Source organism: Podarcis melisellensis (genome assembly GCF_964234715.1).
Source record: "Podarcis melisellensis genome assembly, chromosome: 15".
Classification (NCBI taxonomy): Eukaryota; Metazoa; Chordata; class Lepidosauria; order Squamata; family Lacertidae; genus Podarcis; species Podarcis melisellensis.
The window spans coordinates 29,928,726-30,058,269 of NC_138532.1; the positions used below are offsets into that span (position 1 = coordinate 29,928,726).

The following is a 129,544-nucleotide window of genomic DNA, read 5'->3' on the forward strand; positions in this document are numbered from 1 at the left end:
GTATGTATGTTTATTTTAACTTTTCCATCTGGCTTTCTTTATCAGTTAAATTTGCATCCTGATTGTTGAGCAGGGTCTCCAAAGGGACTCACAACAGCATTCCTAATTTTATTGATTTACTTAAAATGTTTCTGCCCTGCAGTTCATTGTGAAGGCATATAAAATTAATTGCTAACTTTTTCATGCGGCAGCAGAGTTAACTATGGAAGTCACCCCAACAGGAGGTTGTGACGGCCACCAGCTTGGATGGCTTTAAAAGAGGACTGGACAAATTCATGGAGGAAAGGGCTACCAATGGCTACTAGCCACAATGGCAGATCCTCCCAAGTGTCTCTATTTTCCAGGAATGTCCCTGATTTAGAGAAACTGTCCCAGTTTCTGATTTGATCCCAGAATGTCCCACTTTTCCTTAGGATGCCCCTATTTTCATTGGAGAAATGTTGGAAGGTATGGAGTTATCTGACCCCTGAGCTGTCTGAAGGCAATCCTGTATAGGGAAGGTTTTTTAAAGGTTTAATGTTTTATTATGTTTTTATATATGTTGGAAGTGGTTGGGGCAACCTGGTAAGATGTATGGGGTATAAATAGTAAAATTATCATTATGGAATGGGACATCCCTATTTTCATTGGAGAAATGTTGGAAGGTTTGCAATGGTTCTCTGCCTCCACTGTTGGAGGGATCAATGCTTCTGAATACCAGTTTCTGGAAACCACAGGATGGGAGATGGCTCTTGTGCTGAGGTCCTGCTTGCAGGTTTCCCACAGGCATCTGGTTGGCCACTGTGAGAACAGGATGTTGGACTAGATGGGCCCCCTGTGGCCTGATCCAGCTGCACACTTTACGCCAAAGAATCCTGGGAACTATAGTTTGTTAAGGGTGCTGGGAATAGTAGCTCTCCAATTGATACATTTCAGGATTCTTTGGGAGGAAGTTGATGGCTTTAAATGTAGGGTGTAGATGTGGCCTTAATACAGTGGTACCTCAGGTTACATACGCTTCAGGTTACAGACTCCGCTAACCCAGAAATAGTGCTTCAGGTTAAGAACTTTGCTTCAGGATGAGAACAGAAATCGTGCTCCGGCGGCGTGACAGCAGTGGGAGGCCCCATTAGCTAAAGTGGTGCTTCAGGTTAAGAACAGTTTCAGGTTAAGAACGGACCTCCGGAACAAATTAAGTACTTAACCCGAGGTACCATTGTAGTCCTATTTTGTCACCAGTCCTGTCAGCTTTCACCATCTGAGGTCACTAGCAGAGGGTGTGATGTTTTAGATATGCGTTTTCACAGCAGATATTAATATTTAATATCTCATAAAGTAATATTCAACTTTTCTATAGCAGGTGTCAGTGTACACATTTTTAGCAATTTCCCGTGTACTTTCAGCTTAGAATTCCATCCTGGTCCCTTCATGGTGTGATGTGCTTCAAGAAAAGAGGAAACAGGTACCAAAATTTCTCTTTCTAACTTTTCAGTAAGTTATATTGGTTACATTTTTATAGATAGTTATTTCTTCTGTTTTTTGCCTTTGTTTGTGTAAAGGCTCCAATAAATAAGCAACTCTGTAAAGTTGGCTACTGTTGTTATGCCCATGGATCAGGAATAAGAATCCTATGGCTCTTCAGGAACTGTTGAACCATTTTTCTTAATCATTGGTCATGTTGGCTAGAGGTGAGGGGAGTTGGTGTCCGCAGGATAGTCACACCTGTGATAAAAGCTTTGTAAAATTAACTTACATTCATTGCCATTCAGTTGGGCCTCATTCTGAGTCAACATGATTGCAGTTGGGATGTTTGACTAACTTAGAAGGAAGATTTTTTTTCAGCATGTGGTTGATGTTTTCCTAAACCACTTGAAGGGAAGCTCATACATCATTTTCCTTGCCCTCCCAATCTGCAAACTGCCCCACATATTTGTCTATGATGGGCACTGGGTTTATCTGCACTTTGTGTATAGCCAACCAGTAGAGGGCAATGCAGCCATACCCAGTCAGGAAGTTTGTGTTCATACTTGGTTTACTGTGCAGTTGCTGCGCTTCCTGTGCTGGGTTTTTAATGTATGTTCACATGAGGTTGTCCAAATTGCAGGTTGTTATAAGTTACTACTGCTTGATGCTCTTTTTCTCAAACCAGCTTCATGATTGCTGGAATGGCCCAATTGGTAGATAGAGCATGAGATTATAATCTCAGGGTTGTGGGTTCGAGCCCTACGTTGGGCAAAAGATTCCTGCATTGCAGGAGTTGGACTAGATGACCCTCACAATATTTTCAAACTCTACAATTTTATGATTCTGTGATTCATACCAGTTGTAGTCCTTAAGCCATTCATCTCTCTTTGCATAGGGAAAAACATCAGTGCCCTCTAGTGCCTTGCTAATGTGAACACTCCCTTGGTCAGAACATCATATCCCTCTCTTATAATGCTAGAACTCAGTGGGACCATTCAATGAAGCTGAATGTTGGAAGATTTAGAACAGACCAAATGAAGTCTTTATACATGCAGCACATAACTGAACTATGGAACGAACCCACTCTTGCAAGAGGCAGTGATGACCACCAACTTGATGGCTTTAAAGCAGGATTGGACAAATTCATGGAGGAAAGGGTTATCTTCTTTAGTGATCACTCATAGCCGAGTAACATTGTCTTCCATGAACATGGCCTTAACTCTGTGTCCATAGGTGACTGTAGAGGCCAATTCTGGATCCACACCCCCTTCCACAGTGGGGACATAGGTTTCCTGGTGGGAGTTGATCATGGAGAGGGGTTGCCAAACATGCCTTCCTCTTAGTTTGTTTCTCACTTTTGTCCTGAGTTCGAGAGTATTCAAAATCCATGGGTAAAGGCTGTTCTCCAACTAGGGCACTCACAAGCCAGTGTTTTCCAATTGTCAGTGTTTATACTACATTTGTTTAGATTTGCCTTGAGAGAGTCTTTAAACCTCTTTTATTGACCACCAACATTATGCTTTCCATTTTTAAGTTTGGAATAGAGTAGTTGCTTTGGAAGATGATAATCAGGCATCTGAACAACATGAACAGTCCAACGAAGTTGATGTTGAAGAATCATTGCTTCCACATTGGTAATCTTTGTTTCTTCACATTGGTTTGCCTGTCTTCTCAAGTGATATGTAAAAATTGTTGGAGACACCGTTGATGGAATCTTTTGAGGAGTTGGAGATGGCATTTATAAGTGGTCCGCGTTTCACAAGCTTACAATAAAGTTGGTAGTACAGTAGTTTTGTAAACAAGCGTTTTGGTTTCCCTGCAAATGTCCCAGTCCTCAAATACTCTGCACTTCAGTCGGGAGAAAGCTGCACTCACGGAGTTCAGGCAGTGCTGGATTTCTGCATCGATGTTGGCCCTTGTGGAAAGATAACTGCCCAGGTAGGAAAAGTGATTGACATTTTCCAAGGTTATACTGTTAAGTTGGATTTGTGGTGCTGCAGAGGGGTTGTTTTGTGCTTGTCAGTGCAGCACTTTGGTTTTTTGGATGTTGAGCGATAGGCCAAGCTTTTTGTAAGCTTCTGCAAAGATATTTAGGATGGTTTGGAGGTCATCCTCTGAGTGTGCACACACTACGTTGTCATCAGCATATTGAAGCTCTATGACGGAAGTTATGGTAACCTTACTCTTCGCTTTCAGCCTACTTAAGTTAAAGAGCTTTCCATCTGTTCGATATATGATATCTAGCCCGGTGGGGAGTTTCCCTTTGACAATGTGTAGGATCATAGCAATGAAAATAATAAATAGAGTTGGGGCAATAACACATCCCTGTTTAACACCTCATCCCACTGTGAATGGTTCACTTTGAGAGCCATTGTTATCTGTGATGGTTGCTGTCATAATATTGTGGAGCATGTTCACAAATTTATCTGGGCAGCCGATTTTCAGAAGGACATGCCACAGGGCATTATGATTTACAGTGGCTATAATTGGCTACTAGCCACATGCTGGAGACAGTATGCCTCTGAATAAAGTGGTACCTCGGGTTACATTCGCTTCAGGTTACATACGCTTCAGGTTACGGACTCCGCTAACCCAGAAATAGTGCTTCAGGTTAAGAACTTTGCTTCAGGATGAGAACAGAAATTGTGTGGCGGCGGCACGGCAGCAGCAGGAGGCCCCATTAGCGAAAGTGGTGCTTCAGGTTAAGAACAGTTTCAGGTTAAGAATGGACCTCCGGAACGAATTAAGTACTTAACCTGAGGTATTACTTGCTGAGGAACACGAGTGTCCTGTTGCCCTCTGGTTTTCCTTGTGGACTTCTGAGAGGCATTTTTATATAAACTGCTTAGTGATTTTGATGATTAAGTGGTATATACAGTAAATCCTGTCTATATAAATTATCTGCTGGGCCAGTGTAGGAACAGGATGCTGGATTAGATTGACCTTTGGTCTGATCAAGAATCAGGGCTCTTCTTGCACAAGCATTTGATTCAAAAACTCAGTTTTCTGCCTTTCTCCCCTTCTCTGACTAATAACAGCTTTTGGGGGGCAGAGAACAATTGATACTTGTTTGGGATACGGTGTAGGGAAATTAGTTGAAAAAGCCTCAGTCCTTGGAACTGCAGCATTTATTAAAATTCTCCCTCTCTTATGGATGCTTTTAATCATTAATAAAAGAGTGGTATGGGGGATTGGGAGATCCAATCACAGAATTCCTACATTACATCTAGTTTTGTCCGAAGTCCAAAACAAAGCTGAACTCTGGAATCAGTTTCAGGGCCAAACCTAAGCTCTGGAAGACTTAGCAAGCAATAAAAGAGCTTTTCATACATGTGCAGAGTGCTCTTAGGTTCCAAGAGCTGCTTATGTAGATCAGTTATATTGCAGTCTAAAAGACACAATTGGGAAAAAGCAATTGGGAGGCAGAAAGGGGAGAAAGCAACCTCAGACACTAGCTCTTAGTTATAAAGTTGTCATAAGGAGCAGCTGCTGGAATGGAAATAATTCAAGGAGCCCAATGCTAATGGAGAGGCCTTGCTTCCTTGTCCTCCCTCTGCTGTGACCTGTTGAAGTGACTGCTTCTGGGGGACAGGTGATGGAGTGAAGGTCCAATGGAGCTGGTCTTTTAGCAGAACTGATGGAGCAGGCCTGTTTTCTTCCTCTGCCACTGCTGCAGCCAGGCAACAGCTGAGAGAAGGTGAAGCCTGATGGAGTTGGCTTCTCAGCAGAGCCAATGGCCCCCTAAAACTTACAAACAGGAACTCTTACTTACAAGTACTGTACTGATAATTGCCTTAATAACGATCTCTGTCTTATTTACGACAGAGATCTTTATTAAGGCAATTATCAGTACAAGCTCAGCAACAAACACAGTGCTCAGGAGTCATGATCCAGGAACAGGGTGAGAAGTTCCAAACCAGAAAGAAGTAACAAAGATGTCCCAACAAGTTTCCCTGCCCCCCCTCAAACTTGTAAACACAAGGTGTGGCATGCTCACTCCCTGTTCCCTGCAGCCTGCACCACTGCGCGGGGGGGGGGGGACGAGACCTTGGCCCTCCAGTGGTCACTGAACTACAGCTCCCATCAGCCCCACCAAGCATGGCCATTGACCAAGGATGATGGGAGTTGGAGCTCAGCAACATCTGAAGAGCCCAAAAATCCTCACACCCATATTTATCATACAGTCATCTTAGCAATGCTGAGAAAGTTATCTGCAATCTTAACTGTAATAGTTGTGCCGGTTTAACACACATTTAAACTCTAATTATCACTGACAGCAATCTTTGCATCTCATTTCAACTCCCAACTTAATATTTTCTCCATTATATACCTGCCAACTAAGATTTTGCTTCCTGCATATGGTGAAATGGGTGTGAGTCCACAACAGCTTCATACTGTAATAAATTGGTTAGTCTTTAAGGTGCTACAAGGCTCTTTGTTGCTTTCACTTGCAAAAGTGGGCCCTTTAAGAGTGACAGTGACAACAAGAGGTCCGTTGCCATGGCATTATTAAGGTGCAATACAGCTAAATTTCCAGTCCTGTTGATTTCAGTGGGGTATGTTTAACTCTATCATGGTGAAATCAACAACATTTAGAATTCCATTAACCATGCGCGGGATCATGTCCTACATCTGATTGGTGTGAGTTTTGCTCTGATACAGTGGTTCCCAAAGGGGGTGGTACTGCCCCCTGGGGAGCGTTGAGATCACTTGGGGGGGCACTAAGAGTCAAGGGGGGACAGCTGGGGGCATAAATGACTATCTGACTTTAAAAAGCTGGCATCACTGGATCCAGTTCATCAGTTTTGTTGAGTTAATTAAACTAAATGCTGTAGGTGTAACTGGATTTTGAATAAATGTGCAATTAATTGTTACAGTTTTGCATTTTACTGTGTTATTATTTTCCTTAGTGGGTCATGTAAACCACTATTCTGAATAATAATAATAATAATAATAATAATAATAATAATAATAATAATTTATTTATACCACACCCATCTGGCTGGGTTTCCCCAGCCACTCCGGGCGGCTCCCAATCGAATATTAAAAATGCAATACAGCATTAAACATTAAAAACGTCTCTAATCAGGGCTGCCTTCAGACGTCTTTTAAAAGTAGGATAGTTGCTTATTTCCTTGAAATCTGATGGGAGGGCGTTCCACAATAATAATAATAATGCCTTTTATAGGGGAGGAGGCACTGGGAATGAGTTTATGGGATCAAAAATGTTGAGAACCACTGCTTTGATATATGTCTTGAAGAATAGACTGCAATAATAATTCATAATCCATCCAATGACTGGTGGATTTTCTCCTCAGATTGGCCAGTATACCTGGATCCTCTTTCATTTATTTTTTAATGGAAGGAATGTAGATTTGCTGGCTTGAAGGAGTCACATAGAGCTAATTGTCACACAGGAACTTTGTCCTATAGAGGGGGGGAAACTTTGATAATGAAAAAAAAAATAGATAAATTCCTGCCCCTATAATTCCTGTTTATTAGCCCTGATAACAGGAAATGAGCTTCCATGTCCAAACAGGCAGTATACCTCTGGATACCCAATGCTGGGACCCAGTACATAGGGTAGCCATTACCTTGGTGCCTTCTTGGTGATGCCATCTGCTTCCAGAGTGCCTGGGTGGCCTTTATGGGAATTCTGGCTTTTGTGAACCTTTCTTGCAGTGCTGTTTGGTCTGAAAGAAGCAAGTTGATAGTGAATGTGCTATGCTGATATCCTACCTGAAAACAGGGAGCTGAATTAAAAGCCCCTTGAAATACAATCTAAGAGGTCACTGCCTCAAACTGAAATTAAGTTTCAATAAGTTTTCAGGCTGTGTTCTGAGCACCTTGGAAGCTTTTTGGGGATTCGTCAGTAGGAAGAGAGAGAGAGAGAGAGAAAAGCAGGAGCAGATAAGCTTTCCTTCCTTGGTCCTGAGTTGCAAGGAAGGGGGTCGAGGGTGTTTGTGGGTAGCCCAAGACACTTGGTCAGTTAATGTGACTGTGTTGCACAGAGCACATCCCAGGATTTTCTCCAGTTCATCTGTGCTCCTGCATCTCAGTTCACTGGAGTTAGAAAGAAAGTTTGGAAACTTCCAAGTGGAGAGGCAGATTCCCCAGCTGCTGATAAGCTAGCTTTGCTGCTACTTTAGACCAGAGCTTCCTAAACTATGTGTCACGCAACACATTAGTGTGCCGGCTGCGGTGAGTAGGGGCTGGAAAGGGGTTAGTTTAACCTCTGGTTTGCTAGTAAAACTGAATTACAGTGTCACGAAATGATGTGTCACCAACATGAGAAGTTTGGAAAGCTCTGCTTTAGACCTTCTAGCCTCCTCAGATAAAACATCCCTGAGTCCTTCCCTTGAAGGATCACCTTCCCACACATGTATATGCCCACTCTCCTGCCTCGATCTATGGAACAGGCACTTTGACAAGGGCCATATCATATTCATTCCGCACTTGCAAAGAATCAGTCCTGCAGTGTGGCAGCACTTCGAACTCCCTGTCTATTGACATCAGGCAAGCCTTCACTGTATTGTTTCAGTACCTGCTGAAAAAAACAGTTTAAGCAAGCCTATCTAAGCATGTACTGTATGTATATTTGTTTAAAAGTTGCTGGCTTTATTTGTATTTTTTAAATATCACTTCAATATCAGCTTGTTTTGAATGCTTGACGAATGGTTTCTGTAAACTGCTTCAATGGCATTGTTGATTAAGTAATATAGAAAATTTGTTAGATAACTAAATATGACCACACTCATCTTGCAGGGCTCAGCATAACTACTCTTGAACTCTGCAGCCAGTTGCCTTTTCGGCCCATCAGCCTTCCCCCTCAGCTCTCCTATTTGTAATATTCCATCCTGTGTCATCTGCAAAGGCCTTTTAGTCTGATGGATTGGAATGTATCCAATATTCACCCTACTCAGAGTAGACACATTGAAACGAATGGCTGTGACTGAGCTTAGCTCAGTCCATTTCATATGGATATCACCTGACAATCTCTCTTGCAGAGTTTGCAAGTTCAAGGTGACTTATTCCAAGAAGAGATCTGGAGCCTATTATTTCTAATCTCCACCTCCTCGCCTTTCTCTCTCTGCCGGCTCCTCCTGAGCCAATCAGGGAGCTTCCAGGGCTGGGTTTGAGGAGCTCCTCCCTCCCAAAGTGCAAAATTACACCTCTCTTTCCTAAGCCTCGCTCTGTAAACAGCAGAGCCCTTTGCTTTCATGTGTGCAGCGATTAAAAAGGGGAAAAGGAAAAACAGAGGAGGATTGTCGCTTACTCAGCAAAAGCTGGTTTAGAAAATGTGGCCGGCTTCCAGATTGCTGGGTGCATTTGCATCGATGTGACTGAAGGGCTTCACTGAGCCTTCTCTCGCCTGCACAGCCAGGAGGTGCCCGGTATTGACATCTAAAATTGCAGCAGGCTCCACAGTCCTGTAAGTTGCCGGCTGTTTGAATTTGGGGGTGAGGGTGGTGGTTTCTTTTTTCCCCCTTTCCCAGATTTTCTTTCTGTTTTGCTTCCTCCAACTTCATGGTTCCGAGTTTGCTCCTTAGAACTGACAGTTGGCACAGGGACTCGCCTTCTGGACCCCTCTGCTGGTGGCTAATTTTTTTGCAGGAATAAAAAAAGTGCAGGGCCTCTCTGTGATGAAGGGATGAATGAATGATGCAATCCTGAACAGGCAAAGCATCAGCATCTGTCCTGATGCATGCAGGATGTTCAGGATGCCTGGCTCTGAGGTTCTGCTTTCCCTCTGAGGAAGGATGGGTCAGAGAGAAGCTAAATTCAAACTATCAACAGTACTGGTTAGAAACAAACAGAAATTTCAACTTCCATATAAATTATCTGAGGATGGCAGGTGGATCCTGCTTCTTAACACTTAAGAACAGCTGGATCAGACAAAAAGTCCATCTAGTCGAATAGTGTCTAGCCAGACAGTCTTTCCAGGGAGCCCTCAAGAAGCGATGGCGATTCCAGTGATTTGGCTGTCAGAGGTATGCACTCTCTGACCATGGAGCTTCTCTGAGTCAACTTTTGCCAACTTGGTGGGATCCAGGTGTTTTGAACTACAACTCCCATCAGCCCCAGCCAGCATTCTGGCTGGGGTTGATGGAAATGTAGTCCAAAACAGCTGGATGCCACCAAGTTGGCAAATACTACATTAAGCTATTGTCACTAAAGTTCTGTTATCTTTTATTTTCCATTGATTTTCCCTATCTTTAATTTTTAAAAGCTACACACAGTGCATTCCTAATCATCCAACTCAGAAGTAAGTCCCAACGAATCCTGTGGGGCTTACTCCCAACAGGTAAGTAGGGTTAGGACCGCAACCTTAAGCTACTTAGTTAATTGCACACTGGGTGAAGAAAGCAGTTCAGGTCTTTTACCCATAAGAGTGAGTGCATTAAAAGCTGATCTGAGTGAGGTCATCCGTGCCAGAGAGAAAACACAAGCTAATGTGGAGGGGAGGCTTTTTAAAAGGAAGACTATTCTTCTGGAAGAATAAATTATGTAAGAGCCCTCCCATTTCCCAAGGCTGCAATCCTGTACTCAGTTATGTATGCACACAGAAGGGCCCTCTTGTTCCAGCGGGAAGCATATGATGTAACTTGGTGTAGGATTGCAACATCTGTTTGTATATGCTCTCTTCTCACTGAACTGTTTGCCCTTCTCAGCCTTTCAGCACTAAGGACAATGCCCCAGACTGGTCAGCAGTTCGGTGAGGGCATAGAAAGTGTGGGGCAGGGGAGATATGGACACCCAGCAAACTGGGATTCATAAGTAGACCACGGAATCACCCTGATTACAGGAAGCCTCTCCCAGATCCTTCTAATTCCAAGCTTTCTGCATACCAGGACCTACTTGCATACAGGCTATTTTATGCCTCCACAGCGGGTGGCGCTGTGGGTTAAAGCCTCAGCGCCTAGGGCTTGCCGATCGAAAGGTCGGCGGTTCGAATCCCCGCGGCGGGGTGCGCTCCCGTTGTTCGGTCCCAGCGCTTGCCAACCTAGCAGTTCGAAAGCACCTCCGGGTGCAAGTAGATAAATAGGGACCGCTTTCTAGCGGGAAGGTAAACGGCGTTTCCGTGTGCAGCTCTGGCTCGCCAGAGCAGCGATGTCACGCTGGCCATGTGACCCGGAAGTGTCTTCGGACAGCGCTGGCCCCTGGCCTCTTAAGTGAGATGGGCGCACAAACCCCAGAGTCTGGCAAGACTGGCCCGTACGGGCAGGGGTACCTTTACCTTTACCTAGGTCTAGAAACTTGAAGGTTTTCTTTTTAAATCTAAAGTTCTCAGGAAGCTGGGTTTCTTCCAAGGGCAGATACCAAATGCCACACAGAAAGCTTGCAGCCTGGCTGGAATCAGATTTTATGACTAGCATGGTATGACTTGTTTTCTGAAGATAGAAAAGGGGGAAATGAACATTTCTCATGCAATCTGTCAAATGCAAATCATAAATTGAAGTGTGCTGTAATTTCTGGTTCACTTCAGAAGCTATTGTTGTTGTTGCTTTTTACCCAAGATCTGGTCCCAAAGTAGTTTATTTATTAAAATTATTGTGTTCATGTCCTGCTTGTGGGCTTCCCTTGAGGAATCTGGTTGGTCCTTGTGGAAACAGGATGCTGAGCTCACCCTTCCCAAACACCCTATGCCAGAACAATCAAACAAACAAAGCAATCCAATTCATTCTCACTTCCCCCATTCTGTTTTCTTTTTTCATCCACACCCCTAGCAGACCAGGAATGGGACCACCACCTTGCTGCAACTACGTAGGTTTGGGTCTGGCCAGTGTCTTTGTGGGAGACGGCTTAGGAACCGCATGTTGACCACCTTGGGTTTTATGACAGAAGAAAAGCGGGATATAAATGTACAGAAATAAACAAAAGTAAAGAAAATATAGTGAAACCACATAGCTAGAGGTGGTGACGCCCACTAGCTTGAATGGATTTAAAAGAAGGTTAGACAAAGGGGTTGTCCACACTAGGCTTATTCCATGCCTAGAAAGCAAGGGTCTACGAGGTTTTATGTTTGCCCCACTGCTTGCCCCAGGAAAACCCACCCTTTACTGCTGGATCAGAGCAAACGTCAATCCGCAGAGAACCTGACTGATGTTTGTTCCGATTCAGTGGCAAGGATCAGGTTTCCCCGGGGGGGGGGGTAGTGATGAGATGAGCAGGTGTGGACGAGCCCCAAAACAGCAGGATAAGGCTAGCAATGGCTACTAGCCACAATGGCTATGTCCTACCTCTGCTGTCTGCCTCTGAATGCCAGCGGGACTGATGGGAGTTGCAGTCCAAAACACTGGGGGGGGGCAGGTTTGTGAAGTTTGTCCTAAGGTCATTTCTACAAAGGCATAAATAATAATAGTGAAGCAAAACGCTGACCCTAAACCATATATTTTTATTACTGTGTTAATAATAATGCTTCTTATTTCTACAAATCACTGTGACTATTTGTAACATCTCTGTGTGCCCCATGAAATCCTGATCCTGACCAACTCAGGGAGACACCAAACTAAATGCAAGCCGCAATCCATGGATCATGGCCATTGAAGCGGTTGGCAGTTTCCCTCTTATCGTAATCCCAGGCAGCCAGCAAAAATCGGGAGGGGATTATCAAGGTCCTGGTTGGCCATTGGACATGGCTGTAGGAGCAGCATATGGTTCGGTGGGTTGCGTTGGCTCTTGCTATTGCCTGCAAGCTCCTACTTTTTCCATATACCGTTAGCTGAGTTGCTTCTCATGCCACAGAATACTCCTACACATCCAGGGTTCTCAAGGGAAAGACCTAAACAGAAGGGTGTTGACAGTGCAGTTGCTGTGAAGGAAGTTTAGGGAAAGGACCATTTGAATAGGAGAGGAAAAAATCCAACAGGGCTTAGGGGTAGGAGGGGCTGGCTGCTGTTGATAAAAAGGAAGGTTTGGGGATGGGTGAGCAGGAAGTGAAGGAAAAGAAAGTCCAAAAGAATTGCAGGGGAACTAGAATTGGATTCATTTGCATATTGGTCATATGCAGCCATGTCTAGAGGTCAGTATGAAATACAGTTCATGAAACTGCATTATCTGCGTACGCTTTGAAGCCAGATGTGCATTTCTAAAATGAGAAGAGCCTTGCTTGTAGATTTCCTGAAGCCATAGCCTCCACTTTGCAAAATCTCAAAAGTGTTTTGTATACACCAGCCAGGGCTGATGGGAGTTGTAGTCTAACAGTATCTGGAAGACACCAGGTTGATGTTAACCCTCGATGTCCATGTTTGGAAAAATGAAAAATCCAGACTCATGGTTCTGACTGAGCAGCAGGACCTGTTAAGTCTCCATAAGCTTCTCAACTTTTGCAAGAAGGATTGGCTTGTTGAAGAAGATCCTCTTGTGGTGTGTTTGGCGCCAACGTCACTTTCTGGCAACCTCATCCTTGCCTTGCATCATACAGTCCTGTTGCAACCTAGCCTTGGACGGTGGGCGTTACATCATGATTTGAGGACATTATGACGCAGATGCCTTGGCACTGCCCTCCAGGGTCGCTCTTTCAAAACTGGCAGCCCAGCACAGAGCTCTGGGTTCTGGTTGGATGTTCAGCCTTCCCTAGGGCCTGGAAAAAAACTCAGGTAGCTGGGCCTGTTCCAAAGATGTCAACACGTGCCTTGCTCGCTCCATTGTGCAATGATGCGTCACTGTGCAAGGTGTCCCAGCCCTGCCCCAGAGTCAAAGCTCCCTCCTCCCGCCCCACTGCAGTTCTGCCTGGCTCAGAATCAACAGGCAAGTCAAGGCTGCAAAGCAGGCTATGAGGCCTACCAGGACAGCAAGACTCTTTCAGAGTCTGTCTGTATCTGCACCACAACAAATGTAAACCTCCTTCGTTCATAGCTGCACCCTACCCAGGAAACCCTGAGAACTGCAGTGTACATCTGGAGGGCAGAGTAGTGCCCTCCAGATGCTGCAGAATCACAACTCCCATCATCACCCCTGTCCGTCAGCTGTGTTGTCTGCCGGGGCTGATGGGAATTGTGGTCCAACAACCACCATGTTGCTTGCCCCTGTATAGAATTCTCAAGACCAAATGATGCTTCAAAATATTCTTTGAACTTATCTATGGCAATAAAAGTGATGTGACAGCCAGTTCCTAGTCTGTTGTAGTGGTAACCGTTGTATCAGGGTATCATCAAGGGGCAATACAAGGAAATTGGAAGCCTCTAAGTCAGCCTTTCTCAGGCTTAGGGCCCCAGATATTGTTGGACTAAAACTCCATCCCTAGCTACGAGGATCAGGGGTCAGGGAGTTGTAGTCCAACAATATCTGGGGACCCCAGTTTGAGAAAGGCTGCTCTAGGTACATGGGTAGTTGGTGTGGGGCCCTCCATAAGTTGTTGGGCTACAACTGACATCACCCCTGACCATTGGGAAATGAAGTCCAACAATATTTGGAGGGAATCATATTGGCTACCCCTACTCCAATACTTTGGCCACCTCATGAGAAGAGACGACTCCCTGGAAAAGACCCTGATGTTAGGAAAGATCAAGGAGAAGGGGACGACAGAGGATGAGATGGTTGGACAGTGTTCTCGAAGCTACCAGCATGAGTTTGACCAAACTGCGGGAGGCAGTGGAAGACAGGAGTGCCTGGCGTGCTCTGGTCCAGGGGGTCTCGAAGAGTCGAACACGACTAAACGACAACAACAACACTCTTAAGAATATTCCCCAGGCAAATGCCATCCCTTGGGGGACTTAGTGTGGAGGGCTGTCCCGCCTTGATCCCTGGGGTGTTTATATAGAAGGGGGAGATACCTGACTTAGTACACATTTAAAAGTGAACATACCTAATTTGCACTTTCTGAAACAAAATGTGAACTGATGCACAGCCATGCTTTACAATTCACACTTTACGAAATATTGCAATGCAGTTTTCCAGTCTAATGTGTACAAAAATACATGTACTGGAGTAAAATAAACATATAAGTGCATATATTAGTGGAAATAACGTTTTTACAGTATTTTATAAGGGGAATTGTTCTGCAAAAATGTGCTTTCTTTGGGCATCTTTTGTGGCACCAAGGTGTGTCTGGCACCTTCACTATACAGCTTTCATCCTATGCTGAAGGCGCACCTCTTCACCCTGTCCTTAGACAACTGATATAAATTTAAGATCCACTCTATTTGTGACTGTAATTTGTTTTTAAGCTGTTTTTATTATTGTACTTTACACTGTTGTGATTATTTGATGAAAGCATTTGCACTGTGATTGCAGGGGGTTTGGATGGCGGCGAAGACAGGAGAGGAGGCGGCCAGCACTGGAGGGAATAGCATTCTCTTCCGTGGGGTTCACTAAATGCCAAAATCTCTTATTTGACTCTTTACGTCAGTGAAGGCAGCAGCTCCCGGAAGGGTTAACTCAGCCAGGGAGCCAACCTTGACTGATTGCCCACTGCTGCGCTGCCCCCATGGCCAGCAAATCAGCAGCCACTTCCGCCCCCCTCTGCTGCCACCCACTCCCTCTCAAAAAGGAGTCACACGGCTCGCTTCTCCCTCTCTACACCAAGCTACCAGCCCCACAGGACCCTCTTCCAAGATGGCTCAACACAGGGTTCAGTGTGCCGATATCCAGAACGACCTCATCTTCCTCTCCCACAACAGGAAACCCGTCAAAAGGATGTCCTCTCTTATGGAGCTGAAGGAAGTCTTCCAAAACGCTGATGCCGTCTGCTTTGATGTGGACAGCACGGTCATCAAAGAGGAAGGCATCGACGAGCTGGCGAAATTCTGCGGCGTCGGAGACGCAGTGGCCGAAATGTACGTAAGGCTGTCTCTCATTTGCTTCTGCAGAGATCTGTCCCCTCCCTTCCAAAGGGGCAAAGGCGTTGAGCTCCATCCCCGACCCGGATCCTGCCATACCTGATACCAGCTGGCTGTCAGGGAAGCCTTTTTTGTAAGCAGGCTAGTGAGAATTTGTAAAGGCTAGCCTTTGGGTGGGGGACCTAAATGCAAGAATGAACATTTGGGGGATGCTGCTGAGAAGTGGCTCAGAGACGCCTCTGGGCCTGGCCTCTACGGCATCCTTTCAGGACAGGAGCCTCTTGCGGTGGGCAAGCTCTGAAGCTGGGCATGGGCCACTACTGGCAAACCTTGTTACCATGCATTAGGCAGAGAAAGCAGCCAATCCTTGCATGTTTGTGTAAGGTGTAATGAAGTTGCTTTAAAAACTTTTCCCTTTTTTGCACTTAAGACTCTGACTTTTGTGTGCTGTGAGGCTCTACAGTGGTCTCCCATCTACATTCTGCACCAAGTCCATACCTCCTTAGCTCTGCCACAAGGTTATGTGAGCAGAGAGCACTTACTAACTTCCTTTCCCTGGCATACTGAACGAGCAAGCAACCATCCTTCTTTCCCAACCGATCAGGAATCTTCTCTCCAACCTGAAAAACTTGTCTGCCTGTGGTTCAGTCTGAAACTCCTGGCAGGCCTGAGGTTGGTTTAGCTCAGCTCTCCAGATGTTTTGGGCTACACTTCCCATCAGTCCCAGCTAACATAGGAGGTGTCGTCCAAAACATCAAGATGGCATAAAAGTTTGGGATGGCAGGCTTAGTGGAGTCATTCTGTACGGTGACCCCAAACCATAGGAAACACAACTAGATCATGTGCTTCCACACATTTTAGAGTTTCACACAACTCATCAGGCAGAATGGAGTGCAGCATTTCCTGATTCACTTGGGATCCAGCTGGCTAAATCTTCACCCCGCACAGCAGCCCCTAGGAACCCATCTTGATTTATCCATCTGGGAATGATAGGGATTGCCATCCAAATCATCTGAAGTGTTTAAGGCTGATTTGGGCATTATAGCTGCAGATTGATGCTGTCGCTCCCTCCTCCTCTATCAATTTAATCCCCTTTTAAGGCCATCTAATGGTCAAAATGACCGTGCCATTAATGGGCTACATGTGTAGTTTTAAACATGTAAATAGCAGCAGCAGAGGATCATGACTGAGACTGCAGTAAACACAGATGGGTTTTTTTAAAGGGGGGGCAAGGAGCAGCTTCCCCGCCCCCAATACATAGCTAACTGAGGTTCTGCCCCCCTCCCAAGAAAAAATCCTGGCTATGCCCACAAAGGTGAACAACCCTTGATCTGATCCAGCGGCCATCCTCTTAAATGAGGAACTGAAGCAGACTTCATTTTATCTTGACATAGTGTAACTGCTTGTGTATGTAAAGCAAACACACACACAGCTGGATGGCTTTATTTTTGCCCTTAAAAAGCCTGGTCTTTATTTCTCTGATTTCTCTGAATCTCAATATAGGACTCGAAGAGCGATGGGTGGCACTGTAACGTTCAAGGCTGCTTTGACTGCCCGGCTAGGCCTCATCCGCCCCTCCTATGAACAAGTGCAGAAATTGATATCGGAGCATCCGCCCCAGTTAACACCAGGAATAAGGTAAGAGGCATTCTGAACAGTTGGACTCCATGTCCATCCATGGAGACGTCTTCCACATTATTGCCTCCTCATGGGTTATGATTCCTGAAGAATTGGCTGTAGCGACACTTGAAGCAGGTAGGGAGGATCAAAAGACCTACTGTACAATTACAAATTCCACCTTCTTAACCAGGCAGAAAGAGGCTGGAAGCCGTCCTTTTCAGTGGAGGAAACCTGTATCTGTCTCTCCCTTTCCCAACACTGTTTGGGACACGCTTGTGAGAGAAAGGAGCCACTAAACTGCATCAAGGATTCCTCACCTTGTGGTGAGATCCCTCTGCAAAAAGCAATTGTGAAAACAAACAAAAGGGAGAGCGTGTGGATCCATTCTCCTGGCATCTAATGCCCCCTTTGTTTGCTCCACTTATGCTCCCCAGTCAATTGCACCCCAGTCCTTATGGGTCCCAGAGAAAAGCCTGACAATGTAGAATTGGAAGGAACAAAATGGGGGGGGGGTGTCATTCAGCTCCCTGCATGTAAGCAAGACTCTTCTTCACTCACAAACATCCTATCTAAAATAGCTCAGCATAGAGGAAGACCTGTGAGGAAGTCCATGGCCACTTACTTTCCTGGGCCATTCATTTATTTGAAGCCTGTTACTGAGCCTGGAAGCCTTTCTTGCCCTGTGCTGCAGCTGTGTGTGAAGGGGGGGGGGAGGCAGGGCAGAAGGCAAAAGAGAAGCAAATTAATGAATCCTGCCCTGACACATGGGCCTTAGCCACCCTCTCCTGTTCCTCACAGGGAACTAGTCAACCGGCTCCACCAGCGAGGTGTCCAGGTCTTCTTAATCTCCGGGGGGTTTCAGAGCATCGTGGAACACGTGGCTTTGCAGCTCAACATTCCAACAGCAAACGTCTTTGCCAACAGGTTGAAGTTCTACTTCAATGGTAAGCTTTCCCAGGCAGGCTGAGTGCAGGGCTTTCTACGGGGCCCTTGGAACTCTTCCCCCTTGCTGCTTTGCACTCTTAAGTGTTTTCTACCTCACTGGAATGTGTCCTTGAACTCCATATGCACAGCAACATCAAAACATCTGAAAGCAATTCAACTGATGCTTTTATGTTGATGCAGGTGCCCTGATGTTTTGCGAGAGGGCAGTATATAAATATTTTTATAAAAAAGATAAGATTAAATAATGCTTCCTGCTTGCCTGGACGGGGGATAGAAAGGGGTGCAGGAATGAGTATAGAAACTAGTTTACAGTACTGTATAAATTTAAATTCACTACCCTGCCCTTTTTTTGCCTCTGACCTGTGGTTCCCAGAATATTGCCTGGAAGGGACTGTGCGTCTCTTGGCCCAAAAAAGGTTCCCAGATTGAAAAGAAGCAAAGCGTCACCAGTGACCTGCTGCTTCTGATAAGCCCCCGTTTGCCCAGCTGCTTTGGAAAGAACTGTTCCTTCCCATGGTTAAGCTTTAACTCTCAGATGCACTGGCACAGAGGAGGGTCAAGGAGTGCAGCTCTGAGAGAGTCAGCACATTGAGAGACGGGTCTCTTATCCACCAAGTGGGTTGTGCAGCTTGATAAAACAGCTCTTCAAGGTGAAAGATTTTGTCAGCTAACTGTAGCACAGCTGTGCAGCCAAACTCAACTTTCAGGGTTGCCAGGATAAATAGGGTCGCTCAAGGGACACGTCTGAAGCTAAGCTTTGGCAGAATTCCTCGGGATTGCCCACTGGAGGAAAAAGATGGGTGGATCTCTTACTATATGAACGGGTTTTAGGTTGCTGGCTTTGGTGAAAGCCCTCTATCAACAAGATCCAAATAAGGCTATTTGGATATGACATTGCCCCTTCCTTCACAGCATGTAGAAGGTCCACTCTGGAAGATTTATTTGAATGTAGAATATCCTTTACCATGAATCTTGATGGCCCTGAGAGTGTGGGAGCCAAAGGGTGTGTGTGTGGAAATAGTAGTTCCCCAAATTGCTCTTATGGAGCTATAGAGCCAAAATACCCTACACTGGTGTCAGCAAGGAAGGTTTCCATATCAGAGGGTACATCTCCCAGATATTGGAAATTCTGTGAATTGGCTATGGCTGTTGGCTATGGCTGTTGGGAGTTGGATTTCAGCATCATCTGGAGGGTACCAAGTTCCCCACCCTTGCCCTCCAGGGATGCCCCCCTTTTTTGCCGTCAAACATTGACTTTCCTTGTGATTCTCCATGACTGACTTTCTCTCTGATGTGCCTGTAGGAGAATACGCCGGTTTTGATGAGACGCAGCCAACTGCTGAGTCGGGTGGCAAAGGACAAGTCATTAGTTACCTGAAGGAGCAGTTTCAGTTTAAGAAGGTGGTGATGATTGGAGACGGAGCAACAGATATGGAAGCCTGCCCACCTGCAGTGAGTAGTGACTGTGGGGTGATGGCATTTGCCTTCTACCCCTTCCTCCTCTCAGCCCAGGGCTGCTTACTTGGGTTCTCCCAGCTATTCTGTGGGGTAGGTTAAGCAGAGAAAAAGGGACAGAGAGGCTGTCAAAAGAAAGACCACAGCTTAGTCATCGAGCACCAGCTTTGCATGCAGAAGGTGCTCCCAGGTTCAATCCCAAGGAATGTCTCCAGTCTGAAACCTTGGAGAGCTGCCACCAGTCTGCTCTCTAGTCTGACTCAGTAAAAGGCAGCTAATGTTCCTATGTTCAAAGGATACCCTGTCCCTGTGAATGATGCTGTTGGGTATGGATTTGAAGCCAGGACTCCAAATTCAACAGCTTAGCCAATAGTGATTAGACCTCACTGGCTCATAGGAGTTAGCTCAGAGTTGACTTCTGTATGGTTGATTATTTCTGGCATCAGAATGCCCAGAATTTGTGCAGATCCACAAGGTTACCTTTCTGCGACCACAAGAAAGCCACCAAACCTAGCCCCTGCTGGGAGGCAGAATCACCCACCTCACCAGCCCTCTCTGCCCAAACCAATCTACTTTGTGATTCAAATTTCAAGCAACGTAGACGAGTCACATAGCGCAACATTGCAAGGCACCCACTCTACAGTTGCAGCCAGCCTACCCTAAGGAACAGGATCCTGAACTGACTTGGCCTTTGGTCTGATCTAAGCTACAGAGCTGTCTTGATGTCCTTGTGATAAGAGCTCATACGGCAACCAGTCAAACCCTAAGCCTAAGCAAAACCAATCTGTCACATGTTCCTAAAGAAAAAGGGCACCTCTCCACTCCCCCAGCATCTTGTTGCTGGATGTGGCAACCCCAAAAGAAGCAAAGGGAGAGCAGGTAAAAAATCAGGAGCGTTAAACCCCCCCCCCACAAAAGTCTGCATGTCTTCCATAAGAACCAGACAAACGCTTGCTCCAGGTTAATGATTTCAGCTGCCTGTTAATGATTGTTTTGGAATCTACCAGGGGAGGCAAATCAGATCCAAATTAATAGGTCAAGGCAGGCAGCCAATGCATCAAGAACTGGCATCAAGGAGCACGACCATGGCTGTTGCCCTGTGTTGCAAAGGCGTTTTCCAGCAAAAACCTATTCATCACATCACATGATTGATTAAAAAAAAAGCATCCATGACAGATGGCCATCTAATCTCTTCTTTTTTTGTTTCCCCAGGACTGTTTCATTGGCTTTGGAGGCAATGTTGTGCGGAAACAGGTCAAGGAGAAAGCCAAGTGGTACATCACCCATTTTGACGAACTGCTGAAAGAACTAGAGGAACGATAAATTATGAACTAGGCTTATTTTATTAACACGTATTGTAGCTAGATGTATAACTATGCAATTAAACATATTCTTATTGTTGTTTGCAAACAGAGCATTTGGGATTTTTAATTTCTGGCTACACAATGCACCTCTACTACATGTCAGGTTTTCCAGTGGCAAATGGCTCTGTTCCATGCACCTTGATAAACTCATAGCAAAGGGAAAGGTGGTCTGGATGTGACCAGAGGATATCTGTGGCCTTCCAGGTGTTGCTGGACTCCAGTTGCCATCATTCCTGATCTTTGACCATACTGGCTGCTGGAGCTGATGGGAGTTGGAGTCCAGTAATATCTGAGGGGGGCTTCCACAAATGACAGCAATGGTTTCTTTCTAAGAACAGAATGTTTGGGACCCAAATGTCCCAAGAATAACTCCATCTTACTACTTTACTTCGTAAAACATATATACAACTTGATTGTCAGAAAAGACCTCAAAGCCTAGTCTCTTAATCCAAGAAGTTTGGTTCTGTAGCTACACAATGGGAGGGAATGGAAATAAATTGGATTTTGTTTACAATTAAATTCAGAAGTACCAAATTCACACTTTCTGAAGCAATGCATGTACCAAAAAACAGCCATCCTTTGAAATTTTGCAATGCAGTTTGTCAGGAGAGTAATGTACAAAAATGCATATACTAGACCAACACATTGAAAGCAACATAAATAAAATTTCTTACATCCCCAGAGTTAAAACACAAGTTTTCAAAATGGAGCAATTATCTAAAGCGCCTGTGTTTAGAACCCTCACAAATTCACTCCATAAGTGATAACCTTGGATTGTTGTGCTGAGCTTCTCACCACAAAATTTAGGTATCCCCTAGCCTGCTCCATTAACTCCTGGGTGCTACTGCCCAAACATACCATCTCCCAGGATGGGGAGCCCTTCTTTCCCTCATCTAGCCCCCATGTTGCCCAACAACCCCTCGGTTGGGGGATGGGGGAAACACAGCGTACATTATAAGTTCCTTTCTAGGACCACTTCTGACTTGATAAAAGGCAGCTATATATGTTCATTCACACACATCATATTGGACGAGCCCAATGCCCATTGGTAGAGCAGGGTGGAAGAGTGCAGAAATCTAAGTTTAGAGTGATGTGTACAGATTCCCCTGCAGTCTATTCCTCAGGAAATCTGATAATTTGCTGCTGAACTTTGAAAAATAAGAAGACCCAACTTTTCTAGTGGAGAACAGCAATTTTCCAATTAGGGTTTGAGGGGGTGCACCCCTCAACACAAACAAAGTATTTGGCAACTATATCCTCAGAGATATCCAAATCAGTACACTTTGGAATGGTTCATTCCGCCATCTTGAATCAAAATGCCATCCAACAGTTTCCAAGCAGAGATGAAAACCAGCTCCTCCGTATCAGGAGGTGATGTGCAAATTGGGCAGTGATATCTCAAGAGGCGTCCAAGTGCATACAGAACTAGCAGAAAGACAAACAGCTTTCCGAAACAGAGAGCAGAAGAAAAAACTATTGTAATCCAATAGTGTACAATAGCAAGTTCATAGCCCAGCCCATGAAGGGCTTGAGAGGTCACTGACTGCAAGGCACAAACTCTTGAAAAAAACTTCAGTTTTTTACAATCCACTCCCAAACCTTTCTTGCATTTCTACCTCTTGCTCTTCACCAACAATATTTGAGCAACAGTCACACACACACAACCAATACATATGCAGCAGCATGAATCTGCAAAGGGGACCAACCACATCTTCAGGTCCCAGAAGAATTCCTAAAGAGAGTGGCAGCAGCAGTGACTTGGGTGGGGAGAGAGGAAACTCTCCCAGGGAACCCTCTCTTGCTGAACTCAAGGGTTCAAGGCAGAAACAATAGCTGTATTGTGCCAGAGCCAGGGAGCTCAGGACGTGCCAGGATTTCTGTTCGAGGGAATGTGAAAAGAGGCTCTCGTTCACTCACTCTTGCTCTTTTGTTTCCACACAATCAAGTACCGCAGATGAGTTTTAGCTAACAATTTCAATCAAAGCTCAGCCCCAGAACATGTTCTAAATGTTGGGGCTCAGTCCCAGAAGAAATCAAGTAGAATAGCTAATTAAGAAAGCTGTTACCAAGCTACCCTGCTTCACTGCCACCCTGAGCGTAGCCCCCTAGCAAATAATAATAATAATAATAATATTCCATCCAGCTGACTGGGTTACCCTAGCAATTCCAGGCAGCTTCCAGCAAACTATAACACTTACTGTGGTTTTATTACATTTAAAAAATCACCATACAGGACTACCTTCAGATGTATTATTTCATGAATTTTTACACCGCTTGTTAAAAAACAAACCTTCAGTTGATTTTTCTTCTGAAAAATCCCAATTTTGCTCCTGGGGCAACAGCCCCTCTGCCCCCTCCAGGCTATGCCACTGCCCTCAGGATCCCATACAATTATATGATTTGAATCATAAGAGATTCTAATCTGATTCAGGAAGGCAATTCATATCTTCCTCTTCTGCTTGACCCTCACATCCATCAACATTGTGACCCCTTTGGAACCTCAAAACCAGAGGTAGCTTCAGGTCAGAGTGTGTATTTGAGGTCTAGTTAATCAGTTCCATCCAGCTTAAAACAGGGCGGTTGTTTTTTTAAGAAAGTCCATGCATATATTTGGCGGCTGCTGTTTTTGTGCCTCCTGCTGTTCTGAGAATTGTTTTGCCAAAACTCACAATGTTGCATTTGTGAATATATCCCTATGTAGAGAGCCAGTGTGGTGTAGTGGTTAAGAGTGGTAGTCTCATAATCTGGGGAACCGGGTTTGAGTCTCCGCTCCTCCACATGCAGCTGCTGGGTGACCTTGGGCCAGTCACACTTCTGTGAAGTCTCTCAGCCCCACTCACCTCACAGAGTGTTTGTTGTGGGGGAGGAAGGGAAAGGAGAATGTTAGCCGCTTTGAGACTCCTTAAAAGGAGTGAAAGGCGGGATATCAAATCCAAACTCTTCTTCTTCTTCTAGGGAAAACAGCATCAGTGTTTACACAAACCTGGTGGCCACTTTTCTTTATAGCCTCTAGCAGCACCTCTAGGATTGCATCAGCTTTTTGTAAGCAGTATCTTACTGCTTCAGATGCATGAACAGTGCAAGGGTTGGAGATTATACATGCATAGGTATATATTAAGACATTTATAGCACGTTCAAAGTGCTCAGTGCTTCATGTGCACTTAGTAATTGTTACAACACCCACATGCTGGTCAGAGTGAAGTCCCAAACCATAGTTAATATACCATCCACTTTGTGACTGCCCCCTGTGCCCCATGCCAGCCATTTTATGATGGTACCCATGATACTTGCTAAAAATTTCAAATAGGCCCATGGGCCCCCTAAAATTGCTGACCTTGCTCTCCTATATGTACTCAGAAGGAACTCCTACTAAATTCAGTGGGGCTTTCTCCAAGGTAAATGGGGTGAGGATGCCAGCCATGGCTGCTCTTTTGCAGAGAGAAACTTAATTTTGTGTGCATACACAAACACACATCCTGGTGACATATTAAGGAAGCTTATTTGTTTTCTCAGTTCATCCTCCTCATGAAGTTGCTTACAGTCCAAGATGGACAACAGAGAAAGATGAGGGATGTGGATGAAACACTGGCAAGTACTGCTGAGATGCAGTGCCTGAAGTGACTATTGAGTTGCTGGCAAATGGAAGGTCACCCCACCAAACATTACACATACTTAAGGCTTGGTTAGGGTTGAGGATGAGAATCTAGGGTAAACCAAGACACTCAGGCCTTTGAGGAGGGTTTTGCAAGATAGAAGATGGCACCAGGTGAATTTTCACTGCGGGAGAATGGAGTCTTCATCTACACAGCCTGCAAGGCCTCCACTGAAATGCCTCTTAGGACACCTATGACTCCATTTTCCCAACAGCAAATGTGAAAACAAGGCTGCAAAAGGTCTGTGAGAAATCTGTGAAGTTAGCTTATCTGAACCATCGTTATATATCTGATCTGATAATGAAGTTACCGCTCAGGAAGAGGGAGACTTGAAAGTTCACAGGGGTCACATGGGAAAATTCCACAATTGACAAATAGAACAAGCAAACACAGGACCATCAGGGTCAGTGCAAAATGTGCTTGGGACACATTTCAGAGGTGTTGCACATGAATGGGGGTTGCTTCCTCAGATGAGGCAACTCAAAGCCTTATTTGAAGGTGGAAAATTCCCTGGAAAAAATGTATTTACAGACCTGGCATTCAGCAAATACAAACTTCAAAGCAGTCTTTATTTTGTTGAGACAAACTGATCGGTCAGTTAGAAAAAAAATTACAGTGTAGATCCCATTTTTGAGAAGGGCAGGGAAGAGAATAGAAAAGTTTAGGAAAATTCCTTTTGTTTGCTATCTGACACTATGGAGCTGGCTGATTAGTCAATTCTGCCCCAGGCCCATCAAGACAGTCAAATTTGGATCTGAACAAACTGGATCCATAAAGGCAAATATGGACAGTAGCATGGAACTTCAACTTCCTGTGTCTGAGCAGCGAATGAGTCTTAATTTGCACTGGAAGATTCCCACTTAACTGGAAACTTTACTGTGCAATCCTATAAATGCCAACTCTGAAGAAGTAAGTTAAGAATGTAAGAAGAGCCTTGCTGGATCAGGGCAAAATTCCATGTAGTCTAGCACCCTACTCTCAGTGGCCAATGAGAAGGCTTATTTATTTTTTTCATAAAATTCATACACCACATAATTGTAAAAACAACAACCCTAAAAGTGGTTTATAAAGATAAAACAAGGAAATCAAGGAAAATTCAGATTCATACCTGCTTGTTCTCAATAGGCAGGGGAAGGGAAGCCTGCAAACACAATCTGAGTGAAATGGCAGCACTCTTCCTATTACATTGGAGATAGAACACAGCATAATGACTAGTAACCATTGGTAGCCTTATCCCCCATGGATTTTTCAAGTTCTCTCTTAAAGTATTATTTTTGAGGTGAGGTAACCAGAACTGTACACAGTATTTAAACTGTGGTCTCATCACAGATTTGTATGACATCATGATACTGGCAGTCTTATTGGCTAATGAATTCCTAGCAACAGAATTCACCTTTTTCATAATTGCTGCACGCTCATCTGCTTAAATGGGACTTTCTTCCAGGTAAAGGTAAATAGGACTGCAGCCTTAAAATCCCAGTAGACTTTGTGGCCATGCAGGCCATCTCAGCAGAAACTCAGAATTCATCATTATTGAAACAAGTCCAAAAACTCCCCAAAACATGTGAAAATCAATAGGATTTTATTGACACATTCTGCCAGAAAACTCACTGAAATGTATAAAGTGGATGTTTCTTAGGTAATTGGACATACAGTGTATTGCACTGATTTGTTAACTAACAGAATAATTGCTTCAACATACAAGATGTTCACAATGTTACAGACACACACGCACACATACAAATCCCTCTATTTTAAAGTTTAATCAAAAACAGAGAATTGGGCATGGGAAATGAAGTGATTTGTGCCAGTCCTAAGTGATTTAATGTGCCTCATCTTAATGCATCTTTTCAGAATTACTTTCTGCAGTTATGTTAGTTAAACCACACAAATGGAGGAAATCATGAATGCTTATTAAATAACAATAATAAAATCCTCACATTCTGTTTCACTGCATAATCCTGGAGTGCTTAACAAATGTTCATGACACTAACTCTTCTTTAGAACTCATCCCAATGCCATTTATAACCCTTCACCAACCAGATGCCCTCCCAGCTGTTCTGGACTACAACTGCCATCAGCCTCAGCCAGCATGTGTTTACTGGGGCTGATGGGATCTGTAGTCCAAAACAGCTGCAAGTTTGCAAATACTGGCTTAGCTGATTGCTAAGATAAGTTTGGCTAGGCCAAAACAAAGGGCTGCTTTCTCTAGCAACTGTTTGTGGCACCAGAGGAAGGCCTTGCAAGCTTGACATGCCATAATGATTATGAAAGAATGGATAGGAGTGCATGTGACAAATCTCCCCATAATTAAATACTGCATCGTTTAAGGGTTTAAAGCTCGTGCAACTACCACTGAAGCTTGTGCGTTTCCAACAGGGCCTGCCAGCTCTCTGAATGCATGGCTGTGTTTGAAAAAGGCTGTTTCACAGAGAGCCAGACTAGATGGTTGAACAGTAAGACTTACGATGACTCTCAAGCCTCTCCCCAACACAATCCCAAGTGCTCCTGCAGGATCTGAAGAAATGAGGTCACATTCATAAAGCCCCAGCATACAGTACTTTTAGAAGTCAGAGTTTCCATTGTCATACACACATATCAAATTAACTAAAAGACAAATGCTTGTCAATGTAAATCTGCACCGATCAATCAGTGGCTTTACTGAAGGGGAGAAATCTGCAATGGTATCATAATTCTGGACTCCATTTCCTGAATAAGGGGCACTGGAAAGGAGAAAGAAATTGTGTTAGCACTTTTAAAAAAATGCTAATGCAAGATATTACAAATGAAACATGGGGGGATTTTGTAGCCATCAAAGCATTAGACTAGGAAGCAGGACCAGTTCTAGGATTTGGAGGACCCCAGAGAAAGGGAAGCTCAACGGGGCCATCTTAACCTAGGAGAGGAAAGACAAGTCTCTCACATTAGCAGGTTTTTGGGTAACTGCCACTGCCACACAGGTACTAAACTGTTACAGCAAGGTGTTGATACTTTTTCAAGTAAAGGGTGCCATTTCCAACTTGGCAATTTTCTGGGGGCTATATGCTTATGGTGGGTGGGCCCAAAGCCAAAGTGGGCACAGCAATGAATATAAGTTTAATCTTTGTATAGAAGGCAACTTTCTACATATACATATACAGTTGGAGAACAGCCTTTACCAAAGGTGTCATGGGCTTTGAAGACATTCAAACTCAGGACGCAAGGGAGAAGTGTGCTAAGAGGAAGGCACGCTTGGCAAATCCACACCATGATCAACTCCCGCCCGGAAACCTTTGTCCCCAATGTGGAAGGACGTGTGGATCCAGAATTGGCCTCCACAGTCACTTACGGATTCATCTTTAAAACCGTTTTTATGGAAGACAATCTTACTCGGCTACGAGTGGTCGCCAAAGAAGAAGAAGGCAATTTTCTACATATACATGCCCCTCTTCACCCTCTATTCAGGCAATCAAGTGTCAAGACCACATTCCAGCCAGGCAAAAACACTCCAAGGTAGTAGGACTGGTGAGGTGTGTGACTAGGAAGGAGTGTGGCCTGGGGAGAGTTCTGAGGACTGTGTTTGGTCCTTAGGCCTGAGGATCACGACCCCCGTGTTACCTGTATAATATACCAGCTCATCCCAGCCAGGCTTGTGCCATGCGGCGTTCCTGATATCTTCTCTTGTCTGGAGATCTTTGTACGCTGGAAGTGTTGGGGGGGAAAATAATTTGGAACTATCAGTGTCTTGATGTCCATCAGCATCCTTCTCTCAAATACAGCAACATACCATAAACAAAGCACGAGAGGGCAAACCTCATTAAAACCCTAAACTGTAATTTACTGCCATGGCTCTATCCACCCTGCTCTAAGGAGCCTTGGAAACTGTACTGCTATGAGGAGGCAAGGGTCATATCAGTTTCACAAAATTGCTTGTCCTGTTGGAATGGAGAGCAGATTAAAAGGGAGATAGGAAGCTCTCTTAATCCAAGTTAGATCAGTGGTCCACCTATGCTTAATATTTTCAACACTGGGATATAATATTGTCCAGGGTTTTAGGCAGGGGGATTTCATGTTCCCTACCTGGAGTTGCCAGGGACTGAACCTGAGACCTTTTGCATACAAAACAGGTGCTCTGCCACAGAGCTACAGTCCTTCCCCAGATTTCTCAGGTCCAGGATGACCTACCCCAAAGGTGATGAACCATGTAAAGCTGCCCAATCTGTGAGAAAAAGCCACCAACAGCTTCTTTGTCATCCTGCCGGAAACCAATGGCACGAGCCCTGGAAGGTAGAATATATATGTATTACAAACAAGACATGAGTGCTGGAGCTGAGACAATTACAAAGGTAACTATCAGATGGAACAGTACTAGAAAGAATGCAGCAAGGATCTACTAATTCCATCACTGCACAACATTATAATAACATAACCCCCTTGGTATTCAGAGCTAGAGAAATATTTCAGAGGGCTAGAAGCCTGCATGAATTCTTAATATTACAGCATCTGATATAACTTCACACCAAGAGTAAAGATAGCCAACGTTGGCCCACAGGGAAAATGTGAAAAGGACATTCAAAGTTTAGGTCAATAATAATATCACAAAAAATATTACAAGCTTTTGAGTTTCCCTAAACTCTTTATCAGGCTAGATGGTAAACAAAGTAACAGAAATAAATTGTGATGGTAGTGCCATGTGTCTGCATCTGGTGATAATCTTAAAGACAAAATTTGAGACGAAGTAGCAGGCATTTAAATGAGACCCTTTAGGTGCTGTGGAAGTATCAGGCACTACTTTCCACCTTTGCTAACATAAAAGACTGATTATTTTCTCTCTATTACTGTTTTCCACCTATCAGCGGTCCTGTGCATTTCACCTAAGGATAGAGACAGATGTGGCCAATTCTGTTTCCAGAGATGGGGAGTCAGACACTGTTATGCTTTATGTTTCCAGCAGGCTTGTTGCAACTTGCTCTCTCTCAGCAGATGCAGACTCAATTAATTATCATCAGTCAAAATTTCTGGTGAATTCTCCATTAGATGGCAATTAAAACTTGACTAATAGTCACCACTGTCTGAAAGGAACTTAGCAGAGATTATATTATCAGTCATGCTCATTGGGAGGCATATCCTCTGCCCACCCCACCATTTATTCCTGAAAATGTGGAGTCCTGTTTTGTTTCTCCAGAGTGCAACTCTGAAATTTTATTTTCCCATGCATAGGGTGTTCTCTGCCTCCTGGGTGTTCACTGTCCGTATGTGTCAGCAAACACAGTTAATCAAACAACAGGCAAGATCGCTGAACAGGAGGACATGACCCTAAACTGGAATTCCAGTGCCCATCTACTATGAAAAAGTCCTTTGACTGGGTATGGTATTTACAACAGTCCCTACTGCCTGTTCCTTTCCAGGGTCGAGCTCCAGGAAAAATGAGCTTTGCAGGTTTTCAGAAGAAGTCAGCTGCGCACCGTGCCAACTGGATGGCTGCTGTGACATCATGAACCCCTCATCCCCAGTGATTTGAAAAACTTAAAAAACCAACCAGATTCTGTGCCTAGCTAGTGTACCTTTTTATCTGGCCTGCAGCCTCACCTATTCCACCCCATTCCACCCTGTCCTCTGCTCTGCCACAATTTCCTCTTCTGCAGGTAACACCTTGAATTCAAGCTGAGCTGCAAAGGAAATATCTTCCTTTGCAGATGTGGCTTGAATCCAAACTGCTACTGCAAAGGAAGAAAGAAAAGAATCCAGAGCACACTTTCATCTGTAATCAACGCACATGGCAAGTCCAAGTGATTGACAAATGGGCAGCTCTGTCCATGTCTCAAAATGGTATTTGGAATTGAGGGGAGCCCAGCATAGCAAGGGACACTTACCAGTAGTTGCCCCATTCAATCATTGTTCCAGGCTGGGGGGATAAAAGAAATACAGAGCAGGTGACTCTAAGAGAATGATACCCTCCATTCCCTCCCCCGTTGCAATTGGGAAGTAGATGTGGGCTTTCTCTTCTGCCTCCAGAAAGGTTTTTGGATTCTAATCAGTAACAAAAAAGACTCAGCCCAAAAGACATGGGGCAATTACGGTACGTAATTACTTTAAGACCAGAATTCCCTCAAATACTTTTTTCAATGTCCCAGTTTTCATTTCCAGTGCCTGTTGACATTGATAGGGAGCATTTCTGTCAGAAATATGATCTATACACTGAATATATTTGATAAATACACAATAAGCTTGCTTCTCAGTAAAAACATATAGGATTGCACTGTTAGCAAATGCAACCTTTACTGTTCAAAAGGCAGAACTTCTAAGAGAAAAAATGAAAATCAATGAAAAAGAGTTGCAATGTGCTCTCTGTTATCCTTTTCTGGCAGGAATCAACCTGCTAACTTGTCTACCAGATGGATTCTCATAACAAATTTAAAGGCTAGCCTGACAAAGAGTGAATGCAGTCTCGCTCTTAAAGGTCTCATGAACGCAAGGACACACACAGAGAGAGGGAGGGAGGCAGGGAATGACTATTCTATGAATACATAGACACTCACACGGAGTTGATAAGACCTCAGTTCGTAGATATTAGGCCCTGTCCTCGGAACAGGCTCATTCCAAAAACTGAACTCCAACAGCAGCTGATTCTTGCGGGAGAGAAGCATGTTTCCCCTCTCTTTGCGAAACTCCCCAAACCCCTAAAAATAAAATGAAAAATCCTTACTATGACAAGGCAAGATCACATGCATTTATTTTTTAAATTATCTAGTTTATGCTTCATCTGTCCGGATATTAAGAGCTTAATACTAGGAGGACACCAAACTCAAAGAGTGTATCCTGGTTTGACACACAAACTCTGGGAGTCCTTGACAATGGAGTTGTTGTTTTTTTGCAATAAACTGTTAAGTTTGAGAGGCAAAGTGACTTTTAAGGGTCAGGCTGATGAAGTCCAATCTTTTATGCTAGGACTTACCTTATCATGTCGAAGCTTACTCATGACCTCTGTAAGAGCTGGATAGCCTCCCTCATACCGCCACAGATGAACTGAAATTAAAAGTGGCATATTTAAGAGTCTCCCTTCCCTACTGGAGATTCAAAACAGACTCCTTAAACGTCAGCTTCTTCCTGGCCAAATCTTGTATCCCATTGTCATTTCACCTAGCTCTTTCTTTCCAATCCTGGTGGCCACCAGCACCCTTTTCCCAGCACACTTTGAGAATGGTTAGCCCTCACACTTTCTCTCAGTGCCTAGGAACATGCCTTGGACTGAGTCAGATTATTTATCCATCTGGCTCAATACTGTTTACACTGACTGGTTGCGGCTCTCCAGGATTTATTCACTGGTCACTGTCCTTCCTTAAGCCTATACAGTGGTACCTCGGGTTACAGATGCTTCAGGTTACAGATGCTTCAGGTTACAGGCTCCGCCAACCCAGAAATAGTACCTCGGGTTAAGAACTTTGCTTCAGGATGAGAACAGATATCGCGTGGCGGCAGCGCAGCAGGCCCCATAGTGCTTCAGGTTAAGAACAGGTTAAGAACGGACCTCCAGAACGAATTAAGTTCTTAACCCAAGGTACCACTGTATAATTTTCTTTCTCCACAGCAGAAGTCAGAGGCCAAACAAAAAAGATAAATGACAATGCTCTGGGGAAGATATCCTACACAAGCCCCACTGAAATGAATGTGTGTGTTTGGGTGGGGGCGGGCAGCAAAGAGTGGCTGTAAACCACCTAGAGGCTTTCTGTTGAGTAAGCAGTATATAAAGTTTGTAAAATGAAAAAAGAAAAGAAAGAACCATAGCTCTACCACGAGCCCACTTCCAAAGATTTTACCAGTCAGAGGAAGGCTGCAAACTGTCATCCAGTCACTCAGGCCTTTCTGATACAGAATTTGAGCCAGCATCATCTGCCAAGAAGGTCGCGTGGACCATGAAATTGCCCAGTCCCCTGAAAGAACTGCAAGAAGACCCATCTGTGACAGGGAGTGTCTAGACTTGGGAGTGGCATGTCCAGACTTGGGAGTGGCAACTCTGAATGTGTCTGAACCAGCCTGCCAGCTATGCAACGGTGCTTATTCTCAGGAGCTGTTGTAGAAGGAAGAAGATGCAATCTGAAACCATTTGATGGTTCTGCAGTGCCTGGGTCTGTGCCAGAGCAGCACCTTTACATTCCCTGCAACCTTGCCTGAGGGACATTCAGGCAAGGTTACATTGGTTACATTGGGGACATAAGGATTCTGTTGAGGCTCTGAGTTTTGATGGATAAATGTCCATTTTCTCTGGGAATCTTCCTGGGCTTGTTAGAGGCTCTCTGCTCACTGCTGCTGGTGTTGGTTGTCCACTGTCCCCAGACCTTGCCCCACATCCTGCAGGTTCCCATCCTGGCTGGAAGAGGGCCCCTATCACAAGCACACATCATTAGTGCAGTTGTGCATTCTGTTGTACGTCTTATCTCCTACCAGCCTGATCTTGCTCTCCGTACCACGTGTTCCACGTCCCCACCAGTGTACATGGATATTCCTTCCCTTCGTGGATCTTTGGCAGCACCTCTTGACTTTAAAAAAAGCAGAAGCAAAATGGAACATAATTACAATAGCCATTCCATCAAGCTGAAGGAGAGAAAAGAGATGAGATTGCAGGGCCTCAAATGGAACACCAACAACTTTTCCATCTACTTGAAATCTACCCATTCCAGTCTGAATTTGCTTTTTCCTCCTCTCAATTCCTTTTCTTTTTGTGTCATGTCTTTCAGATTTAAGCCTGAGGGCAAGGACAGTCTTATCACTGACATTCACAAGCTGCTCTGGGAACATTTTTTAGCTGATAAAAATGCTTTTATCAAATAAATAACATCCCCATGTGTTTCCTATGTTATGAGTCACCCAAGTGTCATCTAGTCCAACCCCTTGAAACACAGCAATGGCAGCTAAAGAATCCCTGACAGATTGCCATCCAACCTGTTTAAAAACCTCCAATGAAGGAGAGTCCACCACCTTCCGAGGTAGTCTGTTCCATTGTCAAACAGCCAGTGTTCGAAATCTGCCAGGCATGAGGTGCATTTTGCATGTGGCTATCAGCCATTTGCAACCAAGGACCATCTGGAAATGCATGCCTGTGGATCTTTTAGTCTTGACTGTTTCCAAACACTAGCAATACATCTTGTAGAATTCTATCCATTATATTTTATCTGCACAATCAAAGCTGTCTGGCCCAAAAATGGCAACTAGGCATTCTGTTTTGGTGCTGTAATCCTGATTTAAGGAGCCATTTCATGCCTAGATTATATGAGTTTCTAACACTGTGAACAGCTCTTACTGCCAGGAAGTTCTTCCTAATGTTTAGTCGTTTTCTTGTCATTCAAATCCATCAGTACAGGCCCTACCCTCTGCAACCCTTGCTCCATCTTCCATGTGACAGCCCTTCAGATATTTGAGGATGCCTATCATTTCACCTCTCAGCCTTCTAACCTCCAGACTAAACATACACAACGCTTCTCATAATGTTGGTTTCCAGACACTTTATCATATCAGTCACCCGTTCCAGCTGGTCAATATCCTTCTTAAATTTATATTGCATAAATTTGTGGTACAGAAATTAACAACAAACCCAAGAGATGCACAAATGTTGGTTGGCTCACCAGCCAGCCCTTTTTTGTTGTGGATGCTAACTTAAGGTTATCAGATGTCTCCATTTCCCGGAGACAGTCCCTGGATTTACAAATCAGTCCTCTGACAAAATCCATCTATTTAATAGGAAGTTGAAAAGTGTCCCCAGATTCATTGAAAAAAATCTGGTAACCTTATGCTAACTCTTCAGTCGCCCTTGAATAGTCTAGCATATACCTTGTGAAGAGGCAGACTTTTCTCTCATTTGCATAAGGTATGGTATATAAAGGAAGTGAGGGACTGCCAGAGTCTCTACTGAGACTTGGAAGACCTCCTAACCACAGCATCAGAAAAACTGCCAGGTTGGCAATGACCTGTGTGCTGCTGGGTAGTTGCCATCAATGAGCTTAAAGAGAGCTTTTAAGTACTGCCATCAAGATGAAAGCTACCATAACAAGATGGGCTTAGCAGCAGGGCAAGGGTTATGGTGCCAGATTCACCACTTCCCCAGCCCAGTTAGGATTCCTCTGCCCCTTCCTAATCCTATGCAAGTTTACTCAGAAGTAATTCTCACTGAATCCAGTGAACTGTATACTGAGGTAAGTTTGTATGAGTTTAGTAACTAACAAGGTTCCAGATTTTAACCCCCCCCCCAAGTGTTCCAGCATAGCATTCAGACTTACCAAAGCTTGTTGTAGGATTCTAGGCATTCTGGTTTGACATTGTGAACTGAAACAAGAAAAGTCATCATTAAATGCTGAGAGAAAGAAAAAAAGAAAGACAGACAAAGGAGAAATATAAAAAACAGCAGCTCACACTGTATTTTATAAAGACTGCTGGTCTCCCGTTTGGCTAAGAGGTTGGAGTGAGCATCTTTCCTGGGATCAACTTTGCGGACAAAAAGTGATTTTAACCAGCTGTCTTCTGCGGGTCGGCTGTTTGACGACACAAGGCCCCTGCAAGTGAGCAAGACAAACATTGTTCTAGAACTTGTGTAAGCTTCATTCCTGTTTCATTTTAATCAGGACTGAGAAGTGGTGCAGCAAAGAGCAGATGATTCCTGATTAGCCTCCCAGCTACTGGAAGGTGTTTTTCACATTATCTCTGGATTCACCTAGCTTTAATTCAACCTGACTACATTAGTTTTAGTTTACTAATCATAGGAGTTTGAGCTGACTCATCAGTAGATCAACAGACCAATCTTATGAAAGTTTAATCAAAATGAAGTCCCATTATGTTCAGCAGGACTTACCCCAAAGTTAATATGCATTGGACTTCAGCCAAAATATTTAAAATGTATATATGATAAAGTAGTCATAAATAAAACCAAGACAGTATTTTTAAATAGTTGTTGCTTGTCTCCCCGCTTCTCTCATAGACAACCACGGAGGCCTCATCTTGCCAAGGCCATTTGCTTATACAAGAACTTGTATTATTAGCTACTTTTAAATTTGCCAACCAATTAATCTGGTGGCATCTTTTTAGTCAATCAAATTTTTTTTAATCAAATCATTCAACCAAATATTTGAGTACTAAAAGGTAAAGGACCCCTGGACGGTTAAGTCCAGTCAAAGGCGACTATGGGATTGCAGCGCTCATCTCACTTTCAGGTCAAGGGAGCCAGGGTTTGTCTACAGAAATGTGGCCAGCATGACTAAACCGCTTCTGGCACAATGGAACACCATGACAGAAACCAGAGCACATGGAAACGTCGTTTACCTTCCCGCCATAGTGGTACCTATTTGAGTACAAGGACTGCTTCTGACCCATATATTGAACACCATTGTCCAGTTGTTCTGCCACCACACCCCATACATGTCAGAATCATAAAATTGTAAAGTTTTTCTCTTTGAGAGAGAAAGACGCATCTTTGCTATGGCTGAAAGAAGCCCAGGATCTAATTGCTGAAATGTCGCAATAAAGAGCTGTTTAATGGACACAAGTGCTTTCTGAGTTTATCTGAAGCTAGGCGACAGTTTTTTACCGCTGTGTTTACTCCGCAAGAAGTGACTGACGGAGCAGACGTGCCGCAGCTTGTGAGGAAGCGTGCCGGACCGTTGTAAATGGCTAATTGGCGATCGTAAAGCAATTAGAAGGTCACGTCCCAATAAATAAAACATTTCACATTATCTAGTCCAACCCCCCTGCAATGTAGGAACATGCAGTTGTCCCATATGTGGATCAAACCTGCAACCTTGCCATTAGCAGCACCATGCTCTAACCAACTGAACTATCCAGTCTGATATATGTAAGTGAGCTCTAGTTCATGAAAGCTTATACCATAATAAAAGTTTGTCAGACTTTAAGGTACTACAGATCTATTTTGTGTAACAGGCTAGCATAGTTACTTCTCTGGAAAATGAAATTAGAGTTTTTCCATTGTGTGGAGCTATGATATACCAGTATAAACTGGAAGTAAAAGTAATCTCAAAAGCTTCATTTTAATTAAGTCTGGGGCAGAAAACAGAGAGCAGTAACAGCTGTTGTTCAGGAGTTTTTGCTTGTCTACTGATTTACTGGGGAGAGGAGGATTAGTTAAAGCTTTCAAGCATGATTATAATACCCAAATATTTGCAGTAAGAAAATTGTACTATGTGGCACAACTGAAAATCAAAGATGAAACTGAAATCAAACCCACAAACCTCCAAACTACACTACAGTACTTGTTATCTTGAGGAAGACTGTGTATCTAATTTCCCACCATTTGTGCCCTGGAGTGCATGTATCCTTATCTTCCATGAAAGTCAGGGAGGATTATGTGATGGTTTCAGAGTTTGCTGAAAGTAAAAGTGTTAAGCAAAACCACATCCTTATTCACACACTAGCAGAACTCTTCCCAAGGGGTGGGAAAATCCTAGGCAACTGAAAAAGTTGATATTGGAGAATAATTGATTTTTCAACCCAAAACAACATTTGCTTCTAGAAACCTAAAGCATTTTTCAATTTAGTTTAGTTTGCTGTCTTGACCATGTCATGATACAGCTTTACAGATTGGAACAGCATACATCAGTTATAGGCAACAAAATCAATGAGCAATCATTTTAACAATTTGCCACATGAGTATTTAAATCTATCTGACTCAATTGCAAGGGCTCATGAAGTGGCAGATATCTCTCCACCTCCAATTAAAAACTTTATTTCTTTTGAATTAAGATAGGAAGGCAGCTGACACAGGAATATACAGTTCTTCCCTCCTGTTAAATGGGACACTAGAATAAACAGCAGGGATCATTATCAGCATAATTATTCATTTAATAACACACACACACACATATATATATATATATATATATATATATATATATATATATATATATAACTTGATTGTTAAAAACAACAACAACCTCAACATGTTTTACAAACATAGGGAGTGCTCCTGTTAACATTTGTCCAGAACACAGAAGGCATTTTCTAGAATCTTTAATTGCATTTGTTTATTTTATCTATTAGAGTGATTTTTACCACTACCCCTTGAAGCAAGTTCCCAGGCCACATAAGTAAATTTGGTTGAGGTCCTTAAAAAAATAAAAATCAATCCATTCATATCTCGTCCTTCCTCCTCAAAGAACCCAGGGTGGCTCATTATCATTATTATTTAGGACCCAAAGGAAAGCGAAAAAAAACCCATTGAATAAATAAAGCTACCGTTATTATAATTTCGTTATTATAATTTCAATTGGCATTATTTCAGTCCCAAAAATAACCTCTTAAGACTAATAACCAACAATAACAATATATTTAGTCTCCAGGCAAAAACATTATTTTCTCATCAAACCTTTGGCTTTTAATTAATTACCTGAGGCCTTTTTGCATGGGTGGGATGTTTTAATCCATCTTAAAAAAACAGAATTGTCTTTATTTTTATTTTTCCCCATATGCATAAAATATTACAAGTCCGTATGTGCTGCCGTGGCAAAAAAGCAGCTAATAAATTTAATAAATAACAATGATCATACAAGATGGCTTACAACAGTAATAATACAATGTGAGAAATGAAAAGGGGTGTGGGGGGTCTCTCCGTCCCCCATAATTTAGATGGGAGTGTGTAGAGGATTAGCCAAGAGATTAATGGAGTGACCCCCTACAATAGGGTGGGGACAAGGGTTAATAATAGGTGGGGGCTCCGAGGTAGAAAGAACACACCGTAAAATATGTGGAGGCGGATATCCATGAGGCGACCTCCCCATTATTAATAGTTGGGGGGCTTCTGCGTGAGGTGGGCTGAGCCAATGTACACACACCTCCGTGTGGAGGTGTGGAGACGGAGGGTGTGTGTAAGTATATATATATATATATATATATACAGTATATATGTGTATGTGTAAAAGACGCTGTTTATTGAATAATATGAGCGGGGAAGACAAGAGACGATGAGAACCCCCCCCCCCATTCCCACAATTTATTAACTCTGAAGCGCTGTTGGGGGAGGAAGCAAGAAACCACCTGACCAGGCCGTGACCTTGAACCGCGAGGGGGGGGGAGGAAAGAGCGCGCGCCAAAAAGAAACGGCTCTCCTCTCCCCCCCACCCGTCGCTCGACCTTCCCGCCACTTTTCACCCTCCCTCCCCGGCAGCTTCCCCCTCACCTGAGGAAAAAAAGGCGGGAACGGCCCCCTTGGGCTGGGAAGGCGCTGAGGCGGAGGCGGCCGCCGCTCCCCCGCCGCAGCAGCAGCAGCGCCCCGGCCGCCATCTTGACCACCTCAACCTGAGGGGACGGCGCGGAGGAAAAGGAAGGGGAAATGGGGGCGCAGTGCCCCCCAGTAGCCACTAGAGGGAGCCTTCCCACCCCTCACCGTGAGGGACGGAGTTGAGGAGGGGGACACGGAAAGGTTTCTCCCCCCCCCCCCAACGCCGCACATTTCTCCGACGAAGGTCTCAAAGGCGCAGCGCCATTAAGCTGAGGCGACTCTGGCCAAGGTGCAACCCCAGAACCTTGCTGGGGGGTTGAACAGTGTGAGGGATTGAAAAATAAACGGCTTAGTTCCCCTCGATGGGAGCTGCCGTACGTGGATCCTAAGGTGCCATCTTGCTCCTCTTAGAACAATTTAAATGAATAGGCTCTAATAGACCTGAGGAAAAGCCCCTTCTGAACATGGGCAGAGTGCATTTTTTGTTCCCAAAGGGCACCACAGACTAGACCTACAGAGGGCTCCTGTGGTTGTGTAGAGGGCGCTCACCCTCACCAAAAGAAAGCATTTTTTAATGTAATTATTTTTCAAATCCAGTGCAAAACATGAAAACCATTGCAGATTAAGGAAGTGGCACTTGTATACCATTTGCACAAAAACCTCAGCCTGAGGAAGGGCTAAAGAAGACATTCTGGTCCAGAACAAAAGTTTGCATAATCCATAAATTTGGAAAGACATTGGATACCCTTCTGATGTCAGATTTGTTTGTAGATGTAATAATAGATACCCAGCCAGCTGTAAATGCATGTTTTGTGTTTTTCTCCAGCCATGCACAATGTTTGCATACTTTTTTCAATTAAGGCAATTATCATACTGATGCTAAATATAGTGCGTACACCCGATCAGCATAGCCACAGCAGTCCACACTATTAAACTAGTACAGTACGTACAGTAAGTCAAAATGGCCCCTTTTTGGCCCTTCCAAAATTTGCAGGTAGCTGCTGCAACAAAGAAGTATATTAAAGTCTTGCTTTGTAAATCTGCACTCTCCACTGTAATAAATTTAGTAAAAAGGAAGTATTTTTAAAACATATTTTGACAGATTTCCTCCCCACCTCCCAGAAGAACCCATTAGTTTTCTAATACATGGAACAGGAAAAAACCAATGAACATTCACCCACTGGTTTGCATCCAAGTTCTATACATGTGAATGAAACTGGCCAGAAAAATTATAGCCAGCTGGCAACTACCGGTAATTCTAAAATTGGGACAATATTGGTTTGGGAAATCAAGTTTTCTTTTTGGGTGACCCCCTGATAATCCACACTTTTAAAAAAATAAAAAGCAGTAAAAGCAATATTACTCCCATAAAATTAATTTTATTAGGAGTATATTGTATTATATTCTACAGGGTTACTTAGATGTAAATTCCAGAGATCAATAGGATTGCCTGTCTTTACCAGGGAGTAAATTCCTTTGAGCTCAGTAATACATTAAAGTAAGCATGTTTAGGATCAGGCAGTTGTTTTTGTAATACTTTCAGCCCAATTCTTGTATAATTATAATTATTAGGATTATCCTATATAGTTTTATGATTATGTAGTGTGCTGGGTTGGGAACATTTAATAGAAGAGCAGAGCATAATATATCATTTTTACCAGCAGAAAGTGCCCAACATTGCTTGGGAATTATAAGAAACCAAAAATATCAGTACAGTTTTGAAACCAGTACATAAGAAATAGCCTGCTGAATCAGGCCCTTGGCACATTTAGTCCAGCATTCTGTTCTCACAGTGGCCAACGAGATGCCTACGCGAAACAAGCAAGCAGAACATGAACATAAGAGCCCTCTCCCTTCCATGAAGGGGCAAAGTCCTCTGGGATGTTTGCCTGTACAAGCAGCACTAACAGGAACTTGAGCTGTGCAAGAACATGGAAGAGTGTTTGCTAAGGTTACCAGATTTTTTTCAATGAATCCAGGGATACTTTTCAACTTCAATGGATTTTGTATGGGGACTGATTTGTAAATCTGGGGACTGTCACCGGGAAACGGGGACATTTGGTAATCTTAGTGTTTGCACCATTTCTATTATTGCGCATATCCCAGGGGACTATTCCCATGGATCAGATCAGTCTTCCACTGTTTTTAATGGTGCCCAGAAACTTACACCCAGAGGCAATTCTCATAGTAGTGCCTGATCCTAAACGTTGTCTGATACCAGCTGAAGTGTTTGAAAAGGTGGTGGGCTCCATCTACCCCAGTGTTTTTCAACTACTGTTCCACGGCACACTAGTGTGCCGCGAGATGTTGCCTGGTGTGCCGTGGGAAAAATTGATAAATTCAAAAGATTTAAAAATATTTTATAATTTTTCATATTTCTGTTTACTTACTATTTCATAATAAAGTAATTATAAAATACTTTCTTTGTGTTTATTTGATTCCTATTCAAGAGAATTACTTTATATATAGTCAATATAAGCACAGAGTTAAATTTTTTAACATTTTCTAATAGTGGTGTGCCTCGTGATTTTTTTCATGAAACAAGTGTGCCTTTGCCCAAAAAAGGTTGAAAAACAGTGATCTACCCTGTGCCATAGGAGCCAACTCCTAGGGGCCAAGGTCCCTTCCCCCCCATAAAATATTTGAGGGGGCTGGGGCCCCCAAAGTTAATGGGCATTGCCATTCAAATGGTGTGTGTGTGTGACATCTTGTGATCAATGATGTGGGGTGGGGCTTACCTGTCTGTTCGTCCCCCAGTATTGGATTTCACTGCTTTGCTGCACTGTGAAGTATTAAACATTGTGTATTGTTTTTGGATACCATCAAGCAGAGAGGCCGCTTATAAATATTGTAGCAGACCAACTTACATTCACTACTTGAAAGATTTTAAAAGTAAACTGAATGTTTCTGTTGTCCTGTGAGCAGGTTAATTCAAGTTTATTATGAATCATGACAATTTCAGAAAGAACACATAAACACTGTGTTACATACAAGCTCATCCACAGAAGCACATGGAAAGTCTCAGATTATGCTGCCTACCCTGTCCTCACCCCCATCATTTATCTGAAGAAGAAACAGTTAGTTCTTGGAGCTTTTCACTAAGGTAACTGGTATCTCTATCGGTCAGGTTTTCTGAGTCCGTTACACTTTCCAGTAGCCTACTGCCTGCACAAGGCTTCCCCGTCACTGGATCAATGATTTTCCCAACCTTGTACACAATCTCAGCCAGTTCGTGTTTCACGTGCTTGCTCCTCCGTTCAGGCAAAGCTTTTAAGAGAACGATGTCTCCCTCAATGCACTGCTGCTGGGGGTCATGAGCAAAGTATGTTTTCCGCTTGTTATAGAACTGTGGGAGAAGAGAGGAAAGAGCACATGGATTATTCAGTGGTAGGCAAATGATTCAGAAAAACCTGAGTGCCAGCAAGACTGAACCAGGATAGAATTTAGCTGCTCAGCCCTAACATTGACTGAAGTTCTCCATCATACTGGTGTAACTCAACCCCAAAGCAAAGTTTACCTTTAACAAGTAAGGATCCAGCACCAGCCGCGTCACTCTCACTTTGGCTGTTTTACGCATTTTGGTCCCAATGACTTTCCCTATGATCCATTTTGCGTGGACAGCACCACGCAATGCAGACATGGCTCAGTTACAAACACCCTGAGAAGCAAGAACAAGGTATCATTTTAACAGCCAGTGGCAAGGTACAGCCAAGCCAACACACCTATTATTATTTATAATAACAAGCCTACCTAGATATTTAGAATGCTGATGTGTTTTTAGTTCATTACTGGTTTTAATTTTCTGAATGTTTTAATTGTTTTTAGTAATAATTTTGTTGTTTTATTCTTTTTATAAACTTATCTGATGGGGTTTTTTTAAACAATCAAACAGTAAATAAATTTCATGAAATAAACAAATGAAACAAATAATAAATGTATCTGTTTGGCTTATTTTCTACCCTTCACCACCAAGTCCCAGGACAGATCACAGCAATTAAAAAATATAATATCAAAAACACTTTAAATCTAAACAACCTTCTTCAGAAATAGCATTTCCTTTTACATTCTAGCCATGAGAAAGGCAGAGGAACACCCCAGGTTTGCTAGTCTTGAAAACCCAGGCTCCCCAAAGTATTAATTCTAGATGCTAGTAAAAATGCTTTAAGCCCAGTGCACATCAACACCACATACTAATTGAGAAAGCAGGACAAAATTGTCGCTGTGGAAAAGCTGGTACTGCCAGTGTGCGATGCCTAGATCTTAATCATGAGAAAGGTGTGTTGCAGTTCTTTATCTTGATGGCTGTGCTCTGCTTCCACAGTCAGAGGCAGCAATGCTTCTGAATACCAGCTGCTGGAAACTACAAGAGGGGAGAGTGCTCTTATGCTCGAATCCCGCTTGCACGTTTCCCAGAGCCACTGTAAGAACAAGATGCTGGACTAGATGCCCTCCCCCCTTTGGTCTGATCCAGCAGGTGGTTCTTATGTTCTTAACATATTTATTGTGGTGTAAAATTTCAGACCTGGAGGACCACGAACTCCCCGCCCCTTGATAAAGAAAGTATCTCACAAGCAGGGATGAGAAAATCCCTCTATGTCTGAGATCCTGGAAAACTGCTGGAGAATAGGTAATGCCACAAAATGATGAACAACCTGACCCTACATCCACTGTTTTTTGTTTTTTAAGTTACTAGTCAATAAATAAATAAGCATTGCAGTTGACAGTTTAGGGCTGCTGCATTGGAACACAGCTGTCTGTCAAATATATCCCCATTAAGTGACGTTGCCCCTGAAAACTTGGGGTGCAATTTACGCTTCCACCATAGGATGAAAAAAAGGTGAGAGGAAATTAGGGGGGTTGCAAGCGGACTGGATGAAGATAAGTAGCCCTCCTGCCTCCTAGAATTATAGGGGAGTTTTAGAGCAGCAGAAGCGGCCTTTCCCCTCCGCAGCCCTACGCGAATCTCCACTAGATCGTCCACCTCTGCCTTTGTACCCCAACCAGGTCTCTGCCCCGCAGAGACAGTAAAGCTCCCCACCCCCGCGCCCTCCGCCCCATAAATCCGTTGGAAACTCTTACTGGGTCTCTGTCTCCAGGCTGGAAACGGAAGCCGGGGCCAAGAGAAGGAAAAGGCGGAGTCAGTACCGGAAGTTCCGCGATAGCCCATCTAGGAAGTGAGAGTGGTGTGTGTTTGTAGCCTCCGAGGCCCTTCTGGGATTTGCCTGCGTGGTTTAGCGGGTAAAGCACCGGCGTGGGGAGCAAGAGGATTGTTGGTTCGAGGACCAAGCAGGGTTGACGCTAGTAGCTTCTTGTGTTCGGTCTCTATTAATCAGCCGCATATTTTATTCTTCTTAGAGTTGCATTAGTTCATTTGACAGTAGCATCAGAAATAAAATAAAATAAAATTAAAATGGTCATTCTTCACAATGGAAAGGGATAGGCTCTTTATGTTGGATTTCTGTCTGTTCTGTGCGGGTTGTTGTTTTTTTACAGCAAATAAGTTGTGCCAGGGTGGAAGTGTTGGAAGAAATGACAAACGTTTATACAAATATCACATCTGTTTTAAGGCTGCCATGGCAGGATTTCCCTGCATTTCAAAGTTCCACAACAGGCAGAAATACGAAAAACGCAGCATTGCCGGCGCTGAGTTTTCATATTTGGGGAAAAAGCACATGCCAGATTTCTGTCGGCTGGAGGTGCAGTGATAGGGAAAACAGTACATACCTGCAAAAAAAAGGAAAGGAAATAGCTGCCTTCCTGTTCACTTTCCCACCATCTTAAAAACACAACATTAAACTCACTGGCTGCTTAAAAGGTTAGAAATTAAATGACTGCAAAGGCCTGTCTGCATTTTTTTAATGCAGATTTAGCAAACTCTACACCCCTTTGGTGCTTTTGTGTTGCAAAGTGCTGTTAAAATCTGAAAATAAATAAATAAAATATCCTCCAGCGTATCAGAGGATATTTGGGGTGCCCTGATGTTCCATGGGGAGGGGTTTCATGGGGAGAACTCCTCGTGCCCCTGCACCCCCACTAGCCCATCAGGCATTGCTGGGTGTTCTACTAAATCATGAGGTGGCCTCAGTATTGAAGCCTCAACTTCACGATCTGTCCTTCCAGTGAGCACTCAGGGCTGATTTCCTTAAGAATGGAGAGGTTTGATCTTCTTGCAGTCCATGGGACTCTCAAGAGCCTCCTCCAGCACCATAATTCAAAAGCATCCATTCCTTGGCAATCAGCCTTCTTTATGGTTCAGCTCTCACTTCCATACATCGCTACTGGGAAAACCATAGCTTTAACTATACGGACCTTTGTTGGCAAGGTGATGTCTCTGCTTTTTAAGATGCTGTCTAGGTTTGTCATTGCTTTTCTCCCAAGAAGCAGGCGTCTTTTAATTTCGTGACTGCTGTCACCATCTGCAGTGATCATGGAGCCCTAGAAAGTAATATCTCTCACTGCTCCATTTCTTCCCCTTGCATTTGCCAGGACGAAAGCAATCCCAGGTTCCAATTCTTAAACAATTGTTCCTGTAATGACCACGGTGAATATTGGGTAGGAAATGCCTGCTGCAGCTGGTCTTTTAACAGAGCTGATGTAGAGAGCCCTGCTTCCCATCTCTCCCCCTGGTGGAATTTTAACAATCTGCATCAATGTGTCAGTACAGTAAATGGTCTTGATGGTTGTTTTATGATTGTGTGTTTTGTAATGAAATGTTTATGATCTATTGTAATTCTATTACATTTTTGTGCACCTTTATATAATTGGATGTTTTGTATACAATTTGTTTTTTGTAGTTCTTAGTCCTTTTCTTTATGTGCATATTTATTTACTTACATAACTTAAAATGTGGACTTCTGATTGTAATTATTAGTAGCCGTTGGTTTTGAATGTGGAAATTGTGCTGTGTTTCTTTTATTGAATTACCGTACTTTTTGTTGGGATTTGTAAATTGTTTTGAGATTTATTTTGAAATATGAAGTGGTACATAAATTAACTAGCTGAAAAATTAAATCTGTCAACAGGAGCCCAAAATGAGCCTCTCAGGGCACACTCCTCATGGTGCCCTAATTTATTGTTTTTTCATTAGCCATATTTTTATGGCAGCCCTGTATCACATGTTCAATGGGTGACTCACATTTTTTTTAACGCTATAAAATACAGGACTACTACTATTTTTTATTTGATTTGTCATTTGCTTACTGCAAAAAATCTCCAAGTGGCTTACAGAAAAAGGCACTGCCTTGGTGACTAGCAGTGCCTTATTTCAGCTCCAGCTGGTTTTGCCACCAGTGACGCCTTTTGGACAGAGATGACTTGGCCACTGTACTCCATGCTCTGCTAGCTTCCAGATTTGCTTATTGCAATGTGCTCTATGTGCAGCTGCCCTTGAAGACAACTTGGAAACTTCAGTTGGTCCATAATGCAGGCACAGCAGATAGATTACTGTCTGTTTTAAAACAGCTGCATTGGTTGCCAGTTTGTTTCCAGGCCCAATTCAAGGTCTCACATTGGTCTTTAAAGCCTTAAATGACTCAGGCCCCAAATATCTGAAATACCACCTTCTTCCCTAAAGACTCTCATAGGTGCTGAGATCTGCAGAGGGGCCTTCTTGGTATAATAATAATAATAATAATAATAATAATAATAATAATAATAATAATTTATTTATACCCTGCCCCTCTGGCTGAGTTTCCCCAGCCACTCTGGGTGGCTCCCAATCAAGTGTTAAAAACAGTACAGCATTAAATATTAAAAACTTCCCTGAAGAGGGCTGCCTTCAGATGTCTTTTAAAGATAGGATAGCTGCTTATTTCCTTCACATCTGAAGGGAGGGTGTTCCACAGGATGGGCGCCACTACTGAAAAGGCCCTCTGCCTGGTTCCCTGTAGCTTTGCTTCTCGCAATGAGGGAACCGCCAGAAGGCCCTCACCGCTGGATCTCAGTGTCCGGGCTGAACGATGGGGGTGGAGATGCTCCTTCAGGTATACAGGACCGAGGCCATTTAGGGCTTTAAAGGTCAGCACCAAGACTTTGAATTGTGCTCAGAAATGTACTGGGAGCCAATGCAGATCTTTCAGGACCGGTGTTATGTGGTCCCAGCAGCCACTCCCAGTCACCAGTCTAGCTGCTGCATTCTGGATTAATTGCAGTTTCCGTGTCACCTTCAAAGGTAGCCCCACGTAAAGTGCATCACAGTAGTCCAAGTGGGAGGTAACTAGAGCATGCACCACTCTGGCAGGACAGTCCGCAGGCAGGGAGGGTCTTAGCCTGCGTACCAGGTGGAGCTGGTAGGCAGCTGCCCTGGACACAGAATTAACCTGTGCCTCCATGGACAGCTGTGAGTCCAAAATGACTCCCAGGCTGCGCACCTGGTCCTTCAGGGGCACAGTTACCCCATTCAGGACCAGGGAATCCCCCACACCCGCCTGCCCCCTGTCCCCCCAAAATAATACTTCTGTCTTGTCAGGATTCAACCTCAATCTGTTAACCGCCATCCATCCTCCAACCGCCTCCAGGCACTCACACAGGACCTTCACTGCCTTCGCTGGTTCTGATTTAAAGGAGAGGTAGAGCTGGGTGTCATCACTCCACCCTCAGAAGCTCAAGGAGAGGGCCTTCTCTGTGGCAGCTCCTACGTTGTGGAACTCCCCTCCCCAAAGAGTTCATTATAGAGCTTCCAGTGAATGCTGAAGATGCCCCTCTCTATCCTGGTTTTTGACACTTGAGGTGTACGTTTTTAGGACCCACCTTATTTTTATGGTTGCAAGCTGTTGTAAATTGTTTTTAATACTGCAACCCATCCTGGGACTTGTGGGCACCATTGGTCCCTTCTCGGGCAAATAATGTGTGCGAGTCCGACCTTTGCATGTGCCCACCCACTCTCCTCTTCCCTCAGGGAATGTTTGATCAAGACAGAACATGCCACCTTTTAGATAAGTGTGTCTTCCTCCAGAAATTTAATCACTGAGGAATCTGTGATAAGCCTCCAAGGCGCCTCGGGATGCATCTTCATGTGAAAATCCACTGCTTTAAAGAACTGGGGCGGGTGGGCTGAGCTTTTAATTAAGCACAAACATTGGAAACTCAGTTCCGGCAGCTCTCAGGTGGGCGCCATTGCCATGATATGAGAACAAGGGAGGTGTTCATGGTGAGTTCTGGCACCTCTTCTTCTAGAAAAATGGCACACTGGATAAGAACATAAGAAGAGCCTGCTGGATCAGGCCTGTCCTGTTCGCCAACCAGATGTCCTTAATGGGAAACCCCCAATCAGGATTCGAGCACAAGAACACCCTCCTGTTGTTTCCAGCATTGCTGCCTCCAGCTGTGGAGGCAGAGCAAAGCCATCCTGGCTGGTAGTCATTGATAGCTTTGTTGCCCTCCATGAATTTGTCCAATCCCTATTTTAAAGCCATCTAGGTTGATAGCTGGGGACGCGGGTGGCGCTGTGGGTTAAACCACAGAGCCTAGGACTTGCCGATCAGAAGGTCGGCAGTTCGAATCCCCACCACGGGCTAAGCTCCCGTTGCTCGGTCCCTGCTCCTGCCAACCTAGCAGTTCAAAAGCACGTGAAAGTGCAAATAGATAAATAGGTACCGCTCTGGCGGGAAGGTAAACTGCGTTTCCGTGCGCTGCTCTGGTTCGCCAGAAGCGGCTTAGTCCTGCTGGCCACATGACCCGGAAGCTGTACGCCGGCTCCCTCGGCCAATAAAGCAAGATGAGCGCCGCAACCCCAGAGTCGGTCACGACTGGACCTAATGGTCAGGGGCCCCTTTACCTTTACCTAGGTTGATAGCCACCACTGCCTCCTGGGGGAGCAAGTTCCATAGTTTAACTGTGCTCCGAACTTCCTTTATATATTGATCACTGGCTTCCTCCAAGGGCTTTCTTCATCTCTCTTTCACACGAGAACTCTGTGAGGTGGTGAATACAGCAAAGAGTCTTGAGGCACCTGAAAGACTAACAAATGCATTACACAACATGAGCGTTCCTGAGCCAGGAAGATATCAGAAGAGGACAAACAGGACAAAAGACGTTGCCTTACACTGAGTCAGACCATTTAGCTCAGTGCTGTGCACGCTAACTGGAATCGACCCTCCAAAATTTGAGGACATTCCCAGCCCTACTGAGAGATGGAACCCGGGACTTTCCGCTGCCTTATACTGATCCATTCTGTACTGTTCCAGACCCTTCAGAATAATAGCATCCCCCCCCCGCAAAGTGCCAAACAGCCAAAGAACACCAGATACAGTACTACTGTGCAAAGTGCAACAAGATTGCTTTTGTTGTTGTTGTTATTTCTGCACTATCAATGCACACGACGCTTCACACAGTAGATGAGTAGAAGAGAACAGATCTCTGCCCCAAGGACCTTCCACATTTCCCATGAGAGGAGTGGGATGGACAAAATACACATTTATTTCAGTCATGCATATTTTCTGGTGTGTGGTCAGGCTAAGGAAGATAGCCAGTGTCCAAGCTGAATCTCTAGTGGCAGCGTGTTCCACAGGACTGGGCTAATGATATTAAGGCTCCACTCCTAGTTGTTGTCAAATGATCCTTGCCAACTCAGGGAATGACCCATGACACTCCTTCAGAATATCTTGGTGACCAGGCTGGGATGTAAGGGTTCAGGCGATCCTTGGAACTAATTTGTTAATGGCTTTGTAAATTAATACTGTACAGTACTAGGACCTTAAACCCAGCTCAGTAGCATTCTGCAGCAGCTTGGGCTGGCAAACCAGGCCCAAGGACCGCCCCACACACAACACATTGCAGTTATCCAGCCTTGAGGCTAGCAACACATGGACCACAGTGGTACCAAAGAGAGCGTCAAAAAATAGCAAGCTTTTGAGATCTGCAGAGATCTTCATCACGCAATACCCTACACAGGGTGCTAAGAGAGTAGAGGAAAAATAATATTAATGTTCTCCCTTTCTACCTCCTGCTTTATGTTACCTGACGAAGAACTCTGCAGAACTTGAAAGCTTACGCATCGTCTTCTGATGTTTTGGTTAATACAGTATAATGGTGAAATTGATTTCTCCACCGCACAAATGCACTGGGTCCCAGCGGGTTATGGTGAGAGGTTTATGTTTTTCTCTCCCTGCAGTGTCTGCTGTTTAGAAATCCCCAGCGCGGGAGGAGGAGGAGTCTCGCTGGCACCCAGGCAGGAAACGGCTCGACGTCTTTTGCCATCACCTGGGAAAGTAAATTCTTCGCTTTCTCCCCGGCAGCTGAGCTGACATGCTCCAGCGTGGAGGAGACAAAGGGAAGGGAAGCCCCTTGCTAGATCAGCCCCTGGCTATGATTTTTGCAATGTGGTGATGTGAACGTGGACTGTGCAAAATGCAACCTTTAGAATAAACAAACAAACAAATGCTTCTTTTTAATTTTTTTTAAAAACGTTGATTCCGAGAGGAAATTCAGAATCCAATTTGACTCTCCTGCTGTGGAATTGCAGCCTCCAGGAATAACAAGAGAGAGAGGTAAGCAAGCGGCTGTTTGGATCTGGGAAGTCATTCAAATCGCTAAATTGTTTGCAAATCCTTGTAATTGAATCAAAGCAAAGCGGAAAGGAAAAGAAAAAGATTTAAGAAGCAACATAATAAAAGTGTAGAGGGGTGTGTGGGGTGTGTGTGTGTGTGTGTGTGTGTGTGTAATCATGTATTTTTCAGCGTGTGATTTATGCATTTAAAAAAATGTGTTTGGTTCCAGTTTAATCCTGTCCACGTCTACTTTAAAGTAAGCCTCATAGATTTCTATGGGTCCAACTCCGCAGCTGATGTCTAGGATGGCAGAGGGCTAGATTTCTCTGGGTTGAAAACAGGCAGTGACCAGCAATGCAGGAGGACAAGGAAATAAGTGAGGGAAGTCTAGCTGTGAAAGAGGCTGGTCACTGTATTAATTTATTTAAAATATTTATTAATCGCTGTTCATTGAAGGATTTCGGGGTGGTGTACAGAACCTGGGACTAGAATCCACATGCCATAGAAATGCAACTGGTACTCCAGCAAGAAAACGTGGCAAAACCAAGATCTGCCTTACAAATCACAATAAAACAATAAAATATATTTATTTATTTATTATAAAACTAAAAAGCACCTCCAGATGCTTTGAACTACAACTGCTGTTGGTCCTTGCGACATTTAGATCTTCAATATCTATTCTGCTAAAGCAAAAAATGAAAATAAAAATCACACGTTCCATGTTTCCTCTTTGCATTAATACTCCCCCCTCCCCCGTGTTCTGGGTATTGGATGTGCTTGCACTGGTAGTGTTGCTGCTGCAGCATCTCTATTGCCAACCTGGTGTCATCCAGTTGCTTTGAACTACAACTCCCATCAGCCCTTGCAGCCAGAAAAGCCATGGAAACCGGCAGCCACCGCACCTGGAGGGCACCACATTGGCTATCCTTGTTCCATTGCAAGCTAAGGCTGGTCCATTAGAGTGAACAGGGCACTTCCTTACCAGTCTCAGTCTGCCCTCAGCCTACCTCCTGCCTGCTTTTCTGCTTACACCCAGCCTAGGAGATGGCAGGACTACTGTGAAGGCTGAGCCGAGCCATTATGGCTAGTAGCCGTCAATAGCCCTCCATGTCACCTTCCTCCAGTCTCAGCATTTTCCCTGTAGAACTCAGCAGGGAAGAGGATGGGGACAAAACTAGGTTTAGTTGGCTTTGCCTGTCGCTGGTTTTGGCTCTACCTCCTGTTTGACTCCCTGCCTTAGGTCCCACCAACTCTCACTGGGTACCAGACATCACTGTCCACTGCTTGCAGAGTTGGAAGGGACCACGAGGGTCATCTGGTCCAACCCCCTGCGACGCAGGAATCTTGGCCCAACATGGGGCAAAACGATTAAGAGCCTCACGCTGTACCAACTGAGCTGAGGAGTTTGTCCTTATCCTGAGATAGCTGTTCCAAATTACCCTTGGGAAGTCCAGTCCCCAGTGCCCATGGGATGCTTGAAGGAGATAGATTGTTTACAGCTCTGCAATAATGTGTTATCTCCCCACCTCCAATTACAGTGGTACCTCGGGTTACATACGCTTCAGGCTACAGACTCCTCTAACCCAGAAATAGTACCTCTGGTTAAGAACTTTGCTTCAGGATGAGAACAGAAATTGTGCTCTGGCAGCGCAGCGGCAGCAGGAGGCCCCATTAGCTAAAGTGGTGCTTCAATTTAAGAACAGTTTCAGGTTAAGAATGGACCTTCGGAACAAATTAAGTTCTTAACCCGAGGTACTACTGTATAATTTTCTTTCTCCACCAGCAGAAGTCAGAGGCCAAACAAAGGAGGTACCACTGTAATAGAAAACCTCCAGGGCAGCAATATTTTGGCTAGAGCACCTTTTTTCTCCCTCCTGTGGCTTCCAGCTACAGGAACATTACTTGCCTCCAGTAATGTGGAAGAAGAGCATAGCCAACATGGCCCAGATGAACACAGCAAAACGTTTTGATGCATTGTAATTCATGTTCATAGTTTGGTCGATGTTATTTATGTTCTGATTTTCAAACTTGTTTTTAACTTTGGCCTTTGCTGGCAATTGTAACAATGCATTTTCACAAGGACTCTCTCCCCCCCCCCCCCAAACAAACAAACAACCCTTAAAGTGATCTGGAAATGAGGAGAACTGATCTTAACACTGGGACAATGAAAATAGGGGAAACTGACAGGTTCGCCCAACTTTAGTAGCAACAAACAACTGGGGATGGGGATAACAGCCATGTCTCCCTCAGGCCTTGAACTCCTTTGGCAAAGGCTTTGACAAAAATATGTTTTCCAAGACTGCTCATAGAAAGGCAAAGCAAATGGCCCTTGGGGACAAGGTGTGGTGTAAGAAGAGGTAGAGAAACTAAATGGCTTTCTGCTTCATTGAGCTATTCAAATGCCCTAGCAGACTAGGGTTATCCTCTTCTTCATTTGAATAGAAAGGCAAAGGTAAAGGTAAAGGTACCCCTGCCCGTGCGGGCCAGTCTTGACAGACTCTGGGGTTGTGCGCCCATCTCACTTAAGAGGCCAGGGGCCAGCGCTGTCCGGAGACACTTCCGGGTCACGTGGCCAGCGTGACATCGCTGCTCTGGCGAGCCAGAGCCGCACACGGAAACGCCGTTTACCTTCCCGCTGGTAAGCGGTCCCTATTTATCTACTTGCACCCGGAGGTGCTTTCGAACTGCTAGGTTGGCAGGCGCTGGGACCGAGCAGCGGGAGCGCACCCCACCGCAGGGATTCGAACCGCCGACCTTTCGATCGGCAAGTCCTAGGCGCTGAGGCTTTAACCCACAGCGCCACCTGCGTCCCTAATAGAAAGGCAAACCTTATATCAATCAGTTGCCACCACCGACCACACCAGGGGCTGGTCAGCTTGAGGGCACTGGGACAGAGCCCTCCCATGAAGTCGTTTTAAAACCTGGCTCCTGGCAGCCCTTCCAAATTATAAATTGGGACGCGATTCACCTTTTGCCTACACTTGAAAGGGAGGCAGCATTGCTCCTATGGCAAATTCTCTGTGAAGTGCATCTGCTGTTCGTCTCTCATTACCTTGGCCCACGGGCCGAGACATTTTGATGCTGAGAGGCAGAACATTTAAATGTCACCCCCTGTGCGGGCAAGAATAGGATAGGCAATTATTTCTTGCCTTATCGGCTGCCCTTTAGTGCTGCTCTGAAATTTGCTGCCTGAGGTACACGGATTTGCCGTGCCAATTTCATTCTCCCCCACCTTTCATCCACTGTCGCCTTCCAGAGAGGACATGATTGAAGTTTATAAAAGTATGCAGTGTGGAGAAAGGAGAGAGAAGTACCCCCCCCAAAAAACCCTATTTATTTCTTGCATTTCTACCCTCCCTTATCCTCCAAAAAGCTCAAGGTGGTGTATGTGGTATTTTCCCTATCTCATTTCATCCTCACCACAACCCTCTGCGTTAGGTTATGCTGAGAGGCAGTGACTGTTTGTAAGAGCTGTTTGACAATGGAACGGACTCCCTCAGATAGTGGTGGACTCTCCTTCATTGGTGGTCTTTAAGCAGAAGTCAGACGACCATCTTTTCAGGGAGTCTTTAGCTGTGAATCCTGCATTGCAGGGGGTTGGACTATGACCCTGAGGCCCCTTCCAACTCTGTGGTTCTGTGACCAGCCCAAGGTCACCAAATGTGCTTCATGACCCAGTGGGGATTCAAACCCTGGTCTCTGCCAGGCCCTAGTCCAACACAGTAACAACTACAGTGCACTCTTATTAGGGAGTCAAGAGCCAGGCTAGGGCTGCCCTGATGTTGATGCTATTTATATGTTCTTTTCATGCAGCTGCTTGTTTGCACTGGATTGCAGGCATCCTTTGTGTGGCTTTCCCTGCAGGCATAAAAATATGTCCATCACGGGGCTGAAGAGGAAGCAGCCAAAAACGTTTAAGGTGAAAGTTATAACGATGGAAATTGAAATGGAGTTTAGCTGCGAGGTAAGTGGCTTTTCTTTTCTTTTTTTTTAAAAAGGCCAAAATTAAGGTGCAGAAATGCTTCCATCGACACTTTAGGGTTTGCATATAAAATTGGGCATTGGAGTGGAGAAGCTGAGTGCTGGAAGATTCAGGACAGGCAAAATAAAGGGTTTCTTCAGACAATGTAAACTATGGAACTCACTCCTGCAGGAGGACATGAAGGCCGCTAGGTTGGAGGGTATACAGTAATCTTATACACATCTATCAAGTCCCCCCCCCCTTGTCTTTTTTCTTCATCCAAGCAGCTCCAAATATTGTAATCTTTTCTTCTAAGGGAGTTGCTGCAGCCCTTTGACCAATATGGTTCCCCTTTCTGGGCTTCTGGCATTGGCCACACACTTTCAACAATAAGGGCTAGGAAATTGATCTTTCCACAGAGCTGAATTCTGCACCCCACACTACAAGATATGTCTCTTCTTTGCTTGCACAGTTTGAGTTCTCTCAACTTAGGCCAGCAGCGGAATGGGTCATCCCTTTCTGAAAACCAGGCTGTCGAGTTTCTCTTGGTTTTTCCCACTGATGTTCTGTCTTTCTTCCTTGTAGATGAAATGGAAGGGGAAGGACCTTTTTGACCAGGCGTGTCGCGCGCTGGGTCTGCGGGAATCCTGGTTCTTTGGCTTGCAGTACTCTATCAAAGGAATGAACACCTGGTTGAAGATGGATAAAAAGGTCTGTAGGCTAAAATTTAGCTTGCAAAACAGCTTGCATGGCAATTTAGAAAGCCTTAATAAGCTTGATTCGTGCTGCTCCAGATGACAGGACCCAATTCAGTGGATTCAAATGGCAAGAAATGAAATTCCGTCTAAGTATTAGGAAGAATGATTAAAAAAAACTGTTTGATAGAGGAACGGACAGCCCCAGAACATGGTGAACTGTTCTTTATTGGAGGAGGTTTTTAAGCAAAGGTTGGATGGCCATCTGTCAGGGATTATTTAGCTGTGATTCCTGCATTGCAGGGGGTTGGACTAGAGGACCCTAGGAGGTCCCTTCCAACTTTACAATTCTATGATTCTATACTTGGGAATGCTGCCAGGAAGTGAACTTTGGACTTTCTGCTTAGAAGGCAAATGCTCTGTCATTGAGTTACAATAGCCCTTTCCTGTTGCATCTCACTATGTAGCCATAGAAAAGCCACCAAACTTTCTGACCTTAGCTGCAAACTGGGCCAGTATATATTGCAGATTGGTGGGTGGGGCTTTGCCTAAAACAACCAAATGTGTTCCTGGCAAAGGCACTATTGGCGTTGCACAGTGGCTCAGCTGCTCATCTTTCTTTCTGTCTGTCCATCTTTCTCTCTCTTTACAAAAAGGCGTTGTTCTAATACTCTCAAAAGCATACTTTAAAACACAGAGAAGGAAAAAGAAGTTGAAAAGGCACACATGTGTAACTAATTCTTCACTCTTTCACCATGTAATGCTATATATATATGTGCTATATATCAGGTTTGGGGCACCTTAATCCCTCCAGATGTAGCTGAACTAACTAAGCTCCCATCACGCCCAGCAGGCATGGCCAATGGGATGCTCAGGAACATATCTGATGATTCCCACACTATCTTTATCTCTACCTATAATCCCTAAAGTGGTAAATACATTAAATCTATTAATATAAAATGTTTTAAGTTCATAAATATTCTAAATATTAGAATACAGTATTACCAACATTATCCTCTACAAATACAGTTGTACCTTGGTTTTCGAACAGCTTAGCTCTCGAACGTTTTGGCTCCTGAGCACAGCAAACGCGGACGTGACTGTTCCGATTTGTGAACTATTTTTGGAAGATCAAACGTCCAACAGGGCTTTCGTGGCTTCTGATTGGCTGCAGGAGCTTTCTGCAGCCAATCAGAAGCCACACTTTGGTTTCCGAATGTTTTGGAAGTCGAACGGACTTCCGGAACGGATTCCATTCTACCTCCGAGGTACGACTGTATAATCAAACCCAATATTTAAAATACACATGTATACTAAAAGTCCATAAATTTACAAATATATAAACCTTATAAAGAACAATGTCAGATTTCATTTATATTAAATGTTCTTTAAAACTGATTCCCTTTGTTCTTCAACAGGTTCTGGATCAGGAAATTCCCAAGGAAGATCCCATCAGATTTTGTTTCTTAGCAAAATTTTACCCTGAGAAAGTTGAAGAGGAACTTCTGCAGGAGATCACCCAACACCTCTTTTTCCTGCAGGTCAGAAGGTATTTCTTTTATTTTAAAGTTGACTTTTGAATTGTTGTAGTTACCTTCTGGGCGTTTGGTGTGTCTGGCCCCTAGGTTTTGGAATCACTGTCTGCTTATTCTTTCACGCTGTGCCTCCTGTCAGTGGCGAGAGCTTGTGAAGAGTTAATTTTCTGGCTTGAGCAGGTTTCCTTGTGAAAGGTTTTTCTTCTGTTGCTGTTATATATATATTTCAAGATCACCTTGACAATTATTTGTGTTGAGCTGTTTTGCAAAGGCGAAGGCACTAAAGGCTGCCTCCCCCCCCCTCTGGTTCCTTTCATCTCTGAAAACCTGCACTTTCATTTTCTTCTCTTTCAAACCAGCCTTGGCTTGCCTTGACTTTGAGGAATGCAATTCGCCTGTAATTATTTTTCTTCCTGTTCCAAAAGAAATGCAAAATGGGGAGCAGGGTGAGGAAATCGACGCATTAGAACTTGCAGAGGTTCCTGACGGTTAAGAATCAGACATCGCAGCTGCAGCAGAATAATTGGGGACTGGGAGCGGGGGCAGAGAGAGCATGTATAGGCAGCTGGGTGCTTCAAGGCATTCAAATGAACAGATTAAATTAAAGCAGGGAGTGGGAAGTCTGGCCACACTTCCTCTGCAGCCACACCTCTCAGTGGGGCTTCCACCCTCCTCCAGTGTTTTCGCTTGGCGGTGTCCTTGAACTCTGATCCTGCACTTTTGGATGGAGGAAAAAGACCGAAGTGTGCTTAGAGAAACTAATATTTTAAAACCGCAAGAAGAGCCTGCTGGATCAGGCCCAGGGCCCATCTAGTCCAGCATCCTGTTCTCCCAGTGGCCAGCCAGATGGCTGTTGGAAACTTGCAAGAAGGACACAAATATAAGAGCCCTCTGCCCTCCTGAGGTTTCCAGAAACTGGTATTCAGAAGCATGGCTACCTCCGGCCATGGCCAATAGCCCTATCCTCCTCCATGAATTTCTCCAATCCTCTTTTAAAGCTGTCAGAATTGGTGGCCACCACTGCCTCATGTGGGAGGGAGTTCCACAGTTTAACCCTGACCTGCCTTTCTTTGGTCTGTCCTCAATCTTACAGCTTTCAGCATCGTTTCATGTCCATGAGTTCTAATGTCCTGAGCGAGGAAGGAAAACCATCTAGCCACTCCATGTTGAGCTAGATGGACCCTTCTTGGTTTAACGCATGGATAGGCAAACTAAGGCCCGGGGGCCAGATCTGGCCCAGTCGCCTTCTAAATCTAGCCCCCGAACGGTCCAGGAATCAGCGTGTTTTTACATGAGTAGAATGTGTGCTTTTATTTAAAATGCATCTCTGGGTTCTTTGTGGGGCATAGGAATCCGTTCATTCCCCCCCCCCCATTATAGTCCAGCCCCCCACAAGGTCTTCGGGACAGTAGACCAGTCCCCTGCTGAAAAAGTTTGCTGACCCCTGGTTTAACGCTTCACAGGAGTGCTTATTTTCTAACTGCCAGCAGCTTTGTATGTGGCGAGAGGGTAGCATTTGAACGTTCCTTAGCAATGATGCTTTAAAAAAGGGGGTAATTGACAGCCTGAAATGTTCTTGGGTACAGCTCACAAGTCTGCAGTTGCTGCCAGAGATTCTTTTCTTTCCCACTTACAACTCGGCTAACGGTTACTTTTCATGTGCCAAGACAAAGTCTGGGCATGTATTGCTTTGTTTTCAAGCTTGTCTAAGCCTTGGATTTCTCTCTCTCCTCTCCACCCTCCCTCTTCCGCCTCCACCCCCCCAGGTTAAGAAACAAATACTGGATGAAGAAATCTACTGCTCTCCTGAGGCTACAATTTTGTTAGCATCCTATGCTGTTCAAGCCAAGGTGAGGCTTTGAAATTGCTTGGTTGTCACCTTCTATTGCTTGCAGAACAACATTAAAAAAACACCCTTTTACTTAATCACACAGCGCTAATTAATGCAGGAAAGCACCCATTAAAAAGCAGTGCTGGAAAACAGGACGGGGTGATTTTGGCACCTTGTTTTCTTCTCTTTTGGGTGTTGGCTGGTTTTTTAGCTTGTTCATGCAAGAAGGTATATGAACATATCCTAATTCAAAGAGCTTGCAGGAGGGTGAAAAACAGAGCAGTTCTTTTTTAAAATTTATTTTCTTGGTTTACAAAAGTACATGCTTTGTCTCTTTTTTCAGGTTGTACAGTCTGTCTTACAAATCATCTACATTTGTTGTGAGACATTAGGCATGAATACAGTATAAGGTTGGGGAAGAAGAGGGGGGAGAGCAGGGGTGGGGTGGGGAGGCTTATATTCTTTTGCATAGTGTACTTGTGGGGTTTTGTGTCAGCGTCAACTAGGTAGGTTCTCTTTCTCTTCGTTTATTAAATTTCCTTGGTCGTGAGAGGTGTTGGGGCAGGGTGTGGTTGGTTGTCTGTGGCTGGCTGCAGTGGGGTTTGTTTGCATTTGGGAGGGGAGGGAAGGCTTGTTGGGTCAGGTAAACCAGATTGATTCGTATGGTGGATTCTTGTTGTGTTGGGCTGTGTATGTGATAAAGGGGGGACCATACTGGGGTGAAGGTGTCCTCTTCTGTTTGTCCCCGTGTCAGTTTGTTTATTGGTTAGCTTTTTTAGTAAGGTGGTTTCCCATACAGTTTGATACCATTGGTCCACCGGTCTCTCCAGTGGTTGGCTCTGAGGCTTCTGGCTGCTGAGAGTAGGTGGGTTATAAGCTCTGTATAATGTTGAGTGTTCATTCTGATCTTGGAAGATGTTCAGTAGGGCCAGTTCTGGGGTGAGCTCTAATACCTGTTTAGTTATTTTGCATATCTCTCGTAGGACTGCTATCCAGAAGGGTTGGATTTTAGGGCATCCCCACCACATGTGGAAGTATGTGCCTGTGGAGGTACAACCTCTCCAACATCTTGGTGAGGTACCTGGGCATATCAGTGCCAGTTTCTGTGGTGTTAAGTACCACCTGTGAGTTTCAGAGTGAGTCCCCTTCTTTTGGCTGATATGGACTTAAAGGGAGGTTTAGACCACATTCTAATCCATTGGGTGGGGTTTATTTCATAGGCTCTGTCATGCTCCCATTGTTCTTTGATTGCATCAAGGAGGTTTGTGGGGTTTTGGAACAGTATTTTGTATATTATGGATACCATCCCTTTGCCATGTCCCTCTGCTGTCAGGAGAAGGTTTTTGAAGGTGGTCAAGGGCCCAGTGGCTAGTGATTTTACTGCTGGATTGTTTAAGAAGGCATGTAGTTGATTGTGTGTTAGCAAACTAGTCCCCTAGTTTGTCTTGTATTTCTTCTGTTGGTATGGGTTTGTTGTTTTTGTAGAAGAGTTTAAGGAGTTTTTTGGCTCCTGTTTGTAGTGTGGTGAGAGGGTTGTAATGTCTTGTTATAATTTACCAATTTTTGATGTTAGTTTTTTTAAGGGATGCCCTCTCCTTTATGCAGGCTCCTCTGGTGACGGCTTTCATTGTGTCCTAGAGGAGGGGGGTTGTTATATCGTTGTCCTTAAAGTAGTTTTGGAGAGTTTTCAAGAGACTCTCTCTAGCTAGTTGGTTTGTGGCAGAGCAGTTCTTTTGCAGACACTTCTGGTTTTGCAGATAAGGATTTCTGCAGGCTCCAAAGACTTGGAAGTCTGGTGCAGCCTCCTCTCTGACTGTGATTTCACTGGGCGTTGGTCACCTCAGCTTCTCTGAGATTAAATTTACATATTTTCTACCTTGATGTAGTATTTTTTTTCAGTCAGTGTTTTAGGCCTCTACACTAGTCATTTAAAGCAGCATAATACCACTTTAAGAAGCCATGTACCACTTTAAAAAGTACCATATTGGCCCAAATATAAGCCACACGTTTTTCCAAATTCTGACAGTGAAAAGTGTAGCTTATATTTGCGACCTTCCCTTTCCCCTGACAGCTCTGGGGAGGCTTGGGAGCAGTGGGGGACTGTGTTGTATGTCAGGGAACTGCCATCTGAGCCAGAGGGAGAGGGAGGGCTCCAGAGGGATTCCAGAGAGCGTCCTGGGAGGGAGAGAAGCAGCCCATCTTCTGGGGAAGGAAATCAGCGTAGCACCAGTGGAGAAGGGGGGCAGATGGGAGAATTGACGAGGTGGCTCCATAACTCCTCGCCGGAGACCAGCGGGGAGAGCACGGGTCCTCCGCTGCCCACACCCTCCCTGCGCAGAAGGCTTCCGCGCAGGGAGAGTAGGCGCAGACTAGGTGTCAAAGAGCTTCTTTGCTGGAAGAAGTTCAAGAAACGCCCACTGACGGATTCTGCCAGCGATTGAGACAGCCACGGGTGAGTGGCTGTCTGGACAGCAAGAGTCCACCCAGGTGACCCAGCCAGGTGTGGCGCCGATTTACGCACGAGCAACCCCTAGAACCATTACATTGTATAACATTCTCTCTTTCTTTTTATTTTTTAAATACATTGTAAGAAACCTGCTTGATCAAGCCAAAGGGGACCCATCTATTCCAGCATCCTTTTCCCACAGTGGCCAACCCCAAATGCCTGAGGGAAAGTTCACTGGAAGTGTGATGTCCTGCTGCACCAGTTCATATCTGTTGGGTTTAATATGCTCGCTGGGGAATGTGTTGGGATTGAAGACGAATATAATTTCATTTGTTGCCCTGAACTGCCTTCATCCTCTCCCCCTGCTGAGGATTCTGTTAACCTTTTGGCAAGCTTTTTCCTCCTAGCTGGCTACTTCCTTCATGGCATGTTCTGTGAAAGGGTCACCGCCTTTCCTGATCTCTTTCTCTTCTTTGCGTTTACAGTATGGTGACTACGACCCAAACCTGCACAAGCCGGGCTTCCTGGCTCCAGAGGAGCTTTTACCAAAGAGAGTAAGTTGCCTTAAAAAAAAAAAAAAAAGACAACCACCACCAACAGCAGCCAGAGTAGGCTGGTGGAGTTGGGCAGGTAGGGGGGGCAGACTGGAATTTCAGGACCTGGGACAGTTCTGAAATAGCCACTTGCTGCAACGAGAACTTGATCTATTAGTGTGGTAGCACCTACATGCTGGAACGCTTTGCCTATTGACACCAGAAAAGTGCCTTCACTGTACTCTTTCTTGCGCCTGCAAAATATTGATTTATGTTTTGATCCGCTGTTAGTTTATTGCCAGAATTATTTTTAAATAGTTGCTTTTATAATTTTATTCTTTTATACTCTTTGTACACTGCAGACAGGGTCTGTCCCTAGTCCCTATGTGGCTTTAGAGCTCAGAGGTCAATAGCCGACAAGATTTTCTCACTGCGTCAGCTGCAGGAGAAATAGCAAGAGCAGAGACTCCCCTTGTACATCACCTTCATAGTCCTGACGAAGACACTCATCTTTAACCAGGCCTTTCTTTGATTGATTGATTGATTGATTGATGGATTGATTGACATTCAGTGCCTTTTAAAATGTGTTCGGGTGGGATTATTGGGTTGTTCTTGTTTTTATTTTATGTCTTTAGTGTTTTTATATTGTGATTTTATTCTGTGAACCGTCCTGAGACTTGCTGGTATGGGGCGGTATACAATTATTATTATTATTATTATTATTATTATTATTATTATTATTATTAAAAAGATGGGGATTTGGGGGCTCCTGAGAAGACCAGGGGTTTTGGAGACCAGGGGTTTTGTGATTTGGAGAAGGGAACAGCTTCACTCATTTCCTTTTCCTTTCCAGGTCCTCCGCCAATATCAGATGACACCTGACATGTGGGAAGAGAGGATTACAGCCTGGTACGCTGGGCACCGGGGCATAGCCAGGTACTGGGGCACCTGTGTCTGAGGCCATAGCATGGGGCAGGAGGAGGCAGCTGAGTGGCTGATGCATCTTCACTGTCCTATCAAACGTTGCTGGAGCAACTGAGAAGCGAGGCTGCTTCTTAGGTGCTTCTTTTTCATACTAGAATGCAAGGGCAGGAAAACACAACAAGCAGTGGGTGGAGCAATGAAGATAAATTTTACCTTTCTTACAGCAGGCTGGTTTCCACATGCCTTTTCATATTGTTTTGCTGCAGCTTGTAAGTTGTTTCGATTGGTGCCAATGGAAAAGCAGAATAGAAATCCTACAAAATAATTAAATGTTGCTCACTAGTGTGTTGCGGGGGGTTGGGCTGGATGTCTCTTTAGGTCCCTTTCGACTGTAAAATTCTATGTTTCTCTATTGTCCTCTTCTCTTAGGTATGAAGCTGAGATGAACTATCTTAAAATTGCACAAGACTTGGAGATGTATGGGGTCAATTATTTTCCTATAGCTGTAAGTGTCCATGTTGTTGTGTTTTTTAAATGCAGCTATATTTTTCTGGATGCATGAAGTTTGCTCCTTTAAAATTGGCAGCAGGGAGTGGGGGGCTGGGGGGGGAGAAGGTGGCTCAGTCTCCTATAGAGAAAGTCAGGGCAGAGCAGCAGTGGATTTGAGCTGGGAGAGGCTTAACCCCATCCCCTCTGTATCTCAGGGTCCAGCTAGGACCATCCTGTCCTGTCCCCTTTATAAAGATCTGAGGAATGAGATCATTACCCCACTCTTACTTACCATCCCAGGCCGCCCATCTGAGGCCACATTGTGCTTTCTTTTATCAGATCAAAATGATCAGACAACAGCAAAGGTTGCTAGGTTTATCGAGGGTGCAATGAGATTAAGGGCCACTATCTGAAGGATAATCTTGGCCATTTGATTGCCCTTTTTACCCATTGCTGTCTTTTTTATCTGTATAGATTTTATTTGTATGTATTGCTTGTTTTATGTTGCTATGGCCGTTGGCTAATGCGAATAAAGTTTATCTTATCTTATCTAGGACCATCAGACAGTTAGGAAGTGTATAGATGACATCTTTAGAGTAAATTGCCAGTATGAGCCCTCCAAATTGGATCAGGGCCCTAGAGTGGGAACAATAGGGGTCCTTTCACCCTTGGCCTTCTGCTGTGGTGCCAATCCAAATCAAGCTTCCTGTGACTGCTTTGTGCATTTTTTTGCATGGGGGCGGGGGAAGGCTCCCACTGGAAACACAAATAGCAGGCCTACGTGCGTCCATCCAGATCTGGATTGCAGCAAGGGGGCAAAGCATTGGAGTGTCTCCTGCTGGAAACCAATGCCCCATGTGGCTAGCTGCACAACTGCAGCTTCTTAGGGGAGAAGACCTGCTGGGACAGGCCAATGGCTGACCTAGTCTAGCATACTGTTCTGACAGGGACTATCCAGATGCCTTAATGGGAAACCAGCAAGCAGATTAAAAGCACAAGAGCACTCCCCTGCCCATGTTGTTTCCAGCAACTGGTATTCAGAAGCATTGCTTCCTCCAACTGTGGAGGCAGAGCCATCATGGCTAACAGCCATCAAGAGCCCTGTCCTCTTTGAATCTGGCCAGTCGTCTTTTCAAGTCATCCAAGTTGGCAGCCACCACTGCCTCCTGTGGGAGGGAGTTCCATAGTTTAACTTTGCACTGCATGAAGAAGCCCTTCCTTTTATCTGCCCTGAATCTTCCAACATTCAGCTTTGATGAGAGCCAGTGTGGTGTAGTGGTTAAGAGTGGTGGACTCGTAATCTGGTGAACCGGGTTCGCTTCCCCGCTCCTCCACATGCAGCTGCTGGGTGACCATGGGCTAGTCACACTTCTCTGAAGTCTCTCAGCCTCATTCACCTCACAGAGTGTTTGTTGTGGGGGAGGAAGGGAAAATGAGATTGTTAGCTGCTTTGAGACTTCTTAGGGTAGTGATAAAGTGGGATATCAAATCCAAACTTCTTCTTCTTTGCTGGATGTTCCCAAGTTCTAATGTTATGAGAGGGAGAAAATATTCTCTGTGTACACTCTCTCCATACCATGCATAGATATTTTGTCATGACACCTCTTATTTGCCTTTTCCCTAAACTTAAAAAGTCCCAAACACTTCCAGAATGACTCCACCTAGGCTGACCTTTGGCTCCCATTGGGGAGGAAGGAGCTTGTAAGGGATGGCTTTGCCACTGAGCCTTGCTTGAACCATCAGGTCTACCTGATCTCTGGTGTGAGTAGTGTTCCATCGTGCTCTTTTGTACTGAATCTTGGTTTCCCTGTGATCTGCTCTGATCTAGATGCTTCTTCAGTTCTGACTCCCAGTTCTAGGCTCCTGATTCACTCCCATGGCCCAGCCCTAATCTGGATGGAATCCCCAGCAATTTCTTTGAAGAAGCCACTTGTGTGATTGCTAATTTTGTGTGTGGTGCCTCACTTAGTTTGCTATCTGGGTTCAGGCTCCAGCAGCCAACTTTCAGCCTCCTACCTGGCCCATTCTCAGGCTGAGAATTGATGCCTGAGAATCAGTCAAGCCTTGGCTAAAGAGATTTTTTTTCTTCACTCTGGACATTTGCCTCCAACATCTGTTCCTGCAGCAAAAGAAGAATTGTACAGACTTTCTGCTTGGCGTCGATGCCAAAGGGATCCATGTCTACAGCATCAACAACCGCTTCTCTCCAAACAAATCTTTTGAATGGAGCAGCATCAGGAACATTTCCTACAGCGAGAAAGAGGTAGGTAGGTAAAGGTAAAGGTAAAGGGACCCCTGCTCATTAGGTCCAGTCGTGGCCGACTCTGGGGTTGCGGCACTCATCTTGCTTTATTGGCCGAGGGAGCCGGCGTACAGCTTCCGGGTCATGTGATCAGCATGACTAAGCTGCTTCTGGCGAACCAGAGCAGCACATGGAAACGCCGTTTACCTTCCCACCGGAGCGGTACCTATTTATCTACTTGCACTTTGACATGCTTTCGAACTGCTAGGTTGGCAGGAGCAGGGACTGAGCAACGGGAGCTCACCCCGTCGCGGGCATTCGAACTGCCGACCTTCGGATTGGCAAGTCCTAGGCTCTGTGGTTTAACCCACAGTGCCACCTGTGTCCCTTAGGTAGGTAGGTAGGTAGGTGTGTTTTATTAAGGGGTGGCAGAACTGGAGAAGGTCAGGTTTTGCCTTTATGCTCTGGCTCCACTTCTGTCTATGAAATTCATTTAATTTCCCACTTTTCCACAAGAACTTAACTGACAGCTGAGAAGGTATGGCAACTGATGGAAGGATCTCAGCTATGGGGATATGCACTTCAGGATAGTCTAGAGCAGTGTTTCCCAACTTTTTGGGGCCACTGTCCCCTTGGTTCCATAAACTCATCCTCAGAGCCCCCTACCCTATCCTATGGAAAAGCATCATTCCAAAAAGTGGTTTGCATGACCCAATTAAAAATTCAGCAAATAATATATAACATGAAAAAATATTTTTACGCTTTCTGACTGATGTAAAAATTGTGTTATTCAATTGAATATTGGATATAGATAAATATTTTGTTCTAACTCTCACAATATTAATTGCATTTAACCTTTTAGGTAGAATGCATTAGGCTTGATTTTTGTGTGCATTTTGCGGCTCTCATACGCTGCATTCCACCTCTCCTTATTTGACCACAGAGAGGCAAAAACGAAATGGTCACTCAGGAGGTTTGGCTATGCCTGTTTTGAGTTAGCACTGGGTTGTTGATCTCTCCTTGAAGCTCTTTGACATGTTTTGGGAACAGGGAAGTAAGACAGGAGATTGAAGTGTCAATAGCTCCTACTGAAGGCATGGCTGTCAAGGTATCAGAGGTTAAAGTGTGAAAGCTGAGAGCAGATGCTTTGGGGCACCCCAGAGTAATTGTGGGGGAGCATATATCAGTATGGAGCTATACGTGTTTTACATCCCATGACCTGCAACCTTTCTTGATTGTGTGCTATGTATATAAGTTTTCTTCTAATGTGCCTCATGGCAGTTTTTCTATCTAGAAGTTCTGCTGAGCAGCTGGTTAGCAGGGCTAGCCTATAGTTTTAGGCAGTGCTTTTTTCAAAAAAAAAATGTTTAGGGGTACTCTCGTTTTGACTCAAGAAAAATCACCATTTTATAGTTCAAATCGGGGGAATAAATACAGTAAATGGACAAAAGTACAAAGATTAACAAAATGTTTAGGGGAATGCACTGATTTTAGGGATATTTTTGCAATAGTTTTAATAAACCAGGTCCCTACAGCAGGCATAGGCAAACTCGGCTTTCCAGATGTTTTGGGACTACAACTCCCATCATCCCTAGCTAACAGGACCAGCAGTCAGGGATGATGGGAGTTGTAGCCCCAAAACATCGGGAGGGCTGAATTTGCCTATGCCTGCCCTACAGGATGCTGAGATTGTTGTTAGTCTGTTGGTCTCTTGTTTTATTTTAAAAGGTGTTCCCTCACCTGTGTAATGAACCGGTGGTGTAGAAGTAAATTCTTATCACATGACTAACAAAGACGTAAGGGTGAAGGAATTTTATAGCATGAAATATTTATATATAACTACTCACCAAACATGTGCAAACCTTCACCTACCACAGACACATGACAACAAAAATTTAAGAAAACCAGTAGCTATTATTACCAATAATTGGCTATCTTGTGGCTTGTGAAAACTCAGCATCATCAGTACAAACGAATGTGACCAATGGAAAGCAGTAAGAAAAGCAAAACTTCAAATACGAAGCGAGGGAAGTGTTTCGTTCTGGTGAATCATAAATAAGCGATCAACGTGTTCAGAGGGGCTCCTCTTAAGCACCCCCTTGTCTCTTAGTGCCCCCAGGTAACCCCACTGAGCCGCCGGGGGCAGTACCCCCCACTTTGGGAATTACTGGTCTCGCACTATGGTAAATGCTGTGTGGACCCTCTTTTTTATTATTCCACTTGTATCTAATTATGGGAAAGCAGTGCTTCAGTCACATAAAGGCTTTGCATGTGAATGAAGTGACGAAGATCACCTGTATATCCTTTTGCTCTCTGTCTCTCTCTAGCTCACAATTAAGCCCATTGACAAGAAGGCCGAAGTCTTTAAGTTCTTCTCCTCACAGCCAAAAGTCAACAAACAGGTGAGGGTTTCCTTTTGACTGTCTCCTTCAGGGTGGTTCCCTCCATAGGAGTGGCAGAAGCTGGTCTCTTGGTGCCTATGGAAGGATGGGCTCACCAGGGGAGTTGTGAGCTTAGAACTGGTCTGTAAGAATGTGGTCACATATGCCTCTGTCTCACTGTCTCGTCAGGATCCTTTAGTCCAGTGGTTCGCAACCTTTTTTTGGCCATGCCCTAGCTAAGCATCTCTAAAATCCTGATACTCCCCCCCACATTGACATATAATTCTTATTATTCAAAATGTGAACTCCTATTCATGTGGAGGGAGCCTGAAAGGCCATTTACTGTTAATAACTCATTCTCGAATTGCACCCCCCCTTAAAAATCAAATTGCCCCCCTGTGGGGCATGTGCCCCACGTTGGGAACCACGGCTTAGGGCAATAAGAACTACATGCATGGTGAGGTCTAATGAGATGGCCATCACCTTTGAGCCCTGCCTGTGCAATTCCCTGAGGCGTCAGGATGATGGCTGTTGGAAACCCAATAAATGCGGAATTAGATGGATCTCTAGTTAGGGTTGCCATATTTCAAAAAGTGAAAATATGGACACAAAAGTTGTTGAGCTTTTCACCCGCCCACTGTTTCCGATGACTGAATCCCAGCTATGCCCAGGAAATGAACGTATGGCAACCCTAGTTATCTCAACTGAGCTTCCAAGCACCTCTGAATGGCGGGGCTGTAGAACCACCAACAGGGTATCGTGTGCCATTAGGGTTGGGTCTCACAGGGGAAGTGAAAACTGTCAAACCAGTTTCTTCTTAACACAGTGCATAGTTAAACTATGGAACTCCCTCCCACAGGAGGCAATGATGGCCACCAGCCTAGAGGGCTTTAAAAGATTAGACAAATTCATGGAAGAGAGGTCTATTGATGGGTACTAGCCATGATAGCTATGTTCTGGCTCTACAGTCGGAGGCAGCCATGTTTCTGAATACCAGTTGTTGGAAACCACAGGAGGGAAGAATGCTCTTGTGCTCAAATCCTGCTTCTAGGCTTCCCACAATGGGCATCTGGTTGGTCCCTGTGAGAACAGGATGCTGGAGTAAATGGGCCCTTGGCCTGATACAGCAGACTCTTCTGATGTTTTTACGTTATATTCTTCTGGGCTTGCTGAGCTGGGTAAAATCAGGACCACAGCCAGCTCCCAGCGGGCCTTGCGAGCCGAGCGCTTGGGAGACATTGTCTCAGCAGAGTGTTGAGGCCACCTAGAGCCTGGAGCAAGCTGGGAAAGCCTGTCCTGTAACCGGAACAGCACTTCCTCGGAGGAGCTGGCTATGCTGTCTTGAAGGGCCCTTGTCTGCAAGGAAGCCCTGGCTTTCATGATGTGGAAGGGATGGTTAGTGGAGACTCATCCTCTGACTGAGGAAGGCAGGTAGGCAACCTCTTCAGACCAGAATAGGAGGTGCTAAGGTTCGCTCACTGAATGGGGCAGCCTGTGGGGTGTGGTTCAGGGATCACAACATGGAGGGGGGGAGTCAGTTGCATTTGCACCCTGCTTGTGAGCTTCCAAGATGTATCTCCAGCTGGCCATTGTAAAAATCAGGATGCTGGCTGAGGTCGGATCCAGCGAGGGTTATACTTGCCTTCCTTTCCCGCAGATCATGCAGCTGTTCATCGGAAACCACGACTTGTTTATGAGGAGGAGGCGAGTGGACCCCATTGAGATCCAGCAAATGAAAGCGCAAGCTCGGGAGGAGAAAGCAAGGAAGAAGGTGAGCCTTTGGGGGAACATCTGCTTCAAACGTTGTCACAAAGCTTCTACCCACTGCCTCTTTGTGGAGATCTTTCCTGGGCTGGAAAGCTCATTGGTTGACCATGAGAAGGTCACACCCTTCACCCACCCCTTCTCTCTCTCTGTCTGTCTGTTTTGCCTACCTCACAGGGTGGTTGGGAGGGTAGAATGAGCAGGTGGGAACCACGTGGGGCATCTTGGTTGGAAGAATACTGGAACAGAAAAACTGAAAGAAGTCAAATATGGCAACCACATTTTGTGGACTTATTTGCAAGGAGGCTTTCATGATATATTACAGTTCATAGCATGGAATCCATTCTGGCATACAGACGGTATATAAATGAATAAACAATGTAGTGTTTGGTAGGGGAGAGGCAAGATTAAGATGGGCCTTGTAGCTGTTGGCTCAGGAGGCTGCACAATGTTTCTGCGAAGCGGCTCTGCTCATGGCCAGCCCTGCCTATTTCCCCAGATGGAGCACCAGCGCCTGGCCAGGGAGAAGCAGCTGCGGGAGGAGGCTGAGCGGGCGAAGGAGGAGTTGGAGCGGCGCCTTTTTGAGGTGGAAGACAAGGCCCGGCAAGCCAATGAGGCTTTGGTGAGCCATGGCAATGGGGCCTAGGGTTGCCATATTTCAAGAAGTAAAAATCTGGACAATTGGTGGCTCATCGTAAGTTTGGGTGATCACCATGATCTATTGACCTTTTGGTGGGGTGAGCAGGTGATCGTTGTCCACTGTCTGCCACCACTGATTCCCCCAATCGTCATGCCGATTGCCCAACAGGCAGAGGAGCAGCTACGGGCACTTAGCAGGCTCTGGCAGCTCCAGTCCCAGTGTGACTCCCAAATGCTGCCACTGCCCAGGTCTCTCGTCATTATTGAGTGCATTTTATCTTTTCAATACAAAATCCCTCTTCAGCGCCGTTCGGAGGCAGCGGCAGAGCTGTTGGCTGAGAAGGCCCAGATCGCTGAGGAGGAGGCCAAGCTCCTGGCCCAGAATGCCGCCGAGGCTGAACAGGAGCGTCATCGCTTGGAGATGGCCGCCTTGAAAACTAAGGAAGAGAAGCTTCTGATGGAGCACAAAATGCGGGAGGCAGAACTGATTGCCATGAAGCTTGTAAAAGAATCGGACCGAAGGTGATGAGGCCTGGGGTGGGATGCTCAGTGGGTTTTTGGGCTTCTGGGGCTGGCTGGACGCTGCTTTGGAGGGCATTTCCTTGAGTCCTTCTTTCAGATTTGATCAGGTTTGTTTGTGATGTCCCCTTGAAAAGTACATAGAGAGGAAGGAGGAAGTGGGGAAGAGTGCCAGTATGGTGTAGTGGTTAAGAGCGGTAGTCTCCTAATCTGGGGAACCGGGTTCGCGTCTCCGCTCCTCCACATGCAGCTGCTGGGTGACCTTGGGCCAGTCACACTTCTCTGAAGTCTCTTAGCCCCACTCACCTTACAGAGTGTTTGTTGTGGGGGAGGAAGGGAAAGGAGAATGTTAGCCGCTTTGAGACTCCTTAAAGGGAGTGAAAGGCGGGATATCAAATCCAAACTCTTCTCTTCTTCTTCTTCTTTCAGTTTGATGTCTTTCTCAGGATTAATTCAGCTGACCCAGCCTGCTTTTTTAAAATGAATAGTGCTAATTCTCACCTCCCAGACTAATACATGGATTAGAATGTCATTATCCTTTGGATTTTGCACTTCTTTGAATTTTGCAACTCTCTTCCTGGCTCCAAGAAATGTACCAAAATGCATTAAAAACACATGTTTTTCAATAAAATACATCTAGAAAGGCATACATTCAGATAAAATATGTACTTAAATAACTTAGTGATAAAATCTGTATTTTGATATTATTATTATTTCATACAAATTATGCACCACTTAGGCAGCTGGCAGAATTATGAATATTTATCAATAAAAGCATTGAAAATTAGTTAAGGCCCGTGACAATTTCCAGTGCATCAGTTTAGCATTATGGGGTTGCTTGAGCACTGATGGTGGTGGTTCTTGGTCGGCAGGGCTAAGGAAGCTGAACATCTGAAACAGGACCTGCAGGAAGCCAGAAATGCAGAGGAAAAAGCCAGGCAGAAACTCCAGGATGTTGGCAAGCTCAATCCTCCTTCTGTAAGTCTTTCTCCTGGTAGGGAAGTGTGGGGTTTGCTAAGGGGCCTGCAATGGCTTTTATTGCCCCCCTGGGCAGGTTCCCAAGATTTTGCGTTCTTTTTTTAACATTTCCTTTATTACCATTATTAACAATGCAAAAGTTTGGGAGCAGGGTATTACATCATACCATATACAAAGCAAACAAGCAATAAATAATAAGAGAAAGAAATGGCTGCACACCATCTAAATTGAGACATCCATATTTCCTGAGCTGGTGAAGACATTTGAAGCCAGCCCTATATAGGGAAGTTTTTAATGTTTGATGTTTTATTGAGTTTTTATATTTTGCTGGAAGCCACTAGTAAATCGTCATCATCATCATCTAAGTCCAAAGCAGAGGAAATACAATCCCACCAGATGACATAAAAGCATTCTGGATCCTCCATCCTCCCCCTGGAAACATGCAGTTTATGTGCAGTTCTTTCCACAATAGCCACAAGTTCTTATACTACACAGAAAAATGCAGATTTTTTTCAACGTCTTTCCTTGCTGGGCTATTGAAATGCTAGCTGCAGCTAGCATCCATGTCAAAATCTCAGTGTTCTCATTTTTAAAAAGTAATTCTGTAGCCATATTAGCAAAATATGCAGGTAGCCCTCTAAGCAATTTTTATGAAATGAGCCAACCTGGCTGCTCCCTCTTATCAGTGTTTATAGCCAATGTATGTGGTCAGAGTTCTGAGCAAGAAGTTAACTTGTTCAGACAGCAGGCAAAAGGCCAGTTCTGCAGATCAAAGTGGCTGAGGTGCCTTGTATGATCCTAAGCCAGTCTCTGTCCATCCAGCGGGTCTTAAAGCCCCTTTGCAGGCCAGAACTGGAGCCTGTCCCTGGACTTGGCACCAGGTTCCAGGCACAAGTGCCACAGATGGGGCATTATGAGTCTGAATCAGAATTTCCATCACCCAAGACTGTCTTTCCTAGAAGACGTTCTGTGCCCACTCGGTGTATTTTTATTTATTGCATTTATATCTCAACTTTTTTGCAAAGGGGCTCAAGGTGGGGTCCATGGTTCTACCCTCTCCTCATTTAATCCCCACCACAACCCTGTGAGGTAGGTTAGGCTGAGAGACTGTGACTGGACCAAGGTCACCCAGTGAACTTCATGGCTGAATGGGGATCTGAGCCTTGGTCTCCCAGGTCCTAGTCAAATGCCATAACCACTACTGTTCCCTTAAAAACTGTTCTGCCTAAAAGCCTTCCGGGTTTCAGATGATGTTTCAAACCCTTCCTCTCTCCTTTGCCACCAGAATACTGCCAAGGGCACCCAGCCCTCCTCCGCTGATGCCAGGGATGCCTGCCCTGACAAAGTATCCATAAAACTGGATTTAAGGGACATTGACTTGAAGAGGCTTTCCTTGGAGATAGAGCGAGAGAGGTAGGAACTGAAAATAATTATAATAAATAATAATAAATTTTACTTATACCCTGCCCTCCCCGGCCAGAGCCAGGCTCAGGGTGGCTAACACGAATAACATTTCAGTAAAAACATAATAAGAAAAAAAATTAAAATACAGGTTAAAATGCAGCCTCATTTTAAAAGTCAAAACCATAAGGGGAGGGAAACATAAGGGTCAGACTGAGTCCAAACCAGTGGTGTAGCGTGGGGGGTGCAGGGGGGGCCAGGTGCAACATCTGGGGGTTAGGGAAATCCATGGGTTAGGGGGCGCAAATTACTTGCCTTGCCCCAGGTGCTGATAACCCATGCTATGCCACTGGTCCAAACCAAAGGCCAGGCGGAACAGCTCTGTCTTGCAGCCCCTACGGAAAGATGTCAAGTCCCGCAGGGCCCTAGTCTCTTGTGACAGAGCATTCCACCAAGTTGGGGCCAGTACTGAAAAGGCCCTGGCCCTAGTTGAGACCAACCTAACCACTTTGTGGCTTGGGACCTCCAAAATGTTGTCATTAAGGTCCTCCGTGGGGCATACCAGGAGAGGTGGTCCCATAGGTACGTGGGTCCTAGGCCGCATAGAGCTTTAAAGGTCAAAACCAGCACCTTACACCTGACCCTGTACTCCACCGGGAGCCAGTGCAGTTGGAAAAGCACTGGATGAATGTGATCCTGCAGCAAGGACCCCATAAGGAGCCTCGCCGTGGCATTCTGCACCTGCTGGAGTTTCTGGGTCAGCTTCAAGGGCAGCAGGTGAGGTTTTCTGAGCTCCCAATCAAGATGCTGCCACCAGAAGCAGAAGCACTCTGCATCAGCTCAACCAGGTCAAAGGGGTCCCAAAGGAAAGCTTGTGAGCATCACCTGAATGCAACAGCAGCACTCTCCCCACTTGTGATTCCCAGCAACTGGTACTCAGAGGCATACTGCCTCCAACAGGGGCGGGAGAACACAGCCTTTGTGTCTAGTTGCCTTGGATAGCAATATCCCCTCCATGAACTTGTCTTACTACCTGTTTGAAGCTGTCAGAGTTGGTGGCTGTCACTACATCTTGTGGCAGAGAATCCCCTAGTTTCACAATGCTCTTTGTCAAGGAGTTCCATCTTTTATTTGCCCTGAAGCTTCTGACATTCAGCTTCACTGACTGCCCTGTATTTTATTAGAATCCATTCCGGAAGTCCATTTGACTTCCGAAATGTTCAACTTCCAGAGAGCGGCTTCTGATTGGCTGCAGTAAGCTCCTGCAGCCAATCAGAAGCTGCGGAAGCCCTGTTGAACGTTCGGCTTCCAAAACACTCAAGTCTGGTTTTCGATTGTTTGGGAGCCGGAATGTTAGACTCCCAAGGCGTTTGGGAGCCGAGATACAACAATTAGTATTAATTGCAGGGGTTGGACTAGATTATCATTGGGGTCCCTTCCAACTTTATGATTTTAAGAGTGGGAGTGCACTTTCTCCAGACTTTTGTCCTCCCCTTTTACTTACCCAATATTGTCAACCAAACAGACAAATGCAGGCAGTCCTAAACTTTTTGTGTTTTTCTATTCTCCACCATCACCACTCAGATTAGATTACCTGGATAAGAGCAGGAAGTTTGAGGATCGGCTGAAAGAACTCAAGTCCGAAATCCACGCCCTGAAAGTCGAAGAGAGACACGCAGGCTTCCTCTCGCACTGGAGCGAAGTCCTGGGGTCGCTGGGCCGTTCCTCGGGGAAGATGTGCAAGGTTGGACTGCAGCCAAGAGTTTTATTTCCCAGATTTCTCTAATGTATACAGAAAGGCTTGTGCTGGAAGAGACAAGAGGTCTCTTGGGCCTGGTGCTTGGCAGTCGCCAGTGGTGATGGTGGTGAGCTGCCTGCAGCGAGCAGGATGTCAGGCAAAAACAGGAACAGCTCAGGCATCCTTAATTTCCAGAGGAGTAGCCTGTTGCAGCAAAATCAAGAAGAGTCTTGCGGCACCTTAACAAATTGTGTCTTGTGGACTAGAGTCCACTTTGTGCCTCTTATAAAGCAGGGGTGTCCAACTTTCAAGAGACTACGATCTACTCCCACTATAAAATAACTGGCAGTGATCTATCTGTCAAAGTTGCTGATTTTTTTTTTAGGGGATGATGACCCAAAGTTGTTGAGCTTTTTAAATATATTTTTGGAATGGGGGGCCATCGGGGGATCACAATCACTAGGTTGCAATCACCCCGCGATCAATCACTAGATTGCAATCAACCTGTTGGATACCCCTGTTATAAAGTGTCGTTCATGATGTGGACATGGTTCTAAGAGATAGGATTGTGTGTGAGAGAAAGCAGTAAAACCAGAAAGGAATGAAATGCAAGATTAATTTTATTTTTATTCATTATTACCTGCCCTTCACCCTCAGGTCCCAGGGCAGGCTACAGCATTAAAACACAGCATTAAAAACAAATTTAAAAATATAATTAAATTGTATGGAAAATATAGCACAGTAACTTGTTACCACAAGGCTGGGAAACCTCTGGTCTGTGGGCCAATCTTGGCACATGAAGGGGTCCAGCCCACAAAGGTTAGCCCCGCTCCCCAAGCCATGCTCACCAGTCCACCAGCTGGAATCACTGGGAAGGTGGAAGAATCCAGCTCTGAGCTGGTAATGTAGCAGGGACAGTGAGTGCTATTATCTGCATTCTTCTTGAGCTGCTGCTAAGTGAGCCACCAGGGACAGTTTGGTGGTAGCTTATGGGGCTTAATCCCAGAATTTGTTTGCACTGGGGCCCAAATCGCATGCACTTCTGCTCTTTTTAACCATTTTAAAAGCTTTGCTTTTAAGAGTGACAGGGATGCACTGCAGAGAGCAGCGCCTGAGACCTTGCTTCATACTGCCTTAAGATGCTCAGAGTCAATTTTGTGTCAGGTGACTTGACCTGAGCCTTTTAAGTATCTAGTAATGTCAGCTGCATTTATACTGAGAACTAATATTGCAGCCTCTTCTTTATGGCACTTAGTGGCACTGATGTGCTTTTGAGAGTGGTATTCCAGGGAAAGACACCAACCTGGTCCCTAGCAGGACCTGGCTGAGACCTAACCATGGACTCCTTGAACATCGGGGAAGAAGTCATTTTAAAGGGACAGGTCCATAGCTCACTGGTAGAGCATCGGCTTTGCATGCAGAAGATCCCAGGTTTAATCCCCATTGTCTCTAGGTATAGTTGGGAATTCACTTCTCTGAAACCAATGTCGTTGCCACATTGTCTGTGTAGACAATGCAGAGCTAGATGGGCCAAAGGTCTTATATTCAGTATAAGGCAACTTCCTGGGTTCCTATTTTGGCTTCCCTACTCTTTGAACATAGGAAGCTGCCATACAGAGTGAGATACTTGGTCCATGCAGCTCTGTAGCATCTACATTGACTGGTAGAAACTTTCCAGGGTTTAAGCCTACTTGTGAAGGAGCTGAGCATCTCTTCTGTAGAAAATTGAGTGCTTGGTGCCTTCACGGAACTACCGTTCCTTGAAGTCTTTTTTTGAGCAGGGGGTCATGAGGATCAACAGACTAAAATGGTTCAAAATAGATGCAGTATAGATGCACCCTGATTTTAGCAGGATGTTAATGGCCAATGTGTGTGTTGTTTTTCTAAGACTCCTTTGTGGATGAACCCCTTTGAAGTGGACTTGTTGGACAGCCTGCAGCAGCCTTTTGTGCCATGCGCGCTCAATGTGACCAACGGCTCTCTGCCCAGAACGCCAGCGGAAAAACCCTCTTTTGACGCCCTGACTGCCAGTAATGTGGGCACAGGAATAAGGAAGCACATTAAGGTAACTGAGCTTGGCGACCTTCTACACTTCCTGGTTCAAATTGTGTCTTTTTTGCCAGCTGCTCTCTTGGGCTGCTTATGTGCTATTTTGACTGAGATATTCACACAAAACCTGGTGCGCAGAATCAGGGCGCAAATTCCCATGGAGTGTGACACTATTTCCAATGAAAGCTTTTGGGCAGGTGCTGCCGAGTGCTCAAGTGTCAGGCCTGAAGATCATGGCTCACCCTTTTGTGTGGTTCCAGCACATGGGCACTCAGGTATATTGCCTCTGAACATGAAGGTTCCACTTACTGTAGCTCTTGTGGTTAACAGCCATTGATAGGCCTGTCCTCTATGGATTTGGCTGGAGAACTTGTTGGTTTCATGAGATCAAATGTAGGGAACCTTTGGCACTCCAGATGTTGCTGAACCACAACTCCCATCATCCCTGGCAACTGGCCATACTTGTAGTTTGTAGATGTAGTTCTGCAACATTTGGAGGGCCAAAGGCTTCCCACACTTGCTGTAGATGTTGCTGGCCTTCTGCTCCCTTCATCCTTAAACACTGGCCATGCCACCTGAAGAGTGATGGGAGTTGGAGTCCTACAACATCCAGAGGTCCCCAGGTTCTCCATCCCTCATCCATTCCTTCCTTAAAGCCATCTAGTGGCTATCTCTGTGTACATAACATTACCTGCGGCTTTCAAAAGTGTTTCTGTGTCTTTTCAGTTCCAAATCCTGTCCTGCACCTGCTTTTTCAAGCTGAAATAACTTTATTTTCTATCTCCACTCAGGTACAACAACACAAAACAGACGTGATCTATATCTGAAGCACCTTAAGGCGACTGTCTGCAGCTTGGTCACCATTTGTTTTGAGGAAGTCTAAAGGCTACTCTCAGATCCTAGACTGTTGTAGAAACCTGCCACATCTGTGCCCTACTTTGGTTCCCAGGTTGTGTTTCTTGCATTCAAAAGCAGATCTGGTGATACTGGATGCACCAGAGGTGGGTAGGGCTCCCCACCACACCTCAGGTATCAACCTGAAGGTATAATAAAACTTCATGTATTTAGTGGTGACTCAGCATTTCAATAGGTACACTTACGCAGAGTTCTATAATAATTAAGGTATGGCCCCAATTTGGCTAAAGTTAGTTGCGACTAAATCAGCAATTTAGCTTACTTGGAAATAAGTCCCACTGAACCTAGTGGGACTTACCTTCTAAGAACTGAAAGCTGTTTGTTGTGACCAGCTCCGTGTTCCACTGAAAAGAAATGGGGCTGTAATCAGAACTTAACTGAATCAGGTCCTGTGCATTTAGGAATCTCTGTGGATGGTTATGTTCACAAGTATTGTGATGAATGTAGAGAATTCTGCAGCTATTATTAATGCCTTTAAAAAAATATTAAAAGATGACACAGGGCTTTGAATTAAGGGACAAAACTTGAAATGCAAAAATCTCCTAGTTAACTAAAAGCGGTTTAAAATGACTATGCCATATGTATTCCCAAGCTGATGTGGGCTTTAACGTATGTTTTAGAAATCTTGCTTGGAATGGGAGTTGAAGCCCCTATCATAGAGGGGACCAGATTGTGAGAAGGCTGATCCTATGCATGCCCACTTAGAAGTAACTCCCATTCTTTTCCGTGGGGCTTACTTGGGAGTAAGCATCTAGGATTATAGAAACACACCAAGACCTGTCCTTGAGTAAACATGCACAGGGAACTACTTAGTTAGAATCTGCATATCAGCCATTCAGTCAAGGGTTAGGGTTTGTAAACAGTCACAAAGAAAGAGGCTTGAAACAAAAGACGGAGGAAGAGGAGTCAGCAGAAAGCTAATTTTAATGTCAGTATCCAATGTGAAGATTCTGCATTTTATATTTTGTAAAGGCCAAAATAACACAAGTCTCTCATCAGAAGCTCCCCTCTGCACTCACAAACAATGCAACGTGGAGGAACCAGTTCTCTTTCTAGCCAGCATCTGCCCCCCTTTCCAAAAGCTGGGGAGCTGTGTCTGTGTTCCTTAAGAGCAGGCAGGGATGGAGAAACTGCAGCCCTTCAGGGGTCGCTGGACAACTCTTTGCATCTTTGATCTTACTTGGCAATGATGGCTGAGGCTCACGGGGACCAACAAGCACAGCATCATCATATGGAGGCCCACAGGTGTTCCCTATTCAGCAGCACCCATAACAGGGATGGGGGACGGATGACATCAGGGTGACTCTTCCCTATTTCATGCATAAAACATAGTTTCATGGCATCTCATCAGTGCAACACTAGAAGGAAAAAACAATGTCTTGCCTTATAAAGTTCTCTTTCTTAGTGTCTAGTATCTGAGGTTAAAGGTGCAGCAGCTCCCAAAGAGGTGCCTGCAAATAGTCTGCAGTTCATTCTCTGCAGAGAGCTAGAGAATGACAAGAACTCAGGCAGGAAATGCTTTTGGGGGGGGGGGAGAATCTGACTGTAACCCCAAACTTATCTACAGGAAATTAAGGGCCTCCTGGCATTTTCTACTTGGCACCTGAATTGTCTTCACCTGTGTGGTCTATTCGCCAAACCATCAATTGGTACAATGAATGGAAAGAACTCAAGGGAAGGGTAGAGAGTCACTGGAGCCCAGGCTGGGCCTTTTGCATAGATCAAGAGGCTGATCTATGAAATAAATACTGATTTCTATATTTTAAGTTATTGTAAATATAATTTTCTTTTTTCCAAAATAAATTATCTGAAGAATTATTTCTGGAGCTTGGCTTTTCTGTGTCTGGTCAGTGCTTTGACGGGTCCCTCAACATAAACAATGACTCCGCAGCCACTAAAAGCATACGGTGCTGCTGTGGAACTCAAAACCAGCTGCAGAAGGCTGGGCACACAGATCTTCCTCCTGGCCCAGCAACCCACAAGCTGGTTCCAAGGCACACACACAGAAGACCGCGTTCAACATTCTCTTGTCACTGCCCTTCACAGCAGGCAACGAAAAGGCAACTGGGAAGGGGGGCTGCATACTAAGGCTGTGGCAGGATCAGGCCTGCCAATACTTGCTTTTCCATTTATTTATTTTTAGTGGCTATGGTCAGTTTCTTCTCTGACAAGTGGCCATCCCAGCCCACAGCCTGCTGCAGTTCTTCAGTCTTTAAGGAAAGACGTTTTGGCATTTTGTGGACCCTCGACCCCCTGCAACTAAGCACTCAAAGAACGAGGAAATAGTCCCAGCAGAACCAACCCGACTAGGGAGGGCTTCCCACCTTTCGACTCAAATGAGAAGGTTCTTATTCTCCAAGTTGCCTTCAAATGCAACCACTCACCAAGGTTGGGGTGGGATTAACACCCAAAGAAAAGCTCAAGCAAGAATTGGAAAAATAGCAAAGGTCAACCCACAAACAGGCGACATGAGGGAGCCTTTAATACAGTTCTTGCTGGGGTTGGGGTGGGATTGGTCGGCGGCTACTCCAGGCGCTCATCCCCTTCTTCCACATCTTTCAGGCTGAGCACTTCAAGGGTCCCTTTGCCTTTAGTCTCACACCGGATCAACTCGTCAATCTCCCGGAAGCAGCCTGGATCCACAAGGCACACCTGTAACATTGGCATTTGCATCAGACCGGACAGGTTGCATTTCATGGAGAAATGCTTGGCTGGGTCAGATCCAGGTGCCTTCACCTAGCCATCCACCCTGTGTCTGACAGCAGCCAGCCAGATGCCTCCAAGAAGCCCACAAAAAGGGCAAGAGGCCTCTGAGCAGAAGCTTCCATTCAGCCACCTGTAGAATCCTCCTCAAATATGTTTCAAAGGGAATTAAAGTCATCTAAGCTGTTTTTGAACTACAATTCCCATCATCCCTGACCACTGGTCTTGCTAGCTAGGGATGATGGGAGTTGTAGGCCAAAAACATCTGGAGGCCCAAGGTTGGGAAACACTGATCTAAGCCACTAGCCATCCATCACCCACATTTAGCAGCCGTGAATTTCACACAGTATGAAGGACTAGATGGGGCTGATGGGAATTGTAGTCCAACAACACCTGAAGGGCAGGCACCAGGTGAGGGAATACACCAATAGTGACTGCGGCACCCAATGATGCCTCTGCTCTGCCACCACAGTTGAAGGCAGCAATGCTTCTGAACGCCAGTTGCTGGAAACCGCAGGAGATGAAAAATGCTCTTGGGCTCAAATCCTGCTTGCTGGTATCTCACAGGCACCTGGCTGGCCACTGAGAGAATGGGATGCTGGACTAGATGCACCACAGGCCTCTTCAAACATTTATTTGCTAAAAATCTTCACAACCGTTCATTGACTGGTATGGCCTATGGATGCAATCTTACACTGATTTACCCAGCAGAAGGCCCTACTGAATCCACTGGGCCCCCTCACAAGCCAAGATGCAAATGCCTAGGCTGTAAAGGTGAATCACCATCTCTATGGCTCCTTGCATGTGATCAGGGATCCCAGAGGAATCACTCACCTCCCCTCCCCCTCCAGAAAATGTCTCTTTGACTTACAATTTCCAGCTGCTCGTCAAAATCTTCACTCTCGATTACTTTGATCAGGGGCTTCAGCTTCTCTTTCAGCCTCTTCCCCTCTTTCCGGGGGAGGACAAAGCGGAGACGCATGTGCGCCCGCTCAATCTGCATAGTCTCCTTCAGCTGCTTGATTACCTCCAAGGCCTGCGGGGAAAATCAAGAGGCTTACTTGTCCAGCTGAGGGACAGTGGGCTCTGACACTTCAAAAGCAAGGCCTTCGCACTTTACAAGCCACACAGAATACAGTCATACCTTGTGTTGCGTTAGGTTCATGTTGTGTCTTTTCGGCTTGCGAATGCGGCGAACCCGGAAGTGTACACTTCCGGGTTTCGCCGCATGCGCAGAAGCGTTCTGTGTGCTTTGCACATGCGTAAAAGCGCTCTATTGCACTCCGCGTTGCGCTGAAGTGCCACTCTAGTTGCGGACTTTTTGGGGTGTGAACGGCTCCCCGGAACAGATTGTGTCCGCAACTAGAGGTATCAGTGTACAAAATATACAGCAAAGATCACACATTCTACAGCAATGTGATCTTAAGCCAATAAACCATAATTATAAACATGACTTTAAAATAAATAACATATCAAGTAAAGAAACATTCAGTAAACCATTTAGAACGTAACCTTACACAATAAAATTCTCTCTCAAAATATCAGCAAATAATAATTAAACAGAAATTCATTCTAAGCAATTACAATGAATCGTTACTAGACTGTAATCAATAAAAATAACAGCAAAGTTACGATATGTAAAATTCCACGATATATAAAATTACAAAATGGACTGGTTCCCTGGTCCACGTCCAATATCTCATCCTTATGCTGCCCTAACTCACACCTGGCACCTGCAGCTCTCCTCCGCCCCTTTTCTCTTCCAAACAAACCTGATACAAAGGGATTGGCTGGCCTAGCAGGGAACTGAACCTGGATGTCCTGAGTCCTAGTTCTAAACTTAACCACTGTTTATAGTTAAGCTCCATTAACTGTGACTTCTGTTTGGCCCCCCCAGGAAGAGTAGAAGGTAAATCACTTCTAGCGGGCTTCCTTCCCCAGCTCAGATGCAGCAAGAGAGAGATCGCTGAACTGCTCCTAATTAACAAAAGAAGCTGCTTTATACAAATTCAACCTTTCGTCTACACTGACTGGCAGTGGCTCTCCAGGGTTTCAGGCAGGATAACTACCTGGAGAAGTTGGAGCAGCAATATGGGTACTTCCTATGGGCTTGCCCCCCAAAAGGCTAAAATAAAATACTCTTAAATAAAAATAAAACTGATTCAGGAGCTTAGAATGGCACACCACTAGAGATAAGATGGTCTCCTGTGGGAGTCACTTACCTGCTGTTTGGTGCTTTTTCCAGGTTTGACTGAGTAGTGAATATCCTTCATAGCTCTTTCAATGAGGATGACTGTGTACGGCCTCTTTGTTTCTGGGTTCACGCATTTCTCTGCCACAATGGTTGCAATGTCACGAAACATCTGTTCCAGCTGCGTGTGCCGCTCTTTATCTGACACTTGCAGCTCTCCCTTGGCCAGAATCTGAAAGCAAGAGAGGTTTTGTGTTTGGATGCTGCCTTTTTCTGATTCAAATGATGCAAAAATCTGGTCCAGTCTTCTGAATTTTTCAGGTACAGCTAGACAGGTTACCCCAGGCAGCAGGCCCTGGAAGAATGACTAGCTTGAATTTTTTGAGGGGAAATTGCAAGTCTGTATTAGGGTAGTGGTGGGGGGACTTCTAGCCCATGGGCCTAATTTGGCCCACCAGTTCTCCCCATTTAGTCCATGAGGCCATTTCAGCCCTATACCTGCCACATACGATGTCAGATGTGGAACATGTACATGTACAGATGGGGCCTGGCTGGCTGAAAGTGGGGTTGCTGATGCCGCCAATTATGTGTTGTCAGGTCTTGCAAAACACGATGCCTTTGCCCACACAATTTGACTTCAAACCAAGTTGCTTGACATCATCACTATCAAACTTGGTCTGACCACTGTGCGTACTCATTGTGGCATTAAAGGATGACCCAAAGGCATTGTAACAAGAGAAAGAGAGGAGAGGCTGTCTGCCTCCCAACAGACACCTTGAGAGCCTACCATCTTGCAGATTTCTGTCTGGTCTTCCGTGCCAAAGGCTTTGACCAGCTCTTCCTTCTTTGCCACTTGGCCCTTGGAGACATTCACAAAGACGGTGTGTGTCTGCAGGACTTCATCAAGGTCCTTTTCCCTAAGAAATATTTTTTTAAAAATTAGTAAAGCACATTCTGGAATAATCGCACAAGGACTGGGGATGCAAATACTAAGAACATTATGGTCATTCATTTGCCAGCACTTTAAGGTGGCAACTACTACAAAACTGCCTAAGAATCTAAGAGGAACTCTGCTGGATGAGGCCAAAGGCATGAGATCAGCATCTTGATCTCATCAGATGCCCTAATGGAAAGCAGGACCTGAGTGCAACAGGAGTGCTCTCCCCACTTGTGATCCCCAGCAACTGGTTCTCAGAGGCATACTGCCTCCAACAGTGGATACAAAACATAGCTTTGTGGCTGGTAGTCCCTGGCTATCTTATCCTCCATGAGCTTGTCCAACCCTCATTTAAAGCCATCCAAGTTGGTGATCATCACTACATCTTATGTATTTATTACATTTATATCCCACCTGTTTTTCCAGGGAGCTCATGTACATAGTTCTCCCCTTCTCCTTTTTATCCTCACAATAACCCTGTGAGGTGGGTTAGGCTGAGAGACCGTGACTGGCTCCCACACAGTGAGTTTCATGGCTGAATGGGGATTTGAACGCTGGTCTCCCGGGTCCTTGTCCAATGCTCCAACCACTACACTACACTTGCGAATATAAATTCCAGTTTTAACCATACCAAGATTAGGCATTTGCATATTAGGCTTGCTTCGACAGCACTGGCTGCTATTACTTTAATTAATAAGATGTATGCTGTTTTAAACTGTTTTTAATATTGAGCTTTAATGCTGCTAACCTGCCCTGGAATCTTAAGGTGAAGGGTGGGTAATAAACGATCAATGTAACAATACACCACTATCGAAAAATTATGTGGGTAAGCAGGCACAGGAATTTAGCCTTGCACTCTGTGCATGCTCAGAAACGCTCTGTTTTAACCATTAGGTCAAGAAAACTCTGGGAGGCTGTTTATCTGCGAATCTCAATCTCTTCGTTTCTGGCCCATGCCCCGCCCTAACTTCCGGTCAACTTACGTGCCGCTCCGCCAGCCCATGACCTTGTTCCGGTAGCAGGCGATCTCGAAGCGCTTCCCTGCCCTCTTGACGCGCACCACGGCCACATTAGTCAGGCGGATCTGGTTGGTGGGTGTGAAGATCGACATGATGGCGACGGATGAGCCCGCAGTTTCTGTCAGAAGCAATGGCCACTCCGCGCCTGCGCACCAACCGCTCTCCCCTTCCTAGCTCCGCCCACGGACGCCAACCAGGGCCAATGAACGAGCCTTTTCCTCCTCCGCCTTATTGTGGCGAAGGTAACGTCGGAGCTCGCGAGAGACGAGAGCGCCTGGTGTGGGTGCTTCCGATTTCCGTCCGAGTGGGAAATCAAACCCCGTGATGACTTGTTCCGGCGCACCCTTCCTAGATGGGTTTACCTGAGAGTTTACTTGGCCCATTGAAACCAAAGGGGAAACTTCCTAGTTGATGCTGTTTCCTAGTCCCCCCTTTTAAAAAACCCAAAAGATTTATTAACTTTACAAACCGGGACTCGAGGTGGCTTACACAAAGTAAAACAACGCAGATAAATACCCAATGTTAAAACATATACAGTACAAGGTAATCTTTTGTTGTTGTTGTTTAGTCGTTTAGTCGTGTCCGACTCTTCGTGACCCCATGGACCAAAGCACGCCAGGCACTCCAGTCTTCACGTAATCCCTTAAAAGCAATTAAAACAATTAAAAAGAATTCTATTCAAACCGTAATTTAACAGATTTAGGGTTGTTGTTGCTGCTGCTGCTGCTGAGACTCCCGGTCATAACATGCCCCAATGAAATCAATTATGTGCTAACAGAATGATGTGCGGGAGACCAGGGTTCAAATCCCCACTTGGTCATAAAGCTCACTGGGTGACCTTGGGCCAGTCACTCACTGCCTTCCAGTCTATCCTCCCTCACAGGGTTGTTGTGGGAATTAACTGAGGAGGGGGAGAACCATGGTCGACAATGAGCACCTTGGAGAAAAAGACAGGATATAAATATAATACATAATAATAATAAAATAAACTTAATACTGATACAGAAGAGGAAATTCAGAAGGTGTGGATATGAAAATGTCAACAAGACCAAGTTTTCATCATCATACATACTTAGCAGGTTCGATGTGATTTTAATTTCTGAGTTTCATGTTTTGGCAAGTTCACCCTCCTCCCAATTGCCTTTTTACACGAGTGAAATAATCAGAAGTCTGACACAGGACCAAAGATTCCGTCAGAAATCATAGACTTCTGGTTGTTTTGCTCTGATTGTTTTACATGTTTTACAATGACACGGAATTTCTCTGCTCCCTCCAAGCTCCGTCTTTAGCTAAAACAAGACATCTTCAGGAAAATTGTACAGTACTGAGTGTTTTGCTTTCTCATTCAGAAAAATGAAAACAAATTCCTTGTCAGGGACACTATAAGGGGAGCTTATGCTTTTATTGTCGTTAAATCGCTTTGCGTTGTTTCCTGGGAAGCGATTCGTAAATAAAGTGCAGTACAGTAAATAATAAAATTGGGTGGGAGAGGAGGAGGAGGGTATTGCAAAATTAGCCGCCCAAATCCATGACACGATTTACTCCAAAGTAACCCCCTTCTGAGGGGACACAGGTGGCGCTGTGGGTTAAAGCCTCAGTGCCTAGGACTTGCCGATCGAAAGGTTGGCGGTTCGAATCCCTGCGGCGGGGTGCGCTCCCGCTGCTCGGTCCCAGCGCCTGCCAACCTAGCAGTTCGAAAGCACCTCCGGGTGCAAGTAGATAAATAGGGACCGCTTACCAGCGGGAAGGTAAACGGCGTTTCCGTGTGCAGCTCTGGCTCGCCAGAGCAGCGATGTCACGCTGGCCACGTGACCCGGAAGTGTCTCCGGACAGCGCTGGCCCCTGGCCTCTTAAGTGAGATGGGCGCACAACCCCAGAGTCTGGCAAGACTGGCCCGTACGGGCAGGGGTACCTTTACCTTTACCTTTACCTTTAACCCCCTTCTGAGTTCAATGGGGCTTAAAGGTCGGGCGAGGTAGAGGAAAACTTTCCTGCCCGCGATCCGCCATCGAAATCTTTTAACAACCGTGGAGGGGAAAGATAAGGGGCGAGACGTTTGCAGAAGCTGCCACCTCGAAGGGGTTAATGCAGCCTTCCCAGAATCCCGCGGGGTGGGCAAGATGGCCCCTTCCAGGAGCTCCTGGGGCTGCTCCTCGAGAGTAAACCTCTTTTCCGCCCGCTAGGCTGGAAGCCGCTGTGATTGTTGCTGCCGCTCGATTGCCTAGAGATGGGTAAGGACTGCGTGCCCGCCCGGGAAACAGCCCTGAGATCGTTTTCAAGCTGAATTGGCATTGGGGTTTTGGGGAAGGAACCGAACAGATTCTGTGTGTGCCAGCAACCAGTGGTTGCTATTATGGTCTGTTTGATTTTTTTACCCACCCTTCGCCCTCGTGTCCTAGAATGGTCCGCAACAATTTCACATAATTCCTGCTCCGCAGTTGTGAGAATTTGATCTTTTAGTGTGGCAGCACCTGTCCTCCCCTGCTCTTTGACATCAGACAGGTGCCTTCCCTATGCCCTTTTCAGCACCTGCAAAAACCTTGTTTTTAGCCTACCCGATGTTTAAAAGGTTTATGCGAGCTTTAAGCTGTTTTTAGTTTTGGCAATTTTATTGTTTTATCTTTTTTGTAAACAGCTTTAAGGGTTTTGATTTGGTTTTTTTACCATCAAGCTGTACTGTATATAAATTTTATGAAATAAACAATAAGTAAAGGTAAAGGGACCCCTGACCGTTAGGTCCAGTCATCCAGTCGTGGCAGACTCTGGGGTTGCGGCGCTCATCTCGCTTTACTGGCCAAGGGAGCCGGCAAACAGCCGGTCATGTAGCCAGCATGACTAAGCCACTTCTGGCGAACCAGAGCAGCACACGGAAATGATGTTTACCTTCCCGCCGGAGCGGTACCTATTTATCTACTTGCACTTTGACGTGCTTTGGAACTGCTAGGTTGGCAGGAGCAGGGACCGAGCAATGGGGACTCACCCCGTCACAGGGATTCGAACCGCCGACCTTCTGATCAGCAAGTCCTAGGCCCTGTGGTTTAACCCACAGTGGCACCTGCGTCCCTAAACAATAAGTAGATAACATTTAAATAGTTGGAAACAATAATCACATGAATATTGATGGAGAAAATAGGGGGGAACTCTGTTGCAACAGAAAAATAAAGAACCGCCTTGCTTTCACTGCATCCTGCCTACATCCATCCATCTCTGACCCATCGTGGACTCAGGGGACTCAGTCCCTTGGGGAGTTGGGCAGCAAGAGCCAACTCTCTATTTTCTGTATATTATTGCAAACTGCTTAGACTGCAAATTGCTGTCTGTTTTGCAAACTGCAAACTGTTTTGTTTTGTTTTTCACAATCAAGTAGCATATACATTTTGTTAAAGAAAGAAGAATAGTGTGGGTCCTAAAATATATATACAGTACACCTCAAGTGTAAAAGACTGGGGGAAGAGGTTTGTGTTCCGCCTTGATCCTAAACAGGCCTGTTTAACAGGTCCACTGCATTTTTGCTTTCTTCCAGATATGACCATGGAGACGTGGGACAGCCTCTATGCTCACCTGGCCTTCTTGTGGCTGAACAGATTCTACTTGTACTCTGGAGCGGTGTTTGGGATCAGCCTTTGGCTCTGCATCCAGTTTGTCAGTAAGACTAAAAAGCAGGTACTTTCCCCCACTGTTCCAGCATCTTTGGTGTTCTTGATGACCTTTCCTGAAGAAGGGGCCTAGCGCATGGTGGCTGCTAATGAACATATATTATTAGCACTATTCAGTATATATATATATATAAACAATTTTGGTTTACATAGAAGTTACAGTATAACCCCTTTGATCCGGATACTGCATGTACTGTAGCTACCAAATATTGTAGAAAATGACTTTGCTAACTTTCATAAATAAATTGGCACCTACATCCATTTAAAATTAAAAGTTATTAAGTTAGTACAATCCGCACATACATACTGTATCTAGATTGGGGATATCAAATGAAGAACATACACTGATAATCAAAGAACAAGTAAGTAAAAATTAAATATTATGTCAGTTTAATGTAAACATTTATTAAATTCTCAGTATCTCATGCATTCCAAATTGTTGCATACTGTGGTTTGTGTGTGTGGGAGGTGTTATTTCATTATTTGTATTATACATATGTAATAAAATTAAGCCAAACTTTGACTTAATTAATTTCAACTTTGTTGAAAGACTATGTAAGCTGCAGATGTATAAATTAAAAGTGGAAATGTGGGTCCCATGTTGCAGCCTGGGAGTCAGTGATGTGTCTTGGGTCTGGACTGGTTGAAGACTGATGCTTTAGGACTCCTACAGTTTTATATTTCTTATTTTGCAGAATAGAAATCAACTCAGAAAATCAAGCCTTCCCCAAATTGCTACAGAAGGGCTTGTAGGAGAGCAGAAAGGCCCCAGCACTGACAAAGTCCATGTCACCGGGGTGAAGATTTTTTTTGGTTCTCAAACTGGAACAGCAAAGGTCAGTGCTGTGATAAAACCAGTGAGATCAAAAAGTGAGTCTTCTCCTTTGGGTGGGTGGGTGGGTGTGGTGGTGGCTGTTATTGTTCGGGGGAAGGCACCCTGTTTGTGCTTCATTTCTCCTTTGAAATAAAAAATTGAAATTCCTCTGATTTAGACCATGGAACCCCTTGCAACCATAGATCACAAGTTCAAATCCCCACTTGTCCATGAAGCTCAATGGGTGATGCTTTGGGGCCAGTCACTGCCTCTTGGCCTAACTTACCTCACAGGGTTGTTGTGAGGATTAACCATGAATGCCACTTTGATCTCCTTGGATAAAAAGGTGGAGAATAAGTGCAATAAATAAACAAATACAATAAAAAAGTATTTACTGAAGACACATATACGCACTGCTGTGCTACAAATATCAAAGCAGTTTACAGCAATACAAACATAAAGACACAGAAACACACTATTTAGAAGCCACCTTATTCTTGCAGCTGTGATTCGTTTAAAACTGTTTTTAATTTTGTATTTTCAATTGTTGCAACCTACCCCAGGACCTTAGGGTGAAGTTCAGGTAAGAAATTGAATAAATAGTGTTATAATTATTTTCTTTTTCTCCTTGCAGAGATTTGCGTCGATACTTGCTGAGTCTGTTGCCTCCCTTAACTTGCCTGCCGAAGTCATCAACATGAAGGACTATGACCCCGAAGACTGTCTAGGAGACGAGGTTGGTGGTTCTCCTCCTCTGCTTCTCATTTTCTTTGGTGGGGGCCAGCATGGAGGCACACCTCAGGCATTGCCAGCTCTCTCCCTTAACTAGGCTCTTGTGCTGTTAACAGCTGTGTGGCAGGGGAAAGTTCCAGAAGTGCAACTTTTCCTGCCGGGTAGATGCAGTGTTGGATAAACAGCTTTCCAGGACAAAGTGTATCTGTAGAAGCCGTTTTCAATGTCCCATCTGTAGGAATCATGTATGGACTCCTCTTAGGAGTTGGCAACCTTCTAAGCTGATTCACACATGCATGGGCCTCAGGAAATGGGGAAACCTGATGAAACCCGCTTTCACCGACTCTGTCTTAATAGCATACCGTATTTTTCGCTCTATAAGACGTACTTTTTACCTCCTAAAAAGTAAGGGGAAATGTGTGTGCATCTTAAGGAGCGAATGCAGGCTGCGCAGCTATTGCGGAAGCCAGAACAGCAAGAGGGATTGCTGCACCTATAGAGCAGTGCGTCCTATGGGGCGAAAAATACGGTAATTGGTTAGTGAACTAAAACATACAATTGAGAAAACCCGTACTCCATGCAGTTAATATTTCTTAGCAGTGATTTCTACATTGCATGGAGTTGGACTCGATGGCCTTTGGGATCCCTTCCAACTTTACAATTCTATGAGGGAGAGGCGTAAAAATAATAACAGAGAATTTTTTCCCCATTTGGTGGGAATCTCTCCAGACAAGTAGCAAGAACATCTGCGTCTTCTTAGTTGCCACTTACACAGATGGGAAGCCGACAGAGAATGCCGTGTGGTTCTGCAAGTGGCTAGAAGAAGCATCCAGTGACTTTCGAGTTGGCAAAACATACCTGAAGGGCTTGAGATACGCCGTCTTTGGCCTGGGGAATTCTCTCTATGCCGATCACTACAACACAGTGAGTCCCTTTTGTCATTCCTGCTAGAATTGATACTGATAGCTGGTGAGAAACTGAGATGCGGTGGGTGGGTGGGTTACAGGAGGACATCTAGTTTGACCCATTGCCCTCCAAGAGCAGATTCTGCCGCTATGTGAGGCTTCCCTGGCACTTGATCCGGAAGCTGCCATTAGTGCAGAATGCAGCAGTACAATTGCTTACAGGAGTAAGGCCACGTCAGCATATACCACCTGTGCTCAGAGATCTGCACTGCTTGCCACTTTGCTTCCAGGTCAAGTTCAAGCTGTTACTATTCGTATCTTAAAGCCCTTTACAACTTGGGGCCAGTTTACCCAGGAGATCGTCTTACCCCATATAGGCCCCCTTGACCACTTCGATTGGTGAAACTGGTGTTGCCGCAGGTGCCACATAATACCCATTCCCCATTTGGAATAAATCCATCTTTTTGTGCAGCAGCACCTGCACTTGGGAACTCCCTGCCTATTGATTTCAGGTAGGCGCCATTGCTGTACTATTTTTGGCGCCTGCTAAAAGCGTTCTTGTTTAGACAAGGCTACCCAGATGTTTAGAAAGTTGCTGCGAGTTTTAATCTGTTTTTAATTCATTGTTAATTTGACATTTCGAAAGTCTTAAATTATTGTTGATTTTTCTTAGTGAGAATTTGATCTTATTGGTAAACCACTTGGAGGGTTGTTGTTGTGTTTTTTTTACAACCGAGCGGTGTATGAATTTTATGAAATAAGTAATGAAATAGTCAATGAGAAACTGAGAAGAGGGGGAGGGCTCAAGGGATCATCTATTCTGACCTGTTACCCTCAGAGAGCAAATTCTGCCCCTAAAGAATCTCCAGGGGATTCCTGTCCAATCTTCCCATAATAGTCATCTTTGACTTGTTGCTGGACCGTCCTGGCTTTTCGGACAGACCTGGTCGTTTTTGAACTAATACCACCTCACCACTTGCATTTGCTTTTACAATATATTTTGTTCTTTCTTTTAAATTGGGTCTATAGCAGGATTCCACCAGTGGGCCAGATCTTTAGCTCCCTACCCCCGGTTGGCTATTTTGACAAGGGTGGCAAGGTACATATTGATGGCTTTAGGACTCAATCACCTAAAGGTCTGCCTTCCCCAGGGCTGTAGCTCAGTGATAGAGCCCCTGCCTTGCATGCAGAAGGTCCCATGTTCAATCCCCAGCAGGATCTCCTGGTAGGTCCTGGAATGTCCCCCTGTCTGAAACCTTGGAGAACTGCTGCCAGTCAGTGCAGACAAAACTGAGCTAGACGAACGTCACGGTCTCACTCAGGCAGCTTCCTACATTGCTTACGCGCAGGTCTCTTGTGTTTCTGCCGCAGGTGGGCAGGAGCGTGGACAAATGGCTGTGGATGCTAGGGGCCCGGCGAGTCCTCTCCTGCGCCCTGGGGGATGCCAATGTGGTGAAGAGCAAGCATGGGAGCCTGGAGGCCGACTTTGAGGCCTGGGAGGCCAAGTTCCTGGCCAGGCTCCAGGTCCTCTGCAGAGGGGAGAAGGCGGCCTGCAGAGGGGAGTGTAAGAAGGGCAAGTGCCGCTCCAAGAGGAAGGCTGGGCAGGAGACGTCGTTGGAGCAGGAGCAGAGGGTGAGTAGGACTGGGAGTGGACAGTGAGCCAACAGTGTGATGCTGCAGCACAAGGAGCTAATGCGATTCTAGGCTGCATCAAGAGAAGTCCAGTGTCCAGATCAAGGGAGGTCATCACGGTCTCTCAACCTTACCTGCCTTGCAGGAGGCAGGTGGCGTTGTGGTCTAAACCACTGAGCCTCTTGGGCTTCCTATCAGAAGGTTGGCGGTTCGAATCCCCACGACGGGGCGAGCTCCCGTTGCTCTGTCCCAGCTCTTATCAACCTAGCAGTTCGAAAGCACGCCAGTGCAAGTAGATAAATAGGTACCGCTCCAGCGGGAAGATAAATGGCATTTCCCTGCACTCTGGTTTCCGCCATGGTGTTCTGTTGCACCAGAAGCGGTTTAGTCATGCTGGCCACATGACCTGGAAAGCTGTCTGTGGGCAAATGGCGGCTCCCTCAACCTGAAAGCAAGATGAGCGCTGCAACCCCATAGTCGCCTTTGACTGGACTTAACCATCCAGGGGTCCTTTACCTTTTTTTTTTTTTAAATCTCACAGGATTGTTGTGGGGATTAAATGAGGAGGAGGGAGAACTAAGTATACCACCTTGAGCTCATGGGAGGAGCAAAAGGTGGGATAGAAATGTAAAAATAAATAAATAAATCCAACCTAGTGGCCTTTTGTGGGGGTGGGTGGAGGAGAGCAGGGTGCTTTGGGGCTGTGTGGCATTTGCAAGCCCTCTTTTGTTTTCACAGGAGGAGGTGGCGGAGGAGGAGCTTTTTGAGACCACGAGCGAAGAGGATTCTGGCAGTGAAGAGGGAGAGGGTGCGAACCAGATGGTGGATGTGGAAGACCTGGGCAGAGTCATGGGCCACATGAAGAAAGCCCAGGTAACGGTGAACTCTTATTTTCAGCCCTGTGGCCGTGTGTTCTTGCTGGTTCATTTATTCATTTATAAAAATACTTGTATACAGCTGTTCCTAAATTATTATTAGCATTTGTTAAATTTTAATACCGTACTACATCCAAAGATTACAGGTGGTTTACAACTTAAGAACACAAAATGCATAATATAACAAAGACTATCCCCCCCCCCCCCCCGGCACACTTAAAAGAACATAGATTGTTTAACAGTCAAAGGTCTGGTTGAAGAGGAATGCGTTCGCCTGGCAGCTAAAGATATGTAATGAAGGCTCCAGGCAAGCTTCCTTGGGGAGAGCATTCTACAAATGGGGAGCCACCGCAGAAAAGGCCCATTCTCATGTTTCCACCCTCCAGAACTCCTGAGAAAGGGCCTCAGATGACAATCACAGGGATCTTAAGTCGGGCTTGGAAATCTAATCCTAGACCAGTGGTACAACACAGTTTGGCAGACTCCAATACAGTGGTGCCCCGCAAGACGAACGCCTCGCAAGACGAAAAACCCGCTAGACGAAAGGGTTTTCCGTTTTGGAGGCGCTTCGCAAAACGAATTCCCCTATGGGGTTGCTTCGCAAGACGAAAAAAATCTTGCATCCCCCCGCGGGGTTTTTTCGCTTTTTTCGCCCTTTTCTTATGCCGCTAAGCCGCTTAACAGCTGATCGCTGGAAGCCGCTTGACAGCTGTAGCGCTAATCCGCTAAGCTGTCAATGGGCTTGCTTCGCAAGACGAAAAAACCGCTATATGAAGAGCCTCACGGAACGGATTAATTTCGTCTTGCGAGGCACCACTGTATTAGAAAAATAATCTGACAAGTTCAAAATGATGAGAGGGCAAAAGAAGTGCGGCGGTTTTCATGCAATTTGATATGGTTTTATTGTTTACACTAATAACAAAGCATGTGGTAGAGAGGTTGTATTCAGTATATGGTATGGTTTGGCTCATATAAATTTGTTCTCCTTGGTACTAATGAAGATCCGATAAATAAATATCCCACTTCCATTTTTTTGATGGAAAGAGTTAGTAGTGCAGAAAGCAAGAAAGCAGGCCCCAACACTTTGACGTATCCCTGGGCTTGCCAACCTTTTGAGGGCCGCTTGGTAAATTTGGAATTCTGATAAAGGGGCCTGGGCACCAGTCACAAAATGGCTGCTGTGAGAGCGGGGTATATCACAAAATGGCTGCCTTTAAGAAGGGTGTTGACAAGCTGGAACATGTGCTGAGGAGGGTGATCAAGGGTCTGGAAACTAAGGTTTATGAGGAACGGTTGAAGGAGTTGTGTATGCTTAGCCTGGAGAAGAGAAGACTGAGAGGAGATGTGATAGCCGTCTTCAAATATCTAAAGGACTTTCTCAAGGAAGATGGAACAAGCTTTCTTTCTGCTGCTCCAGAGGGTAGGACCCAAACCAATGGATTCAAATTGCAGGAAAAGACATTCTGACTAAATACTGGGCAGAACTTTCTGAGGGTAAGAGCTGTCTGACAGTGGAACGGGCTCCCTTGGATGGCGGTGGACTCTCCTGCATTGGGAGGGCTTCAATCAGAGGTTGGGTGGCTTTTTGTCAGGGATTCTCTAGCTGTGATTCCTGCATTGCAGAGGGTTGGACTAGATGACCCTTGGCATTCTATTCCAATTCCATAACACAGAAAAGCCTCTCCTGATCCAGCAGGGTTCTTATGGAGAGCTGCAGACGTACCTTCATCCTTCTGCTCTAGGACCAACGCTAAAGAGAATGTTTGTGCCTTCCCTGAATTTGATGGGGCTGGCGATCAGTTTGTTCTGTTGCTCAGTAAGCCCTGTTGCTTCTGCTAATGAAGAAAGTGAGGCCTGGTTTTGCCATCCCTCTGCAGAGAGAGCGTGAGCTGGACCGAGAGGTCGAGAAGATGGGGCGGCTCCAGCGGAGAGGAGAGGATGCCTTGAGAGAGATGATCACGCCAGCTTTGCGGGATGCCCTCACGAAACAAGGTGATGGGGACTGCAAGGAGGCCCAAGGGGCAGGAGACGCCAGGGTGCAAGGAGACCTGGCGGTGGGGGGGGAGTGCATCTGTCCTAGGCTGAGGAGCTTGCCTTCTGTCCTTTCTAGCCTGCCTGGGCTAGAAAAATGGACACGATTGGCAGGAAAAAGCTGGGTGTGATTGGCAGGAATTGTCTCCAGGTTCTCCAGTCTCAGTTTTCCTCTCCTGATCAGCAGCCCTTGAACCTAAGGGGAGCTCTGCTGCATCAAACGATCCAGCCCAGCATTCTGTTCTGGCCAAACTAGATTCCCTCAGGGAAGCCCACTAGGTAAAAGGTAAAGGGACCATTAGGTCCAGTCGAGGCCTACTCTGGGGTTGCGGCGTTCATCTCGCTTTACTGTCCGAGGGAGCCAGCATACAGCTTCTGGGTAATGTGGCCAGCATGACTAAGCCACATTTGGCAAACCAGAGCAGCACATGGAAATGCCGTTTACCTTCCCTCTGGAGCGGTACCTATTTATCTACTTGCACTTTGACATGCTTTCAAACTGTTAGGTTGGCAGGAGCGGGGACCGAGCAACAGGAGCTCACCCCTTCGCGGGAATTTGAACCACTGACCTTCTGATCGAAAAGCCCTAGGCTCTGTGGTTTAACCCACAGCGCCTAACCAGGCGCAAATGCAGTTGTGGCATCTTGCCCCTGTTGGTAAAAGGTGCTTGAAAATGGATCCTTTTGAGGCGCATGCCCTTTTCTGTTCTGGTTGTTGTATCTCTCTTTTCTCAAGCAACTGTGCCAACCTCAGGAAAGTGAGATTGGATATTTGCAAATATATTGTGAGTTTGAGAGCTTCCATCCTAATAAATAATAATAATAATATTAATGATTTTAATATTTGTACCCTGCCCATCTGATTGGGTTGCCTCGGCCACTCTGGGCGTCTTCCAACAAATATAAAAACATGGTAAAACACTGTAAATTAGAAAGCTTCCCTATACAGGGCTTCTTTCAGAAGTCTTCTACAGGTTGCTCATTTCCTTGACATCTGATGGAAGGGTGTTCCAAAGAGTGTGGGTGCCACTACCGAGAAGGCTCTCTGCCTGGTTCACTGTAGCTTCACTTCTCGCACTGAGGGAACCGCCAGAGGACCCTCAGAGGAGGACCTCAGTGTTTGGGCTGAACGATGGTGGTGGAGATGTTCCCTCAGGGATAATTCTACATTCCAGGGGTCACTTGGCAGGGTTGGGGTTAGGTGCTGCTGTTGCTGCCGATTCCCACACCCTCTGACACTGGTTCCCTTATGAGCAGCCTTCAGGGTTGAGCCCATGCCGGTGAATTTTACCTTTGTATGGTAGGTTCGTTTCTTCACATTCTCCCAGCCTTCTCTGTTTTCCATCCAGGCAAGCAAATAGGCATTTCCAGAGTTCAAGGACCTGTTTCCAGCCAGGCTAAAACACAGGATGAGGGTTGGTTCAGGCTCCTTTAGCCATGTGTTTCTGCTAGATCTCCTTACGCTCAAGAAAAACAACAACAAATCTCTCTTCTGATTTCAGGCTACAAGTTGATTGGGAGCCACTCTGGAGTGAAGCTCTGTCGGTGGACAAAGGTATTTAATTTCCTTCCCTGGGTGGATTCTTGAATCAGTGAAGGGGAATGTCTGTGGCCCTCCAGACCACTTTGGCACGGCCAAGAGGTCAGGAATGGCGGGAGCTGTGATCCATAGATGCTCCTCATCCCTTCCATTGTGCCCACCTTTTTAAGAGATGCCTTTCCTCTTCCGCAAAGGCCTCCTATAAATAATCTCTGCTAGTTGGATGTGTTTTGATTCCAGTGCATTTTTAGCTTTGGGGATTTTTGTCTAACTGTATTGCTTTCTATTTGCCTCCCACCAGTCGATGCTCCGTGGGAGAGGCGGCTGTTACAAGCACACCTTCTATGGCATTGAGAGCCACCGCTGCCTGGAGACCACGCCCAGCTTGGCTTGCGCCAACAAGTGTGTCTTCTGCTGGAGGTGAGAAACTGGGTAGGGGTTGGGGACACAAACCAAAGCCCGCCCCATCCCCCCTGGTCCAGTCCAGCATTCTCTTTTCCTGCAGTGACCAACCACTTGCCTCTGGGAAATCTGCAAGCCAGGCATGACTGCATCGCCCCTCCCCTGTGGTTCACCTTTTGAGTACCTTTTGAGCTGGAGATAGACTGCTCCTGCACAGGGAGGTTTGCATTTAGCTGCCATTGCTGGTGGCCCTAGCCAGGCCACTCCTCTTATGATGGTATCTTTTCCTTTTGGGGGAACGACCCAGAAATGGGTTTTTGTGGCATCAGAGTTGTCGCCATTTGTAAAATTTCCTGTATTAGCAGCCAACTGGTTTTCAGTGGGTGGCCAAGTTTTACATGGGAGAGAGAGAGAGAGGATGTGATCGACTCCTCTTTGAAGAAAGACTGCAACATTTGGGACTTTTTAGTTTAGAGAAAAGGCAAGTAAGAAGCAACATGATAGAGGTGTATAAAATTATGCACGGCATGGAGAAAGGGGATAGAGGAAAGTTTTCCTTCCTCTCTCATAGCACTAGAACTTTTGGACATCCAGTGGAGCTGGATATTGGGAGATTCAGGGTAGATAAAAGAAATCCATTCTTCATGCAGCACAGAGTTAAACCGTGGAACTCACTGCCACAGGAGGTCACCAACCTAAATAGTTTGAAAGAGGATTGGACAAATTAATGCAGGAGGAGAAGGCTATCAATGACTCCTAGCCACAATGGCTTTGCTCTGCCTCCATATTAATGCTTCCGAATACCCGTTGCCAGAAACAACAGGAGAAGAGAGTGCTTTTGTGCTTGAATCCTGCTTGCACGTTCCCCACAGGCATCTGGTTGGCCACTGTAAGAACAGGATGCTGGGCTAGATGGGCCGTTGGCCTGATCCAGCAGGTCTCTTATGAATCTGTGGCCACATGCACACTATGGCTAGAAAGCACTATGATACTACTTAAAACTGTCTTGGCTTCTCCCAAAAATCCTGATAGCAGGAGTTTGTTAAGGGTGCTGAGAGCTATTAGGAGGTCCAATATTCCCTGCACACAGCTACAGTTCCCAGAATTGTTTAACCATCCCTTTTCACAGGGAAGCCTGGAATTGTAGTTCGGAAGGGGAATGGGGATCTCTCCCAACAACTCTCGGCATCCTTAATGAACTACAGCTCCCAGAATTCTTTGGGGGAAGCCATGACTGCTTAAAGTGGTATCATAGCGCGATGTGAATGTGGCCTAAATCTTGCTGTCCACTAATGAGGACAGAATGCTGAAAACCTGCTTTGATTAATTAAGGCTTTTCTTATGAATGGAAGGAGGGGTGCCTTATATGCGTGGGAGGTAGCTTTCTACAATCTATTCACAGTGACCATGGTGTAGTGTATATTTAATTTGTATTAAATTATTTTCAGGCACCACACAAACCCTGTGGGCACGGAGTGGCGGTGGAAAATGGACCCTCCCGAAATGATCTTGCAGGAGGCCATTGAGAACCATCAGAGCCTGATCAAGCAATTCAAAGGTACTCCAGGGGCTGCCTGTGCTCTTGCTCAGTGCCTTGCAATCCCAAGGCAGCATCTCCAAGCAGGAGTGGGAGAAGCTGCCTGAAACCGCTGCCAGTAGGCCATGTTCGTGTTGACATGCAGAGGGTCGCAACGCCAGCTGGCTAGCCCCAGTTGGGTCGCTCCCATCCAGCCATCCCGCTGCAAAGACCCATCGGCCTCTGACCTGGGCTTCAAAGCCAGGGCACACTATTAGCAGATCGAACTGCGCACACAAAATAGGTGTGAGGCTTGTGAAAGCATACTACAACTACAGAGTTATTAATCATAAATCAGGACAAAGAAACATGTTGTCTCTCTCTTCGTCTTCTCAGAGAGACAGAGAAAAAGCTATACACACAACGGAAGTTCCCAGCAAGCTGTGCTGGAATGTAAACAGACATGTGACACGCAACAGTTCCACACGTCTGCTCCTTAAAGTGGAATGGAAATCTCAGCAGTTTGAAATTCCCCAAGCGCCTGGCGCGTTTTGCTACTGGCGCAAATCCACATGGAGATTTCTGGGTGCCAGGTTCTTACTCCTCCCTCCCACCCAGTTGTCAGCTTCTTTCTCCCAGTCCCTCAGTGGGTGGAGCTGTTTAGGCTACATCTGCACAAGCCCACAAACACCCCTCTTCTCCTCCGTTTTGCAGGCGTCCCGGGCGTGAGGAACGACCGTTTTGAAGAAGGGATGGAACCCAAGCACTGTGCCCTGTCGCTTGTTGGGGAGCCAATTATGTACCCCGAAATCAACCGTTTCCTAAAGCTGCTCCATCGCAAGAACATTTCAAGCTTCCTCGTTACAAATGCACAGTTCCCAGAGGAAATCAGGTGAGGCCCGGAAGAGAAGCTGCTTTTCTCGTTATCCTTCCGTCTCTTTCCCTTGGTTTTTCCTCCCAAGAGCTCAAGATGGCATGCGGGGTTCTCTGCCTCCCCATTTCACCCTCACAGCAGCCCTGTGAGGTAGCTTAGGCTGAGAGACCAGAATTACAGTGGTGCCCCGCTAGACGAATGCCTCGCAAGACGAAAAACCCGCAAGACGAAAGGGTTTTTCGGTTTTTGCGACGCTTCGCTAGACGATTTTCCCTATGGGCTTGCATCGCAAGACGAAAGCCCATAGGGAAATCTCGGGGACCTTTTTTTAAATGCTGGCGGTGGGGAGCAAAGCCTTCCCCCCCCTCCGGACTTCAGAAGAGGTCCAGGAAGGCCGGCGGGGGCGAAAGGCTTTGCTCCCCACCGCCAGCATTTTAAAAGCGGTCCGGGATAGCAGGGAAGCGCTTCCCGCTATCCCGGACGGCTTTTGAAGGCAGGCAGGGGGGGCAAAGACTTTTGCCCCCCCTGCCTGCCTAACCGGGGGCTTTTAAATCGCCCCGGGACTGTCCGGGGCGATTTAAAAGCCCCCGGACGGCTTTTGAAGCCTCCCCCCCCGCCCGGCTTCGGGGCATCATCCCGATGCCGGGCGGTGGGGCAGGAACGCCTCCCCCAGCCGCCCGGCTTCGGGGCATCGTCCCGATGCCGGGCGGTGGGGCAGGAAAGCCTCCCCCAGCCGCCCGGCATCGGGGCATCGTCCCGATGCCGGGCGGTGGGGCAGGAACGCCTCCCCCAGCCGCCCGGCTTCGGGGCATCGTCCCGATGCCGGGCGGTGGGGCAGGAAAGCCTCCCCCAGCCGCCCGGCATCGGAACGATGTCCCGAAGCCGGGCGGCCGGGCGGGAAAGCCTCCCCCCCCCCGCCCGGCTTCGGGGCATCATCCCGATGCCGGGCGGTGGGGCAGGAACGCCTCCCCCAGCCGCCCGGCTTCGGGGCATCGTCCCGATGCCGGGCGGTGGGGCAGGAACGCCTCCCCCAGCCGCCCGGCTTCGGGGCATCGTCCCGATGCCGGGCGGTGGGGCAGGAAAGCCTCCCCCAGCCGCCCGGCATCGGAACGATGTCCCGAAGCCGGGCGGCCGGGCGGGAAAGCCTCCCCCCCCCGCCCGGCTTCGGGGCATCATCCCGATGCCGGGCGGTGGGGCAGGAACGCCTCCCCCAGCCGCCCGGCTTCGGGGCATCGTCCCGATGCCGGGCGGTGGGGCAGGAACGCCTCCCCCAGCCGCCCGGCATCGGGGCATCGTCCCGATGCCGGGCGGTGGGGCAGGAAAGCCTCCCCCAGCCGCCCGGCATCGGAACGATGTCCCGAAGCCGGGCGGCCGGGCGGGAAAGCCTCCCCCCCCCCGCCCGGCTTCGGGGCATCGTCCCGATGCCGGGCGGTGGGGCAGGAACGCCTCCCCCAGCCGCCCGGCATCGGGGCATCGTCCCGATGCCGGGCGGTGGGGCAGGAACGCCTCCCCCAGCCGCCCGGCATCGGGGCATCGTCCCGATGCCGGGCGGTGGGGCAGGAAAGCCTCCCCCAGCCGCCCAGCATCGGAACGATGTCCCGAAGCCGGGCGGCCGGGCGGGAAAGCCTCCCCCCCCCCCGCCCGGCTTCGGGGCATCATCCCGATGCCGGGCGGTGGGGCAGGAACGCCTCCCCCAGCCGCCCGGCTTCGGGGCATCGTCCCGATGCCGGGCGGTGGGGCAGGAACGCCTCCCCCAGCCGCCCGGCATCGGGGCATCGTCCCGATGCCGGGCGGTGGGGCAGGAACGCCTCCCCCAGCCGCCCGGCATCGGGGCATCGTCCCGATGCCGGGCGGTGGGGCAGGAAAGCCTCCCCCAGCCGCCCAGCATCGGAACGATGTCCCGAAGCCGGGCGGCCGGGCGGGAAAGCCTCCCCCCCCCCGCCCGGCTTCGGGGCATCATCCCGATGCCGGGCGGTGGGGCAGGAACGCCTCCCCCAGCCGCCCGGCTTCGGGGCATCGTCCCGATGCCGGGCGGTGGGGCAGGAACGCCTCCCCCAGCCGCCCGGCATCGGGGCATCGTCCCGATGCCAGGCGGTGGGGCAGGAAAGCCTCCCCCAGCCGCCCGGCATCGGAACGATGTCCCGAAGCCGGGCGGCCGGGCGGGAAAGCCTCCCCCCCCCCGCCCGGCTTCGGGGCATCGTCCCGATGCCGGGCGGTGGGGCAGGAACGCCTCCCCCAGCCGCCCGGCATCGGGGCATCGTCCCGATGCCGGGCGGTGGGGCAGGAACGCCTCCCCCAGCCGCCCGGCATCGGGGCATCGTCCCGATGCCGGGCGGTGGGGCAGGAAAGCCTCCCCCAGCCGCCCGGCATCGGAACGATGTCCCGAAGCCGGGCGGCCGGGCGGGAAAGCCTTTGTCCCCCCTGCCTGCCTTCCCAGGGGCTTTTAAATCGCCCCGGACAGCGGAGAAGTCCTCCGCTGTCCCGGGCGATTTTAAAATGCCGCCCGCCAGAAGAGGTCGGGGGAAGGCTTTTTCCATAGGAACGCATTAATTGATTTTCAATGCATTCCTATGGAAAACCGTGCATCGCAAGACGAAAAACTCGCAAGACGAAGAGACTTGCGGAACGAATTAATTTCGTCTTGCGAGGCACCACTGTATTGGGGAAAGGTTCAGAAAAGGCCAGCCAGAGGGATCAAGGGGATGCAGTGACCCTTATGAAGAAAGCTTGCAGTGTTTGGGACTTTTTAGTTTAGAGAAAAGGTGAGCAAAAGGTGACATGATACGAGTTTATAAAAGGCATGCATTGCATGGAGGAAGTGGATAGAGAAAGGATTTTCTCCCTCTCTCCTAATACCATGTTGGAAGATTCAGGACAGGAAAAAAGGACTTCAGGAGGGGAGGTTGATCTTGTGTTCAAATCCTGCTTGGGAAGTTTCCTATTGAGGCATCTGGTCAAGCACTGTGAAAACAGGATGCTGAACTAGATGATGATGATGATGATTATTATTATTATTATTTTATTTATTTATTCCCCAGCCACTCTGGGTGGCTCCCAACAGAATGATGATAACGATGAAAAAGTGGTAAAACATCAACCATTAAAAACTTCCCTAAACAGGGCTGCCTTCAGATGTCTTCTAAAAGTCAGATACACTAGTACCTTGGGATGTGAACGGGATGTGTTCCGGAGCCCCGTTCGCATCCCAAGCGGAACGCAAGATGCGATGGTGCATGCGCATCCCGTGTTTCGCCGCTACCACACATGCGTGTCACATCATTTTGAGCGTCTGCGCATGCGCAAGTGGCGAAACTTGGAAGTAAGGCGCTCCGTTACTTCCGGGTTGCCGTGGAGCGCAACTCGAACGCGCTCAACCTAAAGTGCATTCAACTCAAGGCATGACTGTAGTTGTTTATTTTCTTGACATCTGATGGGAGGGCATTCCACAGAGCGGGCGCCACCACCGAGAAGGCCCTCTGCTATTGGCCTGATCCTGCAAGGTTTTTCTTATGCACTCATGCCTTGCTGAAATGTTTCCTTGAGCTGTGACAATTTCTCTTCCTTCCCTGGATATGTCCAGGAACCTTAGACTTTTGCATGTGTGGAATTTAGCTTACTGTACGAAGCATCCATCACTCCACCTGCTTTTTGCTGCAGACATGTGGCCCCCAGCAAGTTAATCAGGAGGGCATGTGGCCCTTGGGTTAGAAAAGGGTTCCCTGTCCCTGCTTTAGACTAGCTCTTTTTCCTTTGCGAGGGAGGGGGAAATGTATCTTGATTTTTCTTTGGCTGCAGCGTTCTAAACTCTCTTGGGGCCTTTCCCCCCCTTCCCTTCCCCTCCTGCCGAAAAGGAGCCTCGAACCTGTGACGCAGCTCTACGTCAGTGTTGACGCAGGCACCAGAGACAGCTTGAAGAAGATCGACCGGCCTCTCTTCAAGGATTTCTGGCAGAGGTTTCTGGACAGCTTGCAAGCCCTGGCAGAAAAGGTACCCTGTTCAATTGTTGTCATTCCCTCCCACCCTCCGTTGCTGCAATAAGGTAAGTGAAAGGTTGTGATCAAACTGAAGGCATTTGGATTCTCTAGGCTCAGGTTTTATTACTCTTATTATTAAATGATTATGCATTTTTATCCCACCTTTCTCCCAGGGTGGCTCAAACGAGTTAAAAGCAGCACAGATACAACAGAAAAAGCTAAAAACATATAAAAGGCAATCATTAAAATGTAATTAAACTCTAATAGGATTAAGACAATATAAAAAAATAAAATTTTAATACATAGTGAAAACAGCACAGCCTTATTAAAAGCCCTTTCCTTAAAAAAACAACCAGTCCACAAAGGCCTGTCGGAATAAAACAGTCTTCACTTGCCGGCAGCAGGACAAGAAGGGAGCCAGTCTAGCCTCTCTAGGAGGGAGTTGCAAAGTCTGGGAGCAGCCACTGAGAAGGCCCTGCCCCGCATCCCCACCAAGCGTGCCTGTGAGGGTGGCAGGATTGAGAGAAGGGTCTTCACCAAATACCTCAGAGCCTGGGCAGGTTCATATGGAAGAATATGGTATTTCAGATAGCCCCCCCACCGCTCCGTGTCAGGCCTGGTACAATATTTCATATTTGCTAGCATTGCCTTTTTAGACCCCAGGGCAGGCATAGGCAAACTCTGGCCCTCCAGATGTTTGGGACTACAATTCCCACCATCCCTGACAACTGATCCTGTTAGCTAGGGATGATGGGAATTGTAGTCCCAAACATCTGGAGGGCCAGAGTTTGCCTATCCCTACCCCAGGGTGACTAAGGATTCACCCCCACTCCCAATTCTTATTTATGTTCAATTTTGTTTATTTAAATGTTTATCAGCTACACTCTCATATAAAACATCACAATTCTATTAATGTACCCTTAACAAACTATCATTCCCATAATTATTTGGGGGAAGCCATAAGTATCTAAGTGCATGGTGTTAGTGGGACCGAAAAGCTCACTATCTGCAGCTTTCGAAATGTGGTCAGATAACGGAATTCTGTAGTGCAAACAGTTTTGATCAGGGCTATACAGTCCTGACTGTCACCTTCTTTTTGTTGTTGATGTGGCGCAATTTAATTTGAACCCGTTTCCTTTTCCCCCTATCAGCAACAGCGCACTGTCTATCGGCTAACGCTGGTGAAAGCCTGGAACGTGGAGGAACTGAAGGCCTACTCTGACTTGGTGTCTCTTGGCAAACCGGATTTTATCGAGGTTAAAGTGAGTTGTTGATCATCAGGGTGGCATTGTCCTTCTCATAACAGACTTCGCCACCACCTCCACCCTCCCTGGGTGCAAATTCAGCCTACCAAAACAACGAAAGTTTGCACAGCTAACACTTTGCAGGGATGGTTTGCATGGGCCTGGATCCAGAAATCACACCAAAATACCCAAAGGGCACGTTGGGTTTGGCTGCTCTTGTTTGCACTTCAGACCTGCCTTTGCAAAAATAGTTTGTGGGTTTGTGGAGGGGAGAGGGGGATCTGTCACTGCTGGCAGAGTAGAGTCTCCCTGTCCAACAGCAGTGTGGCTGACCTGCTTGTTCCTGGTTTCAAGGGATGGGAGAGGGCTGTCACCTTTGTGTCCCTGCTTATGGCCTTCCCCGAGGCATGTGGTTGGCTGTTGTGCTGGGCTAAATGGGCCTTTGGTCAAGGCTTCCCCCAAAGAATTCTGGGAGCCGTAGTTTGCTACTGCAATGCGCTCTATGTGGGGCTACCTTTGAAGGTGACTCGGAAACTGCAATTAATCCAGAATGCAGCAGCTAGACTGGTGACTGGGAGTGGCCGCCGAGATCATATAACACTGGTCCTGAAAGATCTTCATTGGCTCCCAGTACGTTTCCGAGCACAATTCAAAGTGTTGACCCTAACCCTTTAAAGCCCTAAACGGCCTCAAAGGTCCAGTATACCTGAAGGAGCATCTCCACCCTCATCATCCAGCCCAGACACTGAGGTCCAGCGCTGAGGGCCTTCAGGCGGTTCCCTTGCTGCGAGAAGTGAGGTTACAGGGAACCAGGCAGAGGGCCTTCTCAGTAGTAGCGCCTGCACTGTGGAACACCCTCCCAGCAGATGTCAAGGCAATAAAAAACTATTTTACTTTTAAAAGACAAGGCCCTGTTTAGGGAAGTTTTTAATGTCTGATGCTGTATTGTTTTTAATATTCGGTTGGAAGCCACCTAGAGTGGCTGGGGAAACCCAGCCAGCAGATGGGCAGGGTATAAATAAATAAATAATAATAATAATAATAATAATAATAATAATAATAATAATAATAATTTATTTTATTTAAGGGGGCTGAGAGGTGTTAGGAGACCCCATCCCAGAACAACAATTCCTAGAGTGGTTTAACTGTCAATCCTTGTCCCCAGTGAACTCATGGAATTGTAGCTCTCTGAGGGGCCTCCTAACTCTCAGTGCTCTTCACAAACTGCAGCTCCCAGAATTCTCTGCAGCAGGGGGTGGGGAGCCAGGGCTATTTAAAGTGGTATTGTACTGCTTTAAATGTGTAGTGTGAATGTGTCCACTGTTCTCCAGCCAGGCCCAAACAAGGAGGATGTGATGCAGGGCTGGTGAGAGGTGTGGCCTGGGAAGAGTGGGTGTAGTGGACCACTTGCATCCTGGACTGGTTGGACACAGAGGAATGGTGGGAGGAACCAGCTGGGGAACCTCCAAGGGAAGAAAGCTCAGAGCCCGGGGAGTGGTGGTGGGACAACGATAAGTGACCAGAGGGAGAAGGAAGTGTCAAAAGCTGAAGAGGCAACATGGTTTAATGAGAAGGGAGAAAGAATCTGTGGCAGAGCGAAGCCCAGACTCGGAGGCAGAAGCTGAATCAGGGGAGGAGGGAGGCCAAGAGGCAGAGAGGAGTCTGGCTAGTAAAGACTCCTAGGTATCTCCCCCTTCTTCTGCTACAAGCTCCGCCCCCCTCCTGGTCTCCCAGAACCATAAGAGGCATGAAGAGGGCAGAGGATAGTTTGGCTTCACACAAGTGCAGTCTCTGATTGCTAGGAAAAAGCCCTGGAGAGGCGGGAACTTAGACGGCTGTTGGAAGATGGGGATTTTGAGTCTTGGCAACTGATCCATGAGACAAGGTCTACAGAGATGAACTGCTGTGCTCATTTGGCCTGGCACTCTACTAAGCCTGTGTAGATTATGTTCTTGCTAATAAAGAGAAGTCCAACTTGGAACGATGTGATTTAGTGCTGGCTCGCATGTGACGCCCAGACCAGTTTCCTTATCCCTTCCTCTACAGACCTGAAACGTTTCCCTCTTTCTCTGACAGGGTGTGACCTACTGTGGAGAAAGTTCAGCCAGCAACCTCACCATGGCCAACATCCCGTGGCACGAGGAGGTGGGGCACTTTGTCCAGGAGCTGGTCGACCTTCTCCCGGACTACGAAATCGCCTGCGAGCATGAGCACTCCAACTGCCTCCTGATCGCCCACAAGAAGGTAGGCGGATCCTTATTTTGCCACCATTGATTTGAACTCTCGACCTCAGGTTTCTGATCCTTAAGCTTGCGAAGATGTCATCAGCTTATAATTTTGTTGTTTGCTTGCTGCTTTTCAGTCGTAACACAGTTCAAAACGCTTCATGGCAGTGACAGTAAATCAATATTTACACACACAGAAACAAACATCTTTCTGTACTTCTTAGCCACGTGTCAACGGTGGTTGTACCCTGCTGAGATGGGAAGGACTGGGTTGCTTTCTGTTGCTGGCAAAATGGCACTATCCTAAATAAAATCCATTTATTAAAAAAACAACAACCCAAACATCTCACCAATTAAAACAATATTGTAAAAACTACAGCAGATGCAAACGTCGGGAAAATGGTAGATCAAACAAAGGCACAAATAGTGTTTAGAAAATGGTCAAGTGTAGTCACAGGGGAAAGGAACTGATAAGTATTTACCTCTCCAAGGAAGGGAGAGAACGTCTCATCCTGACATTGATCAAAATCATCAATGGGGAACTTTGGTGTACCCCAACCTGGGCAATATAATTTTGAATCTGATAATGGAATTCTGTAGCACACACAGTTTTGATCAGGACTTTGCAGTCCTGACTGTCATCATCTTTTTGTTAAAACAAAAAAAATTCCTTCCAGTAGCACCTTAAAGACCAACTAAGTTATTTCTTGGTATGAGCTTTTGTGTGCATGCACACTTCTTCAGATACACATCTTTTTGTTGTTGATGTGGCAGAGTTTAATTTGAACCTTCAAGCTTGTGCCAACAGAGCTTGCTGTGTCTGGTTTGATCTATTGTTCTCTGTCCCGTTTTGTTTTGTTTTTAATTAAAAAAAACAATTTTTCTGGAGGGGGACGATCAATGGTTCATGGGTGTGTGTGTGTCTTTCCTTTTGCAGTTCAAGATCAGCGGGGAGTGGCACACCTGGATCAACTACGATCGCTTTCAGGACCTCTTCCGCCAGTACGAGCAGAGCGGGGGAGCCAAGACGTTCACCTCGGCTGACTATGTTGCCCCGACTCCTCAGTGGGCTGTCTTTGGGGCGAAGGAAAGGGGCTTTGACCCAACGGACACCCGATTCCAACGGAAGAACAAAGCCAAGGACATCTCGGGGTGTTGACACTCTCAAAACAGCAACAGCCAGAACTCCTTTTAGAGCCGCAGTCTATAGACAAGCCTTCACCTTCCAGTTGATTTGAACTACAACTCTCATCATGCTGGCTGGGGAATGATGGGAATTGTAGTCTCAAGAACACCAGCTTGGTTTAAGATCATTTCAGGGAGATTTTAGCATTTACATTAGCCTCGGAAACCTTTGCAAGGAGGTCTTTGATAACCACCAGACAAATCTGAGGCGGGTTCTCATCTTCTACTCTACTCACTGATGAGCAATATGCTTTCGAAGAAGCAGGCAAGAGCAATTTGTCATTTTTGAGCAAAAGGTAACCGTGAAAACTTTGTGCTTCTCCCCATGTGGGGGCAATAACTGCACCTCGTTCTGTTTGCAGTCCTGGAAACCCAGTGTTGCCTTTTTGCCTTCTCACTTGATCCCTTTGGTGTGGTCAGATTCCTGCCACATAGTCAGTGGTTCCGTGGGTTTCTCTGTGCGAAATTCGCAATCCTAAACATTCCCCAGTTGCATTTCCGCAGGTGATTTTTTCCAAGTTTTATACAGCACTGTGGGATGGAGGGGAGGTAGAAAGATCACAGACCCCACCAAAATGACCCTTGCCATGCTTCGTTCTTCCAGATTGTGGATGGTGGAGTTTGTCCCAAAGGGGCTTGGGCGTCTCTCCAGACTGGGGCCCTGCAGGAACATGAGGGAACTGTGTTTCTGGTGTCACGCCTGAAGCAAGAAGCCCTTGAATTCTACGCTATCTTTGGGGTCTCTGTTCTTTGGGTAACCTGGCTCAGCTCTCAGGAAACGGAAAACAAAGTTGCCTTAAATTTGGGTGCTGGCAGCTTATCAAAGGTCTGTCTCGCTTAACTGGATTCTGCCACACTTGATTTGGTTTAACAACCATGGTGTGCTTACACCAAGGCAACATTCACCCCTTACATTTAGATCAGCCCTACATATAGAGCTATCTGGCTAGCTTTAAACTAGCCATGCCTTCCCGCAAAGCATTCTGGGAGCTGTAATTTGTGAAGGGTCCTGAGAGTCCTTAGGAGACTCTCGTTTCCCCTTAGAGAGCTATAATTTGCAGAGTCCCCAGGGAAGGGGGAATTGACCATTAAACAAGCTCCAAGATGGAAAGCCTCAACACCCTTAACGAACTACAGTTCCCAGGATTCCTTGGGGGAGAGAGAAGCCATGACTGTTTAAAATGCTTTAAATATATGGTGTCAATGTGGTCTCAGTCCGTTGCTCCATTTGGAATTCTGGACATTGTAGTTTTGGGTGATCGTCTGCAGAAGCTTTCCACAGGACTCGTTTCTGGCTCCCATAGGGAGGGAGCTTGCTTCTGTCTGTGTTTCAGACAACCACCGCCTGAGCAGGGATAAAAACGCTTTCCTGTGCTTCTGGTAGATGAGATGGATTTTGGAACATTTCTTTGTTAATGGAGGTCATTATATATTTCCTCATACCGAATTGTAATTGGCTGCACAGATTTCCCAGTAAGTTGCCTTAGGCTGTGCTGCATTAATGTGAAATCCCCCTTTTGGCCAAAGAGATCAAATATCTGCGGCTACAACCATAGGATCCTCATGTGTGGGTCAGGGAACATTTTTGAAACATTTGCTTCAGTTGCTCAGGCACTGGAAGAGGCGAGCAAGTTTAAAATGGAATAATAGCTCCTTGCTTGTTCTGCCAGGTCAGGGGTCTGCAACCTTTAAGACAAAAAGAGCCACTTGGACCGAAGAAAAAAAACCTGGGAGCCGCAAAACCATTGCGACATTTAAAACAGTGGGGAGTGTCGGGGCAAACAATGCGCCTCCTCCCCTCGCTAGTATCTGCCCCGGAGCCGCGGCAAAGGTGTAAAAGAGCCACATGCGGCTCCGGAGCCGCGGGTTGCTGACCCCTGTGCCAGGGGATGGGGCTACCACAGGAAATGTTTGGACTCTGGGCCTGATTTGTCCCACCAGGCCTCTCCCATTTACCCTATGAGGCCATTCTGGATGGGCCACACCCATATGACATTAGGAAATGATGCGGCTCCCTGCTGAAGGCGGGATTTGTAGGAACTGCCCATCAGCAGATCATCTGCAGCCGCCTGTTCCTTTGCTTGTGAGGTTTGATTTCAAACCACTCAGGCAAAGTAAAATGAGCCACCTGACGCCATTGAGGTGGTGGCTGAATACAGTAAAAACTATTAACCCATCTCTGGCTTGTGTTATTACTCTCCCAAATCTGAACACATTTCTGTCTAGGAATTGCGCCGTGCGAAAAATGGATTTTCTGCAGCAATGCCATGTTTTGAGGTCCCCTTCTGGGTCTTGTCCTCTGTTATCTACCACTGTTTGATTTTATTACACTGGTCTTTTTAAAACAGATATTGCGTTACAATTTCCCAACCCTGTGAGGTAGGCTGGGCTGAGAGGCAGTGACTGGCCCCTCACGGTCACCCCAATGAACTTAATGGCTGAGTGGGAGCCCTGGCTCTCCATCCATCAGGTGCTCAAAAACTCTCGTTTCACCCCCAGTTCAGCGTTCATTCACGCTGTTTGGAATATGACGGGCATAAACGACAACCCGGATTTCTTCAATAAAAAGGCTGTTCCTTACCCAGCAGGAAGGATATGGCACTCCCCAGGGTCCAATTAAGTTGTTAAAAATTACGCATTTGGCCTTTCCATTTTTTATCTGCCTTTAGCTAAAGCTAACTTTTGATATTGCTGTTGTGGTAAAATGATAAAACCTTTACAAGCTGAGATAAAAGAGGCCCAAATGCTGCTGCTTGTTCGGTGGTAACTCTCGTTCCAAAAGCGTTCAGTTGGGAAGTATTCTTTGCAGGGGCGGCACGCCAGGATTTTGGCAGCAAAAGGCGCAAGAAAGGGTCTTTTGTGCTAGGGCGTGGTTCATACTGAAGGCGCGTACGTACACTGACATTTTCAAAAAGAAAACGGACAGGAAACGGCCTTATCTATATGGTGAGAAGCGTTTCCTGACACATAAACGCACAAGCCCTCTTTACATTCCCGAAATGCCTTACAGCTCACTGCTTTCAAGCCAGTGGGTCGACCAGGAATCTTAGTCTGCTTCATAGCTGCAATTCCTTTCGTATTCAGAAATGAATAAGCTTTTTTTGGGGGGGGGGGGACATTCGACAAAGGTGTATAAAATTATACATGGTGTATAAAATTCTGGGCCGTTTAAGGAAGCTGAAGATTCAGATCTGACAAAGGTAGTTACCCTTTTCACCCAGGTACATGTGCAAAATTTGCTCCCATGAGATGCAGTGATGGTCACAACACTGGATTACTTTGGAACACGGGTAGGCAAACTAAGGCTGGACCCAATCGCCTTCTCAATCTGGCCTGCGGACGGTCCGGGAATCAGCTTGTTTTTACATGAGTAGAATGTGTCCTTTTATTTAAAATGCATCTCTGGGTTATTTGGGGGGCACAGGAATTCGTTCATATTTTTTTTCAAAATATAGTCCGGCCCAACACATAGTCTGAGGGAATGGTGGACTGGCCCACAGCTGAAAAAGGTTGCTTGACCCCTGCTTTGGAACGTAAGAAGGGCCTGTTGGATCTGTCCAAGTTCTTACAGCAGCCAAATAGATGCCTGTAGGAAACCATCAAGCAGAATCTGAACACAAGAGCGCTCTCCCCTCCTGTGGGTTCCAGCAACTGGGATTCAGAAGCATCATTGTGCCCAACTCTGGAGGCAGAGCATGGTCAGTGCAGCTAACAGCCTTATATCCTCCACAATTTCATCTAATCCTTTTAAAAAGGCCATCTAGGTTTGTGGCCACCATCTCAGCCTCCAGTGGGAGGGAGTTCCACTGTCCATTCGCTGCGTGAATCTTCCTATGTTCCTCAATCTCTTTGAGGGAAAAAGAGATATAATCTCGGAATATTTTAAAATGAGGGATGCTGGTGGGGCCCAGGTCTGGCTGGAAGTCACACCCTCAGATTCCAGAAACCCCAGGGGGTTGAGACTGGTCACTCCTGAGAGGGAAAAGCACTTTGTGCATGCTCAGAGACTGTTACTGCTAAACATGCACAGCAGAAGGTTTGAGAGGAGCTAAGCCCTGCAGGTTTTTACCTCCCATTTTGTGCAGCGTTACCTGAGGCTGCATGATTACTCAGGAGTAAATTCCATCGGGGTTGAAATAGCAAGACTGATTCGGTGCTTATACATGTATATAGCCCAAATTTGCAAGCTCCCAAATTCCCAGGAAGCCACTGGCCTCCCGCTTGGAAAGCCTGCGGGGACAGGAGCACTTCACACGTGCTCAGAGGCGGTGCTGCGTTTAGTTGCGACTCTTATCTCGGGGACTCTCCAGAAAAATGGATTTCGAGGTTGGAGTCCCACTGGGTGTATATGTGGAGCAGCAAAGAAGCTGCTCTGAGCACGTTTAAACTTGCAAGTCAGCGAATTTCAGATCAGGGTGTATTTCAAACCAGAGCACATTTACGTGATATGGCCACGAAGCTTGCTGGTCTCCGAACATGTGCAGAGCGCCACGCTTTCGCCGCTTGAAAATCAGCCTTAGCAGCGGTGAAATCAACAGACCTCACTGGTCAGGGTAATGCGTTTCAGATCAGAGACGCGGCCAGGAAACTGGGGCGCCTCTGAGCATGCACAGAAAGCCTCCCTTTGGGCTCCTGGCTCAAAACTCTGTCCCCGCCCCTTCTGCTAAGGAGGCTGCCGAGTCCAGCCAATCTGAAGAGGGCGAGGAGGGGGCGGCGCCCAATTTGAAATCTTTTCAAGGACCCGCAAAAAGAGGACCAGATCTCCCAGCTGCAAGCGGCAGAGGTGAGTTTAAGGGGGGCTCTCTGGGGTCCGGCTGCAATTATTATTAGCCAGATGCATGCATGCAAATATCGGGGCATCATAGAGGCTCCCCCTTTGCACCCCAAAGCAGGATGCGACGCGCCTTTCTTTGCAACGCGGAATAAACCGAGTCTTACATTCCTGCAGGGCGTGGGCGAGCAAAAGCATACAAACGAATAAAATACAAAACGATCGGGAACAAGCTCGAGTACACAAAACAAAACGTAGACTGGGCGTTTCCCCGCGTTGCCAGGAAAGCAAAATATTTAGAAATCGTTTTGCACGGCCAGAGTAAAAATGGATAGCGCATTTATCCATTATCCATTTATCCTCGCGTGCTGTTTCCGTCTGAGTATCTCTTGTTTTCAAAACAAAATTAAAAAATTCCTTCCAGTAGCACCTTAGAGACCAACTAAGTTTTCAGACCAGCGACCAGTGATGCTTGGGAATGCTATCCAGCTACATAGAGTTTTGAACACAAGAAGATCCTGCTGGATCAGGCCAATGGCCCCCATAGTCCAGCATCTTGTTCTCACAGTGGCCAACCAGATGCCTCTGCTGGGAAACCCACAAGCAGGATTTGAACACAAGAGCCCTCTCCCCTCCTGTGACTTACAGGAACTGGGATTTAGAAGTATTGCTGCCTCTGACCGTGGAGACAGAGCACAGCCACCCTGGCTAGTAGCCATCCATAGCTCTCTCCTCCTCCATGGATTTGTCCAATCCTTTTTTAAAGCCATCTGGGTGCCTCCTGTGGGAGGGAGTTCCACAGTTTACCTATCTGTCCAATATGCATCTTCATTGAATAGACATGAGTTCTACTGTTATGAGAGAGGGAGAGAAAAACTTCTCCATCCACTCTCTCTATGCCATGCTTTACTTTTAAAAGCATTTATCACGTTGCCTCTTAACTCGGCTTTTCTCTAAACTAAAAATCCCAAACGCTGCAACTTTTCCTCATAAGGAAATTGCTCCATCAATCCCTTGATCAGCCTGGTTGCCCTTTTCTGCACCTTTCCCATCTCTACAATAAATATAAAGCTAGATCAATTCTCCTGCATTCTGCTTACCATTCCCCTGCCCTAGTAAACACAAAATTGAATCTCCTGATGTGAATTTGACCGACCCCTCTTGAATAATCCTGGTGGTTAGCGACTGACAAAAATGCCTGCCTTTGTTCTCCCCTCCCCTCCCTGTAACCCTTTTGTGATCTTATGGACTAGAAACCTGAGTTGGCTTATTTACAATATTTTGCTTAGAGGAGCCTGGCACCAGGAAAGGGAAGATGGCATCTGTGTTCCAGAGTGTGGTGGGGTCTGCCGTCGGCTGGCGAAATCACGAGATCCTGCCTGACCTAGAGGAGAGTCCGCTTCCGGACAGGTTCAGGAAGAAGTCTTCTCGCAACATGACGTCCATGCGGATGTCTCTGCGGAAGCGGATGCCTTTAAAAGAAGTGGAGGTGAACTTTGACGAGAATCCGACATGGGAAAGCCTGGAGGCCAAGGAGAAAAGACAGAACTTGCAGACACTTACGAGGACAGCTAAGAACGCCTTTGGGACAGTGTCGCAGGTATGGGTGGCTGCAATGGGCAGGTATTCAAAGAAGTTCAGATCCAGCTACTGGAATGCTAATTCAGCTTCCCAGAAGCCGTTTACAAATAAAGATAAAACAATGGCATTATCACTAAAGCAATACTAGTGACGATAATGTAAGACTTTTGAGACGTTAAAATAGCAATAGACTAAAAACGGATCAAAACTCGCACCAACCTTTTTAAGCCTTGTCTGAACAAAAATGATTTTAGCAGGTGCTGAAAAAAGTACAGGGCTATCAACAGTGATTTCCCAATTGCCATGTTAGAATATAAAGTTCATGTGGCTTCTGTAAATGGGCCACTTCTGCAGATTGAAGCAGTCAAGCGGGCAAGATGATCTTGTTGCAGTTCAATATCTGGAGAGTAGCATGTTTTCTACCCCATGCATCCCAGAGCCTAAATCCCAGACACTGCCTTAAATACATTTTTTTCCATTTCAGAAAATCCAGAAAAGCTGTCAAGGCCCCACACGCTCGCTAGTCTCCTCCTGGAACAAAGCTTCTGTGGGTGGCAGCAGCAGGGGCTCTGCCAAAACCCAAAGCAGGCCGCCCCGGACCCCTCGCCGCAAGAGCAACAGGCTTGCCATTGTATCGACCCCAACATCTGACACCAGGATTGTGTCCCCATCCGGCAAGAGATCCCCCTTTCAACCTGGCTCCTGCCAGCTTAACAAAGAGCTCCTCCCTCTCCGGAGATCCATGAGGGCTGCAGCCTTGAGAAGCCCATACGGTTCTCCTGCGTCTGTCCGACAAAGGAGGCAAGTGGAAGAGAAGTCTGCTGCTTGCTGAGCTAGTTTGCCAGCAAGGGCTTAGGAAGAAGGAATGGAGGGTTGGAGCCTTTCTTATTTTCAGGCTCAAAAGGTGTTTCCAGTGAGGCTGATGTTTTGATCGATCAGCTCTGTGGCTGGGCATCTCTCCTGCGTGCCAAAGTTCCTGGTTACAGATCCTGGCCCCTCCATGTAAATTGCAGGCTGGGGGGAAACATCTTCTTTGCTTCGAAATATAAGGCCACTCCATATGTGAGATCTATGTCAGCCTTTCCAGCAAAGAGGCATATATCTTTTTTTGCCCAAGGGCCACTTTTCTCTCTGGAGAAACCTTTTGGGGGCCACATAGCAATTGTGGGGCAGGGCCAGAGGTTATTCCGGGGATTGCGATGTTTCCTGAGATCAAGGAGGAGGGTTTTCATCTGTGTCTGGATAAAGGTGGGCGCCATTTCGATTCAAGATGGTGGACTGATCCTTTCAAAACTGCAGTGACTTTATGGTGTCTTTGAACTCCTGAACTCCTGTATTGAATAAGAATAATAGATTAAGAACATAGGAGCCTTCTAGATCAGGCCAATGGCCCATCTAGTCCAGGGAGGAAGTTCCATAGTATGCATTAACTGTATGCATTAACTGGTTTAATGCTTAATTTTAAATTGTTGCAACCCACTCTGACACCTGCTGATGAAAGGCGGGGGATAAATTTAATTAACAACAACAACAGACAGAGCAAAAGATGTTACTCTTAACTTTGCAGAGTAGACTACATTCCTGCCATGGAGAACTCTGAGATTTCTGTACATACACAGCCCCCCTCTCTCTCTCTCCCCTCCCCCTCCCTCCCTCTTCTGGTTCACCCATTCAAAGGAATGTCTGTTATGTTCTGCAGAGGCTACTCCTGCTGATGGTCCTTGCCTGAATTCCCCCATAGCGCTAATCCTAGGGGCTCAACCTGGCTTAAGAGAGGTCAGTTTGAAGTGCTCTATAGATAAATCTATACGTTTTGGAAAGTTGCTTTCCTGCCCGCTGTGCCTTTGCACACCTCTGATGATATCATCAATGCTTCTTGAGATCAAAGAGCGGGGCTTTCATCTGTATTTTGGATACAATCGGGTGCCCATCTTAATTCAAGATGGCAGACTGGAACCTTTCAAAACTACACTGACTTTATGGTTTCCTGGAATTCCCAAGCGATGAGGCCATTAGAATTAAATAAATAATAATGGACCGGGCTAGGAAGACGTCCCCAGTCTCTTGCTCAAGACCTGATTCATGACCCTCCTTTGTTCTCTCTCCATTGCAGACAATTTGATTGCAACCTGGATCTGGTCTCCACCGGCATTCGCCAGTTGAAGCGTCTCTCTCGGGCCTTCAACGACATCATTGTCCAAGAAGAGAGGTGAGCCCGTTGTGTGGGGTGGGGCTTCTTCCTCCCATTGGCCAGGCTACTTGCCTGCTATTTAGGGCGGGGCTGTAGTTGCCTTGACTCTGCCCTGTGGCGGGGAGTGCATTACTTGAAGGTGGCCTGTGTTCAGATCCTCCTGGTCAAATGTGCTTTTGTAGATGGAGGCTATTTATTTCTTCAGTGAGAAATTACCCCTTAGGGTTTTTTTAAAAAATCTCTAAGTGGTTTACATAATAGTATGAAACAGTCATTAAAAAACCCCCACATGATTGAAAACAGGCTTTAAAGACAGCAGACAATAACATTATCAATATCTTTTTATGGGCACCCAAAGCAGTAGGCTGTATTCTACTTGGAATAAACTCGCTTAAATGATCAGGCCTCAGCTGAGGATTGGACTAGAAGAGCCTCCGTATCCCTTCCAACTCTGCAATTCTATGATACTAGGCATGTCAGTTAATGTCAATGATTCTACTCTGAGTAGAACTGATACAGCCGACTGCAACAAAGGTGCCTGCCTAATGATAATCGGCAAGGCGTTGCCACCCCTGTCTGTGCTAAACATTTAAAGCAGTATTGCCATGGCTTCCCCCAAAGAATCCTGGGAACTATAGTTTGCTGAGGGTGCTGGGTGGCCTCTAATCCCCTCCCAGTGTGCTACAATTCCCAGAGTTCCATGGGAAAAGAGATTTACCACTTTGGGAATTGAAGTTCTGGGAGAGGAATAGAGGCTTCTCAACAAACTACAGTTCCCAGGCTTCTTTGGGGGAAGCTACAGCTGTTGCATGGGAAGAGGGATTTACTGTTAAACCACTCTGGGAATTGTAGCTCTGGGAGAGGAACAGGGGTTTCCTGACAGCACCCTCAGCAACAGGGTTGGGGGTTCTTCCAGCCCCTTCAAAATGCATCATAAGGCACCTAAGGATGGAAGTAAACATCAGAAGGAGCTGGTGAAAAATGGCTCTGTTGCTTTTACAAGCACACTCCACTCTACAATTATTTAGCATTTCTATTTTTCCATGTATGAACATATGGAGGGCATCCCATGTTGGTTACCCTGCATTAATGTCCTTGGTTATCAAATGCTGCTCAATCCCCCTTTTAAACTTTTTTTTTCCATTTAGAGTTGTTGCTTTTTAAGCTGGATGGCACACCTACCAGGGATGTTGTTGCCATAGTTATTTCCTTCCTGCACTTGCAGGGAGCTGGAGGACTGGGTGACCTTTCTGGTCCTGTCCAAGCCCACATCTCTATGATTTTGTTCCTTGCCAATCCAGAGGAACGGAAAGAAGGTTGTGGCAATGGGGGGTGGATGGCAGGTGGTGGAGCCCAGGAGCTTGGCCCTTAACTTTCTGTCCTGAGATATTCTAGAGGACAGCCTGTTGCTGACCAAGGCTCTAGCGGCATCAAAATGGAACCACCTACGAGCCAGTCGAAAATCTCATACCTTTTCAGCTTGTAAACCCTTTGTTCCTAATATTCTCTCCATCTACTAGCGATATGAGAGATTCTCTCATTTCTAACTGAAGAGAAAAAAAACAAACACCCAGGTAAAAATGTGCTCTTTTTGTTTTGCTTGGAATATTCTCTAACACACCCGTTTCCTGCATGAAGAACACCAGCTTTTAAAGATATATGTGCATGCTGAATTAAAGCCCTCTTCGGAATCTTTACCCCCTGGTTTTCTATGACAGCTACCCCCCTGAATAATACCAGCCTTCCTTAAAGTGTGCCAAAATGGAAACTTTTATGTGTTTGCAGATGGTTTGGGTGGGTACATGGGTGTCAAGCAGCTTAGCCAGTGCATTTCTTCTGGGTTACATCTACAGAAGTCTAATGTCTAGTTCATGGGAAGTCATGGTACCCCTCTATTCTGCCTTAGTCAGACCCCCACCTGGAGCCTGGGTCCAGCTCTGGGCACCCCAGTTTAAGAAGGATATTGGAAAGCTGGAAGGTGTACAGAGGAGGGCAACCAAGACGATTAAGGGCTTGGAAACCATGCCTTATGAGGAACGGTTGAGGGAGTTGGGGATGTTTAGACTGGATAAGAGGAAACTGAGAGGTCATATGATAGCTACCTTCAAATATCTGAAGGGCTGTCTGTCACATGGAAGATGGAGTGGGCTTATTTTCTGCTGCTCCGGAGGGTAGGGCTCACGTTACAAGAAAGGATATTCCAGCTGAACATCAGGAAGAACTTTCTGACAGCAAGAGCTGTTTGACAGGTGGTGGACTCTCCTTCCTAGGAGGTTTTTAAGCAGAGGTTGGATGGGCATCTGTCATGGGCGATTTATTGTAGTTGAGATTCCTGCATTGCAGAGGGTTGGGCTGGATGATGCTTGGGGTCCCTTCTGACTTCTATGATTCCATAAAATGACAAGGAAGGAGATTCCGACTAAACATTAGGAAGAACTTTCTGATGGTAAGAGCTGTTTGACAGTGGAACAGACCCCCTAGGAAGGTGATGGACTCTCCTCCCTTGGAGGTTTTTAAACAGATTTAAAGTGCCTGGCCGGCACTTTCTTGATCTCCTGGGGTAGAGGATATAGAAGCATGATTAGTCGCACCAACAGGGTAAAGAACAGCTTCTATCCATGGGCTGTTAGGCTGCTGAATGAAAAGACAACAACATGGCAACTGACTTTTGGGTTTGGTGGGTATGCGTCAGTAAACGAAGGGAATTAAGACTAAGAGAGCTGAGTGGGGGGTGCTCGAGTAATCTCACTGTATACAAGTTGTACAAGTGACAATAAAGTATTTCAATATCTGCCATGGATGAGACTCCTGCATCCCTTCCAACTCTACGATTCTGTGAAATGTTGTGCTGCATCACCAACCATGGCCTGCCCTCAGTCAGCCCTCACTGGCTTGCCTTCTAACGTCCAACCAACCAACCCAGGGGGTTGACAGCCCTGGCTGTCAGCTTCCATCCACACCAAACATTTAATGTGCTACGATGCTCCTTTAATGTTTGACGTTTTAATTTGCTGGCAGCTGCCCAGGGTGGCTGTGGCAGCCCTGTCAAATGGGCGGCATCTATTCCTTGGGATGTGTCTGCCCTGTCTTCTAACTTGGAAGTCCTTTCTGTCTCCCAATTCGATGTGAGATGTTCTTAACACACTTTTCTCCTTCTCTGCAGAGATCAAGCCATTGTCAACTACTACCAGGTGATGGCGCAGAACTTGCGGGCTGCCCAGGTGCGGTCCCGAAACCTCTCCCAGTCTTCGCTCAGGAGGCGGGTGGCCAAACTGCGCTGGGAGCTCAGCAGCTGGGCTGAGAATAACTTTAAATAGTATTAATCTTCAAGAATATGAAGGGTGTGTTTGTTTGTTTGTGTGTGTGTGTGTGTTTATCTTACTTTTTAAAAATAGTGTTTTTTGTATTCTACTCTGAATAAGCTTGTGTTTAAAAAAATGCACACTAATTTTTGTAGCATCTCAGTGAAACTACATGGATTTTTCTTCCAATATATGTGAACGTCTGTGCTAAAACTGATCCTATTTATGGCATTAAGTCAAGCTGAACCAACCTGAATTTCATCTCTCTTTTATTTGAAGGCTGAGGTGTAAGTGTATCAATGAATAAAAGGAAATAAAGCTACAATGCTGGCCTGCTTAATCGCTGGAAAGCGGGAATGAAGGACGTTGTGGTTCCTTCCAGATGTTGCCGAACTACAACTCCCAACAGCCACCACTGCCAGTGATGAGGAATAATGGGAGTTGCAATCCAGTAACATCAGGAGGGCACCAGGTTGGCAAAGGCTCATCTAAGCCCTGCTTTAGCTTTTTATATTAGGAAGACTTTACCATCTCATTTTTAATTGTTCCCTGTTTGGGGCTATGTGTGTCATTTAGTACGCTATTAAAAGCACCAGCCAAAGTTAGCTGGGGGTGTCTGTATGACACCCTGCCCCCTGCAAGCCAACTTGAAGGAGGCCCAAAGAAGAAGCGTAAAATGTGACACTGAATGCAGCTTCCTGGTAATTTTGGGCTTTGATTTAAAAGAGAAACACCAAGCTTCTAGTCCTTATGCATGAAAGGAGTTGGCTGAAAAGGTTTTGACAACACACAACAAAATATTGGGCCTTTGAAAACATTCAGCATCCTCTAGTTTGAGGGAGGGAGGCTTCAGTCCACCCACCCGCTGTCCTTCCTAGTCAAAAGATAATAAATCACAAAAAAGCCAGACTATTTACATAATTTATGTGTGGAGCGGTGAGTTGGGTCCCTTTTTAATTTTTTTGCTTAGCAGAGATCTCCCATAATGCCAGACCTCTCAACTTCTATGTATTTCTGCTATCTGCTCCAACTTGCTCCTCTCCTAATTTGGGGGATGCTGGGAATTAATCTAACTTTTGGTGACTCCTCTGCAACTTTCCCAGTCATTCCTGGTTGCTGGCTCAGGGTACAAAATGATGCAACCAGAACTGCCCACAGTCCTCTCGATGGGCAAATTGCAAAGAAGACAGTCAGTTCCAGAACCAATGCTTAACTTCCTTATTGTGTGTGTTATTGATTTTTGTAGATAGTGAGTGTAGATTATTTGAGGAAGTCACAATCACACAGCCTTTCACAGGGATATTTCCAGCCCTGGTCTTCCTCCCAATGCAAATTAACACCCTCGAGGGAGCAAAGTTTTGCCAGGCCTCACCAAGAGCCCATTTTGGTTCAATCTTCAATCTTGAAAACCTCCATCCTTCTAGTGACTGCTTTAATTTTTTTTAAAAAATTGTTTCTATACCACCTTTTTATCCATGGGGGTGGCAGACAGAATTTGACCCCCCTTTTAAAAATACTGTTTATTTTCATGCTACAGAGGATAAATTTTGAGAAAACAATTGTTACAACAGTAAACAACAAGTAACTTGTCCTGATATAATTTTACAGACTTTTATCATGCCATGTTGACCCCTCTTCATTTAATCCCCCCTACCCCCCTGTGAGGTTGGTTAGGCTGAGAGGTTAGTGGCTGACCCAAAGTCACTCAGTGAGGGCTTCATGGCTGAGTGAATTATTTGAACCCTGGTTTTTCCCAGTTCCTAGTCCAACAATCTAACTGGTCTACCACACATGCCTTTTGAATGCAAACTCACATTGGGCTCTGCATCTTGATTTGGGATTCAATTAAGGCTCCAGATTTTAAACAGTGTCCCATTTCCTGATTTCATTTTCTAACTTGTGTCTGATCAGAGCAAGCCATTCTCTCTCCCTGCTGCATGGCTGAGTATTGGAAAAGAAGCAAAGTGTTTTGTTTTGTTTTGCTGAAGAAAAATTGAGCTGTTTAAACATCAATGGCCCCTGGCAACTGACTGAGGCTTCTCAGGGTTGGTTAACTTCAGATGCCACAGGGGAAAGTTGCCCTTTAAAAAAACTGGTTGGGATCCAACTTTCAAAACAAAGCTTTTCTCTTTAAAGTCTGTCTCCTTTTCATCTTCTGTGGGTCCTCCTTTGTCTAGATGGAATTTAGCTTAAGCAATAGTTGAGATGTTGCTTCCAAAACTTGACTTTGCAGATGTTTGGTGAGTGAGGGTGGTTCTGAAGAAAGAGCAGATTTAAGCAGGAAACTGCCTTGTGCTGTGTCCATGTTGCTCAGCATTCCCGACACGGGACTGGCCGAAATTCTCCAGTGTTTCGTATTTCCCACGCTGCCAGGGAGTGAATCCAAGGCCTTCTGCGTGCGAGGCAGGTGCTATACCATTGAGCAGTGGTTGTTCTTCCCCATATTCCTTGGTTTCTGTGTAGGCCAACATGACAAGAAAGTTTGCTTCTGTAAAGGCAGGAACTCCAGGGGCCCGTGCAGCAAACCTCTTTGCTCTCTGAAACTCCCCCACCACCAATTTTTAATTCTTGCCCCCATTTTTCCTTCTGGCTCTGTTATAGCTTGCCTATTCTTTCTCCTGGCTAACTTTCTGGTCAGAAGGACAAATGAAAGGGTTCCATTTCAATGCTGAAGGACTGCTTCAGAGGGATGGTCCCTCTGGCATAACATCTTAAAAAATGTAGTATAAACACCGACAACTGGGAAACACTGGCCTGCGAGTGCCCCAATTGGAGAACAACCTTTACCAAAGGTGTCATGGGCTTTGAAGACACTAGAACTTGGGACGAAAGGGAGAAATGTGCTAAGAGGAAGGCACCTATGATTCTATGATTCTATATGGTGTTTCCTGCTTGGCAGGGGGTTGGACTCGATGGCCCTTGTGGTCTCTTCCAACTCTATGATTCTATTCTATTCTACCTTTGGCAAACCCTCACCGTGGTCGACTCCTGCCTGGAAACCTATGTCCCCACTGTGGAAGGATGTGTGGATCCAGAATTGGCCTCCACAGTCACGGACTCCCTGTTAAAACTGTGTTTATGGAAGACAATCTTACTCGGCTATGAGTGATCGCCAAAGAAGAAAGAAGAAGTTCTTAGTGGTATGAAAATAGAACCTTATGCCTGGAAGCTGCACCTGAAAATCCCCTTCAGATGAACTTTGTTCAAAGGGGATTTTAAGATGCAACTTCCAGGCATAAAACTATTGTTTAATTACGCAATGAGCAAAGGGCATTCCTAAGGAGACCGGCCCTTTGTTGAAGTCCTTCAGCACACAAACAGATCCAGCTTCTATCTACCTCATAATGGCCCATTCAGCCAGCTGTAACAGCCAATGCTGTTGTGGTCAATGAGTCAAGAAGCAGAACAAACCATTCTGTAGAATGGGTGGGGAATGGGTGTTGCTAGACTTCAACTCCTGTCACCCCTGACCATTGGTGATGCTATAATAGGTATCTAGTGTATAACATGGTGCTCTGCTCAACAGACCCAGAATCTGACCACCAGGGATCTTTTCGAAAGGGGATTAAGCAAATTTGTCGTGGATATGTCTGTCAAGGTTTAATAGCACTGAGATCTCAGTGGAAACTTCATATCCAGAGGCATCTACCACTGGGTGCCAGAAACAATAGAACAGGGGTGGAGAATGTAGCACCCTCCAGAAGTTTCTGGAAGGGTTATAGGGAGCGTGCGAATAACATGTTACAACAGCTCCACTGGCTATTGCTCTGTTTGTGGGCACAGTTCAAATATTGGTCATGAAAGCCTTATACAGCTTCGGCCTTGGCTATCTGAAGGACCCTATTCTCTCATAGAATCATAGAGCTGGAAGAGACCACAAGGGCCATCGAGTCCAACCCCCTGCCAAGCAGGAAACACAATCAGAGCAGTCCTGACATGGTTGTCAAGCCTCTGCTTAAAGACCTCCAAAGAAGGAGACTCCACCACACTCCTTGGCAGCAAATTCCACTGTCGAACAGTTCTTACTGTCAGGAAATTCTTCCTAATGTTTAGGTGGAATCTTCTTTCTTGTAGTTTGGATCCATTGCTCCGTGTCCGCTTCTCTGGAGCAGCAGAAAACAACCTTTTCCCCTCCTCTATGTGACATCCTTTTATATATTTGAACATGGCTATCATATCACCCCTTAACCTCCTCTTCTCCAGGTTAAACATGCCCAGCTCCCTTAGCGGTCCTCATAAGGCATCGTTTCCAGGCCTTTGACCATTTTGGTTGCCCTCCTCTGGACACGTTCCAGTTTGTCAGTGTCCTTCTTGAACTGTGGTGCCCAGAACTGGACACAGTACTCCAGGTGAGGTCTGACCAGAGCAGAATACAGTGGCACTATTACTTCCCTTGATCTAGATGCTATACTCCTATTGATGCAGCCCAGAATTGCATTGGCTTTTTTAGCTGCCGCGTCACACTGTTGGCTCATGTCAAGTTTGTGGTCAACCAAGACTCCTAGATCCTAGACTCTCCTATGAACCTGCCCAGGCTCTGAGGTCCTGGAGGGAGGCCCTTCTCTCTCTCTCTCTCTCTATATATATATATTCTATTATGAGTTTAATTACTTTTTATCTATTAACTTTTATACGTTTTTAGCCTTCTGTATTTTATCATTGTTGTTTCAATTTTTGTAAGCTGCTTTGATTCCCGCACTGAGAAAAAGGCAGGATTTAATACTACTACTACTAATATAACCTTTGGTCCTGCTGGCTGCTGAGGCTGCTGGGAGCTGGCATCCATCAACATCTCCACCAGAAGGCTACAGATGTCCCCCACGTCACCTGCCTAAGTTTGCGACAAGAGAATAATATTACGGGTAGCCTTGGTATTGTGCTGCTTGCCTTGGTTTAACACAGAGGTTTTCAACCTTTTTGTGTCTATGACTCCCTTGACCAACTACATTCCTTCTGTGGCACCCCAAGTGGGGCTTAGGAGCCCAGTTATGTCACCCTTTGCCTGCAGAGCTGGCAGCCTCTCACCCTTTTCCAAACACCCTCCCTTAGTGTTCCCTCAGCCTCCTCTCCTCTCCCCTCTCTTTGGGAGTCTTCTGGGCAGCTGCTGCTGCTGTCCCTGGTCTCTGAGCTACCTCCCTCACCCTAAAGAGAGATACCTCCTCATACTGCCTCACAGGGGCCTGGGAAGAGGATGCCCCCAGCCTTAGTGGCACAACAGAGGCTGGCCAAAGGTGAAGATGAGACCAGCACTTTACCTTGGGAGGCAGCAGCAGGTGCTGCTGGACCTGCATGGCGGAAAGGCTCCCCTTCAGCACTGGGCGCTCAGCTCCCAGGCAGGCCTTGCACACAACAAGGACAAGAAAGGCCAGCTCAGTGCCTGCCTGTCCAGCCTCCCACTTATCTGTCAATTCCCAACGGCAAGAGCTGGCAGACTGGCTGGCTGGGCTCTCTCGCCTGCTTGCTTGCTTACTCCAAAGCTGCCTCAGCCACTGGCAACCAGCACCCCCTGGCCAGCCCCAGAGGCACCATTTGCCTGCGGAACTTGTAGCCAGGGCTGCTGCAGCAAACAGCTGTGCAAGCCTTTGGGAGGCAGAGACGTGAGAGGGCATCAGAGGAGGGAGAGAAGGAAAGAGGGACAGAGGCCAGAGTTGCCCACAGCACCCTTGACTACCATTCAAGGCACCCCAGGGTGTCATGTACTGTAAACAAAACCTGCCCTTTTTCCCTTACGGGGTATCCAAGAGCCCGTATAGAGTTCTTAAGTGGGTTCCCTATCGGTAGGAGAAAATAAAAGAGGCCAACCAGAGAATATTGAGAAGCAAAGCAGCTAGTAAGCCTGATCCTTATTAAAACTGTTGCAACAGGGTGCTCCCCTCACACGCAGGAGGACAGAGGAGGACTCAGAACAAAGGTTTGCCCACCCTTATATAGACTTTGAAATTGCCCACCCTCAAACTCCAGACCACCCTCAGAAACAACATACATACACCACAGAAGTGGTGTAGCCCAGGACCACCTCCCCCAATACATCATACATCCATCACAGGGGGCTGATCTAAAACAGAATCCTGAGTGTGTTGTTTATCTCCTTCTGCCATTTACCTGATTGCATTATCTGGGTTTTGGCCACTCTTTTGTTATTATAACTACGGTACTTAATTCCTGGATCCAGGCATCCTCCTTTCAGAGAAACATTTGGTCAGTTTGGGAGAGTCAAAATGGTTTCAGGACTGTCTTCCTGTACTGTTTCAGACATGTGGTGTATATAGTAATGTACGTGTTTGCCTTGTACATTTAATTTATATATTTGAGACCTGAAATTCTTATGACACACTGCTTGAAAACCACTGGTTTAAAGAAACATTAACCTGTTCATTTTGTTTCCTCCTGATTTGATATCCCCTCCTTGTGTGCTTTGTCTTAGTCACACCAAACAAGGCAAGAGGTGAAAAACAAGAGTTCTTTTATAGCGTTTGACAAAGATGCTTCCTTATGGCTTGCTTACCAGCCCCAAAGAAAGCAGTCATGTTGGCACTCAAGACATCTGGCGAGCAAAACGGCGTAATAAATTCTCAGTCCTTCCTGCTGGCTAAGGCTGCAGATTTTAAGGACATAAGCAAAACGTACAGTATTATGGATCAGGCCCATGTCATCCTGCTCCCACAGTAGCCACCCAGATATCCACATGGGAAACCTGCAAGCAGGACTCAAGCACAAGAGCCCTCTCCCCTCCTGCAGCTTCCAGCAATGGGGATACAGAAGCATTGATACATCCAGCCGTGGAGGCACAGCCATTGAGGCTAGTAGCTGTTGATATCCTCCATGCATTTCTCCAATCCTGTTTTAAAGCCATCCAAGTTGATGGTCTTCGATGTTTCCTGCGAGAGGCAGTTTCACAGTTTAATTCTGCACTGAGAAGAGGTCTTTCCTTTCATCCATCCTGCATCTTTCAACATTCTGGATCACAGAAGAACAGCTTCTAAACTGGATCGGGACTAACTGACCAAGCTGTCTCAGAGGGTGCATGAAACAGCAGTATCTCCATTTATCAAAAACAAACATGTTCATAAGATGATGGATTTTTCGGAGTTAGCTGACCTAACTGGAAGAGTCCGTGACCAGAAGGAGGAGGAGTACCAGGAAGAATGAAAAAAAATTAATGATTATTTAATTAAATATGTTAAGTTAAATTAGTTGGAAATAACTTGCAGATAACTAATAGGCTTAGGATTTTATATAAGTTAAGTGATGAATCAATTTGTATAATTTCAAAAGGTAAAGATTGAAAGATGTTAAAGCTAAGGGTAAATTTTATAAGAACTGTGATTTGGAAAACCGTTAAATGGATATGCATGGAAATTCAACCAAGGGGAAGCGAGGAAGTCACTTAATGTTAAGGAGTATAATTTCTAATAAGATTATGATTTGTGTTTGTTTGTTTGTCTTGTTCGTTTATAATTTTGTGAAAATTAATTTTAAAAATTGAAAAACACCACCAGCAGCTGTAAAAAAACCAAACCGAGTAAAGAAGTGAGGAAACCGTCAAAAACAACAACATATTCATGGGTGTCACTGACATGGCGTGTAAGCCAGCATAGAGCTCTGTGTACAGATCAGAGCTTTCCAGAAGATTCTAGACTCTGGAACCGGGCCATCAAACATATTTGCCCAACAGACCTCTGCAAAAAAAAAAGGGATTATTGCTTCCACCCCACCCAAACTCCCAGCTTTGGTTTGTCTCGAAACAAGGGAAAATCCAGCAAGCAAGAAGCACACAGCCTTCCTGCTTCTGTGGGGAATTTAAATTTCCACTGTACAATGTAAGTCAACAGCTGAACAGGAGCAACTTTTCAGGGTCGTGAGTTCAAGCCTCACGTTGGGCAAAAGATTCCTGCATAGCAGGGGGTTGGACTAGATGACCCTCATGTTGTTGTTGTTGTTTAGTCGTTTAGTCGTGTCCAACTCTTCGTGACCCCATGGACCAGAGCACACCAGGCACTCCTGTCTTCCACTGCCTCCCACGGTTTGGTCAAACTCATGTTGGTAGCTTCGAGAACACTGTCCAACCATCTCGTCCTCTGTCGTCCCCTTCTCCTTGTGCCCTCCATCTTTCCCAGCATCAGGGTCTTTTTCAGGGAGTCTTCTCTTCTCATGAGGTGGCCAAAGTATTAGAGCCTCAACTTCACAATCTGTCCTTCCAGTGAGCACTCAGGGCTGATTTCCTTCAGAATGGAGAGGTTTGATCTTCTTGCAGTCCATGGGACTCTCAAGAGTCTCCTCCAGCACATTCTTCGGCGATCAGCCTTCTTTATGGTCCAGCTCTCACTTCCATACATCACTACTGGGAAAACCATTGCTTTAACTATACGGACCTTTGTTGGCAAGGTGATGTCTCTGCTTTTTAAGATGCTGAGATGACCCTCATGGTCCCTTCCAACTCTATGAGTCTGTGATTCTATGAAACCTAAAAAGTTTCATAGAACCACAGACTCATAGAGTTGGAAGGGACCATGAGGGTCATCTCAGCATCTTAAAAAGCAGAGACATCAGAGAACCACTTTAGAGGACCAGCCCTACCACTGGACACAAGGAGGCTGCTGCCTCAGGTGGCAGTAATTAGTTCTCACAGTGGCCAATCAAATGCCCTTAATGGGAAAACCCCCATTAGGGAGGACAAGAGCATTCTAACCTCCAGAAACTGGTATTCAGAAGCATAGCCTTCATGGCTAGTAGCCATGGATAGCCTTCTCCATGAATTAGTCTAATCCTCTTTTCAAACCATCCAAGTTGGTGGCCGTCACTGCCTCCTGTGGAAATGAGTTCCATAGGTTAACAATGTGCTGTGCGAAGAAGAACGTGCTTTTCTCTGCTTTGAACCTTCCAACACTCAGCTTCATTGGGTGTCTGTGACTTCCAGTGTCATGACATAGTGAATGGAGGAAAGTTTTTCTCCCCATCTCCCAAATGTCATGCATAATTGTATGGACTTTTGTCTTGTCTCCTCTTACTTCCCTTTTCTCTAATCTAAAAGTCCCGAATGCTGTAATCTCTAAAGGGTTGCCCTTTCACGGACCTTTTTCCAACTCTACAATAAGTGGCATAAATTTGCTTTACACCTTTGGTGTGGATGTGACCCAAGTCTGACTAGATTTGTTGGGATCCACTTTTGAGAAAACACGCATCACATCAACCTCTGTTGCTGGTCAATATTTTCAAAGTCTTTTCTGAGCCCATCAATGGCCTGATGACTGATTCACAAAGGCAGTTTTGGTCCTCAGGTATAGTGAGAAGCAAGGAGGTCAAACTGGCTTGTTTAAAGGCAATTATCCTTTGCGGGGTGAGGGGGAACAGGGGAGAGTTTTACTCTGAATATATCAGGACTAGGGATTGAGGAGAAATGCAATCCAGTTTGCATTCAAAGGCCAACCTACCTGATTTGCAGTTTTTGAAACAAAACATGCTGACAGGCAAAATCGCCCTTCGAAATCTGCTGTCCTCCAAATTTCGCACATGCAGTACTTTCCAACCCAGTAAGGAGTACAAAAAAATGCATATATTAAGATGTGTCTAAAATTGCAGATATTACTGAAATACATACAAAATGCATTGCATAAGGTAAATATTGTTTTTCTTTTCTCTTCTCTTTTCTTTTCTTTCTTTTTTGGCAGAATAGTCAAAACTGCATTCAAAGACAATGTGCATGAAAATTCTGCTGAATTTTCTCAAGGACTTCTTTTTAAAATAAATCAGCAAAGTGATGTGGTAAAGTGGGAAACCGAATTCCAGAGAGCCAGAATGCGAAACTGAAATCAACAGATTTGCATATCCTTTGTCAGGAATGTAAGGCATGGTCTTTTCCGACATGCTTCATTGCATTTTTTGAAGTGGGTTGGATCCCTCTTCTTTCTTAAGAATAAATCACTGACTAATATTTATATAACCTTTCCTGCTCCAGTATCTCATAAATTTATCCCCCAGGAACAAGGAAGTGGGACTTCTCTGTTCGATCGAGGAAGAACCTAGCAAATATTTCCTCTTGGCCTAAACCAACCTGAGGTTGGTATGTGTGTTTTCCCTCATCCTGGTCTCATCCAGAACCTGCCCACACCTGATAACCAGAGACTATAAAAGTACTCAGCACCTAGCAATATCCACAGCCAAGAGCTGAGCACAGCAGGTGAGGCTTAGCACCTTTTTCTTGCTGCTGAGGACATGCCAATGCCCAGCTTCACACATAGGAAGTTAGCCATGTCCATTAATTTCA

The 129,544-nt window shown here is 45.9% G+C and overlaps 7 protein-coding genes across 12 annotated transcripts; 4 read left to right on the forward strand and 3 right to left on the reverse strand.

The window, feature by feature from the left end:
• Window positions 1–14,953: 14,953 nt before the first annotated feature.
• On the forward strand, window positions 14,954–20,654 carry PSPH (phosphoserine phosphatase). The gene is made up of 5 exons (XM_081889648.1): window positions 14,954–15,221; window positions 16,728–16,862; window positions 17,643–17,788; window positions 19,093–19,241; window positions 20,457–20,654. Exons 1-5 carry the CDS (start codon window positions 15,001–15,003, stop codon window positions 20,565–20,567), a joined length of 762 nt encoding a protein of 253 aa, XP_081745774.1. The 5' UTR covers window positions 14,954–15,000; the 3' UTR covers window positions 20,568–20,654.
• A 5,170-nt stretch (window positions 20,655–25,824) lies between these two features.
• Window positions 25,825–38,543, reverse strand: NIPSNAP2 (nipsnap homolog 2). Its single transcript, XM_081889491.1, has 10 exons — window positions 38,414–38,543; window positions 34,645–34,784; window positions 34,512–34,557; window positions 32,683–32,777; window positions 31,196–31,266; window positions 30,780–30,920; window positions 30,114–30,145; window positions 28,426–28,520; window positions 27,859–27,942; window positions 25,825–26,984 (listed from the first exon to the last, which is right to left on the reverse strand). The coding sequence occupies exons 1-10, from the start codon at window positions 38,515–38,517 to the stop codon at window positions 26,920–26,922; spliced, it is 873 nt and encodes a 290-aa protein (XP_081745617.1). The 5' UTR covers window positions 38,518–38,543; the 3' UTR covers window positions 25,825–26,919.
• Window positions 38,544–41,359: 2,816 nt separating this feature from the next.
• On the reverse strand, window positions 41,360–43,630 carry MRPS17 (mitochondrial ribosomal protein S17). Its single transcript, XM_081889494.1, has 3 exons — window positions 43,535–43,630; window positions 41,973–42,113; window positions 41,360–41,801 (listed from the first exon to the last, which is right to left on the reverse strand). Exons 2-3 carry the CDS (start codon window positions 42,093–42,095, stop codon window positions 41,511–41,513), a joined length of 414 nt encoding a protein of 137 aa, XP_081745620.1. The 5' UTR covers window positions 42,096–42,113; window positions 43,535–43,630; the 3' UTR covers window positions 41,360–41,510.
• A 6,004-nt stretch (window positions 43,631–49,634) lies between these two features.
• On the forward strand, window positions 49,635–78,799 carry LOC309357343 (merlin-like). Of its 4 annotated transcripts, XM_081889469.1 has the most exons (18): window positions 49,635–49,941; window positions 53,755–53,905; window positions 54,488–54,613; window positions 56,016–56,138; window positions 57,899–57,982; window positions 60,895–60,963; window positions 61,796–61,878; window positions 62,296–62,371; window positions 64,481–64,618; window positions 66,925–66,999; window positions 68,636–68,749; window positions 69,242–69,364; window positions 69,686–69,903; window positions 70,773–70,878; window positions 72,164–72,291; window positions 73,864–74,023; window positions 75,906–76,082; window positions 76,858–78,799. In XM_081889469.1, exons 2-18 carry the CDS (start codon window positions 53,816–53,818, stop codon window positions 76,891–76,893), a joined length of 1,926 nt encoding a protein of 641 aa, XP_081745595.1. In that variant the 5' UTR covers window positions 49,635–49,941; window positions 53,755–53,815; the 3' UTR covers window positions 76,894–78,799. The 4 variants fall into 4 exon arrangements, with proteins under 4 accessions (XP_081745595.1, XP_081745594.1, XP_081745593.1 ...); XM_081889468.1 differs by having other exon boundaries at window positions 61,796–61,851; window positions 75,906–78,799; XM_081889467.1 differs by having other exon boundaries at window positions 49,636–49,941; window positions 75,906–78,799.
• Window positions 78,509–84,008, reverse strand: SBDS (SBDS ribosome maturation factor). Its single transcript, XM_081889492.1, has 5 exons — window positions 83,796–84,008; window positions 82,663–82,792; window positions 81,907–82,107; window positions 80,556–80,720; window positions 78,509–79,633 (listed from the first exon to the last, which is right to left on the reverse strand). The coding sequence occupies exons 1-5, from the start codon at window positions 83,921–83,923 to the stop codon at window positions 79,505–79,507; spliced, it is 753 nt and encodes a 250-aa protein (XP_081745618.1). The 5' UTR covers window positions 83,924–84,008; the 3' UTR covers window positions 78,509–79,504.
• Window positions 84,009–85,909: 1,901 nt separating this feature from the next.
• LOC309357344 (S-adenosyl-L-methionine-dependent tRNA 4-demethylwyosine synthase TYW1-like) lies at window positions 85,910–109,797 on the forward strand. Its single transcript, XM_081889471.1, has 17 exons — window positions 85,910–86,062; window positions 87,355–87,494; window positions 88,183–88,323; window positions 88,936–89,037; window positions 89,763–89,957; window positions 91,310–91,570; window positions 92,309–92,443; window positions 94,323–94,437; window positions 95,978–96,030; window positions 96,317–96,435; window positions 97,866–97,975; window positions 98,648–98,825; window positions 102,659–102,794; window positions 103,933–104,043; window positions 106,102–106,269; window positions 107,188–109,105; window positions 109,322–109,797. The coding sequence occupies exons 1-16, from the start codon at window positions 86,059–86,061 to the stop codon at window positions 107,407–107,409; spliced, it is 2,190 nt and encodes a 729-aa protein (XP_081745597.1). The 5' UTR covers window positions 85,910–86,058; the 3' UTR covers window positions 107,410–109,105; window positions 109,322–109,797.
• A 2,148-nt stretch (window positions 109,798–111,945) lies between these two features.
• On the forward strand, window positions 111,946–119,605 carry PIMREG (PICALM interacting mitotic regulator). Of its 3 annotated transcripts, XM_081889705.1 has the most exons (6): window positions 111,946–112,218; window positions 113,496–113,806; window positions 114,272–114,588; window positions 115,901–115,996; window positions 117,499–117,552; window positions 119,142–119,275. In XM_081889705.1, exons 1-5 carry the CDS (start codon window positions 112,041–112,043, stop codon window positions 117,527–117,529), a joined length of 933 nt encoding a protein of 310 aa, XP_081745831.1. In that variant the 5' UTR covers window positions 111,946–112,040; the 3' UTR covers window positions 117,530–117,552; window positions 119,142–119,275. The 3 variants fall into 3 exon arrangements, with proteins under 3 accessions (XP_081745831.1, XP_081745830.1, XP_081745832.1); XM_081889704.1 differs by lacking the exon at window positions 117,499–117,552 and having other exon boundaries at window positions 111,947–112,218; window positions 119,142–119,605; XM_081889706.1 differs by lacking the exon at window positions 117,499–117,552 and having other exon boundaries at window positions 112,129–112,218; window positions 113,460–113,806; window positions 119,142–119,605.
• Window positions 119,606–129,544: the final 9,939 nt, after the last annotated feature.

Bases quoted from the DNA above. Each gene is read 5' to 3' on its own strand.
- SBDS (XM_081889492.1), bottom strand. From the start codon at position 83,923: ATGTCGATCTTCACACCCACCAACCAGATCCGCCTGACTAATGTGGCC. The intron at 82,793-83,795 runs GTAAGTTGACCG...AATATTTCTTAG, and splicing joins ATGGGCTGGCGGAGCGGCAC to GGAAAAGGACCTTGATGAAG. The intron at 82,108-82,662 runs GTAGGCTCTCAA...TCTTGCTTTCAG, and splicing joins AGACAGAAATCTGCAAGATG to ATTCTGGCCAAGGGAGAGCT.
- NIPSNAP2 (XM_081889491.1), bottom strand. From the start codon at position 38,517: ATGGCGGCCGGGGCGCTGCTGCTGCTGCGGCGGGGGAGCGGCGGCCGC. The intron at 30,146-30,779 runs GTGAGTGTCTAT...TTATCCCCCCAG, and splicing joins TGAGGTCTTATCAACTCCGT to CCTGGAACAATGATTGAATG. The intron at 27,943-28,425 runs GTAGGTCATCCT...CAACACTTCCAG, and splicing joins CATGGTTCATCACCTTTGGG to CGTACAAAGATCTCCAGACA.
- MRPS17 (XM_081889494.1), bottom strand. From the start codon at position 42,095: ATGTCTGCATTGCGTGGTGCTGTCCACGCAAAATGGATCATAGGGAAA. The intron at 41,802-41,972 runs GTAAACTTTGCT...CTTCTCCCACAG, and splicing joins TGGATCCTTACTTGTTAAAG to TTCTATAACAAGCGGAAAAC.
- PSPH (XM_081889648.1), top strand. From the start codon at position 15,001: ATGGCTCAACACAGGGTTCAGTGTGCCGATATCCAGAACGACCTCATC. The intron at 15,222-16,727 runs GTACGTAAGGCT...ATCTCAATATAG, and splicing joins GGAGACGCAGTGGCCGAAAT to GACTCGAAGAGCGATGGGTG. The intron at 16,863-17,642 runs GTAAGAGGCATT...TGTTCCTCACAG, and splicing joins CAGTTAACACCAGGAATAAG to GGAACTAGTCAACCGGCTCC.
- PIMREG (XM_081889704.1), top strand. From the start codon at position 112,041: ATGCACAGAAAGCCTCCCTTTGGGCTCCTGGCTCAAAACTCTGTCCCC. The intron at 113,807-114,271 runs GTATGGGTGGCT...TTTCCATTTCAG, and splicing joins CCTTTGGGACAGTGTCGCAG to AAAATCCAGAAAAGCTGTCA. The intron at 114,589-115,900 runs GCAAGTGGAAGA...TCTCCATTGCAG, and splicing joins GCGTCTGTCCGACAAAGGAG to ACAATTTGATTGCAACCTGG.
- LOC309357343 (XM_081889467.1), top strand. From the start codon at position 53,816: ATGTCCATCACGGGGCTGAAGAGGAAGCAGCCAAAAACGTTTAAGGTG. The intron at 61,879-62,295 runs GTACTGGGGCAC...CTCTTCTCTTAG, and splicing joins GGGCACCGGGGCATAGCCAG to GTATGAAGCTGAGATGAACT. The intron at 64,619-66,924 runs GTAGGTAGGTAA...GTCTCTCTCTAG, and splicing joins TTTCCTACAGCGAGAAAGAG to CTCACAATTAAGCCCATTGA.
- LOC309357344 (XM_081889471.1), top strand. The intron at 91,571-92,308 runs GTGAGTAGGACT...TTGTTTTCACAG, and splicing joins CGTTGGAGCAGGAGCAGAGG to GAGGAGGTGGCGGAGGAGGA. The intron at 96,436-97,865 runs GTGAGAAACTGG...AATTATTTTCAG, and splicing joins AAGTGTGTCTTCTGCTGGAG to GCACCACACAAACCCTGTGG.